The sequence below is a fragment of the Carcharhinus amblyrhynchos genome, chromosome 1, assembly GCF_965287045.1.
Source record: "Carcharhinus amblyrhynchos chromosome 1, sCarAmb.v2.hapA, whole genome shotgun sequence".
Taxonomy (NCBI): Eukaryota; Metazoa; Chordata; class Chondrichthyes; order Carcharhiniformes; family Carcharhinidae; genus Carcharhinus; species Carcharhinus amblyrhynchos.
The window spans coordinates 78,316,317-78,460,495 of record NC_137324.1 but is presented as its reverse complement, the minus strand read 5'-3'; the positions used below and the strand labels follow the sequence as shown (position 1 = coordinate 78,460,495).

The 144,179-nt window shown below is 42.3% G+C and overlaps 2 protein-coding genes across 2 annotated transcripts; both read left to right on the top strand.

Annotated features, from left to right (window-relative positions):
* The first annotated feature begins 85,198 nt into the window (after window positions 1–85,198).
* srd5a3 (steroid 5 alpha-reductase 3) lies at window positions 85,199–97,359 on the top strand. The gene is made up of 5 exons (XM_080187434.1): window positions 85,199–85,423; window positions 89,640–89,791; window positions 90,840–91,031; window positions 94,432–94,563; window positions 96,486–97,359. The coding sequence occupies exons 1-5, from the start codon at window positions 85,218–85,220 to the stop codon at window positions 96,743–96,745; spliced, it is 942 nt and encodes a 313-aa protein (XP_080043560.1). The 5' UTR covers window positions 85,199–85,217; the 3' UTR covers window positions 96,746–97,359.
* Window positions 97,360–101,445: 4,086 nt separating this feature from the next.
* tmem165 (transmembrane protein 165) lies at window positions 101,446–143,480 on the top strand. Its single transcript, XM_080187446.1, has 6 exons — window positions 101,446–101,657; window positions 113,874–114,099; window positions 124,545–124,720; window positions 129,521–129,703; window positions 130,634–130,739; window positions 140,117–143,480. The coding sequence occupies exons 1-6, from the start codon at window positions 101,523–101,525 to the stop codon at window positions 140,191–140,193; spliced, it is 903 nt and encodes a 300-aa protein (XP_080043572.1). The 5' UTR covers window positions 101,446–101,522; the 3' UTR covers window positions 140,194–143,480.
* Window positions 143,481–144,179: the final 699 nt, after the last annotated feature.

Genomic DNA, 144,179 nt, shown 5'->3' with positions numbered 1-144,179 from the left:
GTTAGGCCCTTCATAGCAAGGGGGATTGAATATAAAAGTAGGGAGGTCTTGCTGCAGCTGTATAGGGCATTGGTGAGGCCGCAGCTGGAGTACTGTGTGCAGTTTAGGGCACCGCACCTGCGCAAAGATATTTTGGCCTTGGAGGGAGTGCAGAGGAGGTTTACTAGGCTGATACCGGAGTTGAGGGGGTTGAGCTATGAGGAGAGGCTGAATAAACTAGGCTTGTACTCGTTAGAGTTTAGAAGAATGAGGGGAGATCTCATTGAGACATATAAGATGATGAATGGGATGGACAGGATAGAGGTGGAGAGACTCTTCCCGCTCAAAAAAGACAGTAGGACTAGGGGGCACAGCCTCAAGATAAAAGGGGGGTGGTTTAGAACGGAGTTGAGGAGGAACTTCTTCACTCAAAGGGTGGTGAATCTCTGGAATTCTCTGCCCGTTGAAGTGGTGGAGGCTGCCTCGCTAAATATTTTTAAGAAGCGGGTTGATGGGTTTTTGATAAGAGAGGGGATTAAGGGTTATGGGGAGAGGGCGGGAATGTGGAACTGAGCAGCGACAGATCAGCCATGATCTTATTGAATGGCGGGGCAGGCTCAAAGGGCTGGATGGCCCACTCCTGCTCCTATTTCTTATGTTCTTATGTTCTTATGTTCTAATGCTTTGGTGGGAGGGTGGGGGTTCAACTTCCATCCTCGCAGTTGGTGAAGTTTAAATTAAATTTCAGGGGGATATGTGGATCAGGCAAGAATCAGAGTTGAAGCCCAAGGTTAGCCGTGATCATATTAAATGGTGAAGGAGGCTTGACAGATTGCATGGTCAGCTTCTAGCTATTATTCAACTGATTCTCGGGATGAAGGGATTATTTTATGAGGGCAGTTCAGGCCTGTGTCCATTGAGAATCAGAAGAATGAGAGGTGATCTTACTGAAAAGTATAAGCCCCTGAGAGTCTCGACTGGGAGAAAGTTTCCATTTGGGGAGAGACTGGAACTAGGGGACAGAATTTCAACAATAAGGGATTTTCCATTTAAAATGGAGATGAGAAGAATTCTTTCTCTCAGAGAGTTATGGAGTTTTGGAATTCACATCCCCAGGCAGCAGTGGAGACAGGGACGATAAATATTTTTAAGGCGGAAGTGGTTTAATTCTTGAGAAGAGAGTTAAAGGATAAATTGGATAGACAGGAAAGTAGAATTGCTAGCGCAATTTGACCAGCCACAAACTTATCAAATGGCAAAGCAGGCTCAAAGGGCTGAATGGCCTATTCCTGCTTTTTGTTTGTACATCTGTGTGCATGCATGTTCTTTATAATATCTAAACCATTTGTATGTGTCAAGTCATATGAATGTTTGTGCACACATGTGTGCATGTGCATGTGTATATGTATATGTGTCAATATATGTGTGTATGCATATGTGCATGTGATTCTCTGCATCTTTTGTTTTCTATCACAGCGTTTAGTGACACTGTGTGAAATATAGTGTTTCAATGAGGTGCCATCTCAGTGTGAGGTTTCTGGCTGCCGTGCCAGCAGCAGGCTGTGGGGATAGAAGTGACTCTCAGCTCACAGCAGGCAATATTGAGGGTGGATATGCTGCGGACTGTGACACACTGAGCAAAACGTTTGATTCCCAGAAGAGGCGGAAATGAGAGGCAGGCAAGAGCACAAAATTGGATACAAAGCTGCCAGCTCACCTTCACCCAATTTTTGCAGAGATTTCTGGATCTGGATGCCAGTAAACCATCTGAATGCAGCAGCTGAGCACCTGAGTTTGGAAATGAGACAATTAACAGTCACTGAAAGGACTGGAAGAATTTTTTGATTACAGGCACATGGACTATGAACTGCCATGATCCTGTTGCTGAGTATGTGGTAGTAGCCTAGAACAGAGCCATTAACCCAAAACTGTATCCATTTAAAGTCAGTGAGTTAAAGGGGAATGGTTCAGCTAGATGCTCAGGCAGTGAAACACATCAGCCGGTGAGTGTGTAAGGGGAGCATAAAAGAATGCTGAGCATAGAGGAGGCTGTCCCACCGACAGCATGTGCTGGCTCGGGTTCCTCATTTTATCCCAGTGCCATTGTCCTGAAGCCTGTAGTAAAATCTTGCCCATTACACGTGTTGGCAAAGCTATATTCTGAACTCAACTTAGAATTAGAGGCTAATGGAGATGAGGGCTTTCCTTGCAGTTGGAAGATTGGGGAATGTGAAGAAAATGAAACTTTTCATACTCTGAATGAATTACAAAGGAAAATTAAAGATAATGCATGTAGAATAGCCTTTCTGTGGGGCAGAAGGTCTGTGGGGACTGATTCCAAGACTTATACTGGAATCTTAGCTTCTAGCTGCTTAACCTCTAGCTATTAGAGCAAGTGTCCATGATTTCCCTTCCCAAAGACGTTATTGATAGCTCCCTTCATCTCATTTGTGGAGGATTATATAAAAATTTAGTTTTAAATCTCTCCATCTTTTGGAACAAATAGCACATCTTTAGTTGGAACCTTTCCAGTGAGGCCTATTTCCACTGTCCTGCAAGCCCATAACTTTTGTCTGACTGGGCATGCCATCTCCCAGTCATATACTGCGTCTCTTATGGTTTAGAGAAGCAGAAACTTCTAAGATAACCCACCCTGTTCCATCTCCCACTGACCTTGGAAGCTACAGGCCCAGCTGAGAAAGCCAGGTGAAATCCTCTTGCTGAAATCAGGAGATGGCATGTCTGGGTCGCAGGGCTTTTCAAGATAATCTGTTAGACTCTCACTGGAGTTAGTCTGCTAGCCCAATGGAATGACGAAGGAAATTTGGCTCCGGTATGTTTAATGACTCCAATCATGAGCATGATTGTGTAGTATTAGACATTTACAAATTGTTTACAAAAGTGACATGATAAGCAGAAAAGCCACAAGAACAATCAATTCTCAAAGGGATAAGATGTCATGTGGAGAGATTCTGACATGTAAAGGACCTTTATCTCAGACGACAGAGTCACCAGCTCGGTTTTCAACTAACCCAAGTTGTTTACACAGTCATAAGGTCTTGCCATGACTCTGACTTCTTCATTCCTTTGATCCAGGCTAATTACACCACCAAAGTAGACTGGCAGCAGCAATTAGACACTGAAGCTCATTTTCCACAGTTAGCACCTTGGTGCATTCTGTAATGGAAGCAAGTAGTTCAATGTGACCTTAACACTTTTATGGAAAACATCAACTTTCAGTCATATTTCAACATTTTAATCTTTGCATGGGCTGTCCATTTCTCCAATGAGCATGATTGAGAAAAATGAATTGCAAATAATTTGCATATAATGATAGGAGGGAAATTATTGGTGAAATTATCACTTTAAATTTCATGGTTTTATATTTTCAATTTTGGACGTACAGGTTTGTAAATTCAAAACAGATGAGCCATCAGATTAATTGTTTTATTATTCAAAATATAGGGATAATGCGGAGCTGACTACCACAGGGGAGAGCTGACATATGTACTGTGTAAGGGGAAGCTAGACAAACACAAGGGCCAACAGACATCTCTCCCTGTTCGAGAGAGATACAAGTGATTATATAGCACCACCCCACAAGAATCATGAGGCAAGGCATGAAGTACTGCAGCTGGTCCAGAGTTTGAACCTGTACTGTGCATTCTGCACCACAATCTAGCTATCTGGCTAACTGAGCTAACTGATCCCCACAGTTAATTAGTTGGGCATCCAAACATCTCAGGAGATGATTGATTTTGCCCACATTATTTCCATATTAAATAATGTCTGTTGTAGCTATAGGTAAAAAGTCTGACAACACCAGGTTTCAGTCCAACCGATTTATTTGATAGTAAATTCACTAGCTTTTGGGTTAGCCCCTTCGTCAGGTGAATGGAGAGTTCTGGCCTCAGACAGAGCATATAAAGCACAGACAGTTTACAGATTACTGATTAGAATGCGAATCTTTACACCTAACCTGCTGTTCAAGTCTTAAAGGTTAGGTGTAAAGATTCGCATTCTAATCAGTAATCTGTAAACTGTTTGTGCTTTATATAGTCTGTCTGAGGCCAGAACTCTCCATTCACCTGACGAAGGGGCTAACCTGAAAGCTAGTGAATTTACTATCAAATAAATCGGTTGGACTGAAACCTGGTGTTGTCAGACTTTTTACTGTGTTTACCCCAGTCCAACGCCGGCATATCCACATCGTAGCTATAGGTGCCAATTTATGAGTGGCAATCTCTATCACACCAGCACAGCTGAATGGTGTTGGCCTGAGGTCCACTGATACTTTCTCCTTCCAACAGGCTCTCCTTTCTCCCACCCTTTTGCCCATTGCTTTTTACACACCCTTCTTGTCTACAGGCATATTGGTAAACGGTGAGAATTTGCCATGCATCAGCTCTGATCCCAGTCAACTTGTGCAGGGATTCCCAGCATATTTGTCCTCTTGAGTCAGCAGTGACTCCATTCACTGAGATGTATGGATGACGCTGCATCCTCTAAGACATGCTTTGTGGTGAGCTTGCTATTAGCACAACAGGTCATCCACGTCTGTAATACAAAGATGCCTACAAGCAAAACTTCAAGATGAGTATCCTATGTAGCCCTATGTAATTAATGAAGTATGCTTTCTAACAATTCACAGGATGGTGATAAATGTAGGATCTTTGTATTTAACTCCAGTTGAACCCTTGGAATAATGCATCGCATCTATGACCAAATTAATGACTATTGAGATTGCACAGCAATATATAATAACGGCACAACATACTAATACATATATTAGTATATATACATATATATATACACAAAATACATAATCTAAAATGGAAATGACCCAAAAGCTTAATAAAGCATTGAATAACCAGCTATATTTCATCAAGCTAGTAATAACTTCAGTCAGAGGGATGTCTCAAAGTTCATTTCTACTATTAGCTCACATGGGATTTTCATCACTCTATAATACAGCAAAGTCACTGGGACAGAGTGCATGCTCTTTGCAATAAATAATATTCCTTTCATTACCATAGATCACAGCACAAAAGTCAACCATTGAAGCTTCAAACAATCCTTCCAAACATGGGGGTTGACTTATATAGTGAATGAACCGACAGTGTAGGTGTAGGTGGTCACCATTTTGAAATATGAGAAAACCATAATACCAGTAATTCAGATTAAATCAAGATGTTCCTTCCTATTGGATTAATTAATTCCAAAGGCATATCTTTAACCACAACCAAAGCATTTCAAAAACTGTCAAATTCGTTGGCTGGGATTTGCTGGCCCTGCGGTGGCAGGCACAGTAAGAAATCTCACTACACCATCGTGGCAGGATCTGCCATGGGATATTGACTTGCAGTAAAAAGTCTCACAACACCAGGTTTAAGTCCAACCAGTTTATTTGATAGTAATCCCACAAGGAAACGGTGTTCCTTCGTCAGGTGCGTGGAAGGTTCTGATCAGAGAAAGGCATATAAAGACAGACGCATGCCTACATATGCACACATATGCCTTTCTCTGATCAGAATCTTCCACACACCTGACGAAGGAACACCGTTTCCTTGTGGGATTACTATCAAATAAACTGGTTGGACTTAAACCTGGTGTTGTGAGACTTTTTACTGTGTTTACCCCAGTCCAACGCCAGCATCTCTACACTTTGACATGCGGCAGGGCCAGATGATCCTGGCAGTGGAAGGGGCTGGAAAATCCCACCCACTGATGGGAATTCTCTGGCTGTTCATATCCCACAGTCGCTGCTAGCCAGGGTAGAGAATTCAGCGCTCAGCCTAATCCCCGTTGGCTGCAGCAGGACCAGAGAATCCCGCTGGCATGAACAGCCGGAGGATCTTGCCCATTGTCTTCAGAATTGGCACAAGGAGTTTATCAAATTCATTCTGAGTCACTATGGCAACAGAATCATTGTAAGGATCTGACTCTGTCAGATTTGGCACTTCCAATAACAGAATTATCCCTGCACAAGAAATCATCTTCCTCTTCACCCACTGAATTGGCTATTCTGCGTTTTCTGAACAATCTGATGACAGTTTGTGCATTAGTATTCACGCTTTATGACAAAGTCATGCAAAATATAAAGTAGAGTGGTAAGCATATCCACTCTTTGTGAATGTTTGTGAATCTCCATCGACCATCCACTTATTCTATTTGACACTCACATGGTTTCTGAATAGCTTTTAAGGCACACATCCAAAAGTTAAAGGTTAGACTCTGGATAAAAGCAAATTACTGCAGATGCCGGAAACTGAAAACAAAAAGAGAAAACGTTGGAAAATCTCAGCAGGTCTGACAGCATATGTAAGGAGAGAAAACAGCTGATGTTTTGAGTCCAGACAACCCTTTGTCAAAGCTTGAGCTTTGATGATCCTTTGTCAAAAATGATCCTTTGTCAAAGCCTTGACAAAGAGTCACCTGGACTCAAAAAGTCAGCTCTCTTCTCTTCTTATAGATGCTGCCAGACATGCTGAGATTTTCCAGCGTTTTCTCTTTTTGTTTAAAGGTTAAGCTCCATGGCATAACTTCAATGTGGGTATTATTTCTTCAAAAATATCTCTTGATTTCATTACTCATGTGGCATCTGATCATGTCCCACATGAATAAGCTGCATTCTTTACGTAGGTCATTGGGACACCCATTCCATACATTATCAATCCACAGCTTCACCCCAACTCATCCATCCAACTGCTGTCACAAACTTCTAGGGAACTTAATGTTTAGCATGGTTTTATGTTTGTAAGTTACCATAGGTTTTAATTTCATTCTGTCAGCCATGCGGACTAGTACCATCATGAATCTTGTCTTCACATGTCTTTTGGTTTTCACTAGAACTGTTTGTGAACCTTTCCACTCCATAGTTTGGCTGCAGGACATATCAAAATTCATACGTATTGCATCCACATTGTCAATGTGACATAATGGGTACTCATGTTTTTGCCGCTGTCTGATGATGAATCTTTGGAAACTGGAAATTTTAGCATCAAAGCCATTGAGTAATCTGTGAGCAAAGTTGATCTTCTGTCAAACACTGTTTTGGTTGTGTAAAGCGCCTTTACCAACTAGCTGTTGCTCTGAAATCTTTACTGGACTCAGGGTTAGATTGTTCCACTCATTGCATTTTTGGTGATGATGTGACCATTCTCATGGTTTTTGGGAACCCAATCTAATTCATGATTCTCAAGGTCAGGCCAATGGCTCATCTCTGATGGTACACTTGGTCTTGACTAACAAATTCCTTCTTCATCCATTCTTGCATCAGCTTTTCATTAAATTTTGAATTCTCTCACTATAGCGGAGTTATTTGACAAGTTAGCAAATGTGACAACTTTAAACTTGAAACTTCATTTGCTTGGAAATTTCAACTTGGTGATGTTCATGTCAATGGGATCCTACACTCCTGCCAACAGTGCGGCCCTGGTATGGGTTTCCCAGCCTCGAGGGGTACATTCAATGAAAACCCGACCGACAATGGCAGGACCATAAGATCCTGCTGTCAGTGAGCGGTGCACTGCTGCCTGCCACCGTAAAACACATTGCATAGGGGGAGGAAACCCTCACCCGATATATTTGCTGAAGGACCCATTTCCATTTGTCATTCGCCTCACGCAGTCTGCTTTTTGTGGACATATCTTAAACTCCCATTCATCTTCTTGGCAACACTTGCCAGTCTCATTGCTCCCATGTGCTCCCATGTTCTAAGGTGAAACACTGAGGCCAATTCCTAATGCAAGATAACATTTCTTAGCATAAAATGTGGGTTGACTCATTGACTCAAACAGGATTTTGGCTTTGAAAAATTGAGGTTGTCTTATTGGCCGTGTCTATTTATATCTAGGTTGATCTATCTACAGTAATTTAAATGAAGAGAAAATGGAATGGGCTCCTTCACAGTAGTGAGTCCTCCCCAGCTGTTCTCACTGCACCCACATGATCTCATAGCCCTTCAAAGAATAGAAAGACAGATGTTCCAAATCTGTATCTTTACTCTTAGAAAGAAAATGTATGAGAGCAGAGTTTCTCAAATTAGAAAGGGTGCTGAGTTCAGCAGGGTGCCACATAGACAGCTGACCAAGTAGAACCACCAATGCAGCCCTGAACGGTAGCATGCGCACATTATGAAACAATCTCACCACAATGCAGGATTTTGCATCCCCATCAGTTCCTGGAAGTTGACATTGGACCTACCAGAGGTGCTGCTGGTGCATACTAAATGATTACCGTTGGATCGGAAATAGCCCCGGTGGCCCAATGCCTACTTCCAGAAGTCACCAGGGTTTCTAAAATCTCTCTAGCATTTGCCTTCTCTAGTATGTGAGGTTGCAACAGTCAAAGTGAAAGACAATTCCATGGCAGTGTTTTCAATTTAAGATTCTTGTACTGATGTATTTATCCCTTCATAGCGTTACTCCTCCCTATTTCTATACTTCCCTCCACGCTGAAACTTATAATGTTTTAGCCATTTTAACTTTCTGACCCAGAAAGTCACTGCAGAGCACAAATATGCAGGTAAGCAGAACAATGACAGGAAAATTGCAAGAGTGTAAAAGAGTCACTGTTCAATGTTTTTCCATTGGTGGAGCCAATGCTTGTGCACTTTAGCGGTCAATTTGATAGACTAAATTATGTCCTTTCTGGTCAAACTGGCTTTGTGTAAAATGTTTAGGCACAAAGCCAGTTTGAGTTTGTCCACACATATGTAAATATATCCATTATTCTACATGTGGTCGGTCTCACATGCACTGAGCTTTGAAATAGTCTATTTCAATGATCCCTATTCCAACCAACATCCTTTGATTTATCATCAAGTATCAGGCTGTGGATGCTTTTACTCCAAAATAACATTGGAGTAAACAAATCTATTTTTCTTACAGGGCACATTTTAACTCAGAGCAGCTGTAACTTTGGAACAAAGGTGAACGGAGAGCTTCAGGTTCCTGTTTGAAAAGTGTTCAAGAGGAAGATGAGTGTAAGCAAACATCTGAAGTAGAAGAAACACATAACCATGAGGGTGGCATTCCAACCCCTGCTGAGGAAGTGTTGATGCTTGGTGACAGTACTAAAGCAGACCCTGTTTTTTGTTTATTCACTGTTAAGTACTCGTCCAAGATTCAAGAGGTCGAAGAAAGGAGAAGCAATGATTACGATTTTTATTTTTCATCCAATATAGCAACATTTTTGTTAAAGCTATGACTTGCTAGTTATTGACTGCTAAATTATTTCACGTAAAATGTCATTTCAGTTAACCTGGGAAAGTATTTAGAAACTGTGTTTTCAGACAAAATGTCAACATTTAAATTAAGTCCTCACTTAATACCTAGCTATTTCTCAGAGAGGTAAATAAGAGAATAACTTGAACTTACTTTTCAGAAATGTGTTTCCTTTATGGATATTTCTGGGGAAGTTCATCTTATGAAACCATTTTATTATAAAATAAATTGGAATAAATTCTATTTCCTGAACTATAAAAAAAAGGGTGGCACTGCTGCCTCACAGAACCAGGGACCTCACAGAGCCTTGGGTGATTGTGTGGAGTTTCTACATTTTCCCTATGTCTGTGTGGGTTTCCTCCAGGTGCTCTGATTTCCTCCCACAGTCTAAAGATGCATGAGTTAGGTAGATTGGCCATGCTAAATTGACCCCTAATGTCCCAAGATGTTTAGGTTAGGAGGATTAGTGAGGTAAATATGTGGCGTCATTGGGATAGAATGAGAGTAGACTTTGGTAGGATGCTCTACTGGAGAGTCAGTGCAGACTTGATGGGTCAAATGGCCTCCTTCTGCACTGTAGGGATTGATAGCCCATGAGACATGCACAGCAATGACTATACAACTACAAATAAATCAGTTCATGTAAAAAGGAAGAGAACAGCCTCTTATGTTTACTTTGTACCTTTGTGAATCTATAGATTCCTTCATTGCAGAAAAAGGCAATTAACCAAATAATGAATAATTATATTAATAAATAATAAGAATTAATACTCTCTGAAATAATGGTGGAAACTTTAATTATATACCTTTTCCTTCAGACTTGTGGTGCCAGGAGCCCGTTTCTGTCTAGGAGGCTGTGATTTGCATCATTGAGATTGTATGGTTTTTGGTATCAGCAGGAACAGATACATTTTTTTAAGTTTACCGACTGGATTTACTTGACATATTTGGGAGGAAAAGGTATGCCATTAATTTAAAAATATCAACCAAAGGAAAGAGCAAAAGCGCATATCTGATACTTGTCTAAGTTCAAACTCAGGCTCCCCATACATCAGTTCAAGGAAGGGAAACTATCCAGAGAAGGATGTCTTCCTGTGTCACAGAAATCAAGCTTCTGACTGTGTGACCAAGAACATTTTTGACAGTTCATAGGGTGACCATCCTACTTTTGTGACTGAGGACAATAATATCAATCTGAGATAAGAAATTTAGTCAAATGAGGGAAGAGGTTACATACACAAAATCAATTTGATAGTTTAGCCAGAGTGCTCAGAAACTAAATTAAACTTTATCTAAGGATAAATATAATTTATGTGCCTGTACATGAGTTGGAATATTATTTTCACAGGGAAATTTTGAAACAAGGTCAGAATGAAATTTGAAGTACTATTGGTTCCAAAATGAAAAATAATTCTGCTTGCCAGATTTGATATCCCTCCCTTTGATTATAAAGAAGCATTTAAGTTGAAAATATTGATTTTTCTCATCAATGCTTGATCACTGAAAACATTTTGGAACAAGAGGTTTTTTTTTCCCATCAAAGGGAATTAATATCAGAAAGAACATCTTGCTTAACTTCGCATGCCGCTTTGTTAGACCCGCACTGTACCTTATTCTGCTCTCTCACTTAATACATGCACAGGAAATCTTTCACAAGGAAGAAAGTTTTTATAAACAGAACATAATAAATGAATGAATAATGAATTGTATTCTGCAGCAAGTCCCATGCACTACTCCCGTCTTTGCAGATTATTTTCTTATTATTTTTGAAATTGCAGTGTCACCTAGATTCAAAGAGTTTCTGCCAGTTAAAGTGCTACAACTAAGTAATGGCACTGTGAAGAATAGTTATCCATTCAAAATTAATACACATAAATAAAGACAACAAACTACCTAATGGAAACTTGATGGCAAATACCACAACATCTGGAGGGTGACCCTAACAGATTATTTCCTGTCACTCTACTCTATCTCCAAAAACGTATGGCCTTGTGAGAAGTGAACAGATCATATGCCTTTGTTATGTGATCCAAGATAGGAGGACATTAAAGACAAAATGAAAGAAACTATGAAGTACCAGAACAGGATATCTATTCATCAGCTATAGTTGTCTTTCATTTCATTAGTCAATTAGTTTCAGGGAAATACCTTTTTTTGAAAAGTCAGATTTTTTTTCAAGCACATATTTATGTTTTAATTCCACCTGTACTTGCAAAGACAGTTTTACTTTCCAAAATGCAGGAGACATTTTTTCGATGAAAGAATTGACTAGTGTATCTGTGTGTGTAGTGAGCATTATGACTCTGCTGCTATTATAGCTAAAATTTATTATTATTTACCCACTGTGATTGTGATGTCTGTTGCAACTGCATGAGTTGTTGCTACTTTTCTCTTGTAGTTGTTGTGCCTGTCATCCCAGTACTGTGTGTTTTGACTAGTCTCTGTTGTTGCTGTAATATTTACTGTGGACCATTGTGATCATAGTGTCTGTTGTAATGTACTGTAATGTCTGTTGTGATTGTTGAGTCTCCTACAACTTCCATCTCAGTTGCTACTGCAGTGACCATGTGTTTATATTGTTTTTTATGTCTGTACTGTCTGTTGTGACTATTTTTGGTTGTGACTGTAGTTTATGCTGTAACTGTAATCTTTTGAAGTGATCTAGTAAATGCATTTGTTGAATATCTAACTATTTTCTTCTTTTTCTCTATTTTTTTCTCTATTATATCCTCATTAGATGTAATTTGTTGTAATTTTTCTTTATAAGACATAAGTGAACACAAGAGATAATAGACAGGAAACATATTGACGCTAACAATTCTGTCCTTACTCTTCCATTCCTTTAAAGATTTAGTCGGTTTTCAATCTTTCAGTACATCTGCAAACAGTGCTGACATTATCCATTCCTTCATTTTCCTCCCAGATGTGATCAGAGCGGAATAGCTAACAGAGAAAAGTGTGAGAGAACAAGGGAGAACAACAAAATTTTCAGGTGAGAGAGACAGATGAGATATATCTTGAGAAAAAAGGAAGAGTGATAAGTAAACAAAAAAAACACAAAAAGAGGCAAATATCAAAAACTCATAGGAAGTTAACAGTTCATTCACTGCCATTCCACAATTGAACCAATTATGTTCACAACCTCTTTTTCATAGAATCCCTGCAATGCAAAAGGAGGCAATTTGGCCATTGAGTGTGCACCAATTGCAATTCCATCCAGACTCTATTCCCGTAACCCCTCAAATTTACCCTGCTTATCCCCCTGACACTAGAATTAATGTAGCATGGCCAATCAACCCACACATCTTTGGACTGTGGAAGGAAACCGGAGCATCCGGAGGAAATCTATGCAGACTTGGGGGGAAAGTACAAACTCCGCACAGACAGGCTGGAATTGAACCCGGCTCCCTAGCGCTGTGAGGCAGCAGTGCTAATTACTGTGCCACCGTGCCATCTTTTTCAACCCTTTCATTCTTCTCTTCAGCCTTTCAGTTCTCCTTTCCTCTTTACCACTCATCAAGTCATTATAGCTTTCAATTTTACTTTTACTTATTATTTATGCTAATCAAGCACCACTCCTTGGACTTCTCTCCTGCCATCATTCCAGCCATTAAAATCCCCTTGAACAAACCCATTGCTAATCTGTATCTCCCTTGGAATACTCAGGCAGGCCAATAATCTACCGCTTTTTTCTGGATTTGCAACTGCGTGTCCTTTGCAGTTAACCTCTCCAACCCACTTCCTGACTCACTTACCACACCACCCTCCCCACAACTTTCCATTAACTTTCAGACTCTGCTGGTGGGTCAACAATTATAATATTTGCCTGAATTTCATTCGTGGACAAGTCAATAGTTGAGGTGTTCAAACCTAGAGGAGTTTAGGGAGAATGTGTGACAAAAACAAATATGCGATTTAGCGATGGGGTCCACACCACTACTGTAGACATTTTAGTGAGGCAGGTGAAAGAAGGTACAAGCCAAGTGCCATCCATAGATGTTCAGACTGACAACCTGGTTTTCACTGAAACTTAACTCACAAGTAGTGAGATCTTGTTGCTTACCAATGTCTTTCCTCTGGGTTGTACTTTCTATTACCTGCTTCGCCCAAAATTCCACAGGAGCAGTATCACCCTAATCATCAAGTTACACCCTGGTTTCCTCGGCACAATTCATCATCAAGGTGGAGAACACCTTCTGATCTGCCATTGTTGTTTCTCACCTCCCCTTTCCTCGAAACCAAGCACCTGCTTATTTTTCCCTCCAATCCTAGCCTTGTTTAAACACTTTTCCTCCCACCACTCCCAAACTCTCTAAGCTCACCTGCTCAAAAAGAAGCATGCATAGAAACATAGAAACTAGAAGCAGGATTAGGCCATTCGACCTTCGAGCAAGCTCCACCATTCATTTTTATCATGGCTAATCATCAAATTCAATATCTGGTCCTGTCATTCCCCCATATTCTTTGATCCCTTTAGCCCCAAGAGCTATATTGGAAATCACAGTATTTACCTTCTGTCCCTCAGCCTCATTTCCCATTGAACTTTGGATAAACCAATCTCTCCAACAGCTGATATTTTTAAAGGTTCTCTCCAACACAGATACTAGCCTGGAATTTGCCAACTGAAGTTAATGGACCTTTGACTGGTCCATTAAATTTTCTCACTTGTGACAATTTCTGCAACTGATGGGACTGGAAGATCCCAGCCAACTCCTTCTTTCCTTTCAAAATTATCATTTCTGGTTAAGTCTCATCCTTGCACTCTCATTTATTGCTAACTAAATTCTCATCTCCAATATCCCCAACTCTAACATTCCTTTACACTTCAAATTCCTTGATCATGCTTTTTAGTTCCATGTCTACTTATTCCATAATTCCCTCAAATAGGTTGCTGTGTCTCCCACAGCACTGAAATATCCAAAATCAAAGACATGGTTGATACTCCCTTTGACTCTAAGCATGGTGCATCGTCTCTGCTTACCTACTCTGAAACCTCTGACACCATTAATCATGATGTTCTCTATTGGCCCTCACCTAATTCTACTCCTAACTATCTGATCTGAGCAGTTCTAACAATGACTTACTTTATTATACCTGCATTGTTGCATCATCAAAAGTACAAGAATCGATCCATATTTTCCGCCTCTGTCTACATTCTAACCTTTCTGTGTATATACTGATGACATCCAGCTGTCTTTGCCTTCACTTCTCTCAATCATTCACTACCTCAATATTGTCAAATTGTTTGTCCAATAGTCAATATTGGCTGAGACAAAATTTGCTCCAAATGAAAATAAGGAAGACCTACCAGCACAATTAAAACACATTAGACTAAAGGCATTATGGCATTCTGGGTGTGAAATTAGTTAACAAAGAGTAGTGATGAGCATTGGCCTTTCAGACTAGTGGAAAGTATGATGAGGTGTTCCTTAGGACCACAGTTCTATTTGATACATGTTAATGAAGTGTACTTGTATGCATGGGGCGGTATGCAGGTGACATGAAAATTTGAAATAATACACAATGAATTGAATAGCAAGATAATTCAAGATGATGTTGATTGCCACTAGTTGGATAACCATCAAAGAGCCAGCACAGTCATGGTGAGCTGAATGGCCTCTCTCTGTGATGTATTATTTAATGGCCCTATAACATCAATACTTCTGGCTTCCTGTTAGATTTTATATTATCACCACTTTCTACTTTCTTCCCCTGAACATTTTTTCAGACTGAGTCACACTATTTGTTATCATAGCACCCACATTGATCCAGTATTCAACGTTGAACCCCATGTTTATGTTTGAACACATATTTCAATTAAAAAGAATGACAACTCTCAATTCCATTGTGTCGCCCATCTCTACTCTACCGCGGCCAATCTGCTGCTGAAACGTTCAATCATGCTTTTGTCACCTCAGTTGCCACTGGTTTCCCACATTCTATACCCTTTATAAATTCCACTCGGCCAAATTTCTGCCAAACTTATCCTATCCAATGTTAGTTCCCATTTGCCCTTCATCTCCCTATTCACTGAGCCACATTTGCTCCTAGTCCTCCAAACTCACCAATTAAACATTCTTACTCTTGGATTTAAATCTATCCATGGTTTCAACCTTCCACTTTCTGTAACTCCCTCCGACTTCAGACTCCTTCCTTGTACTCTGATTCTGGTTTTTAGTGCATTCCTCTTTCACCCTATTATTGATAACAGCCCCTTCAGCAGCCCAGGATCCACTCTCCAGAATTATTTCCCTAAATCTCTCTTCCTCTTTGAGTCCTTCTCCTCCCTTTAAGATCCTAGTAAAATGTACCTTTTTGTCAAAGCTTCTGGTCACTCTTCTTCATATCTCCTTGAAGCAGTGCTCCTTCTTCACACGCCTCTATGAAGTGCCTTGCCACATTTTCTACATAAAGATACTTTGTAAGGACAAACATTGATGTTGTTGTGGAAATCGCCCATACTCTCTTTCAATCTTGCAATTTTCTGCCATTTTCATTAGGGACAAGTAGAAATAGCAAGATATTGAGATATTTTGAGTAAAATAATCTTCATAAATTAAGCATAGTCAAACTGGATTCTCAAAAAAGTCCATGAAAGGTTAAATTGGTTAAATCTTACAAAATGACCAAAGTATTCAGTCATTCCTATGGGAAATGATAAAAGTGTCCTGAGGTAAGGTTCCTCTAATGAAAGTGATACAAGATCTGGCAAGTTCACACAGTCTAGTAAACTGCTTCATGGAATTATATCATGGTTCAAAAGGACATCTAAAGAAAACAATGGGATCAGTATGACTAGGCAGTGCAAAGCCTTTGTTTGTGTGAGTGTTAGTTTTAGGATACTTGATCCATTGCTTTTGGATATGTTTGCTTGCTGCTCGGGGTCTCACTATCCCGGCCTATTGAGTCTTCTATCAATATTTTGCTAGTCACATATGTCTCAGAGTGCTGAAATCGACGTCGAATAGGAAAGATTTGCACTTAGATTAAGTTTCATCTTTTTCCACATTAGGCATCACTCTGAGTTTAAGCTGTATGCAGATTTAAATGGCAGCAGATGAAAGAGTTTTTGATAAGTAAGATTAAACAAAATCTCTGACATCAGCCAATTAATCATGATTGGTGTTCAAGCAGTATGTTTTAACAAGGTTCTGACTAAAACTAAGCCAATCTGTAGCCAATGATTTTCATTGAGTTTACATTGTTTTTCAGCATTGAATCTATCTAAATTTGTTCTGTTAAACAAGTGCCCAAGTGATGGGACCACCACCAATGTATAATGTGGCTAACAGTAATCTGACTTCATCCAGCTGTGCCTCACCATAAATAAGACTCTTTAAATCACCAGACTTGAAAGATAGAGGCCATGTACAAAACAGTAGTCTGCCACGCTGATCTGATGTCTTGAGGAGATAATTTGGATGCTTGAGAGATTGTCAAACACCGACAAGCGCTATGACTGAGAGATCTTAGGGTTTATCAGGGTGGATTCATTCTTCATTGAACAGTAAGATGTCAAGACTCCCTGTTATCAGGTGCTAGAAGGCTCTTTCCTGCCTTAGTCATCATAGTGACAATCAACCCGGCTGGTGTGTCTCCTCTTCAATTGTGAGACTAACACTAGATAAACCAAGTAAAATAAAAATGTATAGCTTGATGACGAATGTTGGGCAGAATTAGTCTTGTTTATTGCTCCCCTTGCCAATATCATCCCTACGTCACTTTGCCCATGTTAGCAAAGTCAATTTCTATACAGATCAGATCCAATTCTCTTTTCAAAAATTAATAGTCATGTCATTTGTGAAGTCAGCAAATGTAAATGACAGGCAGATTCTGCAATGTAAACGGAACTATTATGTATCCAAGCTTGATACTGTATCTAGGCATTAACAGACACATCTTGAAACACACAACAGGCCACTCAGCATCTATGGTTACAGGCACGTCAATACTTTGAGTGTAGTCAATTATACCGGCATTCAAAATATTGACTTGTGATGTGCTTTTTCCACAGATGTTAGCTAAGCTGCTTTGTGTTTTACAGATTTTTTTATTTTTGTTTTAATTTTCAGTACTAGATTATTTTGCTTTTTACTAGGCTGCCCTTAACTTTTATAAAAATGGAAGAACTTAGTATGATGTGAAATGCTTATCATTGTTTCTGATTAGCCCATATCCATATCTAAAGCTTAAATTCCTGGTGCCCCTTTCAAGTTTCTGATGACAAACAAAAGCAACATGAATTCAGAGTAAGCCTAAGATCTTTCAACCATTGCTAGTATCTAAATTATCTTCTTAAAACATATGGGGAGACTGATGAACATCAGTTTAGCACATGGTTTACATCCTTCTGCTCTGCTTAGCAAAGAGTTGTATTTGGAGAAAAGCACTGCTGAATGAATTATGGCTTCAGTAGAAAATAATCTAAAGTTAGATTATTGATGACCCTCAATAACATTTTATGACCAGAAAGCATGTTGCTTTCACACTTTTGCTTCCAGAGAGGATTCAAATTTACCTCACTTTGTGCAATAAAAGTCTGCAATGTGTTACTTCTGAAATGTGTGTCTTAACACTTTAAGTCACTTAGGCTACAAGTGCACAAAGTGCTTAGGCTCAGAGGCTGGAATGTATCTGAAAGGTCAAATGAATCTTTGCATATTGAGGACTGTTTTCTGCTCAGGAGGTATATGCAACAAGTAACCTGTAAAATGTCCTTCCCTAAGTTTCCTCATGGCGGGCTGATACAAAAGGTAAAGTCAGATAGGATCCGAGGCGAGCTGGTAAGATGGATACAAAGCTGGCTTGGGCATAGAAAGCTGACAGTAGCAGTGGAAAGGTACTTTCCTAACCAGAGGTGTGTGACAAGCCATGGTCCACAAGGATCAGTACCTCTGTTGCTTGTAATATATTTAAAGGATTTGAAGGAAAATGTAGATAGTCTGATTAGTAAATTTGCAGATGATACAAAAACTGGCCGAGCAGTGGACAGTGAGGAAGATTGTCAGAGGATATAGCAGGCTATGAATCAGCTGGAGATATGGGCCGAAGATGGCAGATGGAATTTGACCCAGATAAATGTGAGGTCATGCGATTTGGAAGGTCTACTGCAGAGGCAAGTATACAATAAATGGTAGAGCCGTTAGAAATATTAGCACACAGAGGGATGTAGATATAAAGATGCACTGTTCCCTGAAGGCAGCAATTCAGGTGGACAAGGTGATCGAGAAGGCATATGGCATGCTGGCCTTCATCAGTCGGGGCGTTGAGTATAGGAATTAGAAAATCATGTTGCAGCTGTATAAGACTTTGGTTAGGACGCATTTGAAGTATTGTGTACAAATCTACTTACCATGCCCCCAGATGGATGTTGATACATTGGAAAGGGTGCAGAAGAGACTTACCAGGATATTGCGTGGTTTGGTGGATGTGGACTATGAAGAAATGTTGAACAAATTTGGATGATTTTGGCATTGGAGTGTTGGAGGATGAGGGGGGGCCTGATAGAGGCTTACTAGATTATGACAGGCTTGGATAGAGTGGGTAGTCAGAGTCTTTTTCTCAGGGTTGAAGGATCAATTACTCAGAGGCATAGGATGAGAGTGAGGAGAGGTAATGTTTAAAAAAGATGTAAGGGGCAAGTTTTTCACACAGAGGGTGGTGAATGCCTGGAACGCGCTGCTGGAGGAGGTGGTGGAAGCAGATTCTATAACAACGTTCAAGAGGCATCTGGATAGATACATGAATAGGCAGAGAATGAGGGGATATGGACCACCTAGAGGCAAGAAAATATTAAGAGAGGCATCTGTGTCGGTATAGACTTGTTGGGCCAAAGGGCCTGTTCCTGTGCTGTACTGTTCTTTGTTCTTTACCTGTTGGAATTGACATTCATTTCACTACTTTCCCCATGGAACAGCCAATGTTAAGAAATCACCACATGTGCAATAATAAGTACACAAACCCATATCCCACAGCATATCAGAACATCAATAGCACTTTCCCATCTTCTGAATTTATTTTCTTAATATTGTTTCTTTATGTCTTTCTGTTCTTTGTGTTTTAATTTTTCATTTGTACGTTTCCCATTTCACCCTTTTTATGCATGTTTCCATGTTGATATTTGCTTTTCTTTCTTCCTCCTATCCTTCTGATAGTCTTTTCTAAGTTATCTAAGATAGTATAAGTTAGGGGTTCTATTCGTAGACACGCAGGGTAGAATAGGTGTAGGGTGATGCGGCGGCGTGGGCTTGTTGGGCCGAAGGACCTGTTTCCCGTGCTGGGTTGTTCTTTGTTCTTTGTTTTCATAGAATCATTGGGCTCTATTTTACCATTTTAATTCTAAGTGCTGGGCAAACTTAAAACTAGGACTGTTTCAAATCTGACTTTTAGACCCATTCTCAGGCGTCCCCATACGTAGTCTGCCTGAAAAATATCAGCAGTTCCGAATTACACTACAGCTCCGATCGGCACCTCCAACAGCGCATGTACAGAAATAAAAAGAAGGAATGCGGTTCTCCTGCCACATTGCTGCCGGGCTGGATAATGCCTCCCCCACAGACATTGCCCCACACCCACAACATTATTGGCCCCCTTATCCCCCACCCCCTCTGCCATCTACACCAATACCAAGCCCTTACCCCCTTCCCCCCAGCCCCCTGACTGACCTCAGGCAGAGTGGCAGTGGACCCCCCTCCCCTTTCCACTCCCCCCGCTTCTCCGATCTCAAGCATAGAGTCGTTGGACACTTAGCACTTACCTCCTCACTAACTGGAGCACCCAAATCGGACTTTTGTGGAACATGTCTGTTTCGTGCCAATGCTGGATGGGTGAACACAGTGGTAAAGGGGGAAATGCTGGTAAGGTTGGGCATGCAGTCCATTAAGTCAATTTAAATATATGCAAATGCATTTAAATAGTAGTCATGCCCATTTCAAGTGCGATCCTGATCGCGGCCATTTTTGGGCCTTGATAAAGGGTGAACCAGCACAGGGGTGGGCACGGATCATGCTACCCGCCTCCCGCCCGACTTTACCAATTTTTAGTACCCAAAAATGGGCGCAACTTGATGGTAAAATTGGGTCCATAGAGCGTTAAACACCTAAAGAGGCCCTTTTCCCATCATTTTGGCACTAGCCACCAAGCACCTATCTAGGCTAACCCCATTTTCCAGCACTTGGTCTGTAATCTTGTATGCGTTGGCATTTCAAGTGTTCATCTAAATGCTTCTTAAATGTTGTGAGGGATCCTGCTCTGACACTGTTTCAGACAGTGAGTTCCAGATTGCCACCACCCCCTGTTGGAAAATGCTTTTCCTCAAATTCACTCAAAATCTGATGCCCTCACCTTACAACCCCAGTCTAACCAGCGTCTCTTCACAGCTGAAATGCTCCAGCCAGGCAACATCTTGGTGAATCTCTTCTGTACCCTCTCTAGAGCATATCTGTTCTTACTCTCAGCTGTCTGATTGTTCATTCCTTATCTCTGATGTTGATTATTCTCTCTTAACAACTTGCAGTAACACACTTCCTTCCACAAAATCACATTTTCCCAGAGTGACTTACACAAGAACATGGAAGAAACCAGTTGTGATGTGATAAGAAATTAGGGGAGGTCTAGTTTCTGAGGAAGATTTTCCAGGTGAGAAGCATTGAAAGGTAGAGGGATATGGGAATGGAATTCCAAGCTACATAATATAGAAGATTTTGCCACTAATAGTGAAAGAGGACAGTAGGGGGCATACAGGACAGCTGAGCTGCAAGAGCAGAGTGCGTGTACTTGGGTATGTAGTGGAGAAAATTACTGAGCAAGGTGTTAAGGAATTCAAAAATGAAGATGTTAGGTAACCAATAGAGCTCAGCAATAGTTTTTAGGAGAGTAGGAGTTTAGAATGAGATAAGATACAAACTGCATGGTTCTAGATAAATTGGCAGTTGTGTAGGGTGGAACATTTGCCTCTCATTGTCTTCCATTTCCTCTCATCACCTCCTTTCTTTAGAACCATAGAATCCCTACAGAGCAGAAGGAGGCCATTTGGCCCAATGAGTCTGCATCGACTCTTCAAAAGAACATCTTACTCAGGCCCACCTGCTCCCACCTCTGTCCTATCCTCATAACCCTGTGCATTTACCATGGCTGATCCACTTAACTTAGCTCAGTTGGCTGGACAGCTTGTTTATGATGCAGAGCAACACCAACAGCATGAGTTCAATTTCCATACCCAAGGAGAATGTACAAACTCCACACAGTCACCCAAGGCCTGAATCAAACCCATGTCCTTGACACTGTGAGGCAGCAGTGCTAACCACTGTGCTGCTCGCAGCCCATGCTACTGTGCCTTTGTTTTCTACTTATCTTTTTCATAATTTTCCCTATGTCTTATGACTTTTCTCTCTTCGTGTCCCTTTTCTGCCATTCACTATCCTAGTCTTGCTATGGCAATTCTGGAGCATCAGAACTGTCTTTTCCATTCTCAAGGTACTGAATGCAGGCTAGCTAACATTGCTGTACTGGGCTGTTATGTTTTAGGGTTCTAGTCAGAATTTGTTAGGATAAAAATGGATGGAGCAATTATTTAAATAGTTAGCAATGCTCAAAGTAGAAAAAGTACCCAGTCGCGTTGAGAAACACCCTCGGTTGATGAGAAAATAGCAGAAATAGCAGAGCTTGTGGCTTCAATCTTTTAACCTCCATTGGATATGAGAACAGTACCAGAAGATTAGAGGGTTGCAAACGTTTCATCCCTGTCCAAAAAAATGGGAAAGAGACAGACAGAGCAACTCACTTCAGCAGAAAATTGGTCGTTGGGAAACAACTCGAGAGCATAATTAATAAATTGGCACATAGAAGGACATTATATAGAATATGCAGCACAGAAATAAGAGATTTGATCCAGCTAGCCTACACTGGTATATAATCTTCACATGGATCTTCTCCTATGGGTTAATAAAACCACTTTACCATTTGCTTCTGACAAACTTGCTTGCATTTAAAAATATCAAAGATGGATGATGAGATTGATCAAGCCGTCAGCATGTGCTTGGACAGATCAAGGGGAAGCATTCAGTATGTATCAGCAAGGGTTTCCAGAATGACAATGATCTGCTCTGGTTTGCGCTATACTAAACTGCAGTGGAGGCTGCGGAGCAACCGGAGGACTGGAGGGAGCTAGAGGTTAAGGGGGATGAGGCTGATCTAGTGAGACCACCTGTATCTTCACAATCAGCTGCCACAGATGTCCAGAACAGGCTGATTCAGGTACCCTGCTAATCTGGAACATCAATTCTGAATCCACTGTGCTGTCACCCAGCCCAGTATAGAGCAATTTCTTTTCTCTATATATCCATATGATGTAGGCCTCACTGCTATGCTAGCTGTTATTGCTGATCTCTAATTACAATTGAGAAGGTGATGATGAGCTGCCTTCTTGCATTGTTGCAGTCTGTGTGATGTAGGTACACCACAATGCTGTTAGCAAGGAAATTCCAGGATTCCAGTGAAAGTGAAGAAACAATAATATATTTTTAAGTTAGGATGGTGAGTGACTTGGAGGGGAAATTCCGAATGGTGGTGTTCCCAGCTATCAGCTGCCTTTGTCCTTCTAGGTGGTAGAGGTAATGGGTTTAGAAGGTGCTTTCTAAGGTGTATGGTGCATTCCTGCAGGGCATCATGCAGGTGATAAACATGCTATTAAAGTGCTTTGGTAGTGGAGGGAGTGATTGATGATGGATGTGGTGCCAATCAACTGGATCGTTTTGTCCTGGATGGTGTCAAGCTTCTTGAGTGCTGTTGGAGCTGTACTTATCCAGGCAAGTGGGGAGTATCCCATCACATTCCTGACTTGTGCCTTGTAGATGGTAGACAAGGTTTGAGAAGTCATGAGATGCATTACTCACCACAGGATTCTTAGCCTCTGACCTGCTCTTGTATCCCAGTATTTATATAGCTGGTTCAGTTCAGTTTCTGATCAATGGTCACCTTTAGGTTGTTTTCAGAAACATTGAAAATACAAGTAGAAAAAAGGTCATTCAGCCCTTCAGGCCTGCTCTGCCATTCATTATAATCATAGCTGATCATCCAACCCAATAGTCTGATCCTGCCTTCCCCCTCATATCCTTTGATCCCCTTTGCCCAAGTGCTATATCTAACTGTTACTTGAAAACACACAATGATTCAGCCCCAACTACTTTCTGTGGTAATGAATTTACAGGCTGACCATTCTGTGTGAAGATATTTCTCCTCATCTCTGTCCTAAACCATCTACACCGTACTCAGACTGTGACCCCTGGTTCTGAACACTCCCACCATCCTTCTTGCATCTCCCTTGTCTAGTCCAGTTAGAATTTTATAAGTTTCTTTGAGATCCTCCTTCATTTTTCTGAACTCCAGTGAACACAATCCTAACTGACTCAATCTCCTTTCATGTGTCAGCGGATGATTCAGCGATTGTAATGCCATTGAATGTCAAGGGATGATGGCTATATCCGCTTTTGTTTGAGATGGTCATTGTCTGGCACTGGTGTGGCGCATACACTACTTGCCACTTGTCAGCCCAATTCTGGATATTATCCTGGTCTTGCTGCATTTGGACATGAACTGCTTCAGCATTTGAGGAGTTGTAAATGGTGCTGAAACCCAGTCAACAATTCATTACCATCACTGACAGCCATTGTTCATCTTTTACTCTTGCCATGGCTTTTTCACAGACTGAAGGTCACTTTTCAGGTGGAGGTACATGAGAAGGACAGGACAATAGAGCTGTGAAATATGTTTCATAAACATTAAACAGAAATGGAAATGTAACAATGTGACACATTAAATACACAAGTGGATAACTTTGCATAATTACAATTTTTTTTACTTTCTCTATTACCTCTGTTTGGATCAAGCTTCATGATTTCAGAAGTAGGCTGCATGTTTGCCTGCCCTGATTACTCAGATGCTTCTTGCAGACATGCTCTACATTTAGGAGCTGTCAGGTGAGAGCCCCACAAAGTTTGTCTGTGCAAGGGCAGACTCACCTATCAGAACAGCAGGCAATCTGTGGGGCTCTATCTAAGGAGGATAGGGCAAGATCAATGAATGAAAGACTTTGGCAAGAGCCCCCATTTCCATGAACTGTTTCCCTATTTTATATCTTATGGTCCACCCACATTTGACAAGCTGGAGAGCACTTCGCTGCACTTCAATGACACCAGTCATGCCACTACTAGACCAGGGGACACAATTTAAGAAAAAGACATCCACCATTTACGACAGAGATGAGAACCTTTTTTCACTCAATTTGTCATTAATGTATGAAATTCTCTTCCCCAGAGAGCATTGGAGGTCAAGTCATTGAATTTATTCACGGCTAAATTAGAAAGCTTTTTGATAGACAAGACAGTCAAGGGTTATGGGGGAACAGATGAAAATGGAGCTGAGACCACGACAAGATCTGCCATGATCTTATTGAATGATGGAGCGAGCTCGGCAGTCTGAATAACCTATTCCTACTTAAGTCCTATGTTCCTGTGCATTTGAGATGGACATCTCCATTCTCCAATGGTTTGCAGTGCCTCTGGAAATGTTGACAGAACCTCCCACATTTTCTGAGGCTGCTCCAGAATATTGCTTTTCAGTATCTGCTCAGTATTTGTGTCCTCTGCCCTTCGACAGGAAATCACTGCTGTCAGCATCTCTAGCATTTGTTCTTGCTCACCTGCTCGCTTGTAATGTATGTTTCATCATGCGGTAACACAAATTTCTGCTTTGACAGCCCTACCAATGTGTGCCTGTCTGAACTAATGGATACTCTGCATGAGTCATGTGATGGTGCTTCCACAGTGAGTGATTTCCTCTACAAAGCCTTAGTTCACCTCCAGCATCACCTCATGAGGGATACTTATTGAACCTTGGGAAATGAAAGCTATGAATCAGACAATGTTAGAAAGTTCTGAGTCATAGTTATGCAGATTTCAGTGATTGGTGACATCAGACCAACATCAGTGAGCTGGTGTGTGCCATATAGCCTTGTATATTCATTTTGGTTACCAGGTAGCTTGGAGGCCCCCATCTCTCCTTTGCCTGCTGAAACTTGGCTTACCTCCAGTATCTTCTCCTCCATGCTGTCAAAATGGCTATGACTAGGCAGCCAATTTAGGTTCTGTGCTTCTCTTTGGTGATTTGTACATGCTTTTACTTCAGGAAAGAAAGAAAACATGAATGTGCTTCAGCTGCAGACAGTTTTGAGAGAATGGAAGTACAAAATGTGTAAGGTAGCATTCTGAGGGATTGATATAGCAAAAGGATAAGACTGTGTCAATGATGTCTGGTCAAATGGGCCCAAGAAAGTGGGAAGGTTGCACCTGCAAGTTTTGTTGGTCTGAGGAGCAATGTGCAAAAAAAGGCATGAGGGAGGCAAAGTGAGGAGGTTTGTCCTTCAATGTGCTATGCACACACCTTCCCTGGCCTGATCGGGTCACTGAAGCTCTTCCAGCATTTTATCCAGGAACAAAGATATCACAGTTCTCCATGGTCATATCCTGACAAGCATCCTTGCTCTTTGAGACTGGCTTCTTCCTCCTTTACTCGGGAAACTGAATGCCAATGTGAGACCTTATAGCCCACAGCATAAGGTCCAGGGTGCCTTGGAGAAGGTGCTGCCTTTCCATTGAAACTTCATCTGTGAAGTTGCTGGTTTGCTTATTGTACTTCTGCAACTCCACAGTTCTGACTCTACCTGCATCCCTTTAATAGTGAAGCTGGAACTAACTGATGTCCTTGTCACCAAGCCCACCAATCTAATTGTTTGGAAACCCAGAACTCAGGTAAAAATGCAGCGGCTGGATTAACAGGCAACTGACAAAAACACTGCTGAAATCTCCAGGTGCCCCATGCATGGAATCAAAATTCAGCCCTTCTCTACAAAAGCAAGGTGATTATGGTAACACCGCTGTTCAGTTCTACAGCCTACACTTTCAGAATATTGTCCAGGCCTTGCAGAGAGTATTGGCTCACCAGAATTATATGTGGAGAGACATCAGAAGCTGGTATTAATTTCTGAAAGCTGATTCAAAATTATGGATATCTTTGATCGAGAGTAGATAAACGGGAACCGTTTCCACGAGCAGAAAGGCTGATAACCAAAGAAGACAGAGTTAAGCTCATTGGCAAAACAGGCAGAGCTGACAGGGGGATAAAGGGTTTTAAACAGTAAGTTATTATTACCTGGAGGAAGCGAATCCAATAGTTAATTTTCAAAAGGGAATACGTACTGGAAACATTTACGAAGCTATGTGGAAAGATCAGGGGATGAATTAGATAGCTTTTCAAAGAGCCAAGACGGACATGATGGACCTAACAGCCTCTTTCTGTTCAGTATGCTTATTTGGTCCTAATAGTAACTCCATGCCAAGTTCAGCTTGGGGCATTGCAATACTCGGTGAGAAACCTGGAAGAGGTTTCAACTCTTCAATTTGTGCTTTACCAATGAGGCCACCTCATTAGAATGTTTCCTTCCGGTTTGGCACCTAATGTATGACAGAGGGTGTTCTGCGGCTCCGTGTAACCTAACCTCAACCTGAGGATGGAGAAGACCAATCCAAGGATGGAGTTTGGAAGAATCAGGAGTTGCAGCAATGTGAGGGAGTTGCAATGAAATAGATTCAAGACAGTGCTGGGCTGCATCAAACCTAAATGGACGCAGTGAAGACTCAGATAGGGAAGGGAGGAAGAAACTTGATGTATAAAGAAGAGGTCTTGATTAGATGTTAGCAGCAGGAATGTCATACTATGCTCCTGGATTCACTGCAGGATGTATTTCAATGACCTAACAAGACATCTACATTCTGTTGTGTTCATCAAAACCTCTTCCACATACTCTGCCTTGTCAAGCCTACTTCCTCACACCCAATACTTTACATGAGCAGAGCAAAGCATGTCACAATCACTCTGGACAGCCTCACTGGGCAGTACTGAAGGATGCCTCTAGATCTGTCCAGGCAGCTGAAAGAAAGAAAGGTGTGCAATTACATAGCACTTTTCACAATCTCAGAGAATCCCAGTGATTTCCAGTCAATGAAGTATTTCTGAAGTGTACTCACTCTTTTAATGTATAAAACATGACAGCTAACTTGCATACAGCAGGCTCAAAAGTTATGGGATAATGGCCAGATAATCAGAGTTTTTAGTTGTTTGAAGGATAAATATTAGACAGAGCACCAGACAGAATACCCCTGCTGTTCTTTGAAATCATGTTAAGGGATCTTCTTCTTAGAACACAAATAAATCTCAATTGAAAGATGTTACCCCTGCATTACTATAAATAAATGACAGTTTAGATTTTGGGCTCAAGTATTTGGAGTAGGATTCATACCATTGACACTTTGACTCAGAGGTGAGAGTGCTGCCTATTGAGCCATGACTAGAACACATCTGAAGGAGTGTCAATTACTTGCTCAGTGACACATCTACTGGTCCTGTAGCTGCTATTGTATTGTTTTTTAACTTCATCAGTGAGTTTATTTGCCTGGATCATTGATCGTGATTGAAAGTGGTATCCTTTGTCTCCGAGGAGCCACTCAGCTTGCAGTTCCAAAAAAAAAATCAGGGAGATTGGACTGCGGCAGCATGAGAAACCTGACACACGCCAGCATAAAGACTTTCCTGTGGTCGTTTACCACCTGATGATTTGAAATCCTGTTGGTCTATGAATACTTCTGGTTGAGCTGGGAGTGGGAAACCCCTGTGATTGTATGAATTAAGTCTGACATAGAGTTGATGATAATCTTACCTGTGGAATTAATATTAATTACAATGGATTATGGCAGCACAAAGAAAATACTACTTGCATATTAAAGCATATGTGGTTCACAAAGGATTAGTTAAATCTGCTCCTTTTTAACAGCTGTATCTGTATTTCAATCATGATTTGGTGAGATATTAGTCCTGTGCCTAACTAATTGTGGGTCGTGTTAGTTTGAGCTAATTACACTAAAATTAACATTGGCCTAAAATTAATCATTTAAAGCAAGTGTTAAATGGAAAGCAACATTACAAGACAAGGGGTTACATTTGATCCTATTCTTTCAATTTAACAAGGCCTAATTAGAAAACAGGGTTGAATATAAGTAGTGGAAGTGCAGTTTTATATTTCAATACTTTTCAGCTAAGATTAACTGACAAAGCTACATCTCACTGTTTTAATCCATCGTTACAGATACACTTATCTAGTTGCAAACTGGGATATCGGAACCACATTTTGATAGATATAATTATTATCACAGTGGCTCAAATAACAAACATTGAATATTGTAACATATACTCAGGTAAAGTAACTGTAAATCTGTGAACATAATGAAATTCAAACATATTAATTCTGTTAAAAATGTGTTTCTTGCTTTCCCAAATGTGACACTATAAGATTTGAGGCTATGGCTGTTTGTAATTCACAAGAGTTTATGAAGCTTAAATAGTAATTCAGAGAATTGTGCAAATTGCAAGGCTAAATTAGAACTCGTGCATAATAGGTCCCTTTGGATTAATTTGGAGAATAAAAATCTGAAAATGGAACAGATTATTCAGCAATGTTTACGTTCACAGTCAGTGGTTGTGTTTGCTTATCTTTATATTAAGCAATAAGGTGCTTTCATTTTTTCTGTTATATAATGTAATCTAGCTATCAATATGTTTGGAGCTTAAACCAAATGGGCTGAGCAATATCAGTCCAATATGATCTCAGGCAGTTGAGAGGGAATGAAAAAGTTTTAGTTCAGAGTTGCTCTGCTTCATGCTACAACATAATTGATGGGTAAAATTTTGCACTCTGTGCACAGTCTTGGCCAGGGCAAGAATCCCAGCATGTAGCTCTCCAGCGCACAGCTGGGTTTTCTCCCCAGATTCTCTGTGCACAGACTGCCAGAGAATCTGGTAGGTGTGTGGTTTCCACCGTCATGCTGGCATGGTGAAGCCAGCAATGCCAGCTCCACAGAGATCAGGGCACCATTTTTAAAAGGTGCCCCAATCTTCATTCAAGTAAACTCCCTCTGACCCCCCCCACCCCCACCCGCCCCCACTGGGAACACTTGCACTGGGGACCCCACCTTGCACAAGCACTCCCTACCCTCTATAGCCACAGCAAACATGCCCCCACCCCTCACCCCCTCAAACACAATCAGCACATTAGTACTGGGGCAACTCTCACCTCACACATAAGGGAAGCTCCCCAGATGGCACACTCTTGGCACAGCCCCCAGCACAACCCTCAGGTTGGGACTACCAGGGTGCAGTCCACGGTTCCAGGGACAGTGCCGGGGAATGTCCTTCTCCTCCCTGGGGGACTATACTTACCTTTGCACCCCTAGTGGGTTGCCCTTGACAACTTCCCATTTTGCAATGGCTGTTGTAAACCTCGCCAATGTGACGCCATGTTGGTGAGGGCAGGATTCCTTACCTGGGGGAACATACTCCAGGGAAACCCTTCAAAAATATTTACATTTATTTAAATGCATTTAAAGGAGGTTCACAGCAGGAACTTCATTTATTTGTTTATTAGTCACAAGTAGGCTTACATTAACACTGCAATTAAGTTACTGTGAAATTCCTCTAGTCACCACATTCTGGTACCTGTTTGGATCAATGCATCTAACCAGCCTGTCTTTCAGACTGTGGGAGGAAACTGGAACACCTGGAGGAAACCCACGCTGACTCGGGCAAACTTCGCACAGATAGTGACCTGAGCCAGGATTTAAACCCAGGTGCCTGGCACAGTGAGGCAGCAATGCTAATCACTGCGCCACCGTGCCGCCATTATGTCACCAGTTAGGGGTGGGGAAACTCGGAAAACAAGATCTCTTGTGAGATTATGCACCCACATCACCATCTGCGCTCGTGCAAAGGCAGTCAGAAAGTCATCCCTGACAAGTCTGGATTGAGTAAAAGCCGAACATTGAACAACAAAGCCGAATGGTATAAGGGAGATAAAAATAGAAGCACAGCAAATTATATATACAATTGGGCTGTGCAATTATGACACATTTTGATCAATTAATAATCAATATGTGAATGAAGCAACTGTTATTTTATAACTAAAACATCTAGTAACAGTATTAACATGTACATGAGAAAGGACTTACTTTATGCTCTGCTAGCAAACTGCAAGTGCCCCCTAAAGGTCAATCCTGTGGCTGCACACTCAGGGAGCGTGCTGATGAAGATAGACAGTAACCAGGAGTGGTCCTTCTAGATATGGCCTTGTAATAATTACTCTGTTAAAGAGATTTTTGTTTTCAAAATAAAATTAGCAATAACTTTTTGAGTAACACAACTCCCCTCATTCACAAAGTAATATTTAATCATCAAAATATTTTAGCAATCTGACATGTAAAGATATTGGTGATTAGGTATCACTTTGTAAATTACAGGAGTAGGAAACAAAACATTAGAAACAATGGCTACCATGTTTTTTTCTGGTACATGATTAGAGGGTCAAATTAATCCTGGAGCAGAATATAATATCTAACATATGCACTTTGTTTAATGCAAATCTGCTCAGAAGAATAACTTTAGCATGTAATTTTTCTGTTTGAAAGTTCACACCTATGGAAAGAGAACTATCTATGCTCTGTCAGTACAATGCTATTCATACCCAAATTAAGCTATTTGTTTCAATTTTAAAATTGCACAGATTAGATCTCTTTGTTCAACTCTTTTCTCATTAGCGAGGGAGTCATTTATCAAAAACAGTTCCTTTAAAATGCAAAAATATATATTTAACCTAATTGCATTGGGTTTGATTTATAGAATTTCAGACCGAGTACTGACTACTGTAGAATGTAAAACTTGTTGCCACGTGGATTGGTTGAAACAGGTAGCACCGATTGCATTATTTGCAATTAAGAGATGGTTTGATGCAAACAAGAAGGAGAAGACAATAGGTGAATATGAGAAGAGACAATTAGAGTGGAAGGGAGCATATGAAGCATAACCTCCAGCATGGGCTCGTTGACCAAATGGCATGCTGTGTACTATACATGCTGAATGTACGCTGAATTTATGCATGTGAATTTTTACATGTAAAATTTATTTACATCACAAAGGACTGACACTTTTCTGATCTTCTTGGCATTCCCAAGAACCAATTTAAAAACCACAGTATCCACTTTGTTCACTGTCTCCCTCTCATCACATTTTCACCATATCTTTTGACTTATTGCGAGCAACGCAATCACCGTGATCCACTTGTACTTATAATGACAGAAATAATAATAATGTAAGCGTTTTTTTAAATTTAGTTTACAGTCACCACCTTCTTCTCTGACTGGTCACCTCATTATAAATTGGTGCCTTCTTCTATCTCGCTTAGGTATTTCACCTAGACTTTTTTGCACATGCAACAGTGATGAAACAGAAAAATGATGGAAGGTGTTATCAATAGTACCATCAAGCGGAACATACACCACGCTGACACTGAACTCAAAAGGTGAGAGTGACTACCTTTGATAGCATTGGAATCAGTGTGGCATCATAACCAAGGTGTTCCAGTATAGCTACAACACTGGCATCTACTGACAATGTGGAATATTGCCCAGGTACATGCTGCCCACAAACAGCAGAACAAAACTACTCAACCAACACCCTCCCCATCAATCTACTCTCAATCATCAACTGTAATGAAATACATAATCAACAGTGCTATTAAGTGCCACTTACACAGCAATAACCTGTTCATCGATGCTGAACTTCAAAGTAGAGGTGAGAGTGACTGCCCTTGACACAAATGCAACATTTGAACAAGTGTGACATCAAGGCACCCCAATAATATTAAAGTTAATGGTTATCAAGGAATAAACCGCCCATCAATTGGATTCACACATAACACAAAGGAAGATGGTTGCAGTTGTTGGAGGTCAATCATCTCAGTCCCGAGACATCACTGCAGGAATTCCTCAGGATGGCATCCTAGGCCCAGCCGTTTCTAATTGTTCTGTTAATGACCTTAACTCCATCATAAGGTTAGAAGTGGCATAATTTATGTCTCCTCAGGCATTGGAACAGTCCATGTCCAAGAGCTGGATGATATTCAAACTTGGGCTGATAAGTAACAAGTAACATTCAGGGTCACACAGTGCCAGGATATGACCACTCATCTCCCCTTGACATTCAATAGCATCACCATTGCAGAATCCCCCTCAATCGATATTCTTGGGGGTTGGAGGGGGATTACCATTGACCAGAAACTGAAGTGGTCTGGCCATTTAAATACTATGGCAGGTCAGAGGCTAACTTCCTTTGGTGAGAACTCATTTCCTGACTCCACAAAACTAGTCCACAATTTAGCAGGCTCAAGTCGGGAGTGTGATAGAATACTCTCCACTTGTCTGGATGAGCGCAAGTCCAAAAGCTCTGAGGAATCTCATCACATCCAGCTAAAAATAGCCCACTTGATTGGCACCCCATCCATCACCTTAAAGCTTCAACAGCAATGCACAGGGGCAGCAGTTTGTACAATCTACAAGATGCGCGTCAACCACTCATCAAGGCTTCTCTGGCAGTAACTTCAAGATCCTTTATTATCTTGAAAGGCAAGGACAGCAGTTGCATGGGGTCACCATGATTTGCTAGTTCTCTGCCAGCCAAATACCTTCCTGACAGCAATATAGATGTATCTAAAGCACAGGAACCGCAGTAGTTAATGAAAACTGTTTACCAACATCTTCTCAAGGGCAATTAGGAATGGGCAACAAATGCTGGCTAAGCCAGAGATGTCCACATCCTGTAAAAGAATAATTTTTAAAAAAACATTCACCAATATCCAGGAGATATGCCATAAACAACGATTTGCATTAACATAGCACCTTTAATATGAAAAAAAATGCTAAATGGACATTAATACTGTTTTAATGTGATTTGTGCTAAAATTACAGTGGAAAATGGAGATGCATCCATGTAAAATCTATCCCATATTCTTCTATTTCCTCACCAATTAGCTAAAGATTATTCTTTGTACATAGAAGAAGAGTAACCTATAAAACTGAATGGCGTAGGGAAGGCAAAGACCAAGACAAAACTCTAGAGAGACATTGTTATGCAGAACATGAGAATCATCAACAAGATGTCAACATCTTGTAATGACACATGCTTATGTTCCTTGCCCAAATTAAATCGTATCAGTGTGCGTTGGCTTGGCAATTAATCAACAGAAGAAAAAGGTTGTTTGTACAGAAAATAATAGTTTTGTTGAGTGAAGAGTTCCTTTGTTTGATTCTAAAGATGTTGGCCGTCCAAGAAATAATTAACTTAATTGTACCATGAACTGTGCAGAAGAAGTATTTATGGATTGATGCCTTCTCAGCCTAGGTTTTCCAGAGATAACTGGTTATGGTTTAAATTAATGCTCAATTTTATTTGAAAGCAGATAACTTTTGTTGCATTACTACTCCAGAGAAGATTCTGCTGACGGTATTTTATCGGTGGTCTTGCATTGATCAGCTTATTTATTTTTTTGGCAGGTCAAGTTCAAGCTGGACCCATCAGTTCCTAATGCTCCTCTCAGGCCAGCGGCTTGTGTTTATCTTGTGGCTGCACGCTCTCACTCTGCACTAGTCGTGTGCCAGATGCACTGGCAGCTGCAGGAAGTTGTTTATCTAACCCCTCTGACCCATACGAGGTGTTAGAAGATGACAAAATGCCGTGTCAGTTCCTCCTTAGGTTTTTTGATAAGTCTGGAAAATTCTGCACTCAGGCACCCAGTAAATGAACTGCAGATGCCAGTGGATAAAGTTACCACAGCCAGTGACATTTCTTGAAGTAATCTTTTCTTATTGCTTTCCCTACCACAATACCATATTTTATGAATGCTGAAGATCATTTTTATTCTGAAATATCTATCAATAATAACTATACACGACACGTATGAAGTACAGAATTATACCCAATTATACCCAATGTTACTTCATAAAGGGGTCCTTGATTTACAACTTAAAAGTTTTTTGGAGGTTAGTCATTAAGGAAGTATAATATAATTTCTTGGATTCCCAACAGAATCAGAGGGATCAGATAGGGGTGCATAATCGAGACAGACTAAGTTGTGTTTATAGACTGTGTGCATAAATGCCCACATCATGGTCTTCGATGAGCTAGAGGTAAGTGGCAATATTGGATTCTTTACGATGGCAATAACGGTGGTCAGGCTCAAAAAATGAAGGACTAGACATTTAATATCCCTCGCCACAGGGTTTTCAGAATAAATAGGGAAGGGAGAAAAAGAGGGAAGGATATTATTACTCATCAAAGGCCACTATAAAGGGATATTACATGTAAAGCAGAATTTACTTGGTTAGAATGAAAGAGCAATACAGGAGCTATGATGGGGCTGGGTGTATATTGGAGGACAGTGAATAGTGGAAAGGAGAGTGAGGAACACATTTTCAGGTAAGTTAAGAAAAATGCAAGAATTTCAGTATTGTGATAATGGCTTACTCAGGTATCCTACTTGTGGGCTTGGAAAATAACAGTGGTAAAGGCAAAAGTCATCCTATCTTTCTGAAATATATAAGATCCTGTGAGGAATGTGAGAGAGACTAGAATGAGGGAATATAGTTTAAAAGTAAAGAGTCTTCCATTTAGGATGGAGATGAGGAGAACATTTTTCTCTCAGAGGGTCATGAGCCCCAGGCAATCTCTTCCTTCGAGAGCAGAGGAGACAAGGTCATTGAAGATTTTTAAAGCAGAGTTAAATAGATTTTTTGACTAACAAGAATCAAAGGTTATCGTGGATAGATGGAATGTGGAGGTGAAGCCACAATCAGACCAACCACAATGAATGGCAAAGGATGCCTGAGGGGCTGAATGGCTACTGCTGATCCTAAATCATATGTTCGTATGTTTGTATGTCAGAGGAGAAGGTATATCTGTAAATTGTAGAAGAGAACTTTCATAATCAGTATGTTTCTGGTTGAATGAGAAATTCAAAATAGTGGATTCAGTTCCAGATTCGAAAGTGGGACAAGTGCAGCAGATTCATGATTCAGTGGGAGAACATTGGGAAACAGTGATCACAATAAGGTTAAGCTGTAGCAGATAGGGAGGAGGATATGGAAACATGAAGTGTGGGAATATTCAACCGAAGGAGAGCTATTTTCAGTGTGATGTGAAAGGATCTGATTAGGATAGACTAATCAAAAATTGACAGATAAGGCAGGAAATGAACAACGTGAGACTTTCAAAGAGGAAATAGTTTGGGTACATGTATACACATTCCCAAGAGGGGAATACAAATGGCATCCAAAGCTACAACTCTCTGGATGACCAATGATAGCCTTGAGAATTTTACAGTCCCCCATAGGGGTGCAGTTTCTGGTAGGTGAGGCCTATTTAATAGTGGGGTGTTGGTGATGAGGCCTAGGGTGGTTTGCCTGTGATCACCTCAATTGAGACCCTTAAATGGCAAAATATAGAACATTACAGCATAGTACAGGCACTTTGGCCCTCGATGTTGCGCCAACCTGTGAAACCAATTTAAAGCTCATCTAATGTACACTAATCCAATATCATTCATATGTTTACCCAATGACCATTTAAATGCCCTTAATGTTGGCAAATCCACTACTGTTGCAGGCAGGGAATTCCACACTCTTACTACTCTCTGAATAAACAACCTACCTCTGACATCTGTCCTATATCTATCACACTTCAATTTAAAGCTATGTCCTCTCGTGCTAGCCATCTCCATCCAAAGAAAAAGGTTTTCACTGTCCACCCTATTTAATCCTCTAATCACATTATATGCCTGTATTAAGTCACCTCTTAACCTTCTTCCCTCCAATGAAAACAGCCTTCAGCCTTTCCTCATGAGACCTTCCCACCATACCAGGCAACATCCTGGTAAATCTCCTCTGCACCCTTTCCAATGCTTCCACATCTTTCCTATAATGCGGCGACCAGAATTGTACGCAATACTCTAAGTGCAGCCGCACCAGAGTTTTGTACAGCTGCAATATGGCATTAATGGCCACTAATTGCTGCTTCTTACTCAGCCTCAATTTTGAGGCAGAGAGAGGAGGTCAGTCAATATGTCACCCTGCTCAGGCCTCAGGAAAGGGTTAAGGATGGCTCCCTATCTCAGAATCTAGACATTTCTGTTGATGCCATAATTGGTGCTTAATTGTAAGATACTCACAGTTTTGGGGGAAATTCTGTATGTTAACCACTGATATTTCATTTGTTTGCTGCAAGAATTTAATCTTACGTCCATGCATCAGACTGGCTGATGGATGTCGAACTAAGTAAAATGGCAGTTGTTATTAAATGGTTTAAGGACATTTTAAATATTTGTATTTCCACAGCATGGCGCAGGTTAGAGATTTCCCAGAAAAATGCAGGCAACAGGACTTGAAGAATAAGCATCAAATTTAAGTTATCCTTCTTGATTACAGAAGGCACCCTCTTCAAAACTGACTAGTCCAGCAAACATAGGAACAGATTACTGCTGAACGAAATGCAGATATGGTCCCAGGTCCAGAAGAAAATCCGAAGAAAGGTACTAAAGGAAGACTGAAGTATGATTTCCAATATTAAGTACATGCCCAAGTTAGCCACACCATAAAGTTGTGGGCTATTGACACAGTGAATACTTCTAAGTAAATCTAGCTGCATGATGCTTGTTCATTTAATATCTGACAGGTTTGGCTGGCAGATGTGGGGCTGTATATCATAACCTGTGGCAATTAAACATACAAAATCTTAGCATTACCCTCATCTGCTTTCAGAGCAAGAATAGCATATAATAAAAAAACTGAAACATAACGGAGGATGTTGAAAAACTCAGCAGGCCTGGCAGCATCTGTAAGGAGAGAAAGCAGAGTCAATGTTTTAAGTGCTTTGATTCTTCATCAGATCTAAAGAAAAGGACAATGTGTTAGACATTAAAGTGTAACTATGACAGATTGCAACAAAAGGTAGCAACTTTAAGAACAGAAGACAGATGGCCTGTTGTGGGAAGGGGAGGAGGGGTTTGCATTGAGGCAACACGTGTATGGGGTAGTAAAAAAGGAGGTTCATAATGGAGGAGAAAAGTCAAAACCTGCCGAACTTTACTTTCTGTCCTGAGGTCTGCATATGGCCCTCTCCTTCCCACACCAGGCTATTTGTCTTTTGTTCTTAAAGTTGCTACCTTTTGTTGCAATCTCCAACAGCGGTGCTTTAATATTTAACACATTCTCTCGCCTTTTAATTCTGACAAATAACCGAGGGGGTTCAAAATTGTTTTCTCTCCTTACAGGGGTTGCCAGACCTGGTGCATTTTCCGGCATCTTCTTTTGTTGTTTTAGATTCCAACATCTGCAGTGTTTTGCTTATTTTACAGTAAAACTGGAGAATGGCTGTGGCATTACAAACCATTGACTCTTCACTGTGTTTACAAGACCAAAACAATCGTTTGATCCAGTAGATCTACACTAGTATTCATGCTCTACATCCCTCTCCCTCACCCTTCCTCATCTTACCGTATTAACATATCTTGCTATTCCTTTATCACTGAACTGGTTTTTTAGATTTCTGCTATGTTCTTTGCCTCAACTACTATTTGAGATTATGATTTTCATTTTCTTATCACTCTTAATAAGGGAGATTCTCTTGAATTCCTTATTGGATTTATTAATGACTATATTTATGAGATCTGGTTCTGGTCTTACCAACAAGTGGAAACAGTTTTTCTATGTCTAATCTATCAAGCCAGTTTATAATTTTAAAGACCTCCACCAGGTCACCCCACAGTCTCCCTTTATGTAAAAAAAGAGTCCAAGCATCGTTAATGTTTTCCAATTGATTCCAGAACTTTCTGGTTAGTACCTCTGTTGTGTCTTTTTTATAATATGGTGGCAGTGTTTTAAATATATCCTGATTAAGATTCTATATAAGCTTAAGCAGAACTTTATTGATTTTTAATTCTATCCTTCAAGAAATTAATCCTACACTTTGTTTGCTTTAGTATAGACTTGTTGATCTGCATTACTAGTGATTTGTGCATCTGTGTCCCCAGATCTCAATGTTCCTCTAATTCATTTATACAACAATTTTCCCAGGAGAATATGACTTTATTCTTCCTATCAAAATGTATCTCACACTTTTCTATGTTGAAAATCATTTGCCAATTATGCATCCATTCTGCAAGTTTATTAATGCCTTCCTGTTTAAGGAAGCTGTCCTGGATATTATTGGCCATCAAATCACTAAAAGAAGAATAGGAGGTGAAGCCAGAAGACAAGAGCCATCCTGATCATCTTAATGTCTGGCTCAGATACTGGTCCACAAATTTAGGCTCCAGCTCAAAAACATCACCCACAATGATTGTATGTAAGAATAGTTTGGAGAATAGCTGAGGCTGCTTCTTTGACATCTTGGGCTCTGTATTGGAAGCTTACAAAATGTCTGCCAACAAAGCCAATGTCCTTGAGCGACACACACCTTGAAGGATGTAATTAGACCTGTTAGAATTTTATAAATCTTATGAGATTCCCACCTCATTCATCTGAACTCAAGCAAAAACAATTCTAACCTAGTCAATCTTTCCTCATACGCCTGTCCTGCCATTCCTGGAATCAGCCTGGTAAACCTTTGCTGCACTCCCTTGAGAGCAAGAACATCCTTCCTCAGAAAAGGAGACCAAAACTACACACAATACTCTAGGTGTGGTCTCAACAAGGCCCTGTATAGTTGCACCAGGCCCTGCTCCTGTATTCCAAACCTCTTGCAATAAAGTCCAACATGCCATTTGCCTTCTTTACTGCCTCCTGCACCTGCATTCTTACCTTCAGTGACTGGTGCACAAGGACACCCAGGTTCCACTGCACACTCCCCTCTCACAATTTACAACCAATTCAGGTAGTGATTTGACTTCTTGTTTTTGCTTCCAAGGTGAATAACCTCACACTTAACCAAATTAGACTGCATCTGCCATTGATTAGCCCACTCACCCAACCTGTCCAGATCATGCTGAATGATCTCTGCATCCTCGTCACAGTTCACCCTCCCACTCAACTTGTTTTCATCTGCAAAATTTGAGATGTTACATTTTGTTTCCTCATCCAAATCATTAATATATATTGTGAATAGCTGGGATCCCAGTATCGATCCCTATGGCACCCTACTAGATACTGCCTGCCAATTTGAAAAGCACCTATTAATTCCTAAACTTTGTTTCCTCCCTGCCAACCAGTTTTCTATCCATCTCAGTACACTTCCTCCAATTCCATGCACTTTAACCTTGCACAACAATCTCTTGTGCAGAACTTTGTTGAACATTTTCTGAAAGTCCAAATATACACATCGACTGGTTCCCCCTTGTCAACTCTACTAGTTACATCTTCAAAGAATTCCAACAGATTTGTCAAGCATGATTCCCCCTTCATAAATCCATGCTGATTCTGTCTGATCCTGCCGCTGCTTTCTAACTGCTCTGCTGTAAGGTCCTTGAAAATGGATTTCAGAATTTTCCCCACTACCAATGTTAAACCTACTGATCTATAATTCCTGTTTTCTCTCTACCTCCCTTTGTGAATATTGGAGTGATACTCGTTACCCTCCAGGGACTGTTCCAGAGTCTATAGAATCCTGGAAGATGACCACCAATGCATCCATTATTTCTCGAGCCTCTCCCTTAAGTACTCTGGGATGTAGATTATCAGTCCCTGTGGATTTATCCACCTTCAGTCCCATCAACTTTCCCAGCACCATTTCTCTACTAATATTGATCTCCCTCAGTTCTTCCCTCTCACTAAATTTTGCACTCTCCAACATTTCTGGCATCTGATTTGTGTCCTCTTTTGTGAAGACAGAACCAAAGTATGTATTCAGTTGCTCAGCCATTTCTTTGTCCCATTTTATACATTCTCCCATTTCAGTCTGTAGGGGACCTACATTTTTCTTCACCAACTTCTTTCTCTTCATATATCTATAAAAACTCTTAAAGTCAGTCTTTATGTTCCCTGCAAGCTTACTTCTGTACTGTACTTTCCCTTTCTTATTCAATCCCTAGGTCCTTCTTTGCTGAATTTGGGTTGCAAGGCAACCGTGCATGGACAGACCTTAGAGGGAGCATTGCCTGGCAGAAACACTTCAGTAATTATTTGCTCCTTGCCGATAGTTAAAACTGCATTGGATTTCAATTCTGTCATCAGGAGACTATGTATTAAAGAAAGATTCTCAATAGACCAGGTTATCAGCAGGAATATAGACTGGTGACGGTAACTATCCATCCACTGCTATTTGCTGGGTAGTAAGGTTAAGAGCAGTCCCCATCCACCATGCAAAACATCTTGATGGCGTACCGAGGAGTTTACTCTCCAACTCTCTGTGCAGTAATGAATGATTAGTTGTTTGCCCTGATGTCCTTTTGCAGCTAGAGATACGAAGGAGATACGAAGAAGTCAGGAAGCTACTTGGACAAATAAACTGGAAGGAGGCGTTCTTAGGGAAAAGTACCGAAGGAAGGTGGCGGATATTCAAGGAATGTTTGTCTGGAGCTCTGCATGACAACGTTCCGATGAGACAAGGGGGTTTTGGTAGGTCGCAGGAACCGTGGTGCACAAAGGCTGTGTTGAACCTAGTCAGGAGGAAAAGGAAGGTGTACATAAGGTTCAGGGAACTAGGAGAGGTTAAGGATCTTGAGGAGTATAAGGACTGTAGAAAGGAGCTTAAAAGGGAAATTAGGAGAGCCAGAAGGGGTCATGAGAAGACCTTGGTGGGTAATTAAGGAGAATCCCAAGGCCTTCTATAAATATGTGAAAGGTAAAAGGATGAGAAGAGAAGGGATAGGACCTATAAAAGGTGAAGGGGGAAAGGTCTGTGTGGAACCAGAAGAAATGGCAGAGGTGCTTAATGAGTACTTTGCCTCAGTATTCACAGTGGAAGCTGATCTGGGAGATTTTGCTACGGATTTGCAGCAGATGGAAAAGATTGAGTATGTGAATATTAAGGAGGAGGATGTGTTAGAACTTTTGAATGCTATCAAGATTGATAAGTCGCCGGGACCAGATGGGATATACCCCAGGATACTGTGGGAGGCGAGGGAAGTGATTGCAGAGCCCCTGGCGATGATCTTTGCGTTGTCAATGGAGACGGGAGAAGTTCCGGAAGATTGGAGGATTGCGGATGTAGTTCCTATTTTCAAGAAAGGGAACAGAGACAGCCCGGGAAATTACCGACCGGTGAGTCTGACCTCAGTGGTTGGTAAGCTGATGGAGAGGCTTCTGAGGGACAAGATTTACGAACATTTGGAGAGGTTTGACATGATCAGGAATAGTCAGCATGGATTTGTCAAGGGCAGGTCGTGCCTTACGAGCCTAGTTGAGTTCTTTGATAATGTGACTGAACACATTGACGAAGGAAGTGCCGTGGACGTGGTGTACATGGACTTCAGCAAGGCGTTTGATAAGGTCCCCCATGCAAGACTTCTTGAGAAGGTGAGAGGGCATGGGATCCAAGGGGCTTTGGCCTTGTGGATCAAGAACTGGCTTGCCTGCAGAAGGCAGAGAGTGGTTGTGGATGGGTCTTTTTCTGAATGGAGGTCAGTCACCAGTGGAGTGCCCCAGGGATCTGTTCTAGGACCCTTGCTGTTTGTCATTTTCATAAATGACCTGGATGAGGAAGTGGAAGGATGGGTAAGTAAGTTCGCTGACGACACGAAGGTCGGTGGTGTTGTGGATGGTCTGGAAGGATGTCAAAAGTTGCAGCAGGACATAAATAGGGTGCAGGACTGGGCGGAGAAGTGGCAGATGGACTTCAACGCGGATAAATGTGTAGTCGTCCATTTTGGCAGAACCAACGGGATGAACGAGTACACTATCAAGGGCAGGAGTCTTAGTAGTGTTGAAGAGCAGAAGGATCTTGGGGTCCGGGTCCACGGGACTCTTAAATCGGCCTCGCAGGTGGAGGAGGTGATCAAGAAGGCGTATGGTGTACTGGCCTTCATTAATCGAGAGATTGAGTTTAGGAGTCGGGAGGTAATGCTGCAACTTTATAAGACCCTTGTCAGGCCTCATTTGGAGTACTGTGCGCAGTTCTGGTCGCCTCACTATAGGAAAGACGTAGAAGCTATTGAAAGGGTACAGAGGAGATTTACAAGGATGTTGCCTGGACTGGGAGGCATGCCTTATGAAGTTAGGTTGAGGGAGCTGGGTCTCTTTTCCCTGGAGAGACGAAGGTTGAGAGGCGACCTGATAGAGGTTTATAATATGTTGAGAGGAATAGATAGGGTGGATTCTCAGAGGCTATTTCCCCGGGTTGAAATGGTCGCTACGAGAGGACACAGATTTAAGGTGCGGGGAGGAAAGTACAGAAGTGATGTTAGGGGTAAGTTTTTCACTCAGAGGGTGGTGAGTGAATGGAATCGGCTGCCGTCAGTGGTGGTGGAGGCGAACTCGCTGGGGTCTTTTAAAAGACTTCTGGATGAGTATATGGGGTTTAATGGGATTGGGGGTTATAGATAGGTCTATAGATTGGTAGGTGTTGATGTGTTCGATGCAACTCGTGGGCCGAAGGGCCTGTTTGTGCTGTAGTGTTCTATGTTCTATGTTCTAGATCACCAGCACTAATCTGCAAGAGATTCTCATTAGGTTTGAAATAGCTCCCAGCAACAGTGGCATGACTGAAATGAGCAAATGTATCCCTGTATGAAGAGACTTAATAGGATGGACCCCAAGACTTGCTTCCACTGGCTGAGGAATCTAGATCCTGGTGGCATTGTCTCAGGATAAAGGGCCATTAATGTCGGACTAAGGTTAGGAGAAACTGCTTCATTCGGACATGTATCTTTAGGACTTGGTTTCCCAGAGGGCAGTGAATGTTGCGGGGAATGGTGTTGCACATGGAGAAAGCGTCGTTTATATCTGCAAGTGCTCTAACCAGACCAGTTTCTCTGAGACATGGCTAAAGTTGGAATCTCCCTTGTCTTCCAGCCTGAGGGACAGATTGAGCAGAGGTCACAAAGAAAAGGACAAAATGCTCACAGAGAGAGGGGGAGGAGGGGAGGAGTGATCTCATTCATTCCTGGTCTACAGTGTGCATTTCTCTGACCTCCAGCTAGACAATGAGCAATTGCATTGTCTGCTCTTTACAAAGGAGGCTTTCCCAGAACTCTGCCTCCTCTTGCAACCAGACCTGCAGCCTCAAAGCAGGACAAGTTCAGTGCTGCCATTGGCTGAGGCCCTGAATGTTACTGTGTTGTGATCGTTCCAGGCTGGAACATATGTAACATATCCCAACTCACTCTCCAGTTAGAATTAGAGAGGTGACAGATGCTCTTTATGCCAGAGCTCAGGCACATTGATTGTGCTCTCTGTTAACTGAGACAACCAGGCATGTGACTTTGTCAGAATAAGGGACTGGCACTTTAGACTCCAGCACCAGCTGTTAACCAGGCATCAGTACTCGGTTATCTGAAAGGAGAAAGGCAGAAGGGTAGGGGTGGAAGTGAAGGAAAGTGGCGGGGAAGCAAAAGATGAATGTGGACACTACCTGCAGCTGGAAGAGTGTTGGATCAGAGGGAAGATGGATGTAGGAAGTCAGATTAGATGGACATTTACCATCACGCCCTAAGGTTTCAGTCCTGCTGCTGGCCATGGCCTCATTTGTGACCACACCAATGATTACCAACATCAACTCCTCTGTCAGAGGTTAAGGCATCCAACCTGTCTGTTAAGTGCTGCTGCCTCTGATTATGCATCATGTTGTCCTTTAAGGGAGACAGATTAGTCAGTGAGTGTAGCATAATACATTTGAGTGATGTGTTGCCTGTGTTACATTGAATTGGGGGCACAGGCTAATCACACACTGTAAGCCCCATGATCGTTTTTAGGGACAATTTTTTTTTTGCTTTTGGCCTCCACCTTATGCCTCCTTCTTTTGGTCCAATAGAAATGTAGAAATGTTGGGCGGCACAGTGTCACAGTGGTTAGCACTGCTACCTCACAGGGCCAGGAACTTGGGTTCGATTCCAGCCTCAGACCACTGTCTGTGTGGATTTGTATGTTCTCCGCGTGTTAGCGTGGGTTTCCTCCAGATGCTCCAGTTTCCTCCCATAGTCCAGTGGGTTAGGTTGATTGGCCATGTTAAATTGACCCTAGTGTCAGGGGAATTAGCAGGGTTAATACATGGAGTTGCAGGAATAGGGCCTAGGTGGTCGGTACAAGCTCAATGGGCTGAATGGCCTGCTTCTGTACTGTCAGGATTCTATAATTCGAGGAATCACTTTGTGGTGAACATCTACCATTCCACAACACGTAATATTTTTCCATTGAAGCTAGTTCAATTTTCTGGGAAGAAATAATCTCAAGATGGTGATGGGTAACAGGAATACCACTGTAAATCTCAAAGGGATCCTTTGCCAGCTGCATGTGGTATGGATCTATCAACCTTGTGAACTGGAAAGAAAATAATATTTTTTAAAAATAATAACAATGTCATTAGCAAAGTTTCCAAAGCATTCCCAATTTCCTGCTTTGGAATGTAATCTGTCAGGATCAGGTTCAGCTCTGTTTTGACAACCTGTTAAAACATCTTGAGAATCCTTCGAGCATTTTTAAGACAGCAAGGAGAATCCTAAAACAATAACATAACAAAACCAATCGTAAAATGAGAAATCGCTAACCTGCATCCTTCATGGTATAGCTGTAATTCTATAGGCGGAAAGCTCTATGCTAAATATATATTTAAAGTAATTTTTTGTCAACTATTGTTGGACAAACACATTTGTGGCACAGCTGAATGCATTAAGAAAATTCATTAAGATTCTAGTTTGCTGAGGGAATCAAGTAAGTGGCCCAGTGGCACTGTGGTTAACACTTCTCCCTCACAGCGCCAGAGACCCGGGCTCAATTCCAGCCTTGGGTCGCTGTCTCTGTAAAGTTTTCTTCTGTGTCTGTGTGCATTTCCTCCGGGTGCTTCGGCTTCCTCCCGCAGCCCAAGGATGTGTAGGTTAAGTTGATTGGCCATGCTAAATTGACCCTTGGTGTCAGGGGGGTTAGCAAGATAAGTATATGGAGTTATGGGGATAGGTGCGATTGTTGTCAGTGTGGGCTTGATGGACCTTCCGCACTGCAAGGATTCTATGACTCTTCTATTCTATAAAGAACAACAGGAAATACTCTTAAAATTAGAACCCGACTATTTAGGAGGGAAATCAGGAAGTAATTTCATTTACACAAAAGTTAATAGAAATCTATAACTCTCTCCTTCACAAGGCTATGAAAACTAGAAAGTTTCAAACATTCAAGACTGCGATCAATAGGTTTTGGTGGATAATGGCATCGAGGCATTGGTAGCCAAGGGTGATGAGAGGCAAATGTATTTGAGGTTCATGATCTCAAGCCAAAGATGACTCACAGAGTGTAAAGACAGCCGCTGGCTGAACTGCAGCAGACAATGGAACCCTTCCCTGTTTCCAGATAAAGTGTTTCTAAAGCATCCAGAAACTGATTACTATCTTTGGTAGAGACAAACGGACAAAATAGCCATCTAATCTCACCAAGTGCTGGAACTTGAACAACAGAAAAGACTAGCAAGCACACACACTGCCCCTGCAAAATAATTATTTTAGCAGGTATATCATGAATTTGTCTCTCTCTCTGACTGTATAAGTCAGCCCCAGTCAGAAAAGGATCGCAGCTGAAAAGATAACTGGGAAACTTCACTGCCAAACTACAGAACACAGAATTCACAAAACCCACTATTTGCCTGCTAAAGTCTACTGGAATCTTGAATCACAACTGCTGAAAAGCTTCATCATCTACTCCTTAAGGTCAAGAAATGTTCTGTATTCCTTTTTGTATTCTTTTTATACTGCAGGATTTGCTAGTGGGTGCAGGAAAGGTATGTGGTCCCCATTTAATAAAGTTGGCTCATTAATGAACTAATCGACATCCCACTTCCAGTAGCCAGGAATCCAACATCATCTCTCCCACCCATTACTTAATCAGTTAACATTACCAGTGCCAGGAGACAGACACAAAGCCTCTTCCAAGATTAAGTGGGTCTGGCCGCCATGTTTCTTGCCATGATGGGCTGCATTAAATCCAGTCCCTTGCCCATCTAGAGCACCAACAATGGCTCTGCTAAGATTTAGAGAACATGGTGATGCCCAATTTCTGCCTTTTTTAGTTACCCTCAGGTGAGTGGAGGTATAATCTTTGGCGAAGAGGCAGATCATCAAGGAACTAAGGCAGGAAAATAAGGGATCCAACACATTTCTTTCTCCCATTGTCAGAATGGCACCTAATTAGAGTAACAAATCTGCAAATCTGTGCCTCTCCTCTTCTCTTTTTAGATGGCAATCATGAGTCCTCATTCTTGCTGCAGAAATTATGTTTTTCACTTATCCTGAGCGTAAAGTTATCTTGGAAATAAGTGAAGGAATTTAGGATAAGTAACTTATGTGGGTGTCACTGGCTAGGCCAGCATTTATTGCCCATCCCCACACTCAAGGCTAGGCCATTCCTTGCAATGTTAACCACATTGCTGTGGCTCTGGAATCACATGTCGGCAAGACCAGGTAAGGATGGTGGATCTTCTTCCCTAAACAGCATTAGTGAAATAAATGGACTTTTACAACAATTGGCAATAGCTTTTACAATAATCACTGGGCCGTGGAGTCCCAATTTTTATTGAATTCAAATTTCAATGAGGGAATATTCAGGTGAGTTTCTCACTCTGGTTTGTATCTGGATCATGGTGTAGTTCACAGAATCACAGAATTCAACATTGTAGAAGAGGCCCGGCAGCCCATTGAGTCTGCACTGATGCATGAAAGGCCCTGACCTGCCCACTTAATCACACTTGCCAGCAATTGGCCCATAGCCTTGAATGTTATGGCATGTCAAGTATTCATCAGGTACTTTTTAAAAGATATGAGGCATCCCACCTCCACCACCCTCCCAGGCAGTGCATTCAGACTGTCACCATCCTCTGAGTAAAAAACTTTTACCTCAAATCCCCCTTAAACCTCCCATCCCTCACTTTCAACTTTTGACCCCTCATAACTGACCCTTCAACAGTGTTCCCTATCCACCTAGGGGGAACAGCTGTTCCTTATCCACCGGCTCATGCCCCTCATTTTCTTGAACACCTCAATCAGGTCGCCCCTCAGTCTTCTCTGCTCCAAAGAAAACAACCCAAGCCTATCCAACCTCTCTTCATACTTCACGTGTTCCATCCCAGGCAGCATCCTGGTGAATCTCCTCCAATGTGTTCACGCCCTTCCTATAATGTGATGACTAGAACTGCACACAGTACTCCAGCTGTGGTCTCACCAAAGTTCTAGACAACTCCATCAGGACCTCTCTGCTTTTGTAATCCATACCCTGATAGGTAAAGGTGAGTGTGTCATATGCCTTTTTCACCACCCTATTTATCTGATTTTCCACCAACTTAGATCTGTGGACAAACACGCCATGTGCCTTCTTCGGAACTTTCCAGTGTCAGACCTTTCATAGTACATTTCCTTGTCAAATTACTCCTTCCAAAGTGCATTACCTCACACTTTCCAGGGTTAAATTCCATCTGCCACTTATCCGCCCATTTGATCATCTCATCTATATCTTCCTGTAACCCAAGACACTCAACCTCACTGTTAATCACCGGCCAATCTTTGTGTCATTGGCAAACTTACTGATCTTACCCCCCACAGAGTCATCTATGTCACTTTTATAAATTACGAACAACTGGGGGCTTGGCACGGATCCCTGTGGTACCCTACTGGTCACTAGCCCCTAGTCACTAAAGCAGCCGTCTATCACCACCCTCTGTCTCCAACCACTAAGCCAATTATGTTTATAGCTATTCCAGTGGATTTCTGACAGAAATGTAGTAATGATCTACATGACAATTAAGATCATTCCAAGGGTCCCCCAGCTGCGACCTTCTATCATTCAAACTCCAACTCCTACTGCCTATCAGGTAGTGAATATGGCCAGCTTCAGGCACGACTCCAGGAGCATTTATTCAAATGAGGCCCAACTGTTAAAAGCTGGATGGGGCCTCCCTTTCCCTGGACACTTGTAACAATTAACAATGAGCTCTTGGCCTTCGTTGGACTTTAAATTCCAATTTTTTTATTGAATTCAAATTTCACCATCTGCTGTGGTGGGATTTGAACTTGGGTCCCCCGACCTTGCCTGCATTCTGGATTACTAGTCTAATGACAATACTACTACATCACTGCCTCCACTCAGAGGTGCAGCCCCAGATGCCAGTGCTGATGCGGTCTCAGATAAAAGGCAATCAAAACAGCCAGCCACTCTATAAGAGTTTATAGAAGCCCCAGGGACCGTCTGCCTGATTCTCCTCCTCCTTTTGGGTGTGTGGATGCCCCTCCTTAACTCCTTATGGTGAAAGGAGCACCTGGAGGGAGATTGAGGTGCCCTGTTCCCTCTCTCGTATGTTCACTGCAAAAACTCACTAATGGCTGTGGTGATAGAGTGTAGATCTGTGCACGTCTCTGGTAAAAACTGGTCGTTGTGCTGGTTCAGGTTCTCTATAGTATCTGTCACCCTCCCTATGGAGATCTCAGTGCAAGCACATGTTGGTACCACTTCATTGGAGAGCAGGAGAATGGATTCTTGCGCCTAATGTGCCACTCTGTCTCCAGCACCTCTACCTGATATTCCTTTGCCTCTCACTGCATCTCCAGTACCTTGTTTAGGACTGCTCCCAGAGGCTTATCATCTGACTCAGACTGAGCTGAAGCCACTTCCCCAGCAATCCTCTGAGTGCCAGTATCCTTAGTAGTTCCTGCCTCCCCCTGCTGTGAACATGTCACTGAAGTGATTATAAGAGTATAGGATCTTGTCTGAACTAGATCTAATACCAACCAAGGTCCATGCCCCTGGGCTGATGAAGAGTACAGGTGACTGTGTTGACAGCTATACAGATGCACTTTCTTCATCATCCTTATCCTCCTCGGTTCTCTGCAGCTGGAACTGGTGCTGGACCCTGTTTCAGGGTCAGCCTCACCTTTTTCTTGCTGACAACTGCACTCAAAGGAGGAGAAAATGAATGACTGTAGGGCTGCCTCCAACATGACCCTCAGGTTTCTGGGTCTACACAGTGAGTATGGTTCCTTACTGGACGGAGGCCAGATGCCAACCTCACCATCTGAAAATTACTGGTCCTGAATCTCCTGACAACTCAGCAGCACGTCCATCGAATGGTTTGAGGTGCCAGACGGCAGCTGTGCCCTCTCTTGTTTCTCTCTCTCTCATGTACTTGTTGTGCACAAACCTATCCTACACAAGAAGAGAAGATAGTTTGAAAGCAATTGAGATGCTGGTGGTGTTCTCATGATGCCAGTCTTCACCAATGACCCACTGGCTACTGTGATTCCCTATAAAATTTCAATGGTTACCATATAACAGCTTTTTTTTGCTTACTCATAATACTTCAAGTGACATTTTAAAATGCAAATATTCATTCCAATAGGGGACGCGACCGATAGCAACACAAGCTCCTTAAAATAGTAAGTATTGGCAATCCTCTGACCCTGGTTTTTGAATTAGGATTCCCATTGAATACTGCAAGTCATTGTATGTCTAGGAAATGCTCCATTCTATGAGCACAGTACTCCTGCTTTCAGAACAGCAACAGAGCTTGACTTTTTCAGTCAAGTAGAACAGGTTAGATATAAACATGAGATACAGAAACCTCTCGAGTGCTTTCATACCACAACAGATTTCAGCAGCCCTTTAATGTAACAATTGCTGTACTGATAATGTGAAAGAGCATGAGGCATGTAGCCACAACAGCCAATAATTAGGAGACTACAAAGTGCGTTTCTGGATTCATGTTTCATTGCACTGCACTCCAACCCCATTTCTGTCATCTGTTAGTAAGTACTCGGGCTATTTTAAACCATGCAGAATCATACATTCGGTCACCCCAATAGCAGTCAATCTTCCCCATGGGGAACAGTAATATAAATGGATGTTATAACAATGTCTGTTATGATATCATTGCTTTGTGAAGTGAAGGCAGTGTCAGTTTACACTATTAGACATTGTGACATTTCACCTTGTGGGTTATATGAAGCGAAGCCCTTAGCCATGGAGACAAGAGTCCGTGCAAATCTAAGCACGAGCCATACACTGTTGTTGAAATATTTACTCCTTGTCATAGGTGAAAAAAACTTTGATGAAGCATTGCACATTAATCATTAATCATGAAGTAAAACAAATTAGCTGGGATTTTTTCCATGTGTGGATGATTCCTTTCTGCTGTTTCAAAGACACTCCATCCCAAATGTTTTTGACACTTTAAATGATGTGAAGCTGAGAAAAAATCAGTTCATTGAAATTCAGAAACATCGTAACCCAAAGCACCAATAGTATTCTGGATATTCCGAATTGCTTTAGACATTTACTGTGAGTACAAAGCGATCAAAACCAAAGCAAAAAATCATAATTTTCATGAATATGTTCACACTTCTCACATTCATAGCTTTCCTGAGTCATATTGCACAAACGAGAACATTCAGTCCATCATTGTCCCAAAAGAAATATTCAAGTAATCCAACTCTCCTGCTCTTTCCCCTTAGGCTGAAACATTTTGGATATTTTGGATGCTCAGCCAATGACGATGTTGAAGACTTCTGCACATTTGATTTGATTTGATTTATTATTGTCACATAGAACATAGAAACATAGAAAAACTACAGCACAAATAGGCCCTTTGGCCCACAAGTTGCACCAATCATATCACTGCCTACTAGGCTTACCTATAATCCTCAATCCTATTAAGTCCCATGTACTCATCCAGAAGTCTCTTAAAAGACCCTATCGAATTTGCCTCCACCACCACCGACGGCAGCCGATTCTACTCAACCACCACCCTCTGAGTGAAAAACTTACTTCACAAAGCAATGATATCATAACAGACATTGTTATAACATCCATTTATATTACTGTTCCCCATGGGGAAGATTGACTGCTATTGGGGTGACCGAATGTATGATTCTGCATGGTTTAAAATGGCCCGAGTACTTACTTACAGATGACAGAAATGGGGTTGGAGTGCAGTGCAATGAAACATGAATCTTGCACACCATACAGACAAAGCATACCATACATAGAGAAGGAATGGGGAGAGTGCAAAATGTGGTGTTACAGTCATAGCTTGGGTGTACAGAAAGATTACCTTAATGTAAGTCTGGATATATAAGTCTGATGACAGCAGGGAAGAAGCAGTTTCTTGAGTCAATTGGCATATGATCCCAAGACTTTTGTATCATTTTCCTGATGGAAGAAGGTGGAAAAGCATATGTCTGGGATGTGTGGGGCCCTTGATTACGCTGGCTGCTTTTCAGAGGCAGCAGGAAGTACAGACAGAGTCAATGGATGGGAGCTGGCTTGTGTGATGACCTGGGCTACATTCACAACACTTCATATTTTTCTTGAGATCTTGGCGAGTGCAAGAACCATACCAAGCTGTGATACATCTGGAAAGGATGTTTTCCCTGGTATATCTGTAAAAAATGGTGAGTCGTAAGACACATGCTGAATTTCTCAAGCCGCCTGCGAAAATAGAGGCACTGTTAACTATAGCATCAACATGGAAGGACCAGGATAGGTTGTTGGTGATCTGGGCACCTAAAAACCTGAAACTCTTGACCATTTCTACTTCGTCCTCATTGATGTAAACAGGGACATATCCTCCACTATGCTTCCTGTAGTCAATGACTATTTCCTTCATTTTGTTGACATTGAGGAAGAGATTATTGTTGTTATACCAGTTCACCAGATTCTCTATCTGTTTCCTGTAGTCCATCTCATCATTGTTTGAGCCCCATCCCACTATATGGTGTCATCAGCAAACTTGAGTATCGAGTTGCAGCAGACCAGGGAAACTAAGGGATGAGATGGAAGATTTTGGTTCAGTAGAAGATCAACCATGACGTTATTAAGTAGTGCAGCAGGTTTGAGGGACCTAAGCCTTTTTTTTAATGTACTTTTGTTCAGTTAAAACACCTGAACTGATGCTGCTGTATCACTACATATACTCCATTATCCTTCTCAACGTCCCTGAGTGTACCAATATTGTGGCAGAGGCACAGATGCCTCATACTGTTATTCGACATGGCTGCAAAGAATATCCTCGTTCTTATAGCAGGTAATCATGCAATCACTGTGCCTCAAATAATGTAGGCTCACTTTTGATTGCCAGAAGATTAAAACTTTTAAGTTGTTGCTGTTGTTGCCTGCCACTGAATACATGATTCTGCAGTGGCAATCATCAATAAGTTGCATGTTAAGAGAGATAAACTCCTCACAGTTCATAAGGGCATAGAAATAGTAAGCAGGTTCACTTAAGGTTGACAATATACCATATGTGGTCCCCGATCCTGAGGGAATCTTGCTATGCCATAGGATTGAATTTTGGGATGGGAAACAGGAGCCAGGACTGTTTCTATGTCCCAAATACTCCCCCGGGGAGACAGTAACTCTTCCAGATTTTGACCAAGGTGCACACTGACTTAGACAAAGGGTGCACTATCCAATTCTGGGTGGCTCTGGGGCCCTTGAATTTTGAGGGCCAATCAGAGGCCTGGCAGCTTCAGAGAAGCAGACAACTGGAATGAAGGGTAAGTAACTGAGAGGCCTCTTTAACATGATGGTATACCTGCAAATCTTTTAACAATTTAGCTAAACAATAGAACAAACAGCCATGCCACCATGGTGGAGCAAAGGGGGTGGAGGGAAATCCTCCCATTGGGCAGTTTTTGGTTACACCCTCACCCAAACAGACAGAGAGTCTTGTAAGTCTGCCTACAGACCCTGACTTGTTGCTGGAGGTTTGTCTCCAGGCGGTTGAATTGCACTCCATCCATTGTGTCAAGAAGCTGGAGGCTGAGTGGAAATTCCCAGCTAACCTCCATTATCTCCCTTTAACAAAGTTCTTAATGAGCCTAACTGGCTGCCCACTATTTGGGGGAGGTCTTCAAGCCACCTTCCCTAAATTGACCAGTGCCAGAAACAATGTCAGAACAGTGACAAAAACTGGAATACCAGCCAGTGCTTGTATTCCCAGGCCTCATCTACCTAGATTTCCGACCTTGGGGAAGTCTTGCCCATTGCATTTCCTGGCACTAACATGGTGCTGCTGAGAATCTGAGGAATCAGGATATTTGTTGACTTGTTCTAGCAATCATTGTACTGGTTGGAAACACTGCAGACAGTACACTGGCTGGCATGGGTGCCATCTTCTTTGGTGATGTAAATAATGGTTCCTGATGTGTAGAAATTAAGTCAATAAGTCAATGACTTTTATTGACATTAGCAGCGCTGTACCAATCATAGGGGATGTACAGAAATTTGCCCAAAGCATGCACTTCAACTCTGTCACAACAGGAGTACTTTAGACTTTAGAAAACAATATCGCAAACTCAGCTGATGTTATCTACAGGGGCATCCCAACCTGGGACACTGGTTCACGGTGATCTGTGATTTTGTCAACAAGAATGGTGTAAGGGGCCACATGCAAAACCCAATGAGAACAGTAAGCAACTGAGTAAGTAGTCTCGCAACACCAGATTAAAATCCAACAGGTTTATTTGGTTATCATGAACTTTTGGAGCACTGCTTCTTCATCAGGTGAGACCACTAAACACACTGGAACAGTTGATCCAAAGTACATTTGCAAGGTCTGGACACTTTCAGGAGTTCCCACTGACCAATATCCAAACCAATAGATCTATAAGAAAGGCTAGCTTATAATTATCACCCTATTGCATAGTTATTCTGGGAACCGTCTCTTCTTGGTTCAGCTGAGATATGGATTTTAATTGCCTTCACTACGATGTTTGGACTCTTGCTACTGCGCTGTTAGCTAGACCTGGCTTATAGGCTGCTAGATAAAATTTGTCCCCTGCTACCATGAACAGGATACCAATGATACCACTGTTTCCCTTTGAAGATGTTCTCTGTAGATTTTACTGTCTGACCCCTCAATTTCTGTTAGTTCTAAAAGATTAGCATATATATGTCTTCCCTGGCTAGTGCAATCATCTGCATCAGCTAATCTCATTATTGGGATTCACATCCTGGGAAATATCTTTTGAAATGCTGGTATCTTTGAAGCTGCTGGCACATTCAGTGATGTCCATTCAACCACCAGTTGTATCTTTCCTGAAAATGGAAAGCTGAAATTATTGCCAACCTCTCTCTAAAACCCAACGTTCTGCAAGACTGTCCTCAGACAAATTAAGAGATGATTGTTTCAGTCAATATTTATGTTAGACGAAGGTCAAAGTTCTTTTATTTTTATTCTACAACGGCAAAAAATGATTCTCCAGTCTTATTTCTTCCACTGGCAGCAAAACCACAGAAAGACAAAAAATGGTTCATGATTCAGTAGCTCAGAAACAAAATTAAATATCGTACTATAGCAAATTCACTAATTAATTTAATTGCTATTATTTTAGCTGTTACAGGATTAGTATTCTAATCAAGCCTATTGCTGGCAAGATTAAAAAATACTCCCATAAAAACAGAAAATTCTGGAAAATCTCAGCAGGACTGACAGCATCTGTGGAGAGAGAACAAAACCAATATTTTGAGTCAGGATGACCCTTTGTCTGAACCGAAGACAAGGAAATGGGACAGGATTTATGCTGTGAGGGTAAGGGTACGGGTTGGGGTGGGACGGGCAGCAGGGGCGTGGGGTGGGTGGCGGGGATGATCACTGTAATTGATAGGGAAGGCATAGACAAAATGTAAAAATGTTAGCATTGCCAACAAAGTATTATATTACTAAATATATACATCTTAACAGTCACATTAATTGAAAAAATAATGATCAATATAATTTCTCATGGAACAGTCTGACAGCTCCACCACTAACATTTTTAGATTTCAAGATGCAGGTTGCAGGAAATATTTTCTCGTATCATTTTGCCAACAGTTGTGTATAAGGAGTCTTTTATAAAACACAGCAACTTTCTAAGCGCACAAGAAGGCAGCACATCATCATCTTTTTGAGGACAATGAAGGATAGACAATAAATGCTCACCTAGTCAGTGACACCCACAACCTGGAATGAATAAATTAAAAATGCACATAGGTGCAAATTTGAAGTAACAAAGTAACAAGAAGTTGCTGGCCATTGTGCCTGGGAGATCAAGGACGCGATTCTCCCAAAAAATGTTCTAAGTGCTGAATTCATGGGGAAATTGTGTAAATCACAGAGTTCACACTACAATCCCCCATACTCTGTGGAATGCAGAGGCCATAGTGGTAAATATCATTAGTGAAATTTTCCTGATGAGGTGGGAGATCTAGCAGGCCCAGAGAATTCAGTCCCAGGCTTGATAATTACATTAAAAAAAATTAAAACATATTTAAATGACTTACCTTGTGTTCCCGCCAGTTTCTCGCACGGGTTCAACAATGCCAGAAATCCTGGATAATTTTCTAGCGTGGCAGGCCAGTAATTCTCCTGGCATGCCGCTCTAAAAAATTATTGCAGTGGGATGGGAGAATCCCCCCCGCCCCCATTCTTGGACAGCCCAACAGGCTTGGAAACCCTGCCACACCCACTGGCACTGGAATCTGAAAAACCTGATCACTTTTTCTGCTCCTGGCCTAGCTAGGAAAGGAAATAAACTGAAATGTCCTTTTCAGGTCCTGATCCTCTTCTCATTCTCTCTCCTGCTAGCTAATTAGAGCCCAATCTGCATAGTCAAAGAAGGATTGCACTGGCTTTAGGTAGATTTACTCAGTAGATCGGGTTCAAATGGAAGAGGACAAGATTATTGTGAGGGGGTTGGTGGGTGAATTGCTCGTCTGTTTTTTTTCTGCCCACCCACCCAATTTCTGCTGGTTGTTGAGTGTGAATTCACAGCTGGTTATCACAAACTTATGAACTTTGATCCAAATTAAATGCATTATACTTTTACTGAGGGTAAATAGGTTAAAAGAGACGTGAAATGGCTCCACTCTGTGTAAATATCCACTTCTGTCAAGCTGTTTGGAGCACCTTTATCAGCACCTTACAGATTATTAAAAACTAGACTCCCTGATAGTCAACATTGACAAGCAAGCACTTTCAGTCCTCAATTTTGTTATCTGCAGCTCTAACTTCTGGAGTGCATTAGTAAGGGTAAATATCTGGTTTTGGGTGATTAGTTTAGGCTAATAGCTGCTTTATCAACTCTCCTTTTTCTCAGGTCACACGAGGGTGACCTGTGTCTTGACAGGTGAACATGTGTGATTGAAAGCGTCTGTTTGCCCCAGGCATCAACTATGGTTCTTAGGAGACATATTTCCTTTGTATTAAAGGAAGTCTGTTTCAAGTGTATGTTTGATATTTTCTGTTCAACATAAGCAAGGTTTTCTATCTTGGTGATCCTATTAGAATAATTATAAGGAAATTGCATGAGCCACGTAATCAATTGTGTTGCACAACTTCGCTGTGGGATATGCTTTGCAGAAAATCTTTCCTCCTATTTATCGGCCTTTAGACTTGACTCCTCCAGTACCACTAGTTTCAGCATGCCCAAACACCATCATAATGAGAGTGCCAGTTCCTGAAATATGGACAGAAGTATGCCGAATAAGCAGATTCTGATGTTAGTTAGTATCTAATACCAAAACTGCCAATTTGGAGCTCGCTACTTCAGTTAATTTCCTTTCTTAAATGCACACAGCTGAATATAGAGTCAGCAGCTTGAAAGATTTTCCCCGCACACCCACCAGTGCCATTTACAGGGATCATCAACAACTTTCAGGCTATCTGCTGATCACTTTCTACTGGCTCTGTTTATCTTTGTGGGAAGACTGGGTATTTTAGAGAGCTGGTGAATGACGCTGCATGTGGGGAAAGCCTTGGGTATTAATCCAAGGGTTCCAGGCATGCTACTTTCCTCCCAGTCGTGAATGCCATAGTGACAGATCCCAGCGCACTGGAGCCTGAGAGGGAGATGGTGCAGGGGCAAATAAACTATTTGCAGAAGGCAGTGGGGGTGGGGAGGGGGAGAGGGGTTGCGCCTGAGACATTGGCAATGAAGGGCTCTCAACAGGATACCTTTCCTGCCTAAAGATCTTTGGAAAGCACTTTTCTTATCTCCACCTAAACACAGAGAAGTGTGTTTGTCACCTGCAATTCATGAAAGGTGTACTCTCAGACCTCTGCTACCCTTTGGAATCAGACATGTAGCCCCAGGACCATGAGAGGACAGCACTGCTAGTGGCTGTGAAAGTGACCAGGATCCTGAATTTCTGCACATTGGGATCCTTCAGGGTGAGAGAGGCAACACACGTAAAACATCCCAGTTCAACATCCATCGCTGCATGAAAGAGGTGTTAGGGTTTGCTGACACAAATGGCCGACTCCTGCTCCTAAGTCCTAAGTTCCTCTCTGAACAGAAAGAAGCAGACAGACCACACATGTGACTTTGCCAGAATAATGGGCTTCCCATGGTGCAGGATGTCATTGACCGCACACACCTGGCTTTGTGGGTGTCACATCTCAATGTTGAGATGTATCGCAACTATAAAGGTCACTTCTCATTGAATGTGCAGTTTACGGGCAGCACAGCAACTCAATGGTTCGCACTGCTGCCTCACAGCTCCAGGCACCTGGGTTCAATTCCCGGCTTGGGTGACTGTCTATGTGGAGTTTGTACGTTCTCCCCATGTCTGCATGGGTTTCCTCTGAGTGCTCCAGTTTCCTCCCACTGTCCAAAAATGTGCTTTTAGGTGCATTAGCCATGCTAAATTGCCCCTTAGTGTCCCGGGGTGCGTAGATTAGAGGAATTGGTGGGTTGATGTGTGGGGTTACCAGGATAGGGCCTAGATGGGATTGTTGTTGGTGCACTTGATAGGCCAAATGGCCTCCTTCCTGCACTGTAGAGTTTCTATGATTTCTGCGTGTGACCATACCCAGCACATCATGCTGCTGAATGCCCAGTATGCTATCAGCAGGTTATGTTCTGTATCAGTCTGCTGTTCCAGCAATCTTCCAGCTACCATGTTAAACCAAGACAAGAGTTAACCACTCTCCAACTAGCTGATGATACCATTCCACATCAAGTACACAGAGCCATCACAAATACGATGAGGTTTGAGTTGCCGTGACAGATATCACTAATAATTGGGGTTTTAAAGCAAAAGTTCTGCTGCTTCAACACTCTGGAGGGACCCTCCGGTGCTCACCAGATAAATTACACAGATTTGTGGTGTCAGCTACATCCTCTGTAACCTGGCAGTATGAATTTGAGAATCATAGAATCCCTACAGTTCAGAAGCAGATTATTCGACCCATTGACTCTGCACTGACTCTCCGAAAGAGCATCCCACTCAGACCCCATCCCCATTAAGGGTAAGAGTATCCTTAATAACATAAGGGTAAGGGTAAGATCCTGGCATGGATAGAGAATTGGCTGACTGGCAGGAGGCAGAGAGTTGGATAAAGGAGTCTTTTTCAGGATGGCAGCCGGTGATTAGTGGTGTGCCTCAGGAGTCTTTCTGACCACAACTGGGACGACAACTTTTCACAATATACATTAACGATTTGGAAGAAGGAACTGAAGGCACTGTCGCTAAGTTTGCAGATGATACAATGATATGTAGAGGGACAGGTAGTATCGAGGAAGCTGGGGGGGTGCAAAAGGACTTGGACAGGTTTGGAGAGTGGTCAAAGAAGTGGCAAATAGAATACAATGTGGAAAAGTATGAGGTATGCACTTTGGAAGGAGGAATGAAGGCATAGACTATTTTCTAAATAGGAAAATGTTTAGGAAATTAGAAACACAAAGGGACTTGGGAGTCATTGTTCGAGGTTCTCTTAAGATTAATGTGCAGGTTCAGTTGGCAGTTAGGAAGGCAAATGCAATGTTCGCATTCATGTCGAGAAGGCTAAAATACAAGAGCAGGGATGTACTTCTGAGGCTGTATAAGGCTCTGGTCAGACCCCATTTGAAGTGTTGTGAACATTTTTGGACCCCATATCTAAGGAAGGATGTGCTAGCCTTGGAAAGGGGGTTCACAAGAATAATCCCTGGATTGAAGAGCTTGTCATATGAGAAACAGTTGAGGACTCTGGGTCTGTACCCGTTGGAGTTTAGAAGGATGAGCGGGGATCTTATTGATACTTATAGGATACTGCAAGGCCTGGATAGAGTGGATGTGGAGAGGATGTTTCCACTAGTAGGAAAAACTAGAACCAGAGGGCACAACCTCAAGCTAAAGGGACGATCCTTTAAAACAAAGATCAGGAGGAATTTCTTCAGCCAGAGAGTGATGAATGTGTGGAACTTTTTGCCACAGAAGGTTATGGAGGCCAGATCATTGAGTGTCTTTAAGATAGAGATAGATAGGTTCTTGATTAATATGGGATCAGGGATTATGGGGAAAAGGCAGGAGAATGGAGTTGAGAAAAATATCAGCCCTGATTGAATGGCAGAGCAGATTTAATAGGCCAAATGGCCTAATTCTGCTCCTATGTCTTGTGGTCTTATGGTCCCATTATCTCATATTTACCCTACTAATCCTCCTAACCTACACATCTTGAGACAGTAAGGGGCAATTTAGCATGGCCAATCCATCTAACCTGCGTATCTTTGGACTGTGGGAGGAAACCGGAGCACTAGGGAAAATCCACACAGATACAGGGAGAATGTGCCGACTTCACATAGACAGTGACCCAAGGTCTTGTGAGGCAGTAGTGCTAATGTCTGCGCCACCATCCCATCCCAGGGATCAAACCTTGTCGGTGTCCCAGCAGCATTGGAGAAGGTGAGCCACGCAAAATGCCATATACTTTAGCGGGATTTAAAGATCCAGCCAATGGTGAGTTACCTGTGCTATCACTAAGGAGCAAGGAGTTATCCTAATGTCTCTGGCCAGGATATATTCCTCAGCCAACATCACAAATTTAGATTCGCTGCTTGATATTATATTGCTCTTTGTGGAATTTGCTTTGTATCAACTGACTGCTGTGTTTCCTACATCATTGTGGTGGCTATACTTCAAGACCAGAATTTCAGGCTTCAGGCAGGAAGAGTAGCACAAAATGCAGGAACAGGAATTCCCTTTGGGTTGCTGCCTGCCCTGACCACACAGCAACGTTACACTGGGGTGGACAGGGCCGTCAGCAGGAAGCCCACCTTTGCCCAAAGTGAGGCCTTTAAGTGCCCAGTTACTGACCAATAAGGGCCATTTGCAATGCAGCCTCAATTTTTAGATTGTTCAGTGGATTTACCTGGCATGGGGAAGTCTGAAAAAGACAGGCCTGGATCTTGGGCAGGGAGGCTTAGTGAAGATCAGGGTCACCTCCATCAGAAGCCCCCTTCTGACTGTATGTCCCTCCCATAAGGTCCAGTGGCCACAGGACCTGCCTCCCCACTCTGGCCTTTCCTCTGACATCCTAATTGTCTCTTTTACACACACCCCCAGGCCCTCCTTACCCTCCCCACCATGGGACCATTCAAAGTTACTTTGTCCTTACTTTAAGCTCAGACATGATGGGGCACTTCCTCTTCAGCCCACAGCTTCCTTTGGGATGCAGTGCCACTGCATCCCTGTAGGAACTGGAGAGCTGTCAGCCATTCCAGTGGGACCTCCTCCTGAGTGAGGGGCGGAAGTCCCGCCTGCAGCCACTTAACACTCAATCAAGTGTGAAATGGTTGTGGGCCACTTGGAGTCAATGTGAATGTGGAGTCAAACCCGGAGTAGGGGGAGGAAGTGCCTGGGGGTTTTGATGGCCCAACATTGTTTATTGGCCAAAAGAAATACATGGCAATGAAACTTGACTCCAAGAATTTCCAAATCTGCATGTGCAAACATGGTGGGATATAAGCTGCAGAGCTGACCTATACAAGCATCTTAGAGAGTAAAGTCGTATTTCATGCAAGTTTCAGAAATTATAATCTGAGCACAGCAATTGCTTGATCATTAGAAACAACAACCGCTAAAGCTGACAGAGAGGGTGATTGACTCATTGAATGAAAACATTGAACAGTCAATGGCAGATTGAATTTAAAAAAACCAACAATACAGTTGTAACAGATTTGCCCTTATTTAACGAAATTGTTTCAGACTATTGTCTCAGACCACCGGGCTATCTGTGGCCTCTGCCAAGGTGTCCAGTGATCACTGTCAGGCTATCCAGTGGCCACTGCCAGGGTGTCCATTGGGCACTGCCAGAGTGCCAATTGGGCACCACCTGATGGACACTGCCCAGCTATGCCACAGACCACCCAGGGGCTTCAATGGCCCCCAAGTGCCCTCATCATGACCATTGTGCCAGGTCTCCGCTTGTGGAGACCAGTGGTTATGTTCACCGTTCCTGCACCATGCCCAAGGCCAGAAAATTCCATACGCTGGGATTCGAACAAGCTTTGCATATTTAAATGCTACTTTAAAATGCTAATTACCCTCACACCCTTTCTGATTGTAAGCTGGTTCACGCCATTCGGAAGAAGTTGGGAGAATTGCATACAGTTGGTGCTAGGTAGAAGGCTGATTTTTAGCCCACATGCTATTCTCTTGGATCAACGCGATCTGCTACAGGCACGGCAAGGTCAGAGAATTGGGACTCCACCAGTACTGTATGGATTTTTCTCCTGCAAGCAACATTGAACTCTTGAAAATTTGAGTCAAGTAAATTAATGATTAATGTCTTTATCACATTAGTTAAAGCCAAGCCAACCAACTTTAAGAACAATGGCGTCACAGCTCTGCGTGACCGTAGCAAACTGAGATTCAAACTCCTGCCCCTGAGTGGAAGGAAGTCCTAGCTTCAGGAGCTGCTAGCCAATCTCATTATGGTCTCGACAGCACCACACTTGAATACGTAAGAAATAGGAGCAGGAGTAGGCCATCTAGCCCTTCGAGCCTGCCCCGCCATTCAATAAGATCATGGCTGATCTGTCACTGGTCCGTTCCACATTCCCGCGCTCTCCCCATAACCCTTAATCCCCTCTCTTATCAAAAACCCATCAACCCACGTCTTAAAAATATTTAGTGAGGCAGCCTTCACCACCTCAACAGGCAGAGAATTCCAGAGATTCACCACCCTTTGAGTGAAGAAGTTCCTCCTCAACTCCGTTCTAAACCAACCCCCCTTTATCTTGAGGCTGTGCCCCCTAGTCCTACTATCCTTTCTGAGCGGGAAGCGTCTCTCCACCTCTATCCTATCCATCCCATTCATCATCTTATACGTCTCAATGAGATCTCCCCTCATTCTTCTAAACTCTAACGAGTACAAGCCTAGTTTATTCAGCCTCTCCTCATAGCTCAACCCCCTCAACTCCGGCATCAGCCTAGTAAACCTCCTCTGCACTCCCTCCAAGGCCAAAATATCCTTGCGTAAGTGTGGCGACCAAAACTACACACAGTACTCCAGCTGCGGCCTCACCTGTGCCCAATACAGCTGCAGCAAGACCTCCCTACTTTTATATTCAATCCCCCTCACTATGAAGGCCAGCATCCCATTAGCCTTCCTGACCACCTGCTGCACCTGCAGGCTGGGTTCTTGCGACTCATGCACAAGGACCCCGAGGTCCCTCTGCACCGTCGCCTGCTGCAGTTTTTCGCCCCGTAAGTAATAGTCCTTCCTACCATTAATCCTACCAAAGTGGACCACCTCACACTTGTCAACATTAAATTCCATTTGCCAGTTCCTGGCCCATTCGCCCAGCCTATCTAGATCCTTCTGCAGACTCTCCACACCCTTCGCGCAATTTGCCGTTCCACCAATCTTGGTGTCATCAGCAAATTTCGAAACCATACACTCGGTTCCCTCCTCCAGATCATCTATATAAATGGTAAATAGCTGAGGCCCCAGCACCGACCCCTGGGGCACCCCACTAGTCACCAACCGCCAATCCGAATAGCACCCATTAACCCCCACTCTCTGCCTCCTATTTGACAGCCAATCCTCTATCCACGCTAACACCCTACCCCCAACTCCATGCCCCCTGACCTTCTGCAATAACCTCTTGTGAGGTACCTTGTCAAACGCCTTCTGAAAATCAAGAAAGACCACATCCACCAGCTCTCCTCCATCCACCGCCCTAGACACATCCTCATAGAACTCCAATAAATTTGTCAGACACGACTTCCCCTTAACGAAACCGTGCTGCGTCTGCTCTATCAAGCAATTCCCCTCAAGATGCCTCGCTATTTCCTCCTTGATGACGGATTCTAACATTTTACCTACAACAGACGTTAAACTAACCGGCCTATAATTCCCTGCCTTTTGCCTGCCACCCTTCTTAAACAATGGCGTAACATTAGCCATTTTCCAATCTTCTGGCACTTCCCCGGAATCCAGCGACGTTTGGAAAATAACCACCAAGGCATCCACTATCACCTCCGCCATTTCTTTCAGAACCCTTGGATGCATTCCATCCAGTCCTGGGGACTTGTCCACAATCAGTCCCTCCAGTCTGTCGAGCACCGCCTCTCTAGTAACAATAATGTCATTGAGACCCTCCTGTCCTACCATCTTTCCATCGCTAACACCCGGCAAATTATTCACGTCCTCCTCCGTGAAGACAGAAACAAAAAAGTTATTCAAGGCCTCAGCCATTTCCCCATCCCCTACCACTAAGTCCCCCCTCTCATCCTCTAAGGGTCCAAAGTTCACCCTAGCCAGCCTCTTCCATTTATATATTTATAAAAACTCTTGCTATCCTTTTTTATATTAAGCGCTAGCCCAGCTTCATAGTTTCTCCTACCCTCCTTTATCAACTTCTTTGTCAATCTTTGTTGACTTTTAAACCTCTCCCAATCACTTCTCGCCCACTACTCTTAGCTACTCTAAACGCCTCCACTTTTAATTTAACACTTTCATTCACCTCCTTCGTTATCCACGGCTTATTACCTCTCCTCCTACGGTCCTTTTTAACCATCGGAATAAATTTCTGCTGAGCACCAAGAAAGATCTCCTTAAAGATCCTCCACTGCTCCTCAGCAGACCTACCTTCCAACGCGCTCCCCCAGTCAACATTCGCCAATTCTTCTCTCATCCTACCGTACTCCCCTCTGTTCAAACAAAGGACGCGTGTCCGGGAACCCACTTTCTCCTCCTCCATCTGCACCAGAAACTCCACCATACAATGATCACTCTCCCCAAGAGGATCCTTCACCGCAAGGTCCCTAATTCTACCCGCCTCATTACATAACACCAGATCCAAGATAGCTCGCTCCCTCGTCGGCTCCAACACACACTGTTCAAGGAAACTATCCCAGCAGCATTCCAAGAACTCCTCCTCGAGCCCACCGCGTCCAACATGGGTCGACCAATCAATATGTAGATTGAAATCCCCCATAATTATTGCCGTTCCATTCCTGCACGCCGCACTTATTTGCGCGTTAACAGCCCGCCCCACCTCCAGATCATTATTTGGGGGCCTAAAGACGACACCCACCAGCGTCTTCCTCCCTTTGCTGTTCCTAATCTCCACCCACAACGATTCCACTTTCTGCTCTTTGGTTCCTATATCATCCCTTGCTACCACCCTGATGCTATCCTTAATCAGCAGAGCTACACCCCCCCCCTTTTTCCTCCCGCCTATCCTTCCTAAACACTTGATACCCCTGGACATTCAGCTCCCAGTCCCTGTCACCTTGCAGCCACGTCTCTGTGATGGCCACCAGGTCATATCCATTTGTGCTGATCTGCGCCTCCAGCTCACCCACTTTTTTCTGAATGCTTCGTGCATTTAGATAAAGTGCCTTCATCCCAGCCTTCACCTGGACCCTATTTGCCAGAATGCTACCAACCATACTCACGCCCCCTACTCCCTTTATTATTGGGACATCCTCGGCCTCTTCCCTTACCTGTACCCTCTCCTTAACTTTAGACCCCGTAATGTCACCTACCCTCGCACCCTCCCCCCCCCAATTAGTTTAAAGCCCTACCTACAGTCCTATTTACACGATTCGCCAGGACTCTGGTCCCAGCACGGTTCAGACCAACCCTATCCCACCCGAACAAGTCCCACCTATCCCAATACTGATGCCAATGCCCCATAAATTCAAATCCATTCCTCCCACACCAATCCCTGAGCCACCCATTCACTTCCTTAATCTTATCAATATTACGCCTGTCTGCACTCGGTTCAGGCAGTAGTCCAGAGATAACCACCTTGTCGGTTCTACTTTTTAATTCTATTCCCAGCTTTTCATACTCCCTCCCCAGATCCTCAGTTTGCATTTTGCCTACGTCATTGGCACCCACATGTACCACAATGACCGGATTCTCACCCTCCCACTCCAGGTTCCTCTGCAGCCCAGATGTGACATCCTGGACCCGAGCACCAGGCAGACAACACACCCTTCTGTGCACTTTGTCATTGTGACAAAGGACAGTGTCAATACCCTTAACCCCACTGTCCCCAATTACGACTACGTACCTTATCACCTTCTCTTTGCCTATATCCTGCGTCTGCATCACTGTACTGTGTGCAGTTTGTTCACCAACCTCACCTCCCTCGTTCTCGTCCACACTGGAAGCAAGAACCTCAAACCTGTTATGCAGATTGAGAGGCTGAGGCATCTGCTCCCCACCCTCTTTCCTCCGGTCCCCACCCTCCTTCCTCCGCTCCCCACCCTCCTTCCTCCGGTCCCCACTCTAGTAGATGCTGCTGAGACAAACAGTCCCACAAAGGATGCAGCATAGATACCAGACAGAGGTGGGCCTGGGACTTTTGGGTGAATAAGGATCAGGCACTATGAGAAAGTGTGGGTTAACAGATTGGGTTTTGGAAGTCTGGGAAGAAGGCACAAATGGAAGGTACTACCTTAGGGGGTGCCCCCACTTCATATAAGGAACCCCACAAAGGAGGCACCTTCCTATTCCTTCTGGCTTTTTCACTTCAGATGATGATAAAGTGGGGTTTATCATCTGCATCCCACTGTCCATTTTATTAAAGCAGTGGAAGTGGAATGAGGTCCTTAATTGCCCCTTAATTTGACAGTTGAGGACATCAATAGACCTCTGGAAGGCTGATCGAGTGTGCACTTTAGCCACTCAGAATGGGAAGGAGAATGGAGGATGGAGGTGGACAGCAAGGTGGTGGGCTAGCCATCTGTAATAATCTACATGACTGTCTACCAAAAATCCATCCCTTTGAATAAAATCAAGTAAAGAGACTTTCCTCACCATAAGCTAGGTGACACATTCAGTTGTTTGTGCTTCGCTGAACTGTGAACTGAAATTTGCAATCAGATCGCTCTGTTTAGTTAAGTAAGAAAATATTTTTTTGGCCACTGTACATTGGTGTCATGGTGACATTGGTCTCCATTCAGAAAAGTTAGGAACACAGTAAACAGGAGCAGGAATAGGTCATTTTGCTTTTTGAACCCACTCCGCTATTCAATACGTTAATGGCTGATCCTCTATCCCAAGCTACATTCCCCAGCTCTCTCCACACCCCTTGATACCCTTAGTGCCTAAATATCAATTTATTTTCTTCTGAAGTATTGTCAGTCTTACATTGTAGAGAATTCCACAGATTCAGCACACTCTGAGTGAATAAACTTCTCATCACCTCAGTCCAAAATTGTCTACCCCATATCCTGAGACTGTGACCCTTTGTTTTAGACCCCCTGTTCTAGATCCCTTAGCCAGAAGAAACAAAATCCCTGAATCCAAAATGTCCAGCCTGTCAGAGTTTTAACTAGATCCTGTCTCATTCTTCCAAACTCCAGTGAGTACAGGCCTAGTCGGCACAATCTCTCCTCATACGACAATCTTACCAGCCCAGGAATAAGTCTGGTGAACATTCACTGCACTCCTCTTATGGCAAGTATATTTTTTCTTTGGTAAGAAGACCAAAACTACGCACAATATTCCAGGTGTGGTCTCACCCATGCCCTATAGAGCTGCAATAAGATATCCTTCCTCCTGTACTCAAATCTTCTTACGATGAAGGCCAACATACCATTGTCTTCATGACTACTTGCTGCACCTGCATGCTTGCTTTTATTGGTGTACAAGGATACCCAAGTCCCTTTGTATGCAGTGTATCAGCAATTAAACAATACTCCGCTATTCTGATTTTCTGACTGAAGTAGATAATTTCACGTTTATCTACATTATATTGCAGTTTGCCTTGTATTTGCCCAATTGCTCAACTTGTCTAAATCACTCTTAATCACTCTTAAATTCCTCCTAAACCCTCTTTACTTCTTCCTCACCGCATTCCATCTAGTTTTATGTCATCAGTAAACTTGGAAATATTACATATTGTTCGCTCATCCAAATTATTGATATATATTGTGAATAGCTGGGTTCAAAGCCTTGGCCCCAGGTATAAAAGTAAAAGTAAAGCTTATTTGTTATTATTTATTTAGGCTGCGAAAAAGCTACTGTGAAAATCCCCTACTCCAGTGTCTGTTGGGTAAACTAAAGAAGAATTTAGCAAGGCCAATCCACCTAACCTGCACATTTTTGGACTGGGGGAGGAAACCGGAGTACCTGAAGGAAACCCAGACACATGGGGAATGTACAAACTTCACACAGACAGTGACCCAAGCCAGGAATCAAACATGGGTCCCTGGCACTGTGAGGCAGCAGTGCTAACCGCTGTGCCACCGTGCTGTCATCCTCCACTCCAAAAAAGATTCATTTATTCCTACTCTCTATTTCCTATCTGCTAACCAAATCTCAATCCATGCTAGCATATCAACACCAATCCAATGCACACTAACCTCTTGTGTGGGACTTTATCAAAAACTTTCTGAAAATCCAAATACACCACAGCAGCAGTTCTTCCTTGTCAATTCTACTAGTTATATCCTCAAAAAAAACTCCTGTCGGTTTGTCAAACATGATTTCTCTTTCATAAATCTGTTTACTTTATCTAATCCTATCGACATTTTCTAAGCGGTCTATCATTACATCCATTATAAGACTCTAGCATTTTCTCTGTTACCATTGTTCGGCTAACTAATCCCTCTCTCTTTTTTAAATAGCTGGGCTACATTTGCTTCTCTCCAATCTATTGCGACTGTTCCAGAATCTACAGAATTTTTGAAGATGATGACCACTATTCCTATGGCCTCTGTCTTTATTACCCTAGGATGTAGATTATCAGGTCCTAGGGATTTATTAGCTTTCAGTCCTATTAATTTCTTCAACACTATCTTTTCATTGATACTAATTTCCTTCAATTTCTCCTTCTCACTGGACCCTTGGTTTTCTAGAAATTTTGGGAAGTTATTTGTGTCTTTCTGTGTGAAGACAGAACTAAAAGTATTTGCTTAAATGCCCTGCCATTTCCTTGTTCTCCATTATCAATTCTCCTGTTTTGGACTATTAATGACCTCCATTTGTCTTCATTAATTTTTTTTTACATAGTTATAGAAGCTTTTACAGTTTGCTTTTATGTTCTTTCCAAGTTTACTCTCACACTTTGTTTTTCCTCCCTTCATCAATTTTTGGTCTTTGCTAAGTTCTAAGCTGCTCTTAATCTTTGGGTTTACACAATAACATAAGAACCAGGAGCAGGAGCAGACAATTCAGCCCCTTGAGCTGATCCGCTATTCAGTACAATCATGGCTGACCTCATATTGGCCTCATCTCTACTTTCTCGCCCACTCCCCATAACTCTTCATTCTGCTACTAACTAAAAAACTATTTTCCTTAAATTTGTTTAGTGTTACAGTGCCGCTCTGGGATAGAGAATTCCACAGATTCACAACCCTTTGAGTGAAATAAATCCTCCTCATTTGTTTTAAATTCTGCCACCATTTTGCGTAAAACTATGGGCTCTAGTCTAGAATGTCCAACAAGGGGAAATATTCACTCTAAATAAAACAAAATATATTTTAGTGCCTGTTCAGCTATTATTTGCATGCCGGCACATGCGCATGTGCACTGAAAGAACTCCAATTTTGAGGCTCCGAAAGCTGCCAGTGTTGAACAGCTGCACTACAGTTGTGCTGTTTGCACTGTTGTTAGGTGAGTTTTTGCCCTTATTTGTTTGCACTTTTATTTTTTAGTCTAGCTACAGTGCATAGAGGTGTAGCAGACATTCTTTGGGTGAGTTTTTTGGTACATGGTTTAAAAAGTTGGTTAACGTTTCTTTAAGACCCAGAAAATGAAAGAATGACTTTGTCATGACAACTAATTTCAGTAAAAATGTTCATTCATAAATAACAAAGTGGATGTTAGTGTCTGGAATGAAATTCAGCATTTGGATTTTGCAATATATCTTAAGGAGCTTTTAACCCTATTTTTAAGACTCTCCCTGATGCAATATTGATCCTTGTGTAACTTGCCTCGTTCAAATGCTTTAGGAAAGCAGATCACTTAAGATGACATGTTCAAGTCTCCTGTGAGCTGATGTGAACTTGGTATTACAGAATGTAGTGCAGTTTGAAAATCTGAAGTTGCGTTCTACCACCACTGGAACATCATGCTTTTCACTTGATTCTTAACTGAAGTTCTTTTTGAGACTTTGATGTAGGCATAGAAAAGTCAGGCTGTTTTCAAGAGACACTCCGGAGAGCATCTTATCCGAGTTTTATTGTCGCTCGTTGACAATGTGCCATGCACTTCTGAAAGGAATCAGAGCGTCATCCACCAGATGGTATCACAGCCTTTAGGCGATTGGCAGAAACAGGACGATATGGCCACAACCACCATAATTGGAGACAGACAGATTGAGTCACACCACTGGAAACGTTTGTTGTGAATGTTAGCTATTGCTCGTTTGTTCGGAGCCGTTTACTCATAATCATCGTTTGAGTTACAAAGCGGTTTTTATTAAGTAACACAAACTACAGTACAACAAGCAGCACAAAAGTTCCGACAACGCAACCGTAACATGAAACACGCTCGCACAACCCAGGAGCTGCACCGATCGCTGTCTAACCACACCCAACCCCTTGAGGCATGGCAGACTAAATGTCCCTTTCAACAGTTTTTAGAGGTTCCCGCGAACCTTCTCCTTCACGCCATCATGTGGCTTGTGATCATCACGAACAAGACGGGGCACCGATGTCCATTCGCTGCCTCACATCAGGTACGGGTATATACGACTTCCCTCGAAGCCGATTGTCTGGGCTGGAGGTCTCGGTAAGGCTTCTGCTACCTTGATAGGCGTGATCGCATCCTTCGGGTCGAATGCATATCACTAACTATCCCCGGGACAGGCAGGAACTTGTCCAGTCAAAGTTTCTTTAAGTTACCGGGTTTACAGGTACAGAAGCGTGTTGGCAGTTCTCGGTCAGTCGAATTCCTTGCATAACAATCTTCTGCCAGGATAAGGTTCTGTGTACCCTGCATGGCCATCTGCTAGGTTTCGATTCACTGTGGTCTAGAATGCCAAGATAACCACAGTTATGCAGACTCAGCCACGTACTACTCCCGCAATACCACCTGTATCAAGTTGGCAGTTGGGTGGCAGCAGTCATAGGGCAGCATGAATCGCTCCCGCTATTTGTTTCTCAACCAGTCAATGAATATCATTCCTTGTGCTCTCAGAAACGATACCAGGTGGTTCCTGTGGAAGGGTTTGACTTGCTGTGCTATAGAAACCAGAAAATTCACACAGCTACTTGAGATTGGCAATTCTGGATGGAGCCTTTTGCACATGAATGGAATAAAAGGCCAATCTCAACCCACCTGTTTGCAATTGCAGTCTGACTGGGCACAGACGTGCAATTACATCCGCATTCACTCCTCGGCCAATCGCTTTAGCCATCGCTGCTCACCCGGAGTAGCAGCGATGTTTCCCAGTGGGACCATCAGGGAAGCGCGACTCACTGTGTTATAGAAGCGAGAAAATTCACACAGCTACTGTAACCATGGCTCTCCTTCCCGATAAGAGAGTCATAGTTACTCCCGCCAAAAATGTGGGGGAGAATGTTCCAACTACATCAAAAATCAGGAAAAAAGTTAAAAGGCAGGAGAACTCAGCAGATGTTATTAATGGAAGTGTTACAATTCAAAAAGAAGGTACAAAAACTAGCATAAGGGAACTTTATCTGAATATTCATAGCATTCAAAACAAGGAAAATGAGTTGACAGCACAAATCATTGCAAACAAGTATGATTTGGTAGCATTACAGAAATATGGTTGCAGGATGGTCACAACTGGGAATTGAATATCCAGGGGTATCAAACTGTTCTAACAGACCGACAGGAAGATAAGGGAGGTGGTATAGCTCAGATATTTAAGGATGACGTCAAGGTAGTGAGAGATGATATAAGTTCTATGGAAAAAAAAAGGTTGAATCCATTTGGGTGGAAATTAGAAATAGTAAGGAGAAAAAGTCACTTCTGGGCACAGTTTATAGGCCACAAAATAATGACATCATGGTGGGGTGAGAAATAAACAAAGAAATAACTGATGCACGTAAAAATGGTACAGCAATTATCGTGGGGGATTTTAATCTACATATCAATTGACCAAACCAAGTCGGTCAAGGCAGCCTTGAGAAGGAGTTCATAGAATGTATCCGTGTTAGCTTCCTTGAACAGTATGTAATGGAACCGACAAGGGAGCAAGCTATCCTAGATCTGGTCCTGTGTAATGAGATGGGAATAATTAATGATCTTGCAGTTAGGGATCCTCTTGGAAGAAGCGATCACAATATAGTTGAATTTAAAATACAGATGGAGCATGAGAAGGTAAAATCCAATATCCTATGGAATTCAATATCCAAGCCCTATCCACTGCCATGGTTAGACGATTTGCCAGAACACTGGTCTCAGATGGGCAGTAGCTGCTGCAGGTCTGAGTGGATATGGAAAAGTCATTGGTAATTTCCTCATATTTCATATCTGACCCCCTTGAACCGCACTGAGTTCTAGTTCTCCAGGAAGTCATACTACCAATTCCTCATCTTGGCATTACACACTCTTTAAGTGTCAGTTGTGGCTCAATGGTAGCCCTCTCCTCTCAGAGGTAGAAGGTTATGGGCCTGAGTCCTACTCTAATGCATTATGCATTAAAATCTAGACTGACTTTCCTGTACAGTACTAATGGAGTGCTACACTGTCAAAGTTGTTGTCTTTTGAATGAGATCTGAATGAATGAGGCCCCAGCTGCTTTCTCACTATGAACAAAAAGGAGCATTTATGACTGTATTTTAGAGAAGAGCAGAGGTTATTACCAATATTGAGGCAAAGACCAAATTAAGGAGGGATTTGAATATAAGGATGAGAATTTAAAATGGGTTTGTTGAATTTTCAAATATGGTGGCAATGTTGGTTTGCAAATTAAAACTGAGTGGATAATTGCAGAAATATTATTTTAAAAGTGTACTAGGTACAAATTAAAGTGGCAAATTCACTTTGTTCTACTATTGTATATAAGATTAGAAGTATCAAATGTAAGTATAATTATAAAATTAAAATTAAAATGCAAACCAAAAGATTTCAAGTTTTTAAAAATCTAATCATACCCTGATTCATTGCAGCCAGAGAGTGAACACTGTCTTACAGACAGAGGGAGCTCTGATCCCACATTATCTACAGGAATTAAAAGACAAATGTCTTCGTTGCAAATCAGTAATGGACACCACACTGTCCATAAAATAAAAGCTCTGTGGCCCTGCATCAGTCTTTTTGTATTTTTTATACGCACAGTATTTTCATTTCAGGTGATGTGCTTATGGTACGAAGCTAGAAATTAAAGTTCAAAGTATGTTAGTCTCCTGGAAGTTCATAGCATCAGCAGTTATTGAGCGTAGAATTTTCCATTCCAGGGTTGAGTCCTATGGCAGGTCAGTAACCGGGAGTGTTATCCACTGTGGAGGCCAGTGAAAATTTGTGCCAAATCATACAATGGCGGGCTCATTAATTAAGAAGTCGGTGGGATGTACGTGTGTGTGTGTGTGTGTGTGTGTGTGTGTGTGTGTGTGTGTGTGTGTGTGTGTGTGTGTGTGTGTGTGTGTGTGTGTGTGTGTGTGTGTGTGTGTGTGTGTGTGTGTTCCCCAACATATCATGCAAAGTGGCAGGCTGGATGGGGTGTACCCCACTATCATTTCCAGATACCATACTTCTATCATGTCATCATCATTGAAGGAGGTTACCTCTTGATGCCAGGGGGCTCTGGCCCCAAATTCAGTGACACTTCACTCAAAATGCTGCTCGATCTGAGGATGGAAGAAGAAGGGCGAGCTGTCTGATTATCCCTGCGTAGGAGCAAGTCTCCGGAATGACCAGTCCCCTGGATCTCCACCAAAGGGCAGCCCTGAAATTGATCATGGTAGAATGTCCAGCAGTTTCTCCAGCCCACAGAGGACCGAGGACATTGGGGAGGAGGAAGAAAGTGAGCCTGCAAAGATATCACCCTCGTCACCTGCACCACCACCCTCCGCCACCCACCCACTCCCCCCTCGCCCCCACCCCCAGCACAGACACAAACACCTCGGTGATTATCAGATCTAATTCAAGCAGGGTCTTAGATTTAGATTATTCACCACATTGACACGTGTCTGCAGCAAACAGGGATAAGGAAGCAAGCCTGAGAAAATTTTGCATGTCAGCTACGACTCTCACCAACTTCTACAGATACATTCTTTCTGGCTGTATCACAGCTTGGTATGACTGTCCCAGACCGCAAGAAACTACAAACGGTCGTGAATGAAGCCCAGTCCATCACTCAAACAAGCCTCCCATCCATCAACACTGTCAACACTCCCTGCTGCCTCAGAAAAGCAGCCAGCATAATCAAGGACTCTACGTACCATGGACATACTGTCTTCCACCTGCTTCCATTGGGAGACGTACCAACCGACTCAGCAACAGCTTCTTGCCTGTTGCCATCAGACTTTTGGATAGACCTTCCTCGCATTAAGTTGATCTTTCTCGACACCCTTGCTATGACTATAACACTACATTCTGTACTCTGTCCTTTCCTTCCCTATGTCTGCTTTGTCCGTATAGCGCGCAAGAAACAATACTTTTCACTATATACTAATACATGCGGCAATAGTAAATCAAATCAAAATCAAAAATTCTCGGAGTCAGTGGAGACCCAACACATTTGCAGAATTTCAGTCCCACAATTACTCAAAACTGTTTGTCCATCTGGGAAACATAAGAACATAAGAAATAGGAGCAGGAGTAGGCCATCTAGCCCTTCGAGCCTGCCCCGCCATTCAATAAGATCATGGCTGATCTGTAGTGGCTCAGTTCCACAATCCCGCCCTCTCCCCATAACCCTTAATCCCCTCGCTTATCAAGAACCCATCAACCCGCTTCTTAAAAATATTTAGCGAGGCAGCCTCCACCACCTCAATGGGCAGAGAATTCCAGAGATTCACCTCCCTTTGAGTGAAGAAGTTCCTCCTCAACTCCATTCTAAACCGCCCCCCCTTTATCTTGAGGCTGTGCCCCCTAGTCCTACTGTCCTTTCTGAGCGGGAAGAGCCTCTCCACCTCTATCCTATCCATCCCATTCATCATCTTTTACGTCTCAATGAGATCTCCCCTCATTCTTCTAAACTCTAACGAGTACAAGCCTAGTTTATTCGGCCTCTTCTCATAGCTCAACCCCCTCAACTCCGGTATCAGCCTAGTAAACCAGGTGCTAGACTTGGAAGTTGGTGTGCATTTTGGTGATAGTGACCACAATTCGGTTACGTTCACCTTAGTGATGGAAAGGGATAGGCATGAACCTCGGGTCAGTAGTTTTAGCTGGGGGAAGGGTAATTATGAGGCCATTAGGAGAGAATTAGGAAGCATTGGTTGGACTAGGAGATTACAGGGACTAGGAACGTCTGAAATGTGGAGTTTTTTCAAGGAGCAGCTACTGCGGGTCTGTGATAGGTATGTCCCTGTCAGGCAAGGAGGAATTGGTAGGGCTAGGGAACCGTGGTGCACAAAAAAAGTTGATTTGTTGGTTAGGAAGAAGAAGGAGGCTTATGTTCGGATGAGGCTTGAGGGCTCGGGTAGTGCAGTAGAAAGCTTTAGATTGGCTAGGAGGGAGTTGAAGAGGGAGTTAAGAAGGGCTAGAAGAGGGCATGAGATGACTTTGGCTGATAGGATTAAGGAGAATCCTAAGGCGTTCTATAGGTATGTCAAGAACAGAAGGTTGGTTAGGGCAAGATTAGGGCCAGTTACAGACAGTAGGGGGAAGTTGTGTGTGGAACCGGAAGAGATTGGGGAGGCATTGAACCATTATTTCTCTTCGGTGTTCACGCAGGACGATATGAATGTAGCTGAGGAGGTCACTGGGGTGAAGGGGTGTAAAATAGAAAGTATTGCAGTTGATACAGAGGATGTGTTGGATATTCTAGAAAGGTTGAAAATAGATAAGTCCCCTGGTCCAGACGGGATTTACCCTAGGATTCTATGGGAGGCAAGAGAGGTGATTGCAGAGCCACTGGCTCTGATCTTCAGGTCGTCGTTGGTCTCTGGTATAGTACCGGAAGATTGGAGGACAGCGAATGTTGTCCCATTGTTTAAGAAGGGGAACAGAGACTTCGTGGGAATTATAGACCAGTGAGTCTTACTTCCGTAGTGGGCAAGGTTTTAGAAAGAATTATTAGGGATAGGATTTATAGTTATTTGGAGAGGAATGAATTGATTAGAGATAGTCAGCATGGTTTTGTAGCGGGAAGGTCGTGCCTTACTAACCTTATTGAGTTCTTTGAGAAGGTGACCAAAGAGGTGGATGGGGGTAAGGCAGTAGACGTGGTATATATGGATTTTAGTAAGGCGTTTGATAAGGTTCACCATGGTAGGCTTCTGCAGAAAATGCAGATGTATGGGATTGGTGGTAATTTAGGTACTTGGATCAGGAATTGGTTAGCAGATAGGAGACAGAGGGTGGTGGTTGATGGTAATTATTCATCATGGAGTTCGGTTGCAAGTGGTGTGCCTCAGGGATCTGTTTTGGGGCCACTGCTGTTTGTAATCTTTATTAATGATCTGGATGAGGGTATAGTTGGGTGGATTAGTAAGTTTGCTGATGACACCAAAGTCGGAGGTGTGGTAGATTGTGAGGAAGGGTGTCGAAGTTTGCAGGGTGACTTGGACAGGTTGCAGAGCTGGGCCGCGAGGTGGCGGATGGAGTTTAATGCGGAGAAGTGTGAGGTAATCCATTTCGGTAGGAATAACAGATGTGTTGAGTATAGGGCTAACGGGAGGACTTTGAATAGAGTGGAGGAGCAGAGGGATCTAGGTGTATGTGTACATAGATCCCTGAAAGTTGGGAATCAAGTAGATAAGGTTGTTAAGAAGGCGTACGGTGTCTTGGCGTTTATTGGTAGGGGGATTGAATTTAGGAGTCGCAGCGTCATGTTGCAACTGTACACAACTCTGGTGCAGCCGCACTTGGAGTACTGTGTGCAGTTCTGGTCCCCACATTACAGGAAGGATGTGGAGGCTTTGGAGAGGGTGCAGAGGAGGTTTACCAGGATGTTGCCTGGTATGCAGGGGAGGTCCTATGAGGAGAGACTGAGGGATTTGGGGTTGTTTTCACTGGAAAGAAGGCGGCTAAGAGGGGATCTAATAGAAACATATAAGATGATTAGAGGTTTAGATAGGGTGGATGGTGATAGCCTGTTTCCTCGGATGGAGAAAGCTAGCACGAGGGGGCATGGCTTTAAATTAAGGGGGGGTAGTTATAGGACGCATGTCAGGGGCAGGTTCTTTACCCAGAGGGTGGTGAGGGACTGGAATGCCCTGCCTGCTGCAGTTGTAAATGCGCCTAGTTTGGGGGCGTTTAAGAGATTGGTGGATAGGTTTATGGACGAAAAGGGATTGGTTTAGATTAGTGGGTCAATGTTTTTTAAAAATAAGACTGGTCGGCGCAACATTGTGGGCCGAAGGGCCTGTTCCGCGCTGTAATGTTCTATGTTCTATGTTCTATGTTAAACCTCCTCTGCACTCCCTCCAAGGCCAAAATATCCTTGCGTAAGTATGGCGACCAAAACTGCACACAGTACTCCAGCTGCGGCCTCACCAATGCCCTATACAGCCGCAGCAAGACCTCCCTACTTTTATATTCTACCCCCCTCGCTATGAAGGCCAGCATCCCATTCGCCTTCCTGACCACCTGCTGCACCTGCAGGCTGGGTTTTTGCGACTCATGCACAAGGACCCCGAGGTCCCTCTGCACCGTTGCCTGCTGCAGTTTTCCGCCCCGTAAGTAATAGTCCTTCCTACCATTATTCCTGCCAAAGTGGACCACCTCGCACTTGCCAACATTAAATTCCATTTGCCATTTCCTGGCCCATTTGCCCAGCCTATCTAGATCCTTCTGCAGACTCTCCACACAAGGAAGATTGATGTGGGAGATTGCTGATCAACATATCCAAGTTTAGAACTGACAGGGGATAGTACAATATTAATATCAGCACCAGGAGCCTGACTGGAGTTTCAAGTTCTGTTTGCTTTGCATATTGTGAGAGAGCTGCTGGCATAGATCACATAATTATATAGTAACACTGCACAGTATTGAAATAACATCCTAGAAATAATTTTGAATCGGAGTGAAATGGAAGGAGGAAATTAAAACAATTACAATCACCAGAGAAAGGGCACTTAGAAAATTATTGGAATTAAAGGCTGACAAGTCCTCGTGTTCGGCTGGACTTCATAATAGGGCCTTGAAAGAAATGGCAGCTGACATAATAATTTTAATTTTCTAAAATTCTCTAGACTCTGGAAAGGTCCTATCAGATTGGGAAAAGGGAGAGTGTGACTCCTATTTAAGAAAGGTGGGGGGACAGAAAGCAAGAAACTACAGGCCAGTGAGCTTAACATCTATCATAGGGAAATTCACAGAAAAGTCATAGAATCCCTATAGTGCAGAAGGAGGCCATTCAGCCCATTGAGTCTGCACTGCACTCTAGTTTAAACCTTCCTGACAGCACTAGTAAACATCTTCCTCAGGTTCGGAGGAATCTGGGTGTCCAGGTAATGAAACACAAGAAGTTGGTATACAGGTCCAGCAAGTAATTAAGAAGGCAAATGCAATGTTGACATTCATTGCAAGAGGAATAAAATATAGAAGTAAGAATGTTTTGTTGCAGTTGTACAGGGCATTGAAGAGACCACATCTTGAGTACTGCATACTATTTTAGTATTCACGTTTAAGAATGGATATAAAGGCATTCAAAGAAAATTCACTTGACTGACACCTGGGATGTGAGGTTATCTTCTGGGGTAAGATTGGATAAGCTGGACTCATATCCATTGGGAAAATGAGAGGTGATCATGAAAGCCAAAATACTCACTCCCCATCACCCCCAACCTTCAGTATCTTATGTCTATTTAGATTGTATATAATTGGTTTATAATTTTATCTTTGTGTTTCTCTGAAATGTGTTTCTTGTGTATGATTTTATGATCTTTGGGGAGGAGACAGAAAAATTACAAAAGAGACAGATTGCTCATGGTTTAACTAGATTTTGAAATTAGTGTATCTCTGTGGACAATGGTTCATGTTTCTTTTGTTTCAACTGTGGCATTGATCAATGGAAGGCTGCACCCTTCAACTAGGATCACAAAACCAATCATATGTAATGATTGCAGTACCTTGAGGAACATCATTCCTATTTGATTCAAATAGATCATCACATAATGTTAGTGGCTATGTTGCGATTAAACTATTGTAACTGAATTGATATGGATATAATCTCAACTTTACAAAGCCCGTAGAACTTGTGAAAACAGCTCTTTTCACCGAACGTACAAATCTTGTCAGCGCATTTTCATACCAGATGTTATAACAAAGGAAGAAATCATCTCAAAAGTGGATGATTGCACGTAGTCTCAGGCATTACAGTTGGATAGGAATGATTCACTCAGTCAATCAAAACTGTGGAGACAGGGCAATGCAGAGTGACTGGCTAGCAAAGTTCACACCCATGGAAGGGTAACTCAGAAATCTGGTCATTTATTGTAAGCACAATAAGAAGTCTCACAACACCAAGTTAAAGTCCAACAGGTTTAATTGGTAGTAAACACCACTAGCTTTTGGGGTTTGCCCCTTCGTCAGGTGAGTAGGAGTTCTGATCACAAACAGGGCATATAAAGGCACACACAGTTTACAGAATACTGATTAGAATGCGAGTCTTTACAGCTAATCAAGAATTAAAGGTGCCGACAATGTGAGTGGAGATAACATTAAGCATAGGTTAAAGAGATGTGTATTATCTCCAGAGAGGACAGTAAGTGAGATGTTGCAAGTTCAGGCAAGTCATGGGGGTTACAGATAGTGTGACATGAACCCAAGATCCCGGTTGAGGAAGTCCTCATGTGTGCGGAACTTGGCTATCAGTTTCTGCTCTGTGCTGTTGTATGTCGTGAAGGCCGCCTTGGAGAACGTTATTGTCATGTCATATGTCGTGAAGGCCACCTTGGCCTTCACGACATATGACAGCACTTACTGTCCTGTCTGGAGACAATACACATCTCTTTAACCTATGCTTAATGCTATCTCTACTCACATTGACTGCCCCTTTAAGACTTGATTAGCTGATTAGCTCTAAAGACTCGCATTCTAATCAGTATTCTGTAAACTGTGTGTGCCTTTATATGCCCTGTTTGAGATCAGAACTCCCACTCACCTGACGAAGGGGCAAACCCCGAAAGCTAGTGGTGTTTACTACCAAATAAACTTGTTGGCCTTTAACCTGGTGTTGTGAGACATCTTACTGTGTTTTACCCAGTTCAACACCGGCATTTCCACATCATTTATTGTAAGTGCAGCTTTTCCACAAACTATTCTTTGCAATAAATGCTTAGTGGAAACAAATTGAATCTGATCAGATTGTGTTTCATTTGTACTAGTCCAGAGTAAGGCTCTGAACTTAAAGATAAGAATTTTACATCCAATAATCTTATTGAAACATGTAAAATCCTGAGGAAACTTTAGAGGGTGGATGCTGAAATGATGATTCCCGTTGTGAGAGAAACTAGAACTAAAGACCACTGCTTAAAAACAAGGGGCCTCCTATACAAGACAAAAATTGGGAGAAACGGTTTCTCAGAGGATCGTGAATCTTTGGAACTCTTTTCCCCAAACAGCGGTGGGATCAAGGCAGGGCATCGGAATAGATACATTGTTGACTAACAAGGGAGTCAAAAGATATCGGGGGGCAGGATGGGGGGGGGGGGGGGGGTGGGTTGGGGGTGGGGGGAGGGTGGTAGACAGGAATTGGCATTTGGGCCATGAGCAGATCAAGGCTGAGATTTTTTATCCATTAAGCACCTTAAGTGATTTGAGTGATTTATTGGGACAGTTCAGAAGGTATTTAGATGACTCGAGGAAAATTGTCACAAACCTTAGCCTTCTCTTGCAGTAAAATCTGCATTCACATTCCTCAGTTGGTAAACGGTTGGTAAAGCAATGTCTGTTGCAATCAAGGTCACTGTCACCCTGAACTTTGTTTCTTTGTACTCTTTCCAAGCTACTACAGCAAATTTAGTCACTCTGCATGTCTAAGCATTGTGTCAAGGTGGCTGATGTCATATTTGTGAAAGCAATTTCATCATATTCATGGAGCAAAGTAGGAGTGTGGGATTCACCCAGACTGCAAGTTTTCCCAGGTCTAGGGGCATGTCGTTAGTTGAGTCGCTGCAGATAAATACCCTTCCTGCATGAATTAAAATGGCCTCTATTTCATTAATGTACAATGGGTATGTGCGAATAGTAGTGAAATATATGCCTTCTTATTTGGTGACCACCTTGCATTCATCATCCAACCCCGGCCTCCTCACTCTTTGTCTTCTCCACAGCGATTGAGAGGTTGGCTACTTTCAGTAAAAAAGCAATTCCCTGCACACTTGACTAATAAGATCATAAGACCATAAGATAGAGGAGCAGGATTAGGCCATTTGGCCCACTGAGTCTACTCCGCCATTCAGTCATGGTTGATGTCATTCTCATTCCCATTCTCCTACCTTCTGCCCGTAATTCTTGATTCCCTTAATGATCACGAACTTATCATCTCTGTCTTAAAGATACTCAATGACTTGGCCTCTCCAGCCCTCTATAGCTATGAGTTCCACAGATTCACTACCCTCTGGCTGAAGAAATTCCTCCTCACCTCATTTTAAAGGAGCGTCCCTTCACTCTGATGTTGTACCCTTGAGTTCTAATTTCTTCCACTAGTGGAAACACCAGCTCCACGTCCATCTAGACCTCTCAATATTCTGAAAATTCAATTAGATCCTCCCTCAGCCTTCTAAACTCCATTGACTGTAGATCCAGTCCTCTCAACTGCTCCTCATATGACAAACCCTTCATTCCTAGCATCATTCTTGTGAGCCTCCTCTGCACCCTCTTCAAGGCCAGCATATCTTTCCTTAGGCCTGGGGCCCAAAACTGCTCACAATATTCCAAATAGGATGGGACTATAGCCTCAGCAATACACTGCTGCTCTTGCATTCTAGCCCTCTAGAAATGAATGCTAACATTGAATTTGCCCTCCTAACTGCCAACTGAACCTGCATGTTAACCTTAAGAGAGTCCTGAATCAAGGCTTCTAAGTCCCTTTGTGATTCAGATATCTGAAGCCTCTACCCATTTAGAAAATAGTCTCACCTCTATTTTTCCTACCAAAGTGCATAATTTCAGACTTTCCCACATTGTATTCCACCTGCCACTTCTTTGCCCTCTCTCCTATCCTGTCCAAGTCATTCCACAGCCTTCCCACTTCCTCAACGATACCTGTCCCTCTACATATCTTTGTATCATCTGCAAATTAGCAACCACGCCCTCAGTTCCATCTCCCAGATCATGAATCTATATAGTGAAAAGTTGTGGACCCAACATTAACCCCTGTGGAACACCACTAATCACCAGTTGCCATTCTGAAAAGGACCCCCTATCCCCACTTTCTGCCTTCTGTCTGTCAGCCAATCATCTAGTATCTTGTCTCTAACATTATTGGCTGTTAGCTTATTTAGCAACCTCCTGTAAGGCACCTTGTCAAAGGTTTTCGGGAATCATGTTCACGGGCTCTCCTTTGTCTAACTTCTTCATTATCTCCTCAAATAATTCTAACAGATTTGTCAGACATGACTTCCCTTTGAAAATGCCGTGCTGACTCAGCCCTATTTTGCCACGCATTTCCAAATACTTCACAATTTCATCCTTAATAGTGGAGTCCAAGATCTGACCCATGACTGAGGTCAGGCTAACTGGCCTATAATTTCCCATCTTCTGCCTCCCTCCTTTCTGAGTTCTCTTGGATCTTCCCTGACTCCAGTGATTCCTGAAAGATCACCACCAGTGCCTCCACAATCTCCTCAGCTATCTCCTTCAGAACCCTGGGGTGTAGTCCATCCAGTGCAGGTGATTTATCCACCATCAGACCTTTCAGCTTTCCTAGCATTTTCTCCTCAGAGATGGCCACTGCATTTACCTCTGCCCTCAACTCTCTTGAAGTTCTGACATGTTACTTGTGTCCTCCAAGTGAAGACTGTATAAAGTACCCATTCATTTCCTCTGCCATTTCCTTTTCCCCCATTACTATTTCTCTAACCTCATTTTCCACCAGTCCAATGTCCATTTTGCCTCTCTCTTACCTTTTATATATCTAAGAAATTCTTACAATCTTCTATATTACTAGCTAGCTTACCCTTACATTTCATCTTTTCCACACTTATTGTTTTTTAATTGTCCTCTGCTTGCTTTTAAAGGCTTCCCAATGCTTTGGCTTCCCACTATTCTTTGCCTCACAGTTTGGGGTCTTTCCTTTGTTTTTATGCTATCCCTGACTTCCCTTTCTGCGATGGTTGTCTCGCCTTCCTCTTAACATGCTTCCTCTTCCTTGGAATTAATTTATTTTGTGCCTTCTGAATTATTCCAAAAACTCCTGCCACTGTTGTTCCACAGCCTTTCCTGCTAGGCTTCCTTTCCAATCAAACCAGCCAGCTCCTCCCTCATAGCCTTGTAGTTTTCTTTACTCAGTTGTAGCACCGTTATATCCGATTCCAACGTCTCCCTCTCAAACCGCAAGGTGGATTCTGCCATATTATGGTCACTGCCCCTTAGGGGTTCCTTCATCTTAAGCTCCCTGGTCAAGTCTGCCTCATTACACATCATCAGATCCAGGAGTGCCTGTTCCTGGTGAGCTCTAGTACAAGCTGCTCCAAAAAATTATCCTGTAGACATTTCACAGAATGACTATGGTAATGGTGAACAGTGCAGGGTGTTTAGGGTGATTATGGTGATGGTGAATAGTGCATGATATTTAGGGTGATTATACTGATGGTGATAGTGCAGGATGTTTAGGGTGATTATGGTGATCGTGACACTGCAGGATGTTTAGGGTGATTATGGTGATGGTGAACTGTGCTGGATGTTTCAGGTGATTATGGTGATCGTAATAGTGCAGGGTATTTAGAATGATTATGGTGATGGTGAATAGTGCAGGGTGTTTAGGGTAATTATGGTGATGATGACAGTGACTGTGTGGGATGTTTAGGGTGATTATGGTGATGGTGAAGAGTGGGATGTTTAGGATGGCTATGGTGATAGTGTGGATATGCCGGCGTTGGACTGGGGTAAACACAGTAAAAAGTCTGACAGCACCAGGTTTCAGTCCAACCGATTTATTTGATAGTAAATTCACTAGCTTTCGGGTTAGCCCCTTCGTCAGGTGAATGGAGAGTTCTGGCCTCAGACAAAGCATATAAAGCACAGACAGTTTACAGATTACTGATTAGAATGTGAATCTTTACACCTAACCTGCTGTTCAAGTCTTAAAGTGGCTAACAATGTGTGTGGAAGGAGCACTGATCACAGGTTACAGGGATGTGTATTGTCTCCAGACAGTACAGTGAGTGAGGTTTTGCAAACCCAGGCAACTTGTGGGGGTTACAGATAGTGCGACATGAACCCAAGATCCCTGTTGAGACCGTCCTCATGTGTGCGGAACTTGGCTATCAGTCTCTGCCCAGCGACTCTGCGCTGTCGTGTGTCGTGAAGGCCGCCTTGGAGAATACTTACCCGAAGGTCAGAGGCTGAATGCCTGTGACCACTGAAGTGTTTGCCCACAGGAAGGGAACAGTCTTGCCTGGCGATTGTCAAGCGATGTTCATTCATCCATTGTCGTAACATCTGCATGGTCTCCCCAATGTACCATGCTTTGGGACATCCTTTCCTGCCTACCTGATATGTTGCAGGAAAGGATCAGGGAGGCAGGAAAGGATGTCCCGAAGCATGGTACATTGGGGAGACCATGCAGACGCCACAACAACGGATGAATGAACATCACTCGACAATCACCAGGCAAGACTGTTCCCTTCCTGTGGGCGAACACTTCAGTGGTCACGGGCATTCAGCCTCTGACCTTCGGGTAAGCATTCTCCAAGGCGGCCTTCACGACACACGACAGCGCGGAGTCGCTGAGCAGAGACTGATAGCCAAGTTCCGCACACATGAGGACGGTCTCAACAGGGATCTTGGGTTCGTGTCGCACTATCTGTAACCCCCATGACTTGCCTGGGTTTGCAAAACCTCACTCACTGTACTGTCTGGAGACAATACAAATCTGTTTAACCTGTGATCAGTGCTCCTTCCACACACATTGTTAGCCACTTTAAGACTTGAACAGCAGGTTAGGTGTGAAGATTTGCATCCTCATCAGTAATCTGTAAACTGTCTGTGCTTTATATGCTTTGTCTGAGGCCAGAACTCTCCATTCACCTGATGAAGGGGCTAACCCGAAAGCTAGTGAATTTACTATCAAATAAATCGGTTGGACTGAAACCTGGCGTTGTCAGACTTTTTACTATGGTGATGGTGACAGTGTGGGATGTTTAGGGTGATTATGGTGATGGTGAAGTGCAGGATGTTTAGGGTGATTATGGTGATGGTGAAAGTGTGGGATGTTTAGGGTGATTATGGTAATGGTGAAGTGCAGGATGTTTAGGGTGATTATGGTGATGGTGAAGTGTAGGATGTTTAGGGTGATTATGGTGATGGTGTTGGTGAATAGTATGGGGTGCTTCGGGTAATTATGGTGATGATGACGGTAACAGTGCGGGATGTTTAGGGTAATTATGGTGATGGTAAGGGGATGAGCTGGGTCCAGATTTGCGCATGCTCGGTGTCTCCGCCGCCGATGTGATGTTTAACTGTTCTGATGTCGGTTTACTTGGTGCCGTTTGGCTCGTTTTCGCCGCGATGTTTCTTATCTTTGTGATTTTTCACAATGTATCGACTGGTTCAGGCATCTTCGCTCTTTTATTTCAGGATTTTATGCGTTACGGTAAAAGCAAACAGTATTTCTTCGAGCGGCCGCCGTGGCTGCGGGGCCTGGATCTGCCCAAAAGGTAAAAGGCAGCCGGAGGACCGAGTGTTAAAAGCTCAAACTCTTCATTAGCGCCCAGTCAACACAAAAACATTGGCTGAGGTGTGATCAGAAGCTCAGCCTGTGTCTCTGGCCCAGGAAGACACTCAGGCAATGCTGTGCTTGTGCTCGCCTCCAGGCCGATATTTGAATGCGGTACTGAGGGAGTGAGTGCTGCGCTGTCGGAGGTACATTTGACTTCACAGGTTAATGAGAGACTGCATCTGACCTGCTGGCACTCCCAACAACACTAAGGGGGCTGGACACCAGGCGGGACAAAGCAGCCCACTTAGAACATGGAACAATATAGCACTGGATCAGGCCCTTCCGCCCAGCAAGATGTTTTGCTAAACATCACACCAAATTAAACTAATCCCTTTTGCTTGCCGTTGGTCCATACCCTTTATCCCTTAGGCTTACCTAAATGCCCCTATTGTATCTGCCTACACCATCACCCTTGGCAGTGTGTTCCAGACATCCACAGCCTGCTGTGTAAAAAAAAAACTTGCCCCCACATCTCCTTTGAACTTTCCCCTCTCACCTAAAGTGCATGATTGGCATCCCTTGCACAAACACAAACTCCTGCCACCACTTACACTGTAGAGCTCACCAAGGTTCCTTAGGCAGCACCTTCCAGACCCACGACCACTACCATCTCAAAGGACAAGGGTAGCAGATATCTTTGAACACTGCCGCCTGGAGGTTCCCCTCCAAGGCACTTACTACCCTGACTTGAAAATATGTTGCTGTTCTTCCACTGTCGCTGGGTCAAAGTCCTGGAACTCCCTTCCCAGCAGCGCCCTGGGTGCACCTCTACCTCAGGGATTGCAGCAGCTCAAGAAGTCTACTCATTGCCACCTTCTCAAGGGCAACTAGGGATGGGCAATAAATGCTGGCCTAGCCAGCTACACCCACATTCCATAAGTCAATTTTAAAAATGCTTTAAAGAAAGGCAGCTTAATTAACAAAGTATATGTGGGACTTTACTGTGCACTAATTGGCTGCCATGGTTTTTACATGACAACAATGACACGCCAAAAATTATTTCATTGGCTGTAAAGTGCTTTATGTTGACATGAAGCTGTGAATGGGGATATATAAATTCAAGTGTTTTTACATGACCTTGATTCACGTAATAGCAACTCTCATTTTTGGTATCATATTCAAGGAGGGTACTATGGTTGTTCATAGCATCTTAGGTTCTTGGTAGCACAGCTGCTGGTAATCCATGTGGTTTGACAGTAGCAAGGACAGGATTGGTTGTGTCTTGTCTAACTGAATACTTCACTAATATTTACTACTCAGACTGGCAAATCATGGATTAGGTAAAATACCAGAAGGTTGTTCGCTGGTGAGGTTATTGCAGAAGGTCAGGGGACATGGAGTTGGGGGTAGGGTGTTAGCGTGGATAGAGGATTGGTTGGCAAATAGGAGGCAGAGAGTGGGGGTCAATGGGTGCTATTCGGATTGGCGGTTGGTGACTAGTGGGGTGCCCCAGGGGTCGGTGCTGGGGCCTCAGCTATTTACCATTTATATAGATGATCTGGAGGAGGGAACCGAGTGCAGGGTGTCGAAATTTGCTGATGACACCAAGATTGGGGGAAAGGCAAATTGTGCGGAGGGTGTGGAGAGTCTGCAGAAGGATCTAGATAGGCTGGGCGAATGGGCCAGGAAATGGCAAATGGAATTTAATATTGGCAAGTGTGAGGTGGTCCACTTTGGTAGGAAGAATGGTAGGAAGGACTATTATTTACGTGGCGAAAAACTGCAGCAGGCGACGGTGCAGAGGGACCTCGGGGTCCTTGTGCATGAGTCGCAAAAACCCAGCTTGCAGGTGCAGCAGGTGGTCAGGAAGGCGAATGGGATGCTGGCCTTCATAGCGAGGGGGATTGAATATAAAAGTAGGGAGGTCTTGCTGCAGCTGTATAGGGCATTGGTGAGGCCGCAGCTGGAGTACTGTGTGCAGTTTTGGGCGCCGCACCTGCGCAAGGATATTTTGGCCCTGGAGGGAGTGCAGAGGAGGTTTACTAGGCTGATACCGGAGTTGAGGGGGTTGAGCTATGAGGAGAGGCTGAATAAACTAGGCTTGTACTCGCTAGAGTTTAGAAGAATGAGGGGAGATCTCATTGAGACGTATAAGATGATGAATGGGATGGATAGGATAGAGGTGGAGAGACTCTTCCCGCTCAAAAAAGACAGTAGGACTAGGGGGCACAGCCTCAAGATAAAGGGGAGGCGGTTTAGAACGGAGTTGAGGAGGAACTTCTTCACTCAAAGGGTGGTGAATCTCTGGAATTCTCTGCCTGTTGAAGTGGTGGAGGCTGCCTCGCTAAATATTTTTAAGAAGCGGGTTGATGGGTTTTTGATAAGAGAGGGGATTAAGGGTTATGGGGAGAGGGCGGGAAAGTGGAACTGAGCCACGACAGATCAGCCATGATCTTATTGAATGGCGGGGCAGGCTCGAAGGGCTAGATGGCCTACTCCTGCTCCTATTTCTTATGTTCTTATGTTCTTATAAATGTCTGGGCTAAGTAAGGAGAAAGCAAATGGGTTTTAATTGGTTTTAAAACATCTACTCAGGACACTTTCTAATGATAAGTGATAGAGATGCAGACTAACTAAAAATATAATTAGAATTTCATAAACAGGAAGAATATAGAAAACTCAGATAATTACAAGTCTGGGAGTCTGATCAGATGATTATGGTTACACCACTGACCATTTTGGCATTTTATTGAGATTTTATCATCTGTTTGCTGGTACTATTTTAATCTGAATTATGCTTGCTTTACTGGATAATTACAGGTTTTTTTTTACTTTGAAAAAGTAAACTGTAGACACAGAAATTGGTTTTCAACTTTGTTACCTGTACTCAAGAGGGTATTATCTGCCTTCTGTAAGCCTATTTGATTTTTATTCTATTAAAATCAGTGTTGTAGAGGACATAACATGAATATAAACATGTTATAAACATAACATATTTATAACATGAATAGTTTCACAATTATTAGTCTGGTTTTGAGAAAAGAACCAGTTACACTAACATATTGATGACTAGTTAATTGAACAGGTTAGCCTGCTGTTCTTTTCATCTCTGGGTTTCAATCCACCTCAGACTGAGATGACATTTTCCTCTGATAGTTGTAAACATTCTAGGATGGACCCCGTTTATTTCCCAGTATAAAAAAGAAGTAAAATTGCCTGTAATTCAGAATTGAATAATACACAAATGTCAACAGCACAACTTGTTTAGGAAGCAGGAACATCTAGTATTCATACAGATGTGATTTAGAAAAGGTGAAGTAGAAGTGCTTTTATATTCCATTCACTTTATTATGCTTCTGATGGCAGAACAATAAACTCAAGATGGCAGTACTCACTTGAGAGGTTTCAAGGTCCATGTGAAATGGTGGATTCCACAAGAGCCATTGTTTCTGGCTGCCATTGGATCTAGTGCCTATCCAGATCAACAATTTACGGGCTTCCTTGGGCCTTAGGGGAACAATAGAGACCAGAAAACTAAAGTTATGAATGTGAACAGATTTATTTTATCTAGTATGGAGGAATCTCACCTTCCAGTGTAAATGATTAAGTTTCCACGCAACTCGTACCTTCAGGCTGTATTTACAGGGATGTATCCTGAAGAATTATGCAATATAAATAGGCTGCCTTTCCACTTCAGATATTGTGTTGTACTCAATGTGAGAATAATGTTCAAAAATTGAAAATTGCATCATAATACATTTTATATTTCAAAATGAATCGCTTCCCTTTGAGCCTTAATGACACAGAAAATATTCCTGTTGTCAGAGCAGAAAATATATTAAAATTAGGTAGTTTCAGTCTATTTTCTGGGTGTTAACCTCATATGAGGAATCACAACATGGCACAACTTGACACCAAATTGGCAGTCTTACTGAGGAAGAGCTGTAAGAATGACTGTGGAAGTTGGAAAACAAAAACTAACGAATGAATGTGGGTTTCGGTCCAGGTTAACTTGAAGGATTGGAGCAAACTATACAATTCTGCATTGAATCTATGCTGTAGGATGACCTTTGGGGGTTCATTCCTGAGATCGAGCCAAAAGCAGAAAATATTCCATCCTTGCTCCTAACATATGTTATGTGAGCAAAGAAACTTGTCATAATGTTTTGTTTTTGGATCTAGTCATAATTCACTTTGTTCTACATTTTCTACAGATGGTTTTCACATTTCTATGTAGTTTCTGTAATATGGAACACTTTTCTACTTGGAATTACTTGTCAGAGACTCTTTTTTGGCCACCCGTTCCCAATCTGGCTTCAAAGACTGCTCAGCTTGCTGTGTGGAAATGTATTGCACTTAAAATCTGGCAAGTATTAAACCACCTTTTGTTATTGGACAAATAAAACAGTATCAGGCAGAGTTTGAAAGCAAAGTGCATTGACAATGCTGGTTAGTAAGGAATAAGTTAAAGCATTTTCTAATAAGATTCCCAATCTTGCATGTGGGAAACCAGAAGGATGGGGAAATCTGCTGAGTCAATGCAGATTAGAATTAATAATTGGAATTGGTTAGAAATTAGTGTAATTTATCCAGTATGCATTAAGAATGTTTATCTTTATGCTGCAACATAATTTCACTAGAGTTACATTTTCAGCAAACATTTTCACTTATTTATATTGGAATGAATAAATCAAGCATGACACCACTCTTGGACAATGATAACATTAAGTCTTGTAATCAATTTCCAATGCAAAATTATGTACAATAACAAGGAAATAACTTGTATTTATCGTGCCTTTCACAACCTCAATACTCTTCCAAAGTATTTCACAAGCAGTGAAGTATTTTTAAATGTTGTTACTGTTGTAATATAGAGAAATGTTGTTACCAAATAGTAAACAGTAAGGTTGCAGAACAGTAATGAGAAAATTGTTGTGATGATCTGTGTGAGTGATTTTGATTGTGATCTGGTGTAAATTTATCCAGCGAGAGCTCCCCTCTCCTGATCTTTGACTGGTATCATGGAATCATTTATGTCCACCTAAAAATGATGGATATGGCCTTTTCCACATGGCACCGCTGACAATACAAAAATTTCTCAGCACTAAACTAAGATTTCTGCTCAAGCCTCAAGTGGGGTCTTTAACTTTCTGAAACAAGAGAGCTACTTTTGACCCTGGACAAATGTAAACAAGATTAAGGACATTAAAAACGTATATTTTAAATGTGCATTTTTTAAAGTTGCCTCATAGAATCTTACATTGTAGAAGGAGGCCAGTCAGCCCATCAAGTCTGTACCAACCACAATCCCACCTATCCCCATAACCCCATGCATTTACCTTAGTCTCCTGACACTAAGGGGCAATTTGACATGGCCAATCCACCTAACCTGTACATCTATGTTTCTTTCTCAGGCGATGAACTGTCCATTTTGTTGGTCCAAACGATGTTGTGCGTGCAGGCTATTCGACGCCTTATAGAGTGCCTCTTTACCTCTGTATTTTCAAATGGAGTTATTCACCCTGTACAGTATTGCTGGGGTTTAGTTTATTATGTGCTTGTTGGTTTAACAGTACACTGTGAAGGACCCATTCTTACAACCAAAGGTAAGTTTTTATATACGTAACTGAAGTATGTGCGTGGATTGCAGCTTTTTTGCATTGAATTCTGTATGCCATATGCTCACCCGTTCTATTAGCTTATGTCATCCTGAAGCCTATGACTATTTTCTGCTTTTTTTTTACTGTGCTTCTACATTTTGTCAACAGCAAAACGCCCAGTTGTGCCCAGTACCTGAATTTCAAATTATTAAGTACTGCTAATCTCTCTCGTGCCACTTTATGTATTTTTATGTCATCCAGTACCCTGGCAATCCCCTTATTGACCTTAGTTTTGATAAAATCCTCTTCCTTGGCAAACACTACAAAATACTCAGTGCCTCCACTTTCACCATAGATCTGAATTCGTGTCTCAATTAACTTCTTCATTTATAATAAACTTAAGGAATTTTTGTGAATAGCGGTGATACAAAAACCTAACTGGTAACTTGTTAGGCACAGCTGCATGTTGACGATTGTTTCCTATAGTGCCACTAAATAACCCAATTTATAGCTTCTCTTGGATTTTCCACTTAATTACATATCCTGAGCTAACCTGGAAGAAGTCTACACCTAGGAACTACTTGCTGTTACAGCAACATCATTCCATTAGTTTTTATCCCCTTCAGTTGTTTGAGGTAATGGAGAGGGATAATAAATTGTTGTTGATATTGCATATATGGACTTCCAAAAGGCATTTGATAATGTACTACTTCATACACTAGTGAGCAAAGTAGAAACCCATGAGGTTAAATAGGCAGTGGCAGCATTGATACAAAGTAGTTATAAGACAAAAAGCAGAGAGTAGTGGTGAACAGTTGTTTTTTGATTTGATTTATTATTGTCACATGTATTAGTATATAGCGGAAAGTATTATTCCTTGCACGCCATATAGGCAAAGCATACCGTACATTGGGAAGGAAAGGAGAGAGTACAGAATGTAGTATAGAACAAAATTACACCACAGGAACAAGCCCTTTGGCCCTCCAAGCCTGCACTGACTGTGATGCCCAACAGAACGAAAATCCCCGATCCTTCCAGTGACCATATCTCTCTATTCTCATCCTTATCATGTCAAAAATATGTTATGTGTCATGCGTTACAGTCATGGCTAGGTTGTAGAGAAAGATCAACTTAATACAAGGTAGGTTTATTCAAACGTCTGATAGCAGCAGAGAAAAAGCTGTTTTTGAGATGGTTGGTATGTGATCTCAGACTTTTGTAACCTTTTCCCAACAGAAGAATGTGGAAGAGAGTAAATCCAGGGTGCAAGGGGTTCTTGATTATGCTGGCTGTTTTTCTGAGGCAGTGGGAAGTGTTGACAGTGTCAGTGCATGGGAGGCTGATTTGAGTGATGGACTGGGCTTCATTCACAACCCTTTGTAGTTTCTTGCAATCATACCAAGCTGTAATACAACCAGAAAGAATGCTTTCTATGGTGCATCTGTTGAGGTTGGTGAGGGTTGTAGCGAATGTGCCAAATTTCCTTAGCTTTCTGAGAAAATAGAGGCACTGATAGACTTTCTTAACTATAGTGTCTGCATGAGGGACCAGGACAGGTTATTGTTGGTCTGGACACCTAAAAACTTGAAGCTTTCGACCATTTCTACTTCATCCCCATTGACGTGGACGGGCATGCCCTCCACTATGCTTCCTGAAGTCAATGACTATCGCCTTCATTTTGTTGCTATTGGGGGAGAGATTATTGTCATTGCATCAGTTCACTTCCTGTACTGTGTCTCGTCATTGTTTGAGATCCGAACCACTATGGTGGCGTCATCAGCAAATTTGAAATTGAGTTCGAGGGGAATTTGGCTATACAGTGTATACAGAGCATAGTAAGGGGCCAAGGACACAGCCTTTTGGAGTGCCGTTGTTGAGGGTGATCGTGGAGGAGGTGTTGTTGCCTATCCTTACTAACTGCTGTTTGTGGGTTAGGGAGTCTCTGATCCAGTTGTAGAGGGAGGAGCTGAGTCCCAAGCCATGAAGTTTGGAGATGAGTCTCATAGGAATAATGGTGTTAAAGACTGAGCTGTAATCTGAATAGGAATCTGACATAGATGTCCTTGGTATCTTGGTACTCCAGGATTGAGGGTAGTGTCAGGGAGATGACATCTGCTGTGGATCTGTTGTGGCGATAGGCGAACTGTTGTGGATCTAAGCTACCTGGGACAGAAATTGATTTGTGCCATGACTAACCTTTTGTTTTTCAGATGGGAGAGAAGTATACAGAGGTGTTCTCCAGGATTTTATTCGGATCACTGTCCTTTTTGATGTATGAACCAGATTTGACACATATATGGCACGTAATTTCAAAGTTTGCAGATAACATGAAACTAAGAAATGCATTAAATTGTGAGGTGGATAGTAACACACCAGGAGGACTTGGATGCACTATCGAAGAAAGCATGCAATTTAGTGCAGAGAAGTGTAGAGTAATGTATTTAGATAGGAAGAATGTGGAGTGGTAATGTAAACAAAACAATTTAAAAGGTGTGTAGTGAGATGTACCTGGTCAGCGCATTAATAAATATTTGAAGGTGGGAAGCCAAGTTGAGATGGTTGTTAAAAGCTTATAGGATCTTAGGTGTGGACCACAAAAACCAATGTGTTATGCAAAATTTTAGAAGGTTAGTTGCCAATCAAGTAATATGTTTGATTCCAGGTACTACATTTTAGGAAGGATGTCAAGGTCTTCAAGAGAATGAAGGAGAGATTTAGACTAGAGAAATAGAGGGAATGTTAGGGGCAGATGTAATAAAGATGTTCAAAATTATGAACTGTTTGAAGTGGCAGAAGGTTGGTAAGAGGTCACAGATTTAAGATAATTGGCAAAAGAACCAGAGATAAGATCAGAATTCTTAATTTGATTCTGAATGCACTGCCTACTAGGATGGTGGAACTAAATTCAGTAAGCTTTCAAAAGGGAGTTGGACAAATACTTTACAGGGAATGTTTTGCAGGAGAGTGGGACTGAAAGGGCAATTAGGGATGGCCAATAAATGCCGGCCTAGTCTGCGATGCCCATAATCTTGTAAATGAATAGAAAAAAATCACAGTCATTGTGGTATTATTCTGTTTATCTTTGTACCTTTGTGCTTAGTTAAAGATGCAAATCAGGATGTGAAGTGCATTGTTCTTTAAGGATGAAGTTATGCTGCTATTTTAATTTTGGTTGGACATCAAGTGCACCGTGACTTGATCTGATTCTTGGGCAGACCAAGGTCTAAGATGTGTGTGAACCCTTTCAGGAAATCATTTTCTGTGGCATTTGAGTTTGCACTAGTTATATCGACACTTTGTGTCCAATTATACCATGAATCTGAATTTCGTTGCTGCAGTATAGGTGCAGCCTAAAGTACAATGTTTACATGTGATTTGTTATTTAATCATTCTTTATCCTTGTTAGTGTATACTGTTCGAGACCTGTTTGCACAAGGGAAATGGTACCATGCAGCTGGAATAATGCTATTTTTCTGGGCAACAGTTCATCACCATAAGAGTCATGTGATATTGGCCAGTCTAAGGAAGAACAAATTGGGTAAGATCATTATGCAATAGTTTTGTAAACGAGAAATGAAACTGACCTTCCTGATTATCCATAACATTGCAAGCAAAGATGTTTTACACTCTGTAAATTTAGTAATGATTGCCCTACAAAATGCCTGTTATTTAATAATTATAAAATTGTCTTCAAATTTCAGTTCAATACTATAACGTGCAGAATACCATTTAAGTTGACAAGCATTTTGTAAAATGTAACGTGCTATGTAATGCAGTAATTCTTGTACTCATGATCAATTTGATCTGACAAAACAAAAGGTGAAGAGACAGCTCAATTTTAGTTATCGGCCAGAAGCTACTTTTTCTTCCAAATTTCATCCCTTCAATTGAACCGACTCATGGTATAATGATTTGCATGATACTCAGCACCATTCACAACTCCTTAGATACTGAAACAGTTTCTGCCCAAATGCATCAAGACCTGGAGAATATCCAGGGTTGGGCTGACACGCTACATGTACCAGGCAAAGACCATCTCCAACAAGAAAGATTCTAACAATTGTGTCTTGACATTCAGTGGCATTACCAACACTTAATTCCCTCACTATCAACATCCTGGACATTATCATTGACCAGAAACTGAACTGGACTATATGAATACTGTAGCTACACGAGCATATCGAAAGCTAGGAATCTTATGGCAAGTAACGCTCGCCCCAACTTTCCAAAGTCTGTCGACCATCTACAAAGTACAAATCAGGAATATATATTCTCCACTGCCTGGATGAGTGCAACTCCAACAACATTCAAGAATCTCAGCACTATCTAAGACAATGTGGCATGCTTGATTGGCACCATAGCCACAAGCATTCACTCATTTCACCTCCAATACACAGTGACAGCAATGTATACCATCTACAAGATGCACTAACATGCCTTAGTCAGCACCTTCCAAACCCATAACTGTACTATCTAGAAGGACAAGGGTGACAGATGCATGATAACACCACCACTTGGAAGTTCCCTTCCAGGCCACACAATCCTAATTTGGAAATATATCACTGTGAAAGTATATCACCGTTCCTTCATTCTAGCTGGGTCACAATCCTGGAACTCCATCCCTAACAACACTGTGGACGTACCAGCACCACATGGACTGCAGCAGTTCAAGAAGGCAGCTCACTGCTATCTTCTTGAGGGCAATTAGGGATGGGAAATAAATGCTGGCCGAGCCAGCAACATCTACATACCATAAATGAATAATAAAAAGATCTGTTATTTTTGATTGTCCCTCTTATCAATGTAAAAATATCCAACCTTACTTGGTCCTAATGGTATGGACACAATAAGAAATTCGATGATCTGGAAACCACAAATGAAAAGCCACATTTTACTACGTGGTATGGAGGGTTGAAGTACGAGCAGACTTGCTGTCCAGTTATGGAAACTATGTAGTCACAGGAGGAAATTTGGAGAAAGTAACTTCTGTACGGGAATGAGAGAATTAAATTAGGTCATTGAGATTTGCATTTATTTGATGCTTACAAGATGCATTTTCATTAGTTTTAACTGTACAGATGTAGATAGTCAGTAGAAATACACAAATTTACTTTTGTAGAATGTAGACATCGAGGTTTCTGAATAAAATAACCTCTGCTTTTCCCAAATACTGTAGCATATATTCTGTATTCAGACAATCAAAAATTCAACTGTTAAATTTTTCACTCAGAGTCTCTGTCAGATGATATTTGGTAGAGATTTTCCTTTCCAAAAAGCAACTTGTCTCAGTGTATGTTCCTTTTAATTCCCCTTTTGATGACAGTAAAGTTGTGAAGGAATTATCTTGGTTTTTGGAATATTTTTAAAATTGAAACTTATATGCTAAATCATGAGCTGTAAGTGGGATTTGCTTGATGTACTTCACCCACATAATGAACTGTTTCTGTTGTTAATCTACAGGTGAAGTGATTAACTTCAAGCATAGCATTCCCTATGGTGACTGGTTTGAAATAGTTTCCTGCCCACATTACTTGGCTGAACTGCTGATCTACCTTGCTATAAGTGTGACCTTTGAAGGACGACACCTTACTTGGTGGTTTGTTGTGTTGTATGTGTTATTCAGTCATGCAATGATGGCCATGCTATGTCATGAATTCTATGTGAAAAAGTTTGACACATACCCAAAAAAACGGAAAGCATTCATACCTTTTATATTTTAATACTATTTTCATTATACCTTGTATCATAATGCATCTCCTGTTACTGCGTTGTATTTGATGCTATAAAATTCACAAAAGCCAACTTGTATGTTATTTCTTACAATTAATCCTTTACTTTGGCATTGATGAATTTGATTTTTTTAATGCCTGAATTTGTGTAATTGTGGACCTTAAGGTAAACACCTTATAAATACATATGAAGAGCTGAAGTGTAGTACTAAGGCAAGTCTTTAAAAGAAGTAGTTTTAAATGAGTCTTTAATTGCATCATTTTTTTCAGTTGCACCTTACTGTTGGAAGCTTCTCTTCCCTTCTTAACAATGATGCTGTTACCAAACAGGTATATGGAATGAGAACAATCAGTCTAGCAAATGCCTTCTTCTCAGGTACTTTATATGTATTGTCTTCCAGATCATCATTTTGCTGAAATTCTATACCCTGTGTACTTTTGTAATACTTATCATGTTTACAATTATCAATGCATTCTGTCTGTATATTGTCCAAATGTTCCAAATAGCTTTTGTATTTGTATTTTGTACCATGATGGTGACTTAACGATGAAATGTTTGTGAAAATTAATAACTGCGTTGCTAGAAAATAAATAGATTAAAATTCTCACAATGCAAATTTCTTGCAGGTGTCACACTTCTGGTGTTGTTTTCTGTACTTTTTGCCTTGCAATCAAATGTGATTACACTTGTCCTTCATTGAGAACTCCCAGCTCTTTACAAGGTACAGGGAATCATGGCGATGTGCTCTATTACACTGCTGTTCTGAGCTCCATAATGCCTGGTAATTCCCAGCCACTGCATTTTGTTTCCTTTCTCTGAGTTGTGCTCTTTTCCTATCACTGCTGCTGTCCTACCTTGTTCATGCCTATTTTTCCTGCCCCTAAAATGATCCTGCAGTGGTTTTTCTTTCCACTACCCCCTCCTTCACCTAAACTGATCAGTAGTTTCCCTCCTATTCCTGCAAAGGAAAGATGTGAAAAGCAATGTTCTGGTGTAATCAGAATAATACTTAATGCTACATACCTCTGGAGGTATGTAGCATTAAGAGTATATTTGTGAAAGTATACCATGTTTCTGATGCAGACAAATTTAATATTAAATCTTTTGGAAAGACAGAATCCAAGTCACTGAGTATTATCTTGGGACTCATAAGAATGATTAGAGAGATAAACAACAGTAGCTATGAGGATAGATTGGAGAGGTTGGGACTGTTTTCCTTGAAGAAAAGAAGGCTGAAAAGAGACTTGATTGAGGTATTCAATGTCCTGAGGGGTATGGACAGAGTAAATAGTGAAAAACCTCCCATTCGATAGCATCAGGAACTAGGGAGCACAGATTCAACTTAATTGGCACAAGGAGTAAAAACGATGTGAGATGGTGGTTGGAATCTGGACCGTACTTCCAAAGGGTGGTGAATATCATTTGAAAAGAATGCAAGGTTACAGAGATAAGGCAGGACAGTAAAACAAAGTAGAATGTTCTTTCAGAGAATGTGTGCAGACTGATGGGCCAAATGGCCACTTGCACTATAAAGATTTTATGAATGTCATCTATAAAGACATATATTTAACTTATCTCAAATGTGCATTGAAAACAAATGGTTACTCATCAGACTTGAATGGTGTTGGGGAACAAAATGAATGTAGACCATGGGTGACTTTGTTCTGTTTATAGAAAGTTTTGTACAATATATTATGCTATAGCTCAAAATCAGATAATGGTCAGTGATGCCAATTTGGTACTAAGTGTCATTTGCAGCAATTAAGTAAAACTAACAAAAACAAGTGTGCTGACTCTTGTTTTCTTGATCCTATTCATGCCAAACTGATCACCACCTAACTTCACTTCTTGGCTCCTGTACTAGTTTAGAATATAAACAGATCCCTCTCCTCCAATAATGCGTCTTTTTAAAATTTTGGCATCAACTACCTTTTCAGAACACTTGATCCCTCTGCTCCATCTCCAACCTTCCTTTGCTCTCCAAAGGTTATGAACATGTCAGCTGCCAAATCTATATAATCTTTCGTGCAACTCATGTCGAACCTCTCCAATAGAGCACCAAACTGTCCCTATTCAACATCAAAATAATTTTGTCTGACTCAAGCCAGGATTTTCTGGCGCCATCTTGGTGTGACCTCCCATGAGAAATGTGGTGGGCCAGCCAAAATTCTGATGATTTTTGGTGAGACTGGAAGATCCTGGTCTCAAGTACTTCTAATTTTCTCTGCAGCCTTTAACTTACTCCATCCTCCTCCAATGTTCTTCTAATGTTCAGCTCACTGGGGCTACTTGTTGGAGCTGCACTCATCCAGGAAAGTGAAGGACATTCCATTACACTCCCAACTGGTAGATGGAACCATTTGTTTAAAAAATAAATAAAAGGTGGCATGGTTGTTCACAAGGACAGAGGATTTAGGAGATGGAGAGTGAAAATGACATGGAAAAACAATAGATTTGCAGGCTGAAATATTTAAAATGCCAATATGAATCTGAGTCAACAACACATTAAAAGTAATTTGCGAAGGAAGATCAAAGATTATTTATTTGTTCATGGGACATGGATGTCACTGGTAAACCTAACATTTATTGCCCAACCCAAATTACTCTTGGCTAGGTGTTGGTGAAGTTGTCTTGAACTGCTGCATTCCATGTGGTATAAGGGTATACTCACTGTTGTTAGGGAGTGGATGCTAAGAGGATATTTCTGCTTGGAAAGGAGTCTTGAACTAGGAGATAAAGTTTAAAAATTAGTCTCTCATTTACGACTGAGACGAGGAAAATCTTTTTTTCTTTGAGGATCATCAGTCTGGAATTCCCTTTGCAAGAAGCAAAGATGCTGGGTTAGATTGACAAGGGATACAAGAATCATGGGGGCAGACATGCTCTTATGGAATGGTAGAACAAGTTCAATGGGCTGAATGGCCTACTCCTAATTCTTATTTTCTTGAATGAGTTCCAGTATTTAAACTAGGAACAGCAATATATTGCTGTCAGGTGTCACTTACATGTATTCCCATGCATCTGCTGTCCATGTTTTTCTAAGTCATAAAGGTTGCAGGTTTGGCAGCTGCTACCAAAGCAGCCTTGGTGAATTGCTGCAGGGTGTTATGTAGACATTGCACCTTGAGCTGATAGTTGTGGGAGTGAATGTTTTTAAGAGGAGCTGATTAAGTAGGCTGGTTCATGCTGAATGGTATTGAGCTTCTTGTGAGTTGTTGGAGCTGCACTCATCCAGTCAAGTGAAATGTATCCCCTCACAACTTGTAGATGGTGGATAAGCTTTGGAGATTTACAAGGTGAGTTACTTTCTGGTGATTTCCCAATCTCTGACCTGCTCTTGTATTCACAGTATTTTTGTGGCTGATCTAGTTTAGTTTTGGCTCAATGGTGACTTATAGGGTATTGATAACAGAATTCAACAATGGTTAGGCTATGAAATGTCAAGGCGAGATGGTTATATCCTGCCTTGTTGGAAGTGGCCAGTGCCTGGCATAGGCATTATTTGCCACTTATCAGACCAAGCCTGAACATTATCTAGGTCTTGCTGTATGTAGGCACAGATTACTTAATGTTCTGCGCATATAAACTAGAAGCGAAGTAGGCCATTCGAGCCTACTCTGCTATTCATTTTGATCATGGCTGATTATTGAATTTAATATCTTGATATTCCCCCCTTCTTTCCATATCCTGTGATCACTTTAGCCCCAAGAGCTATATAGACACCATACTGCACATGCATGGTCTGTTCTCCCCTGCTGCCGAACAGGTCGGAAGGTTGGCTGTCAAATGGATAAGCTTTGGAGATTTACATGGTGAGTTACTTGCTGGTGATTTCCTGATCTCTGATCTGCTCTTGTAGCCACAGTATTTTTGTGGTTGGTCCAGTTTAGTTTTGGCTCAACGGTAACATAGGGTATTGATAAGGGAATTTAACAATAGTTAAGTTATCCTGCCTTGTTGGAAGTACAGTGTCAATATGTGCAATCTTCTTGGAGATCCTCTGCACTTAGATCCGACAGTTTGCAGAAACAGCTGGATCCAAGTGGAGAGGATCTCCAAGAAAATTGCACATAGAGACACAGACAACTTGGAAGTAGTCAGTGCCTGGAATTTGTACGGCATAATGGTGGAAAATGTGTGGACATAGTATAGATGACCCTTTTGGGTCGGAACATTGGTTTTAACGCCTCTCCATAGATGCTGTCAGAACTGCTAAGATTTTCCAGCACTGTTTTTGTGTCAGATTCCAGCACATGCAGTATGTTGCCTTGATCTGAGGCTCTAATGCCAGCTTGCCTGCCGACCAGCGCATGGGCAGACCTGTGGTTCCTGCCTGGTTGGGACGTCACAAGGAGCATGCAACCAAACCTGATGTGGAATGATCCAATCAGCTGTAAGGCGGAACTGACAGTCATCAATCAGGATGTGGCAGAGGGGAGGGGACTGTCGTTTGTGTGAGAGTTCGCCAGTTCCGCCGTGGCTGCCCCAGATCTGTGAGCACCTCGCCCAGGGGATCGTGCCCCCTACCTCCTCTGTGAGCGCCCTGCCGAGGGGATCGTGTCGCCCCGCCCCCGCTCAGTGAGCGTTCCGCCGAAGGGTCGTGCCCCCCCCCCCACCCCCGCTCCCACTCAGTGAGCGCTCCGCCGAGGGGGTCGTGCCACCAACCCGCTCTGTGGGCGCCCCGCCGAGGCGATCGTGCCCCCCCCCCCGCCCCCGCTCACTGAGCGCTCCGCTGAGGGGATCGTGGCCCGGGCCTCCCGCTCCGCCATGTCCGCACGGTGCCGGGCGGCGGTGGCGGCCGCTGTCACCGCGGTTTTCTGGCTGAGTCTCTGCTACATGACGGCGACGGCAGCCGGAGCGCAAGAAGAGGAGAAGGCGGCCAAAGCGGAGAGCGGGCAGCAGGTGAGGCCGGGGAGGATGCAGGGCCTCGGGGACAGGGAGAGAGATCCAGCCGCCGCGCTCCTCCATTGAGAGGCCGGTGATGGACCGAGGGCAGGGCCTGGCTTCCCCGGGCCCTCAGTAACTGGGAATGGGGGGGTCGGTGCCGCCCGGCTTCTCCACAGCCAGAGGCTTTCAACCCAACAATCCGGGTGAATAAAAGCCCAAATATCACCGAGTTAAACCGCTCCGTGTCCGTCCAGAAAGAGACTGAAAAAAATATTTTACCACGAAGCGTGTAGGGCGAAATGGAGTTCACTAAGTTCATGTTTTAAAAGGCTGTGGGGATGCTGTTCAATCAAGAAGCTGGGTGATAATTAACTTGGCAAATATCCAAGCTAAATGTAGAGCGAAAATGTACCCACTGGCAAAAGAGCCGGCAATCAGAGGGATTGGGGGGAGAGAGAGTTTGAGTTGCTCATACACAGAACTAGCACGAATATGACCTTCAGTCTTGTGAATGTTCATTATTATAGTCAAACATTTCAGAAGAAAAGTCAAACTAGCCTGGTTATCGGTGTTTATACCATTTAAATAATCTTCTATGTAATGTTCGTTGATCCAAATTCACTTTTCGTCCATTTGTCTGACAATCCTTGCCCAGGCAAACTTTCTCCCATCTGCACTTTGTGTGACCACAATTCAGAATTAATTCTTTATGAAGCACTTGGATGTGAAACAGTGCACCCAATATTGCTCACCTTTACAAAAGATAACTGATATTCTTACAAATAAGACATGGTCCCCGTGCCTGCGTGGGTTTCTTCCAGGTGCTCCGGTTTCCTCAGTCCAAAGATGTGTGGGTTAGGTTGATCATGTTAAATCATCCCTTAGTGTCCGGGGATGTGTAGGTTAGCGGGATTACCAGGATAAATGTGTGGGGCTGTGGGGATAGGGCTGGGGTGCGATTGTTGTCATTTGTAGACTCAATAGGCCAAGTGGCTGCCTCCTGCGCTGTGGGAATTCTATGATGGTGACTTGAAATTGGAATGAATCGCAAAAGGCTGGTATGCAGGTACAGTCTTTGGAAAATTAATAGAAGTTTATTGCGAAGATAATTGAATATACAACTAGGAAGGCGTGTTTCAGTTGGACAAGGCATTGGTGAGACCACTATGGGATACAGTGTACAGTATTGGTCTTTTTATTTATGAAAGATTGCAAATGCATTAGTTCAGAAGGCTTAAGTGCGAGGAATGGGCAGGTTATCATATAAGCAAAGATTAGATAGGCTAGGCTTGTATCTGCTACGGTTTAGAATAGTAAGAGCTGACTTGATTGAAACATATAAGATCCTGAGGGGTGGGTCTTGACATGGTGGATGTGAAAAGGATGTTTCCTTTTGTGGGAGAACCTGATCATTGTTTAAAGGTAAAGGACCAGCAAGTTAAGATAAATGAGAAGATTTTTCCTGAGGGTAGTGAGTCTTTGGCACTCCATTCCTCAAAAGAATTGGAAGCAAAATTTTTGAATGTTTTGAAGGCAGAGGTAGATAGATTCATAATAAACAAGGGGATAAATGAAAGGTTACTGGCATAGGTGGGAGGTTACTGTCAGATCGGCCATGATCCTATTAGATGGTGAGCAGGCTAGAAGAGCTCAGTGGCCTACTAGTTCGTGTGTTCGTAGTTTGTACTACCTTTTTAGATATGAAACAAAGCCATTGTACTAGTATGAACTTCTTAGAAAAAGATTGGTGTATAAACTGCAATGAACAAATACATTGCTGGTGTTATCTCCCTGTTGTATTTGGTTGTAAGTGAAAGATAATTAGTTTCCTGGATAGAAACAAACCAAGGCCGAATAGCTGTGACAATATGCAGGTGGCCGGATAATGGACAGTTTTATCTATTTAGATTTTTTTAAAAAGCGAACTTGCCAACAGAGCTGTAGATATGCATCTCAGCTAGAGTGACCTTGAGTTTCCTAATAGTGTTACTAACAAGGATATGGAAACATCTTTTTTACTGTTTGGTGAATAAGAAATTTGGAAGTGCTCTCAAAATATGGTAAGGTACTAATCAGTAGACAATTAACTTGTGTAATTATTACAAGTTTGAGTCACCTGGAGACAAAGTCAATAAAATATGTTTAATATTGTACAGGCAGGCAGTCCCTTGGTTTTGCGGTAGTATGGCTTGTTGTGCAACACTCTGGAAGAGACTTGTTATAGGGCATTGTTAAGTTTGCGATAATGTTGCAAGATCATCTGTAAAAAGGAATCTCTTCTCTCTCCCCATAGTAAAACAGAGTTTTAACAAGATTACGGATTTTTAAATGCAACAAATAGAATTCCTACAGCGCAAAAGGACATCATTTGGCCCATTAAGTCTGCACCAACTCTCTGAAAGAGCATCTTATCCAGGCCCATTCCCTGTCCTATCCCCACAACTCCTTGCATTTACCGTGGCTAATCCACCTAACCTACAACTTTGGGGCACTAAAGAGGAATTTACTGTGGCCAATCCACCTATTCTGTACGTCTTTGGACTGTGGCAGAAATCAGAGCATCAGGAGGAAATCCATGCAGACCACAAGGGGAACGTGCAAACTGCACACAGACCCCCAAAGCCAGAATCAAACCTGGGTCCGTGGTGCTATAAGGCAGCAGTGCTAACCACTGTGGTGTCCTGCAAGCAGCATGAATAGTTTAAGAACATAAGAACATAAGAAATAGGAGCAGGAGTAGGCCATCTAGCCCTTCGAGCCTGCCCCGCCATTCAATAAGATCATGGCTGATCTGTTGTGGCTCAGTTCCACTTTCCCGCCCTCTCCCCATAACCCTTAATCCCCTCTCTTATCAAGAACCCATCAACCCGCTTCTTAAAAATATTTAGCGAGGCAGCCTCCACCACTTCAACGGGCAGAGAATTCCAGAGATTCACCACCCTTTGAGTGAAGAAGTTCCTCCTCAACTCCGTTCTAAACCGCCTCCCCTTTATCTTGAGGCTGTGCCCCCTAGTCCTACTGTCTTTTTTGAGCGGGAAGAGTCTCTCCACCTCTATCCTATCCATCCCATTCATCATCTTATACGTCTCAATGAGATCTCCCCTCATTCTTCTAAACTCTAACGAGTACAAGCCTAGTTTATTCAGCCTCTCCTCATAGCTCAATCCCCTCAACTCCGGTATCAGCCTAGTAAACCTCCTCTGCACTCCCTCCAGGGCCAAAATATCCTTGCGCAGGTGCGGCGCCCAAAACTGCACACAGTACTCCAGCTGCGGCCTCACCAATGCCCTATACAGCTGCAGCAAGACCTCCCTACTTTTATATTCAATCCCCCTCGCTATGAAGGCCAGCATCCCATTCGCCTTCCTGACCACCTGCTGCACCTGCAAGCTGGGTTTTTGTGACTCATGCACAAGGACCCCGAGGTCCCTCTGCACCGTCGCCTGCTGCAGTTTTTCGCCACGTAAGTAATAGTCCTTCCTACCATTCTTCCTACCAAAGTGGACCACCTCACACTTGCCAACATTAAATTCCATTTGCCATTTCCTGGCCCATTCGCCCAGCCTATCTAGATCCTGTTTAACTGTTTTAGTAAAATTGCCTGAGGGTGAAAAGATGGCTTGGTTCCTGAGAAACTACAAAACAAAATATTGTGGATATTGGAAATCTGAAAAATGAATCTAGAAATTCTTAAAACAGTTAGCAATTCTACAGAGAGAAACAGTGTGGTACAGGTCTATTTCATCAACATTGTCATTTAATCAACTCTCCTTCATCTTTACTGAGTTAATATTCTGGAATTGCTTGTTTGAAAGTATTGTAGGTACATCATTACCACTGCAACTGCAATGGTTTGAGGGTTCACAGGTTAACTACATATGGACGGACAAAATAAGCAGTCTTATCAGTGTGATAAAGGACTTGTTGTTCAAAGACAAACTGATGGAATGATGTGCTGTTAACGTTGATAGAATTTACCCAGTTAACGTTGATAAATTTACCCAGTTAACATTCTAATTGTTAGTGACTTCTAAAAGGTAAATGGTAAGAGGAACTGTTGAAGTTTGGTGTGAAGTAATTGGATTTCTTGTTGATGATGGATATTGCTTGCCAGTTATTGGTCTATCTATCTATAGACTGCTCCACTATTTTATGTTCTCAAAAAGTTACAAACTGCACCCTAATTATCTAAAATCTGTTCTTGCAATGTTGATTGCATTGGAAAGGCTGCCATTTTTTGTCTCATCACTAGTTGAATGGGGTGAAAAACAATTTTTGAATCGCTACACTCCTGTGATAAAAATACACCTCTAATGTTTACAAGTAGATAATTCAAGGATATTGACAAATCAGGGCTGACTTTATGGGAGATGCTAATGTTTTTGTGATATTTCTATTCTTAAATGGAAATCAAGGTTTTCAAGGAGGGAGCAAGCTTATTGAGGTGCTCGAGTCTATTCAGTAAATGGTAAAGTTCACAGTGGTTGAGAAAGGAGCAGGGGGTATGCAGTGAGTCAGTTTGGGGTTTACTGATTAAACAGACTGCTCCATCCTTAGTGGTGGTCAGTTCCTTGAATGCTGTGATTGTATCAGTCCAAGTAGTTGTGGATATTATTTTCTGACTTCAGCTTTGTGAAGAGGTGCAAATCAGGAATTGAGCCACACAAAAAACATTAAAGCAGGAATAGGCCATTCAGCTCCATGAGTCTTCATTCAATTGTGGCTATTGTGATAGTAACCATATCTCCACATTCTTCCCTTTGTAACTGTAGCCTTGATTAAATTCCGTGAGCTAGCCTCCATTGCTTATTGGAGAATTCCAAACACTATCGCTGGTTAAAATCCTGGAGCTTCCTTAATAGAACTGAGAATGTTTCCACAACGTGTGGATTGCAGCAGTTCAAGAAGATAACTCACTATCACCTCCCCGAGGGCAATTAGTAGTGGACATAATTGCTGGCCTAGCTAGCAACGCTTCTATGGGGGGTCGGGCGGTAGGAAGATAAAAAAACTAACCACTCAGAAGAAATTCCTCGTCACCATTTTAAATGGAGAGTTCTATTTTTAAATTGTGTGCCATGGTTCTGGATTCCCCCATAACGGAAAACATCTACTGTCTCAAGTCTCCTTAGTCTTCTATTTCAATAAGTTAATTCCTCATTCTAAACCCAAAGGAGAATAGGTCCAACCTGCTCAATCTTTCCAAATAAGACAGCTCCCTCACTCCAGAAATCAATCTAGTGAACCATTCCTGAATTGCTTCTAATACAGTTATCATGACCAAAACTGTACACAATACTGTGTTGGCTCAACTGTGTCCTGTACAGTTGTAGCAAGACTTCCCTACTTTTAGGTTCCATGACCTTGGCAATACAGGCCAACATTCTGTTTTGCCTTCCCCATTACTTGCACACTGACCTTTTGTGATTAATGTACAAGATGGCCTAGATCTCTCTGTACTGCAGAATTCTGCAGTTTCTCTTTATTTAGTTAGTATTCTTTTTACTATTTTTCATGCCAAAGTGGACAACCTCACACATTCCAACATCTTATTCTATCTACCAAATTTTTGGCCACTCACTTAACCTATCCATATCTGTTTGTATCCTCGTAACTTGTCTTCTTATCTGTTTTCATATTGTCAGGATTATTTGGTTACCATTACAGTCAGTCCCTTCATCCAAGTCATTAATGTAGATTGTAAATGGCTAAGACACCAGCCCTGATCCCTGTCCCCTCCACTAGTTATAGTTTGCCATCTTGAAAATAACCCATTTACCCTGACTCTTGTCCTGTTAGCTAGTCCTTTATCTATGCTGATACATCATAGAATCCTTAGTGCAGAAAAAGGCCATTTGACCCATCATGTCTGCACTGACTGTCTGATGCAGCATCTTACCCAGGCACTTTATATAGCACCTTATCAAATAACTTTTGGAAATCCAACACGTGTTACAGACTAACCAGTCTGTTCCCTGTCATGCTGTTGTAGGTCAGTTCTGTTGATAGCTGATACAGTTAAGTTTCTGGTCATTGGTGATTTCCAGAAGGTTAATTCTAGGGGCTATAAGATTAGGGTGAAATGGTTGGACTTTTTTTGTTGATGGCCATTGCCTACTAAGTGATACAATTGATTTACTGGCATGTGTATATCAATTGTGCTTCAGTGCAAGTGGATGACGTTAACGGTTTTTCATTTCAGCACCTAATAAAGAGGCACTGAAACTGGTGTGCTTTGAGTCAGGTGGTGTATGTTTGTAATGTTTCACTCCATAAATAAACGCAAGACTTTCATCCACTCGCTTTCTGAGTAAAACATGGTAGCGGAGATTGGTTGCTCAGCGATAAAGGTTGGAATCTAAACAAAATAATGACAATTCCACTAGCCATTGAGAAATAGCAGAAATAAAGTTTTTATTTTTTCGAGCAGTGTGTCCTTTGGTTAGTCTGAGATGTTGTTAAGTTCAACTAATTTATCTTATACAATGGAAATGTGTGCCGCTATCCATGACTAGGTATTACACTGATGCAATGAACATTTTCTCTCTCTTGCATCATCATTATAAGGGGTGCTATTTACCATTCCCACACATTAACCTTTACAGACCCTAATATTACAGGATGCTGGTTAGATACAGCATTCGTTGCCCATCCTTACTTAGTCTTGGGGAGGTGGTCATGAGCAATTTTGAACCATTGCAATCCATATCATGTAGCTACAGGTATAGTGTTGTAAGGGAGGAAGCTCTAAGATTTGACCCAGCGACAGAAAAGAACAGCGATATGGTTAGGATGGTTTATTGCTTAGAAGGGAATATGCAGGTTGCAATGTTTCTAGGCATCTGTTGCTTTTGTCCTTCCAGGTGGTAGAGGTTGAAGTTCAGAAGGTGCTGTCAAAGGAGTCTTTGTGAGTTGCAGCAGTGCGTCCTGTGCTAGAAGTATCAGTGTTGGATGAACTGTATGTTTGAGGTGGTAAATGGGGGGGTACCATCAAGCAGGCTGCTTTCTCCCACATGGTGTTGAGTTTCTTGGGTGTTGTTGGAACTGCACTTACTCAAGCAAGTGGAAAATATTCCATCGCAGTCCTGACTTGTGCTTTGTAGATGGTGGACAGGTGAGTTACTTGGTGCAGAATTCCCAGCCCTTGACCTTCTCTTGTAGCCACAGTATTTATAAAGCTGGTCCAGATCAGCTTCTAGTCAATGGTAACTCTCAGGATGTTGATAGTAGGAGCTTTAGCGATGGTAATGCCACTGAATGTCCTGGGGCAATGGTTAGAATCTCTCTTGTTGGAAATGCTCACTGTCTGACATTTTTGTGGGGCAAATGTTACTTGCCACTTATCAGATCAAGCCTGAATGTTGTACAAGTCTTGCTGCATGTGGACAGAGTCTGCTTCAGTAATATGGGGGTCTCAGACGGTGTTGAGCATTATGCAATCATCAGTGAACATACCCACTTCTGACCTTGTGATGGAGGGAAGCTGGAGATAGTTGGGCACGACCTAGACACTACCCTGAGGAACTCTTGCAGTGATGTCCTAGGACTGAGATTCATAGAAGTTTATAGAAACCCTACTGTGCAGAAAGAGGCCATTCACCCCATCGAGTCTGCACTGACCACAATCCCACCCAGGCCCTACTCCCATATCCCTACACATTTACCTGCTAATCCCTCGAACCTACGCATCTCAGGACACTAACAGGCAATTTTTAGCATGGCCAATCAATCTAACTACACATCTTTGGACTGTGGGAGGAAACCAAAGTACCCGGAGAAAACCCACGCAGATACGAGGAGAATATGCAAACTCCACACAGACAGTGGCCTGAGCCGGAAATCGAACCCAGGTCCCTGGAGCTGTGAAGCAGCAGTGCTAACCACTGTGCTGCTGTGCAAATGAATGACTTGCAACAACCTCAACCATCTTCCTTTGTCTGGATATGGCTCCAACCAGCGGAGAGATTCCCCCCATGATTCCCATTGATTCTAGATTGGCTAGGACCCCTTGCTGCCATACTCTGTCAAATGCTGCCATAATGTCAAGGGCAGTCACTATCGTCTCACCTTGTGTTCAGCTCTTTGTTTGAACTAAGGCTATAATGAGATCAGGCAGTGACAGCAGAAGCAAAAAAGGAATAACAATAAGAGGAAACAAATCCCAGGAATGCAAGGGAACAGTTTAATAGGATACTTCAGCTGTGGTGCAAAGTATCATGTGACAATCTGCCCAAAGTAGAGAGGCAAAATTATACAGTTGAGGGAATATTAATGAACTGTATTGGTTCCAGAGCTTTAGCCCTGCGATGAATGTGGTCATTATGTGCTCATTCTACTCTGCTGTGATGTGATAGATTGTACTTGCTATGGAACAGAGTAGGTATCTCTAGATTCACTAAGTTAGGAGGATAAATGGAAGGTTAAGGAAAATAAAAGTAATAGCTTTAGATTTTGTCGTTGCAGCACATTGTGGTCATTAAAGAATCATAATTCCACCTAAAATAGCTAGAATAATCCCCTTCATCAGTGCTGATGGTAGTCTGTAGTGAGAATCAGGATGTTGAGTAAGCCTGTGAAGGAGACACAAATGAAACTTGACATGAAGCATGATAAGGCAGTCAGGGCATCTGCAATTTACCCAATCAGGACATTATTGTATTTATATATCAACATCCTGGAGGTTGCCATTGACCTGAAACTGAACTGGACCAATCATATAAATGTGCCTAGAAGAACAGGTCACTGGCTAGGAATTTTGCAGTGAGATCTCATTGAATGGTGGAGCAGACATGATGAGCCAAATGGCCTACTTCTGCTCCTACGTCTTATGGACTAACTCCCCTCTTGACTCCCCAGAAGCTGTCCATCATCTACAAGGCACAAGTCAGGATTGTGATGGAACGCAGTCCACGTGCCCGGATAAGTGCAGCTGTAACAACACTCAAAAAAAACCTCATGCAAAGTAGCACGCTTGATTGGCACCCCATCCACCAGCTTAAACATTCATTCCTTCCACCACTAACACACTGGCAGCATTGTGCCTTGTACAAGATGCACTGCTGCAATATTGAATGCTTTCTTCAACAACACCTTTCAAGCTCCTTACCTCTGCCATCTAGAAGGACAAGGACAGCAACACATGGGACGCCATCGCCTGCAAGTTCCCATTCAAGCTGTACACCATCCGACTTGGAAATATGTAATTGTTCCTTCACTGTAGCTGGGTCAAAATCCTGGAATTGGTGCTGCTATTAGGACCACTCATTTGGCATACATTAATTTGGTTTTTGGAGCTAGCGAGGAGATTTGGTGCTGCCTGGTCCACTCTGAACATTAGCTTTGTAACTTTAAGAACAGAGTAAACATTTTTTAAAAAGGATCCCAGAGTACAAAACAAGATATTATTGCTAAATCTGAATATTCTGTTGGAGTATTACGGTCAATTCTGCAGACCATTTAGGAATGGATTTTCAGGAAAATGCAAAATAAATGTGCACGAACAGTTTCAGATGTGGAGAAGCTGGAGTTCTCCTTTACTGCAGAGGAGGTTAAGAGGAGATTTTGATAATGGTGCTTTGATAAAATAAGGAAAAGCTATCCAGTGATAAATTACCAGACGGTGATTTAAGATCTTTTTTACAAAAGCAGCAGCAATATGAGAGAACATTTTGAGTGCACTTTTTATAACCTGGAAAGCACTGTCTGAAAAGGTGGTGAAAGCAGATTAAATGACTTCTATAAATAATTGGATAAATACTTAAGCCTGTCAATATTTTCCCTTTTATATCTAAAAAGTAGGGACTGGGACAAATTGGAATGCAATCAGAGCCAGCACAGCAGGCTGAATTGCTTCTTTCTGAGCTGTATAGAATCTTTCCCATGAGGCATGATACCCTGTTGTCATAAGGCTATAATACTGGTGGATCGAGTTTGAAACTAGGATATGCACCCTGCAATGTGTTGGATAGAAAAGGAGAACCAGTAGATGTAATACACTTTATTTCAAAGGGAATGAAGTATAAAAATAAGGAAGTCTTGCTAAAACTATACAAGGTACTTGTTAAATCATACCTGGAATACTGGGAACAATTTTTGTTCTCTTATCTAAGCAAAGATGTACTAGCACTGGAGGCATCCAGAAGATGTTCACTAAATTAATCCTGGCAATGGAGAGATTTTCTTATGAGGAGAGGTTGAGTAGGTTGGGCTGAAGAATGAGAGGTGATTTTATGAAGACATAAAGATTTTCGAGGGGCTTGACCAGGTAGTTACTGAGGTTGTTTGCCCATTATGGAAAAGTCCAGGACCAGAGGGCATAATCTTAGAGTAAGAGGTCATCCATTTAAAACAAATTCAGAAGAATTTCTTCTGGAATAGTGAATCCGCGGAATTCTTTATTGCAGAGGTCTGGAGAGACTGGACCATTAAGTATGTTCAAGGTTGAGATGAACAGATATTTAATCAGTAAGCCAATCAAGGGTAATGGGGATAAAATTGGAAAGTGAAGATGAGGATTATTAGATTAGTCATGACCATTGAATGTTGGAGCAAACTCAATGGTCTGAATGGCCTACTACTTCTCCTCTGTCTTATGTTCTAAGAGAAACAGCAAAATACAAAGATGTTAAGCATGCACTTGCTCGTATAATTAGGCCATAATCCCACCATTACAATTGAATACAACAAACCTACTGAGAAGAGCAAACCATTATGTAATATTTTTATAATATAAATGATTTGGAGGAAATTGTAACTGGTTTGATTAATAAGTTTGCGAACGACACAAAGGTTGGTGGATTTACAGATAGAGATGAGGACCATCAGAGGATACAGCAGGATATAGATCAATTAGAGATTTGGACATAGAGATGGCAGATGGAATTTAATCCGGGCAAATGTGGGGTAATGCATTTTGGAAGGTCTAATACAGAGAGGAAATATACAGTTAATGGCAGAATTCTTCAGAGTATTGATAGGCAGAGGGATCTGGGTGTGGTGTACAGGTACACAGATCACAAAGTGGTAGCGCAGGTGGAGAAGATAGTCAAGAAGGCATATGGCATGCTTGCCTTCATCGGCCTGGGCATTGAGTTTAAAAATTGGCAAGTCATGTTGAAGCTTTATAGAACCTTAATTAGGCCACACTTGTAATGTAGTGTTCAATTCTGGTCACCACACTACCAGAAAGATGTGGAGCTTTTGGAGAGGGTACAGAAATGATTTACCAGGATGTTGCCTGGCATGGAGGGCTATGAGGAGAGGTTGGAAAAAAGTTGGTTGTTCTCACTGGAACGACAGAGGTTGAGGGATGACCTGATGGAAGTCTACAAGATTATGAGGGGCTTGAACAGAGTGGATAGCCAGGAGCTTTTTCCCAGGGTGGAAGAGTCAATTACTAGAGGCATAGGTTTAAGCTGCGAGGGGCAAGGTTTAAAGGAGATGTACGAGGCAAGTTTTTTTTTGCAGAGGGTGATGGGTGTTTGGAATTTGCTGCTGGGGGAGGTAATGGAAGCAGATACGATAGTGACTTTTAAGGGTATCTTCACAAATACATGAACAGAATGGGAATGAGGGATATGGTCCCCGAAAGGGGTAGAGGGTTTTAGTTCAGTCAGGCAGCATGGTTGGTGCAGGCTTGGAGTGTTGAAGGGCCTGTTCCTGTGCCATAATTTTCTTTGTTCTTTAGCTAAACAGCTAATCATTTAAAATTTCACCACAGTTATCACTTCAATTGCTTTAATGTATAACATGATGTATATAAGGAAATCTGCAGCGAGGGTCACATCCTGCCTCTTGAATAGTGGAAAAATCATTGCCAAAAATTCTTTTTAAGTGACTAAACCTACTATATCACAGAACAAAGGCTGCGCATGTAACTGAATAAGTTACACAGCCCTTTGTGTTGGAAAATCATGAAATCGACAATGCTTTGGAAACATCTGTCAATTGGTCAGAAGGCTAATATCAAAGTCTGGATGACATTTGATAGATCCAGAAACGCCATCAAAAGAAATCATGCTTGCTCAAAAAATAGAGGCCTTATTAAAGCAGCAAATTATTTGGCTTAATATGGCTAAAATCATGAAAAATCCCCTTGTCAATGTAACATTTCAAAAACAAATTTGAGGGAATGCACGTCACAATGGACACAATGAACAATTAAAGTTTTCAAAAGTTTGAATTTATTTCATGTAACATTAATGCTCATTACTTGTTGTTTTCTTTATGCAGAAAATATCGTCTCCACATCCAGTGGCTAATGTTGTGAGTGATGAAGCTGTAACAAAGACAAACCTGGGTTTCATACATGCCTTTGTTGCTTCTATATCAGTTATTATTGTCTCTGAACTGGGTGACAAGACTTTCTTCATAGCAGCTATTATGGCCATGCGTTACAATCGCCTCACCGTGCTCGTGGGAGCTATGCTGGCTTTGGGATTGATGACCTGCCTGTCTGGTTAGTAATTTAAAACTTATAAAGAAAATGCATACTGCTTGTATTTCTTTGCCAGAAATGTACAAATTATGGATTAAGCTAACAAGTGTGATAATGCTAACTGTTATGTAGTTTAGCTTGATTGCAAATTTAAGCTGTACGTCCAAGCTAGAAACAAGGTTATTGTATAGTTATCTTGTGGCTGTGTGAGGGGTGGAGAGATGAGCGAGCAAAGTGTCTAACTTGCTGCAATTATCTGTTCTGCCAGCCACACTCTAGTTTTTGACATTTCCCCCCCACCCCACTCCCACTTTCTGCTCCCATCCTTTTGTTTTTTTACATGCTTCTGCAGCATTTGTCTTTATCTCTGTCTGGCCTAAACTTTGCTTTGTCTCCAATGCTTTAGTCCCACACTCTGTTCCTCACTTTCTCTTTATCTCCTTCCTGTGTATATCAAGCATAACCTGAATGTTCTTTCAGTCTGTAATTTCTTCATCTTTTTGTCTCATCCTTAAATATATGTCTTGCTACCCAGTTTCTTCCTTGGGAACATGTTGCAGATATGATGTCCCTCTCCCTCTCTGATTTCAAAGCTATGACTTCACTTAGTGTTGGACTGAAACGCTAAAAGAATCTGCCAACTTCAGAAATATTTTGTGAATCGAACCTCAGATTCTCTGACCTGACCTGGTCTGGGCCAGGGTGGGGGGAAATCTGTTCTGTGGCTCCTCTTATCACTCTCTCATCTTTTACTCTCTGTCTTTTTTACTGGGTGCAACACTCTAACTGACCCACAAAATAATTTGTATAGGTTTAGCATTACCATTTATTTAAACATTTTTCAGTTTTCTTTTTATTAAATTTTATCCCCTTGTCCTTCTACTTTTAAACATTTGCGTATCTTGATGCTGGATTTTTCTATTTTCCCAGCTTTAGTCATTTTGTGTATGTGTATGTGTATATCTCCCTTTCCCCTCAAGTTATTGTCTAAGAAACATTTTAATTTTTCATGTTATACTGTTTATAATCCACCATAAGTCACTTGAATTTGTCTTGATCAACCAACTAGTTAAAACCAGTTCCAGGGCCATGTAAGTTGTGCCGATAAAAACAGAGGCCTCAGAGCGTTGCTTTGCCTATGCAGTGAGTGCTGTTTGACTAAGAGGAGTGCTTTTGGAGTTGGGTGAACACAGGGAGTCAGGTGAAACAGGCAGCAGAGGCTACAAGGGAGAGTGCTGATTGGTAAGTTTTTTTTTCCTTTTTGCTCTTGGCATTGCAGTTATTATTGTACACTACAATAGTGTTTCTGCAGTTTATAGTTTGAAAAGGCTATATTCAGTAGTAACAAGGAACAGGAAAGAAGGCCCTAGAAAATTGGATATAATCTGAAACAAAACATCTTTCAAAAGTTTAAATTAAAGGGGTAGGATATGACAGGAGAGCTCCAAGCCGTGGGTTGCTCTTCTTGCTCCATGTGGCAGGCTGGGGACAGTTCCAGTCCCCTGGGTCAGCGTGTGTGCAGGAAGTGTCTCCAGCTACAGCTCCTGGAAGCTTGAGTTTCAGAGCTTGAGCTGTGGCTGGAGACACTGTGGAGCATCAGTGAATCAGAGTATTGTGGATAGCATGTATAAAGAGGTGGTCCCACCGCAGGCTCAAACTCCGGAGGCAGGAAGGAAAATGGTGACCAGCAGACAGAGCAAGAAATGGGCAGGTAGTGCAGGAATCTCTTGTGATCATTCCCCTGCAGAACAGATATACGGCTTTGGATACCGTTGAGGGGAATGACCTGTCTAGGGAAAGCAGCAGCTGCCAAACTTACTACACTACCGTTGTTTTTGCTGCAGAGGGAAGGGGTAAAAAGTGTGCCAATGCAATAATTATAGGGGATTCAATTGTAAGGGGAATAGACAGGTGTTTCTGTTGCCGCAAAGGAGACTCCAGGGTGGTATGTTGCCTCCCTGGGATGTCTGAGCGGCTGCAGGACATGCTGAAGGGGGCAAACAGCCTATGGTCATAGTACACGTTGGTACAAATGATATAGGTAAAAAAAGGGCTGCAGTCTTAAAAAGCAGAATATCTGGAGCTAGGAAGAAAGTTAAGAAACCAGACCTCAAAGGTAGTGATCTCGGGATTACTACTGGTGCCGTGTGCTAGTCAGAGTAGAAATGACAGGATATATCGGATAAATACGTGGCTGAAGAGATGGTGTCGGGGGAGGGTTTCAGATTTGTGGGACATTGGGACTAGTTCTGGGGGAGGCGTGACCTGTACAAATTGGATGGGTTCACCTGGGCAGGACTGGACTGATGTCCATGAGGGAGTGTTTGCTAGAGTAGTTGGGGAGGGTTTAAACTAATATGCCAGGGGGTGGGAACCTGTGTAAGGAGTTTGAGAAGGAGGGAGCAAGGACAAAATGTGGAGAGAATGTTCCAGCTACATCAAAAATCAGGAAAAAAAGTTAAAAGGAAAGAGAACTCAGGAGATGTTGTTAATGGAAGTTAGAATTCAAAAAGGTGGTACAAAAACTAGCATAAGGGCTCATAGCTTTTGGACAACCCTACAGCAGACAGATCAGAAAGAAGAACAGCCTTAGTTGCCAGAGCGCTTGTAAGATACAACACTGATGTTGCAGCCCTGAGTGAAACTTGTCTTGCCAACATAGGTCAGTTGGCTGAAACTAGAGATGGATATGCTTTTTTCTGGAGCAGTCGTGGCAGCAATGAGCATCATGATGCTGGAGTTGGATTCGCCGTCAGCAGTCACCTTGTTCAGAAACTTATCTGAATGCTCATAGCATTCAAAACAGGGTAAATGAGTTGACAGCACAAATCATTGCGAACGTGTATGATTTGGTGGCCACTACAAAAATATGGTTGCAGGATAGTCACAACTAGGAGTTAAATATCCAGGGGTATCAGACTGTTCGGAGGGACCGACAGGAAGGTGAGGGTGGTGGTGTACCTCTGATATTTAAGGATGACATCAAGGTCGTAGTGAGAGGTGACATAGGTTCCATGAAAAAAAAGGTTGAATCCATTGGGTGGAAATTAGAAATAGTAAGGAGAAAAAGTCACTGATGGGCATGGTGTATAGGCCACCAAATAGTGACATCATGGTGGGGCGAGAAATAAACAAAGTAATAACTGATGCATGTAAAAATGGTATAGCAATTATCATGAGGGATTTTAATCTAAATATAATTGTTCAAAGCAGCTTGAGGAGGAGTTCATAGAATGTATCCGTGATACCTTCCTTGAACTGTATATAATGGAACCTACGAGGGAGCAAGCTATCCTAGATTTGGCCCTGTATAATGATTAATGATCTTGCAGTTAGGGATCCTCTCAGAAGAAGTGATCACAGTATGGTTGAATTTAAAATACAGATGGAGCGTGAGAAGGTAAAATCCAGTCATTGCGTCTAGTTCTTCGTAGAACTTGTCTTTCATCTCGTCTGGGTTGTTCATTGTGGGGGCGTAGGTGCTGATCAGGGTGGCTTGACTTCTCTTCTGTAGCGGAAGCTGTATTGTCATAAGCCGGTCGTTTACACCCTTGGGTAGACTGTCAAGTTTCTGAACAAGGTGACTGCTGACAGCGAGTCCAACTCCAGCATCATGACGCTCATTGCTGCCACGACTGCTCCAGAAAAAAGCATATCCATCTCTAGTTTCAGCCAACTGACCTATGTTGGCAAGACAAGTTTCACTCAGGGCTGCAACATCAGTGTTGTATCTTACAAGCGCCCTGGCAACTAAGGCTGTTCTTCTCTCTGGTCTGTCTGCTGTAGGGTTGTCCAAAAGCATGTGCATGTTCCAAATGCCAATGGTGAGCGGTGTCACCTTCTGTTTTATTTTGTTTATTCAATTACAAGATGGGAGTCTTGCCAGCTGTGGTAAACTGGCCAGGGTGTAGTGAAGCAGGCAATGTTTAGGGCACCTTTTCTAGCCCCTTCCTCATTCTATGGAAGTGAGCAGTGCGTTCCTGAAGAGGACTGCTCAGTCGCCCAAGTAGACGCCGAGTTTCACTGCTGCCTCGGTCAGCGGAAAACGACCATTAGATCTGAGCCGCCTGTGTGCAGGTCCGTGACTACAACTCCCAGTGTATCGCACCTGCTGCTTCGTCGCTCACCCATCGCCATAGGTCTTCAGGGGTTGAACAGGACGATGATGGTGATCGTGTTGAGACCAGTGCTTGACTTGAATTAAAGTGAGGGAGAGTTGCACAGCGTCAGCCTCACTGTCTTCCCAATTCCCATCTGGATCCAGAGGCAAGACAAGAGTCAAGACGGCTCCAGCCAGTAGGAATAATATCAAAATGGACTATTAGTTAAATGGTAAAAAATAGCAGTATGCTGCTGTGCAGAGGGACTTGAATGTCCTCGTGCAAGAATTGCAAAAAGTTGGTTTGCAGGTGCAGCAGATAATTAAAAGGCAAATGGAATTTTGTCCTTCATTGCTAGAGGGATGGAGTTTAAAAACAGTGAGGTTACGTTGCAGCTGGACAAGTGTGACCTCGGCTGGACAGGTGTGACCTCACCTGCACCTTAGAGTACTGTGTACAGTTTTGGTCTCCTTACTTGAGAAAGGAGATACTGGCACTGGAGGCGATGCAGAGGAGATTCACTATGCTGATTCTGGAGTGAGAGGGTTGGCTTATGAGGAGAGATGGAGTAGACTGGGGCTATACTCACTGAAATTCAGAAGAATGAGGGGAGATCTTATAGAAACATATAAGATTATGAAGGGAATAGATAAGGTAGAAGCAGGGAAGTTGTTTCCACTGGCAGGTGAAACTAGAACTAGAGGACATAGCCTCAAAATAAGGGGAAGCAGGTTTAGGACTGAGTTGAGGAGGAACTTCTTCACACACAGGGTTGTGAATCTGTGGAATTCCCTGCCCAGTGCTACCTCGTTGAATGTTTTTAAGGCAAGGATAAATAAATTTTTGAACAGTAAAGGAATTAAGGGTTATAGTCAGCGATCGTGTTAGTGGAGCTGAGTCCACGAAAAGATCAGTCATGATCTTATTGAATGGTGGAGCAGGCTCGAGGGGCCACATGGCCTACTCCTGCTCCTAGTTCTTACGTTCTGCTCCTATTTTGATGGTACTCTCTATTTATGATCCAAATTTAAATATGAAAATCTTGTCTGTGCACTTTGTCAACACTTTCCATTGTATATTTCAGTGTATGCTGTCACTGCTGGAAAGATGTAATTATTACATGACCAGTTTGCAACAATAATTTTTATTGTAAATATGGACAGTTATTCATGGAGGTAGTCAAAATCAGGACAGAATATATAATTGTAAAATCAGGACCAAGTTACATCTTGCTTTGGTGTAAGTATTTCCTCCCTCGAGCTCTGTCTCTAACCTTGTATCAACGATGCTTGGTTTTGGACTGTCTGTATGCTGGTTCTAGCACTGGTTCCTGAGGATCACCCCTGTTACATCACATCAGTCCAAAAACATATTAGTCACTGTCTTATTTTCTGTCGTTTGGCCATCAACAGTGCTTACATATAGTACTTTTGAATTCTTTCTGAAAATCTCTATATGCAACTATTACTTATCAATTTATTGAGTTCTTCAATTCAGTAGATCTGATTTGCTGGATAAACTTGTTAAACAAATTAGTAAATGAGTGTTAATGTGAGTAATAATGCATTTTGGAAGGCCTAATTATAGATAGGAACTTTACAGTAAGTAACAGAATCCTTAAGAGTATTGATAGGCAGCTGGTTATACAAGTACACAGGTCACTAAAAGTGACAACGTAGGTGGAAAAGGTAGTCAAGAAAGCATATGTCACGCTTGCCTTCATTGGTCGGGGCATTGAGTTTAAAAATTGGCAAGTCATGTTGCAGCTTTATAGAACCTTACTTAGGCCACACTTGGAATATGGTGTTCAATTGTGGTCGCTACGCTACCAGAAAGATGTGAAGGTTTTGGAGAGGGTACAGAAACGGAGGACATTAGATATGAGGAGAAGTTGGTGAAACTTTGTTTGTTCTGACTAGAACGGCAGACATTGAGGGGTGACCTGATAGAAGTCTACAAGATTAAGAGAGGTGTGGACAGAGTGGATAGTCAGAAGTTTTTTCCCAGGTGGAAGAGTCATTTACTAGGGGGCATAGGTTTAAGTTGCAAGAGACAAGCTTTAAAGGAGATGTATGAGGCTAGCTTTTTTACACAGAGGATGGTGGGTGCTTGGAACTCGCTGCTGGCGGAAGGAGTGGAAGCAGATACAATAGTGACTTCTAAGGAGCGTCTGGACAAATCCATGAATAGGATGGGAATAAAGGGGGATGGTCCGCAGAAGGGTAGGGGGTTTTAGTTCAGCTGGGCAACATGGTCGGTGCAGGCTTGGAGGCCAAAGGGCCTGTTCCTGTGCTGTAATGTTCTTTGTTCTTTGTAATTTTATCTCGGGCTCCTAGAAGCTAGTCCATATAGGATGGCTTGTTTATAGTTTACCAGGATGTTGCCTGGTATGGAAGGACTGGGGTATGAGGAAAGATTGAAGAAATTGGGGCTCTTTTCCCTTGAAAGATGCCGACTGAGGGGGGATCTAATAGAGGTATATAAGATTATGAAGGGTATGGATAGAGTAAACAGAGGTAAGCTATTTCCTATAACAGAGTCACGTAGGACAAGGGGCCATGGACTTAAGGTGAGGGGGGAGCAGTACAACACAGATATTAGAGGGAGGTTTTTCACACAGAGGGTAGTGGGGGTATGGAATGCTCTGCCAAGTAAGGTGGTGGAAGCAAACACGCTAGAGTCCTTTAAGAGTAACTTAGACAGGCACATGACTGAGTTGGAGATGGGTGGATATAGGAGAACCTTTAATTAAGGGTTATTAGCATTGGGGTGTCCCTAGAAATGTAAATGGGTATAGTATGATAATGTTTATCTCTTTTCATTCACAGGCTAAGTCGGTCCACCTCGTGTCCAATGAGGGGCATACACGCGATGGGTCGTACTGGGGCTGCTCTTGGTTGTTCGAGATTGGCCTAGTGCTTCATGTCGTTAGTGTGTGCCTAAACTGGACAAGGCACTGGGCAAGACGACAGCTCAGTGACTATCGCTGATTGCTGTGCAGACACATAGATTTGGGCCGGTGTCTGTGGGAGTTTGCGCATTCTCCCCGTGCTTGCGTGGGTTTTCTCCGGGTGCTCCGGTTTCCTCCTACACCCCAAAGGTGTGCTGTTAGGCTGATTGGCAGGAATAAATTGTCCCTAAATCAGTTTTCCCTCAATCTGGATGGCCACAAAACATTAGATAGGGGTCATGGGTAGAGAGGTGGTGTTGAGATGGCAGCGTGGGCTCATTGGGCCGAAGGGCCTGTTTCCCAGGCTGATTTTGTTCTTTGTTCTTTAGTTATCTGTATGTTTCCATTCTGTTTTCCTGAACAAATTTCATTGGAAACCATGAAGCCCCTGGCAAGTTCACCCAAGGATATTTTTTAAAATTGCCCCTGAGAGCTTCTGCTTTTTTCCTACGTCTTTTTGCAGATTTCCAGAATGCCTGTCATGAGGGCCTGATACTTTTCCGTTTTAAGTTCCACCTTTTATTGCTAATCTGTAACAAAATCATACCGAAAATACTCAGCAGTGCTGCAAGTATCTGTGAAGAAAGAAACAATTAACATGTCACATTTGTGACTGTTCATCAGAACTGGGAATAAGTTAGAAATTGGAGAGCATGTGAAAAGGAACAATCTCTCCGAATGCTGGGAGGGGAAAACATATTTGGTCATGGCATTGTGCTGGAGATGGTAGAAATGGCAGCGGGTCATCTACTGAATGGAAAGGCTGGTGAGGTGGAAGGTCAAGACTAGGGAAGCACTATCATGGTTCTCGGAGTGAGGGGAAGGAGTGAGAGCAGAAATGTGTGAAATAAAACTGATGTGGTCAAGGGCCTTGTCCTCCGCAGTCAAAATCCTCAGTTAAGGAACAGGTAAGACGTATCAGAAGCACTAATATGTAAGGTTACATTTTCCAAACAGATGGAATGATAATACTGGGGTGAATGAACTATTAGTCCTTACAGAAAGTCAGATGTGAAGGAAGTATAGTCAAAGAGGCACAGAGTGTCACTAGGCTTATCGTGAATACTGGATGATGGAAAAGAAGTCAAAGAAGGAAGGAACCAGATATGGATCATGTGAAGGCAAAAATAAGGTGGAAATTGAAAGCAAAGTTGATGAAATTTTCCAGTTTGGGATGAAAGCTGGAGATGGCACTGATGCATAAGGACTTGGGGAGGGGACCTGAACATGACAGGAACAAGGAATGTTCCATATATTTTATAAAAAGTCTGACAGCTACGCAAAGCAACATCCTTTTATTTAAGGATGTGAGTGAATTTGAAGGAACAGTTGTAAATATGAGAACAAGTTCAGACATGCGGAATGGGGCTTGAAAAATGGGGATTGCTTCCGTCCAAGAAAGAAGCTTCGAGATCTTGGACAATCTTGATGAGAGATCAAGGGGCGCCTGTGGTGAAAACCTGTCTTTTAAAAGTTCCATACTCTTGTGTGCTCTGATTCCTTCCATCATATCTATCCTCTGAAAATGGAGAGAAAATGTTCTTGCTATCTATTTCTTCATTGTCCATGTAATTTCCCCCTTTTTTGGTCCTAATTAGCTTTATCCTTTTTGTTAACAATTTTACTTTAACAGATAACTTGCCATTTTTCTCCTGCTTTGTCATTCTAATTTTTTTAAACTCCCACTTTATTTTATATATTTTTGGCAATGTTTGTATCTACCTTAAATTTGCTGCATAGCGCTTCAAGTCTTACTTTCTCAACTCATCAAAGCAAGTGCAACTTTTTCTATGCTCCTTTAGTATGAATATTCTGATTCATGCCCCAATAATTTCCCGATTGAAAGTTATCCGTCATTTCCCTGCTTTTGTATCTTCAGTTTTCTCTATACTAGCTTATTTCCTTTTCCAATCTAGGGCCTTATCTTTTGAGAGTTCTTTCCAATTGTTACATTGCAGCAAATTATTTTGCTGTTTGAGTTCTTTACCACTGCATTCCAGAGTAAACATCCTGATCTAGGAAACAGTCCTAGAATGGTTGAAGCCCTTCTTCTGTTGCTGCATTCGTTATTTTATCCCAGTCTATCTTGAGTTAATTAAATCACTCCAAGCCCTGTTATTTATGCATATTTCTTCAATTTGTCTGTCTGCTGCACCTTCTATCTTCTTTCATCTTATCAACTGCTTCAATTACTTTCAACTGTTTCACAATTCCCTCTATCTACTTTGAAGAATTACAAGGAATGTTTTTTGATAACCGTCTGCTCAGGCAAAGTCCACCTAACTTTGTTCTCATGTGTTAGCCGCGGTTCAGTTGGTAGGACGCTTGCCTCTTAAGTCTCAAGATTCCGCATTCAAGTCCCTCTTTGGGGTTTTAAGCACAAAAATCAAGGCTGACACCTGTACTGCACTGTGGGAAGTGCTGTCTTTCAGATATCACAGCACTTACAATCAAAGCCACATCTGCCTACTTGAGTGAAAGATCCCATGGCACTATTTACTAAGAAGAATGACTGAGTTGTCTTTGGCCAATATTATTCCTCAATCCGTATCTCTCAAATAAAATCTCACTGCAGGGTTTGTGCGATTTTGCTAAGTACAAACTAACTGCTGTGTTCCCTACAGTACAATAGTTTCTACACTTCAAAGGTACTTCATTGACTAAAGCTCCGAGAGACTTCGGTGCTTATGAAAATGCAAGCTTTTTTACATGGATGCGAGTCTTTTTCTTTCTTCCTGTATCACTTCTGTTGCTTGAAAGTGAATTGTGGCATACTTAATGGCAACTAACTGTTAGACTCTGCACCTCCTAACCTGATATGAAAGCTGCTCAAAAATAAGATCAACAGATTCTAGGCAAAATAAATCATGAGACCTTTGGAGAGGGTGAGAATATTAACATGAGAAATTCAGCCATGATGCAATGAAGGGGCTGTATAACATACTCCTACTTTTATGTTAATTGCAGGATTTCTGCTAAACTTTTAGTTGTTATATCCGAATTGACACATTTGTGCATTTGGGGAACAGGACATGCATCAGATCCTGTTCAGCAGAAAACATTTTTTGCATAGTTTCCACCCTGTACACGTTTTAAACTACTTTTGTTAGCTAATTGTCAAAAATCACCATCAATCGCTCAAATTATTGAGCCACTGCCAGTCTCAATTTAAAAAAAAATCTGATTCTAAAGATCCAAAATTCAGATGATTTTGAAGGATACAGATTACAGGTATATTTTTTAAATAACCCTGAAGAGCTGTTTATTTTAAAAGTTTACATGATCAGTTCTGTTTGTGGATGTGACTGAAGTGAACTTCATGTTCTTAAGTTGGGGGAGGAACAGAAGAAAAGGACAATGAAAGCATCACTGGTTTGAAATAGGGTGTCAGTCTTATATTTCATTCTTTGTTGCAGTTCTTTTTGGCTATGCTACTACAATAATCCCCCGGAAATATACGTATTATGTATCAACGGCACTATTTGCAATATTTGGCTTCCGGATGCTTTGGGAAGGCTTGAAGATGAGTCCTGATGAAGGTCAGGAAGAACTGGAAGAAGTGCAAGCAGAAATCAAAAAGAAAGATGAAGCTGTATGTATGACAAGGTGTTCTCTCTCTCTGTCTCTCTCTCATACGGATTCTCAAGTATAATACACAAATTGTACTCATGTCTCAATCTGATTTGGGTCTCAACCGGTATCTTAGCTACAATTTGAATAGGTTTGAGATTACTGGAAATGTTAAGTAAAATTTAACAAGTTGGAAATACTCAGGTCGGGCAGTATTTGTGCAGAGGAAAATACTTTGTTTTGAAAAAGATCATTGACCTGAGTTATTACCTTTGCTTCATTCTCCACAAATCTGCCTGAAAAATTTATCCCCTCATTTTGTTGTCGCGCACTTGTTTAAGTGAACAAACCCTTGAATTTTTTTGGTGAGTCTGACCATGTAACTTAGATTGGCCACATTGTGTATGGAAAGTTTGGGGTTGCTGCTTGTCACAGCTTACAAAATCCTGCTGAGTATTTCCAGCTTTCTGCTTTTGTTTGGGAGATTTTCTTTGGGTGAGAGTGGGAGGTACAGCAGAAAGAGGTGTGTTTTTCTTTTTGCATGGTTGCATAATGAGCTTTAAGGGATCTTTATGGTTGAGGAACAGAGAACTATTGTTCTAGAACTGTTTATTCTAAATCCTTTAAATCGATTTGAAATAGCCCCAATTATGGTTTCACCCAAAGGCACTGTCAGTTTTAGTGTGTGAAAAGAATACAAGAATAAGTCTTGCCATGTTTATGTGACAACACCTGGAGTAGCGTGCACAGATTTGGTCTACATATCAAAAGAAGGACGTACTTGCCTTGGAAGTGGCACATGAAGGTTCATTAGGTTGGTTCATTGGACAGCAGAGATAACCTGGACGATGAGTTCATAGTGTATTTGGGACAGTTTCTTAGCACAGTACATACTAATGCCAACCAGGGAGCAGGCTATTCTAGATATTGTAACATTCAATGAGGTAGGATTAATCAATAACCCAGTAGTAACGAAGCTTCAATTTGACAGTGTTCACAACCTGATTGAACCTCAAGCTCAGTTTGAGAGAGCATGGTGGCACACTGGTTATCACTGCTGCCTCACAGCATCAGTGAGCTGGGTTCAATTCCAACCTCAGGTGACTGTGTGGAGTTTGCATATTCTCCCTGTGTCTGCATGTGTTTCCTCCCACAGTCCAAAGATGTGCAGGTTAGGTGAATTGAAGCGAAAGTCTGCAAGGTAAGTGAGTGAGCTAAGATTTTGGTATTTAATGTGGGAGAATGTGAACTTGTCCACTTTGGCAGGTGAACTAGAAAAGCAGCATTTTTTTTTAAATTGAGAGAGATTGCAGAACTCTTGAGGTGTCCTGCTGCTTGACTCACCAATGTTACTGCATAGATAAAATAAGTAATTAGGCAGGCAAGTGGAATATAGAGATACAGAGGTTTTACTGCAGCTGTAGAGAGTATTGGTGACACCACAACTAGAATACTGTGCAGGATTTGGGCATTGCTGAATAGGCCTAGTATTTGCTGCCTGTCTCAAATTGACCTTGAACTGAATGGCTTGCTGTCCCTTTCAGAGGGCAGTCAAGGGTTAGCCACATTCCTGTGGGGCTGGAGTCGCATGTAGGTCAGACCAAGTATGGATGACATTTTTTTCTTCCCTGAAAGACTTCAGTGAACCAGATGGGCTTTTACAATAATTGACAATGGTTTTATGGTCACCATTATTAATCTTTTGATTCTAGATTTGTATTGAATTCAAATTGCACAATCTGCAAAGTTTGGATTGAAACCTGTGCCCTGAGAGCATTTCTACGAGTTACTGGATTACTAGTTCAGTGACGATACCATTCGACTGCTGCCCTGCCTAATGAGGTTGAGGTAGAAGATCAGATGTAAACATATTGAGTGGCAGAGCAGGCATGAGCGATGGATGATCTATTCTTACTTCTCATGCTGTTTGAGGTGTCAGCACTCAACAATACATTTTCAAAGTTGAAAGCTCAAATTTCTCCAGGCATTTTAAGCATTAATAAATTTGATGGCATTGCTTATGTTCATGGACTTAATTACTAAGTGTTTGGAGCCATAGATTGGCTGTCAAATTATAGAAAGGACTTTCATTCTCATTCTGTTGAAAACTGAAATATTCCTTATGGGAGCACCTTAACAGGTTGTGAGTGTTACAACCTGGGACTAGAAAGAGATTCTCGCTCTTATTACTTGCAGTGGTGCTATCCTATGATGGCAAAGCCAGATGAAGGTGATGTTTTGTTTGAATGAAACACCAATATACAAGAAGTCTACAGTGGGAAGTGATTTTGATTGCAGAGACTACAACTGGAAGTCACTTGAAGTAGTTTGAGAACATCTAAATATGATTGTGATACTCGTGAGTATGAAGAGATCAGATGGAAAATCTGGTGAAGACAGTTGGGATTACGATTTAATTGGAAAAATAAGTAACTTTTATTTAGAAGCCTTTAATGTAATAAAATGTCACAAAGATGCTTCATAAGAGTGTTACAAAGCAAAAATCTGACCTGAAGCTGCATCATATATTTGGGCATATGACCAAAATCCTTAGTCAAAAGCTAGGTTGAGGAGTGCCTTAAAGGAAGGGAGGGTGAGAGGTTTCAGGACTGAATATTAGTGTTCTTAGGTCTTGGTAGTTGAAGGCATGATCAGAATAGGGAGCATTCAGTCATGTAGAAAGAAGCAAGTGAAATGCTGAAATTATTTTTTCCTGAATGATGGTACCAGCAGTGTGGCTTTATAGTCACTAAAGCAGCTTCCATCTTGCAATGTGATAGTTTGTGCCAAGGTGGTGAAATTTTGTGCTAAACATCATCTGGTGTGATTCGAGCACCCCAGTCTGGAATTGCAGTCTCTGCCACTTTTGCTGTTTTTTCTTGGCCCACTTCTCAACCAGCTGAGCTTTGGTTCCTGCTCACCTCTAATAGTGCCCTTTTAAAAGTCAGCCTACATTGCTTTTTCGTGCTTCGAAAGGAAAACAAAAGTTTGGCATGTGAAAGATGCAGCATTACATTCTAAGAATATAAGAGCATAAGAAATAGGAGCAGGAGTAGGCCATCTAGCCCTTCGAGCCTGCCCCGCAATTCAGTAAGATCATGGCTGATCTGAAGTGGACCAGTTCCACTTTCCCGTTCTCTTCCCATAACCCTTAATTCCCTTGTCTATCAAAAACCTATCTACCTCTGATTTAAATATATTTAGCGAGGTAGCCTCCACCACTTCAACGGGCAGAGAATTCCAGAGATTCACCACCCTTTGAGTGAAGAAGTTCCTCCTCAACACCGATCTAAACTGTCCCTTCCCCTTATCTTGAGGCTGTGCCCTCTAGTCCTGCTATCCTTTCTAAGTAGGAAGAACCTCTCTACCTCTACCCTATCCATCCCCTTCATTATCTTATACGTCTCTATAAGATCCTCCCTCATCCTTCTAAACGCCAACGAGTACAGACCTAGTCTGTTTAGTCTCTCTTCATTAGTCCAACCCCCTCATCTCCGGTATCAGCCTAGTGAACCTCCTCTGCACTCCCTCCAAGGCCAATATATCCTTGTGCAAGTGCGGCGACCAAAACTGCACACAGTACTCCAGCTGCAGCCTCACCAGTACCCTGTACAGTTGCAGCAAGACTTCCCTACTTTTATATTCTATCCCCCTCGCTATAAAGGCCAACATTCCATTCGCCTTCTTGATCACCTGCTGCACCTGCAGACTGGGTTTTTGCGACTCATGCACAAGGACCCCCAGGTCCCTCTGCACCGTAGCATGCTGCAGCTTTTCGCCTTTTAAATAATAATCCCTCCTACTATAATTTCTGCCTAAGTGGATAACCTCACACTTGCTAACATTATACTCCATCTGCCAGGTCCTCGCCCACTTGCTTAGCCTGTCCAGATCTCTCTGCAGACTTTCCACACCCTTCATGCAATCTGCTTTTCCACTCATCTTCGTGTCATCAGCAAATTTCGTCACCCTACACTCAGCCCCCTCCTCCAGATCATCTGTATAAATGGTAAATAGCTGAGGCCTCAGCACCGATCCCTGCGGCACTCCACTAGTCACCAACCACCAATCAGAATAGCACCCACTGATACCAACTCTCTGCTTCCTATTAGACAGCCAATCCTCTATACGCTATCCACACTTCTGCACTCTCTCATTGCCGCCTTTATGAGCGGTATGCTTTGTCTGTATAGCGTGCAAGAAACAATACTTTTCACTGTATACTAATACATGTGACAAATCAAATCAAATGTTTTCCTGATCTGTTAATGTAATTTTTCAATTAATGTGGTGGAAGTCAAACCCAACATTTCCAACAAAATTAGTGTTAGGCTGGGGAAATTCCCAGCCTAGGAAACAATTCTGAGCAATTGCTTTTAATGCCCAGTGAATGAATGAATATATACTTCGCTTGTTTTAGTCATGAAGGATTGTTGGAAATAGTGAACCACAGAAATGCAGGGATTCCAAATGGTGACACATTGGGTTGACTTCTGAATGGATTTTTGAAGCAGTGTGTTGCGCTGTTGCTCTCAAATGAGGTGCTACAAATAAACTAAACTAAAATAAGGAAGAATTCATGTTTGATATCAATGGTCTGTTTTCTCCTGTTTTAATTCATTGCATGAGCATGCTAATTAAAACAGCAAATAAAATGTAACTACTTTATGTTGTATTCATCAAAAGTAGCCTAAAATACATTGTCATTTTAGTAGTTTCTAATTTCAAATTTGCTTCATCTGCCTATTTTTATATGCATTTGAAATCTTAAAAATACACTGTTCATGTTTTCGTAATTAAAATGTTTCCTCTCTCTACTTAGCTTCAACGATCAAAGACTGTAAATGGTCCACAGGATATTGAGTCAGGATCATCAACACATCTGTCACAAAAGAGGCGCATGCCTTGTATTTCTCCAATTTTCATTCAGGCATTTACCCTCACGTTTTTGGCAGAATGGGGAGATCGATCACAACTAACAACAATTGTATTAGCTGCTAGGGAGGTGAGTTTTCATTTTTGCTTAATCTGGATACTGGCATATTTTTCTTTTCAGAGGCAGGAAGTGAGTTGGTTGAATTTTTGCCTTTCAAGAAGAGATTTGACAGGATTGTAGATCTATATCACTTTTTGAGCCAGTTGAACACCAAGGATTCAGCCTGCCTTGAAAGAGTAAAGGTTTGTTTATTAGTCACAAGTAAGGCTAACATTAACCCTGCAATGAAATTAGTGAAACTCCCCTAATCGCCATAGTCCGATACCTGTTCGGATCAATGCACCTAACCAGCACATCATTCAGAATGTGTGAGGAAACCAGAGCACCCAGAGGAAACCCATGCAGACATGGGGAGAACGTGCAAACTCCACATAGTGACCCAAGCCAGGAATAGAACCTGGGCACCTGGCACTGTGAAGCAGCAGTGCTAACCGCTGTGCTGCCCTAGAATTAGACTTTATCCCCATAAATCCTCACATTTACCATGACTGATCCACCTAACCTACGTATCTTTAAACTGTGGGAGAAAACCCATGCAGACACAGGGGGAAACATGCAAACTCTGCAGTCACCCAGAGCCGAAATTGAACTCGCATCCCTGGTGTTGTGAGGCAGCAGTGCTAACCACAGTGCCACCATGGTAACTAGCAACTAGGTAAAAAGTCAGATTATTTCACAAAGAGCTTTTTTAGTGTGTGAAAGTTGATCAATGGGTTCAAATAAAACTGTTCAGTATGTTAATTTACAAGCTAATTCAGTGAAATTATATATTTGCATTCTAATAGTTGAGACTTGAGCTATGGCCTGCAGGGTGACTGATCAAATGCAGGAAGGTGGGATTGGATTGGGTGGCTCTTTGTCAATTGGGCCAAATGGCCTCCATCTGTATTGTAAATTTTCTAGGATTCTGTGATCCTATTGTGCACTTTATCCCCACAGGATCCCTTTGGTGTTGCTGTAGGTGGAACATTAGGGCACTGTCTTTGTACTGGATTGGCAGTTATTGGAGGAAGGATGGTTGCCCAAAAAATCTCTGTTAGAACTGGTAAGAATTGAGACTGTTTTTATTTCTGAAATAAAACTACAGATTTAAATTGTCAAGTTATTACCTTAGACTTGATTTTCTCCATTCTGAGGGAAATAGGAACTCGATATAGAGTAGTAATTGGTAATACACGGCAAGCCAACCAGTGTATATCGAAAGAAAATTAACCTTTCAGGTCTGTGACCTTTCACCAGAAGCCATTAAAAGTTAGGAATGTTATGGACTTGTGAACAAGTGCAAAGGGCAAGGTGGGATGAATAGAATAGTGCGGAGGGAGGTCATTTGGCCCATTGAGTCTGCACCGACCACAATCCCACCTATGCCGTATCCCTTAATCCCACTTATTTACTTTGCTAGACCCCTAGACATAAAGGGGCAATTTACCATGGCCAATTAGGGAGAACATCATGGCAATACTGAGGGGATATATCCGAGGGTTCGCCCACTGGGTCTATATGGGTAGAACTGAGAAATAAGAAAGGAGAGATCACTTTAATAGGATTATAATACGGGCCCCCAAATAGTTGGGGGGAAATTGAGGAGAAACTATATAAGGAGATTACAAATAGCTGCAAGCAAAATAAGGTGGTAATGTAGGGAACTTTAACTTTCCCATAGCATTAAGGGCTTGGATGGAGAGATATTTGAGTGTATTAAGGAGAAATTTTTCATTCAGTATGTGGATGGCCCGATTAGAGAGAGGGCAAAACTTAACCTCCTCTTGGGAAGTAAGGAAGGGCGAGTGACAGAAGTGTTAGTGAGGGATCACTTTGGGACCAGTGACCATAATTCCATTAGTTTTAAGATAGCCATGGAGAATTATATGTCTGGCACCAAAGTTAAAATTCTAAGTTAGGGCAAAGCCAGTATTGATAATATTAGACAGGAACTTTCAAAAGTTAATTGGGGGAGTCTGTGGGAAGGCAAAAGGACGGCTGGTAAGTGGGAGACTTTCAAAAGCATGTTAACCAGGGTAAGCACATTCCTTTTAGAGTGAAGAACAAGGCTCGTCAAAAAAGGAGGAGGCATGTGACTTGCATAGACAGCTGAGATCAAGTGAATCCCTTGAAGACTATGGTGGGTGTTGGAGTAGAGTTAGGAGATAAATCAGGAGGGCAAAAAGGGGCCATGAGATTGCCTTACCTGCTAAAGCAAAGGAGAATCCAAAGAGCTTCTACAAATTCATAAAGGGCAAAATAGTAACTAGGGAAAGAGAAGGGCCTGTTAAAGATCAACAAAGTTATCTATGAGTGGAACCACAAGAGTTGGGTGAGATCCTAAAATGAGTTTTTCTCATTGATATTTATTGTTGAGGAAGGCGTGAATGTTAGGGAACTCGGGGAAATAAACAGTGATGTCTTGATGAGTGTACATATTATAGCAAAGGAGGTGTTGGAAGTCCTAAAGTGCATTAAGGTAGATAAATCCCAGGACCTGATGAAATGTATCCCAGGATGTTGTGGGAGGCCAGGGAGGAAATTGCAGGTCCCCAGCAGAAATATTTGAATCATCAACAGCCACAGATCGGGTGCCTGAAGGTTGGAGGGTGGCAAATGTTGTGCCTTTGTTTAAAAAGGACTGCAGGGAAAAGCCTGGGAACTACAGGCCGGTGATCTGTATATCTGTAGTGGGTACATTGTTAGATATTCTGAGAGGACCTACAGGTCTGTTAGATATTCTGGAAGGACCTACAGGCATTTAGAGATGCAAGAACAGATTAGGCACAGTCAGCATGGCTTTGAGAGTGGAAAATCATGTCTCTCAAATTTGATTGAGTTTTTTGAAGGGGTAACCAAGAAGGTAAATGAGGGCAGTGCAGTTGATGTTGTCTACCTGAACTTTAGCAAGGCCTTTGACAAGATACTGCATGATAGGCTGTTGCACAAGGTTAAATCTCATGGGATTCAGGGTGAGGTAGCCAATAGGATATAAATTGGCTTGATAACAGAAGATGGAGGGTGATTGTTGAGGGTTGTTTTTCAAACTGGAGGCTTGTAACCAGCGGTGTGCCTCAGTGATCGGTGTTGGGTCCACCACGTATTAATGATTTGGATAAGAATTTAGTAGACATAGTAAAGTTTGCAGACAGCACCAAGATTAGTGGCATAGTGGACAGTGGAGAAAGTTATCTAGGATTGCAACGGGATATTGATCAATTGAGCCAGGAGGCTGACGAATGGCAGATGGAGTTTAATTTAGATAAATGTGAGATCATGTATTTTGGAAAATCAAATCGGGGCAGTACCTACTCAGTTAATGGGAGGGTGTTGGAGAGAGTTATAGAATAAAGAGATCTAGGAATACAGGTTCATAGCTTCTTGAAAGTGGAGTCGTAGGTGGATAGGGTGGTGCAGAAGGCATTCTGTATGCTTGGTTTCATTGGTCAGAATATTGAATTCAGGAGTTGGAATGTCTTGTTGAAGTTGTGCAAGGCCACTCTTGGGATACTGTGTATAGTAGTGGTCAGCCTACTATAGAAAGGATATTATTAAACTAGAAAGAGTGCAGAAAAGGTTTACTAGGATGCTACTGGGACTTGATGGTTTGAGTTGTAAGGAGAAGCTGGATAGACTGGGACTTTTTCCTTGGAGCGTAGGATGTTTTGGGGGTGATCTTATAGCAGTCTCTAAAATAATGAGGAGATTAGATAAGGTAGATAGTCAATATGTTTTCCCAAAGGTAGGGGCGTCTAAAACTAGAAGGCATTGGTTTAAGATGAAAAGGGAGACAAAAAGAGAGTCCAGAGAGACAGTTTTTCACTGAAGGTGGTGAGTGTTTGGAACGAGCTGCCAGAAGTGGGTACAATTTTGTCTTTTAAAAAGTATTTAGACAGTTATATGGATAGGGTGGGTTTACACAAAGAACACAAAGAACGACACAGCACGGGAAACAGGCCCTTCGGCCCAACGAGCCCACGCCGCCGTCCCATTGTCTCAGTGACCTATTCATGATTTTAGTCTACGCCTAATGTGCGAGGATCGGGGAGGTCCAACATAGGGACAATTTGTTACCCAATCAATCAGCCTAAAAGCGCATCTTTGGGATGTGGGAGGAAACCGGAGCACCCGGAGGAAACCCACGCAACCACGGGGAGAACGCGCAAACTCCCACAGACACAGGCCCAAATCCATGTGTCCGCACAGCAACAGAGATAGTCTCTGAGCTGTCATGTTGCCCTCGAGATGGTCCAGTTTAAGCACACTAACGACATGAAGCAATAGGCAACTCCCGAAGCAACATCCAAGAGCAGCCCACTACAACCTGCCGCATGCATGCCCCTTGCTGGTCAACAAGGTGGACTTAAATGCCTGTGGAGACAAAAAATTCATTATTAAACAGGCAAAGACTGTAACATCCCTGAGGCAAAAACGGAATCCCAAGCCTACAATGTTTAGTAAGGCCTGCTATATCCCCCTATATGTAGACCGCTCATGTGGCTGTCTAAGTGACTCTTAAACAACCCTAGCGTGCCTGCTTCCACCACCTTACTCGGCAGTGCATTCCACACCCCCACTACCCTTTGCGTGAAAAACTGCCCTCTAATATTTGTCTTATACCTAGCCCCCCTCACCCTAAGCCCGTGACCCCTCGTTCTATCCATTTCTAATAGCGGAAAAAGCTTACCACCATTTACTCTATCTATCCCCTTCATAATCTTATAAACCTCTATTAGATCCGACGTCTCTCAAGGGAAAACAGCCCAAGTTCGTTCAATCTTTCCTCGTAAGACAGCCCTTCCATACCAGGCAGCATCCTGGTAAATCTCCTCTGCACTCTCTCCAGGATCTCTACATCCTTCCGGTAGTATGGCGACCAGAACTGGACGCAGTACTCCAAGTGAGGCCTAACCAACGTTCTATACAACTGCAACATCAGACTCCTACTCTTATATTCTATACCCCTTCCTATGAAGGCTAACATACCATACGCTTTCCTCATCACATTCTGCACCTGCACCGACACCTTCAGGGACTTGTGCACTTGCACCCCCAGGTCTCTCTGCGTATCTATACTCCGGATAGTTCTACCTTTTATCGTATAACTCCCCTCCACATTATTCCGGCCAAAGTGCATCACCTCGCATTTCTCCGGATTAAATTCCATTTGCCATCTATCTGCCCAATCTACCAGCCTGTCTATGTCCTGTTGCATTGCCAGGCACTGCTCCTCAGTACCCGCCAATCCAACCATCTTAGTGTCATCAGCAAATTTGCTGATCACACCACCTACCCCCTCTTCCAAGTCATTAATATATACTACAAATAGAAGAGGTCCTAGTACCGAGCCCTGCGGCACACCACTGGTGACAGACCTCCAATTGGAAAAGGAGCCTTCCACTACTACCCGCTGTCTCCTCCTCCCAAGCCAGTTCTCCACCCATCTACATACCTGGCCTTGTATCCCATGAGCCTTCACCTTTTCTATCAGCCTACCATGAGGGACCTTGTCAAACGCCTTACTGAAATCCATATAGACGACATCAACGGCTTGTCCTTCGTCAACCGTTTTTGTCACCTCTTCAAAAAATTCCACTAGATTCGTAAGGCACGACCTCCCTGTAACGAAGCCATGCTGCGTATCCCTGATCAGATTGCAGCGCTGCAGATGTTCAAACATCCTATCCTTGAGGATCCTCTCCATTAGCTTGCCTATAACTGAAGTCAAGCTCACCGGCCTATAATTCCCTGGGTTATCCCTCTGACCCTTTTTAAGAACATAAGAAATAGGAGCAGGAGTAGGCCATCTAGCCCTTCGAGCCTGCCCCGCCATTCAATAAGATCATGGCTGATCTGTTGTGGCTCAGTTCCACTTTCCCGCCCTCTCCCCATAACCCTTAATCCCCTCTCTTATCAAGAACCCATCAACCCGCTTCTTAAAAATATTTAGCGAGGCAGCCTCCACCACTTCAACGGGCAGAGAATTCCAGAAATTCACCACCCTTTGAGTGAAGAAGTTCCTCCTCAACTCCGTTCTAAACCGCCTCCCCTTTATCTTGAGGCTGTGCCCCCTAGTCCTACTGTCTTTTTTGAGCGGGAAGAGTCTCTCCACCTCTATCCTATCCATCCCATTCATCATCTTATACGTCTCAATGAGATCTCCCCTCATTCTTCTAAACTCTAACAAGTACAAGCCTAGTTTATTCAGCCTCTCCTCATAGCTCAATCCCCTCAACTCCGGTATCAGCCTAGTAAATCTCCTCTGCACTCCCTCCAGGGCCAAAATATCCTTGCGCAGGTGCGGCGCCCAAAACTGCACACAGTACTCCAGCTGCGGCCTCACCAATGCCCTATACAGCTGCAGCAAGACCTCCCTACTTTTATATTCAATCCCCCTCGCTATGAAGGCCAGCATCCCATTCGCCTTCCTGACCACCTGCTGCACCTGCAAGCTGGGTTTTTGCGAGTCATGCACAAGGACCCCGAGGTCCCTCTGCACCGTCGCCTGCTGCAGTTTTTCGCCACGTAAGTAATAGTCCTTCCTACCATTCTTCCTACCAAAGTGGACCACCTCACACTTGCCAATATTAAATTCCATTTGCCATTTCCTGGCCCATTCGCCCAGCCTATCTAGATCCTTCTGCAGACTCTCCACACCCTCCGCACAATTTGCCTTTCCCCCAATCTTGGTGTCATCAGCAAATTTCGACACCCTGCACTCGGTTCCCTCCTCCACAACGGTACTACATTTGCAATCCGCCAATCCTCTGGGACCTCACCTGTGTCCAAAGAAGAGACAAAGATTTGCGTCAGAGGCCCAGCAATTTCATCCCTCACCTCCCTTAGCAGCCTGGGATAGATGCCATCAGGCCCCGGAGATTTATCCGTCTTTATACTGTCTAAAAGTCCCAACACCTCTTCCCTCGTGATGACTATTTCCCTCAACGGATCCTCAAACTCCTCAAGCACAGCACCAGACATCAGGCCCCTCTCCTGCGTGAATACCGACGCAAAGCATTCATTCAAGATCTCCCCCATTCCCCCAGGCTCCAAGCATAGTTCCCCTCCTCTGTCCCTGAGAGGACCAATCTTCCCTCTAACCATCCTTTTGTTTCTAACATAGGAGTAAAATGCCTTAGGATTTTCCTTAATCCTACCCGCCAAAGCCATTTCGTGGCCCCTTTTTGCCTTTCTGATGCCCCTTTTAAGTTCTCTCCTACATTCTCTGTATTCCTCTAACGCTATCTCTGTCCTCAAATGCCTAGATCTAATGTACGCCTCCCTCTTCCTCATACAGGGGTATGGGCCAAATGCGGGCAAATGGGACTAGCTTAGTGGTTAAAAACTAAGGCATGGACAAGTTGGACCAAAGGGCCTGTTTCCACGCTGTAAATCTCTATGACTTTAATCAACCTAACCTGCGCATAGAACATAGAACACTACAGCACAAACAGGCCCTTCGGCCCACGAGTTGCGCCGATCACATCAACACCTATCTATAACCCCCAATCCCATAAAACCCCATATACTCATCCAGAAGTCTTTTAAAAGACCCCAGCGAGTTCGCCTCCACCACCACTGACGGCAGCCGATTCCATTCACTCACCACCCTCTGAGTGAAAAACTTACCCCTAACATCACTTCTGTACTTTCCTCCCCGCACCTTAAACCTGTGTCCTCTCGTAGCGACCATTTCAACCCAGGGAAATAGCCTCTGAGAATCCACCCTATCTATTCCTCTCAACATATTATAAACCTCTATCAGGTCGCCTCTCAACCTACGTCTCTCCAGGGAAAAGAGACCCAGTTCCCTCAACCTAACTTCATAAGGCATGCCTCCCAGTCCAGGCAACATCCTTGTAAATCTCCTCTGTACCCTTTCAATAGCTTCTACGTCTTTCCTATAGTGAGGCGACCAGAACTGCGCACAGTACTCCAAATGAGGCCTGACAAGGGTCTTATAAAGTTGCAGCATTACTTCCCGACTCCTAAACTCAATCCCTCGATTTATGAAGGCCAGTACACCATACGCCTTCTTGACCACCTCTTCCACCTGTGAGGCCGATTTAAGAGTCCTGTGGACCTGGACCCCAAGATCCTTCTGCTCCTCAACACTACCAAGACTCCTGCCCTTGATAGTGTACTCGTTCATCCCGTTGGTTCTGCCAAAATGGACGACTACGCATTTATCTGCGTTGAAGTCCATCTGCCACTTCTCCGCCCAGTCCTGCATCCTATTTATGTCCTGCTGCAACTTTTGCCATCCTTCCAGACCATCCACAACACCACCGACCTTCGTGTCATCAGTGAACTTACTTACCCATCCTTCCACTTCCTCATCCAGGTCATTTATGAAAATGACAAACAGCAAGGGTCCTAGAACAGATCCCTGGGGCACTCCACTGGTGACTGACCTCCATTCAGAAAAAGACCCATCCACAACCACTCTCTGCCTTCTGCAGGCAAGCCAGTTCTTGATCCACAAGGCCAAAGGCTCTTGGATCCCATGCCCTCTCACCTTCTCAAGAAGTCTTGCATGGGGGACCTTATCAAACGCCTTGCTGAAGTCCATGTACACCACGTCCACGGCACTTCCTTCGTCAATGTGTTCAGTCACATTATCGAAGAACTCAACTAGGCTTGTAAGGCACGACCTGCCCTTGACAAATCCATGCTGACTATTCCTGATCATGTCAAACCTCTCCAAATGGTCGTAAATCTTGTCCCTCAGAAGCCTTTCCATCAGCTTACCAACCACTGAGGTCAGACTCACCGGTCGGTAATTTCCCGGGCTATCTCTGTTCCCTTTCTTGAAAATAGGGACTACATCCGCAACCCTCCAATCTTCCGGAACCTCTCCCGTCTCCATTGACGACGCAAAGATCATCGCCAGGGGCTCTGCAATCACTTCCCTCGCCTCCCACAGTATCCTGGGGTATATCCCATCTGGTCCCGGCGACTTATCAATCTTGATAGAATTCAAAAGTTCTAACACATCCTCCACCTTAATATCCACAAACTCAATCTTTTCCATCTGCTGCAAATCCGTGGCAAAATCTCCCAGATCAGCTTCCACCGTGAATACTGAGGCAAAGTACTCATTAAGCACCTCTGCCATTTCTTCTGGTTCCACACAGACCTTACCCCCTTCACCTTTTATAGGTCCTATCCCTTCTCTTCTCATCCTTTTACCTTTCACATATTTATAAAAGGCCTTGGGATTCTCCTTAATCTTACCCGCCAAGGTCTTCTCATGACCCCTTCTGGCTCTCCTAATTTCCCTTTTAAGCTCCTTTCTACAGTACTTATACTCCTCAAGATCCTTAACCTCTCCGAGTTCCCTGAACCTTTTGTACACCTTCCCTTTCCTCCTGACTAGGTTCAACACAGCCTTTGTGCACCACGGTTCCCGCGACCTACCAAAACCCCCTTGTCTCATCGGAACGTTGTCACGCATAGCTCCAGACAAACATTCCTTGAATATCCGCCACCTTCCTTCGGTACTTTTCCCTAAGAACGCCTCCTTCCAGTTTATTTGTCCAAGTAACTTCCTGACTTCTTCGTATCTCCCCTTACTCCAGACAAACACCTTCCTAGCCTGCCTGATCCTATCTCGTTCCAATGCAATTGTGAAGGAGATAGAATTATGGTCACCATTCCCAAGATGCTCCCCTACCGAGAGATCCATCACCTGCCCTGGCTCATTTGCCAGTACCAGGTCAAGTACAGCCTCTCCCCTCGTAGGCTCATCCACATACTGTGTCAGGAAACCTTCCTGAACACACCTAACAAACTCCTCCCCATCCAAACCCCTTACCCTAGGGATATTCCAGTCGATGTTTGGGAAATTGAAGTCTCCCATCACGACAACTCTGTTATTAATACATTTCTCCAGAATCTGTTTCCCTATCTGCACTTCAACTTCCCTGTCACTATTGGGTGGCCTATAGAATACACCCAGCAAAGTTTTTGACCCTTTGCTGTTCGTAACTTCCACCCACAGAGACTCTGTAGATAGTCCCTCCACGGCATCCTCTTTCTCTGCAGCCATGACACTGTCCCTGATCAACAGTGCCACTCCACCACCTCTTCTGCCATCCTCCCTGTCCTTCCTGAAGCATCTGAAACCTGGCACCTGAAGTACCCATCTTTGGACTGTGGAGAAAATCGGGACACCCCAGAGGAAACCCACACAGATACAGGGAGAACATGGAAACTCCAAGGCCAGAATTAAACCCTAGTGCCTGGCCCTGAGACAGCAGTGTTAACTTCTGTGCCACCGTGAAGAAAAAAGGGAGGGAGTGACAGGGTGAGGGATCAATGTAAGATAGCATCTATGAAACCTGTTTTCATAGTTACAAGTAAATTGATTTGACGTTTAGTTGATTTATAAATTTTATGAAATTAACACTTTGTTTAATTATTCTCTTTTGTTTGTAGTGACCATTATTGGTGGAATAGTTTTCCTGGCATTTGCACTCTCCGCCTTGTTTATCAGCCCAGACAGCGGGTTTTAACAAGAATGATGACCTGCATCGTCCATTTCCAACTCTTTATTCCTATGTTTATAAATGTGCAGTGTAACACAGTGCAGAGGACTTGATGTAGACGTGCCTCTTGTAAAGTTTACATGTATTTTGGATTCTGAGGGCAAGTCTTGAGGTTATCAGCCCAAACACCTTGCTGTATATTACATTTTCTGTGTGGATATTTCAATAAGTAGGTACCACGTCCAAATTCTGCAAGCATAAATGTTGGAGTTTGTCGATAGCTTTCAAAAGAACTCCCACCATTAAATGGGAAGCTAAATTTTAACTAAGTAAATCTTCCTGCGGTACTCTCTAAAGAAAATGATTCTCAGCTATTTTGTTTAGAGCACTCCTGTCTTGCATTCTGTCCATTCTTCTTGTAAAGAAGTATTTGAAAATGTTCCCTGTGAACACCTGTAATTAAAATTAGGCCTCCTTTGCATTAATTGAAGAGATCATTGCAATTAAGTAATCCAAACTTGTTAATATTAGAACATATTTTGGGAATTTTCTATAACTGAAAATGCCTCACCAAAAAAGTAGATAATATTGCGTCAGGTTTAAAAGGGCAACTGAGTCTTTAGCAAGCATTGACCTATAATTATCAGGGTTGTATTTTATAATTCTACGAGCTATGTTATGAGATGGCTGTCAAAGAGCTCAGCATCTAATCTTGCAACTTTTATGTTGATTGTGCAAATTAGTGCTCTTCCGTTGTTAATGTTTGAGCCAAGGTTTTGTAACTGCTTTTGTGCTCTTCACTTTCCCTTTTTTATTAGATCAACGTATGTCAATTACTAACATTTTTAAAAGTGAGGGATTGATCAGGAATACAAGTTGTGATTGTTTCTGCTGGTATTAGAAATACAAATTAATTTATAATTATGAAAAGCTGCAGAAAGAATATATTAAACCTTGGTACTGCAGCTGACTGAAGTTTAAAGTTCACTTTAGAGATTACAGTGAATGCTGTGTTTATCACAAGAAGTTGCTGCAACTTTTGATATTTATTTTAGCTATTTAAATTCATATTTGCAGGATTTTACAATGGAGTCTTGCTTGTTTTTCATGTCTGTAAAGCAGAGTAGATTCCAAGCTGGGATAGGAGAAGCATATATACCTTGATGAATACCCACTTCCTAAAATTGTCCTGACATGAATTATTCAAATTTTGCCATGTAGTAAAAACTCACCGTCTCCTAATCGATCCAAAAGCAGGAACTGCCTTGAAAATGGGAATATACAATTATGAATATAAGTGGCATCATGATTTACCTCATAGTTACTATCTGATTTTAATAACTTGATAACACTGCAGTTAACTATTACTCTATCTTCAAGATGGAAGTACTAAATTATGTGAATGCTAGTGTCAACCATGCAGTTCAGCAGGTATCAAAACACTGCATATTTTTAACATGCAAATGCTGGGCCAACAGAAGTCCAGTTTGTACTTTTCTCGCCATCTTTAAGTTTGATTGTTTTGCTTTGGTGTGTTCCACAAATGTAAATACTGTACATGGTTACATTTCATGCAATATGCTCTATACTGGAAAGACATTTTTGGGATCATTGAAATTGTGACTGAAAAATATGATTACTTATCTATTCAATCTAGCCTTGCAAGATATTTGCTTGCCTGTGGCAATATTTCGCTAGGAACAGTTTTATACAGAGGAATTAATTATTTCTATATTAAAAATAATTCAGTTTTGCATATTGAAATTACCTTAATACGCAGGGATTGGAAATATAGAACAGTTGAATTTCTTGAAAGAACAATGCATCCAATTATTTTTACAACTAAAGGATTATTTGTAAAAATGCTGCTTTTTGCACTGCTGGTCCACAGGAAAATGCAAAGTGGACTGGAAGGAATTTTAATTCGGCAGCTCATGCTGTGGCTCGGAATTGACTCATTGTTAATTGGGAAAAGAGAATCTTAACACCAGCGTATTTAATAAATCGCCGTTTCAATAAGAGCACACATCTGGGATTGGTGCTACAATGTTGTAGCCCCACCCACTTTCAGAATTGGGTTGTGTGCTGGACACATCTTTATCCTTGTGAGTTCATTGTGGACAGCTTTCATCCATGGTACTTTTTTAAAAAAAAATCCACTAAATTTCTGATGAATTATGGAACGTGAATTTCTGTTGTTGTGCAGCTAATTTAATGTATAGCAAATGGTGCTTTTGGCAACAGCATCAGTTCTCGGTATAGACAGGACCACTCATCAAGTTTATTTTTATTCATAGAGTATCTCTTTGTCCTTTCGCAATAAATGAAAATTGTGGCTTTTCTGTTAAGAAATTGGAGAATTCTTCGTTTTGTGGTCTTCCATCCACATGGAGCCTCCAGTGGCCTTCACCTGTTCTGCTACTTAGCTGAATCGTGTATTTTAAAAGTACAGGCTGAGTGCTATCAGACTCTTCCTAAAAATGACTTGAGATGAAGATTTTGTATAAAAATGATGCATCAGTTTAAAATTGACCTGATTATGTATCTTATTGATTTATGTTCCTAGTGGAGGTGCAGCATACCTGTAACTGCAGGTGCATTGCTGTCTTCAGTTTTAACTCTCAAGTCTTAACTCTCAAACTCCCAACATTCATCTAAATTAGCTGACATACAGGAGTCAAAGTAAATATTCATTTGCACTGTTGGAGTAGTATACAGAAATGTCTTTGTGAATATTGGTTTGCAAGACTGTGTAGCACATTTTCTTTATATTAGAATACATTATATGAAACAGATATAGATTAAATTTTTACATATTGCTATAACCAGTGGATGTACTTTTATTTAGTATAAAGAGCAATATCTTCAAATCTGACATTTTATTTCTAAAAATCATTGGAATACTGCTTCAGTTTTGCTCTTCATAATTTAGAGATATTAATGGTAAGCTATTTTCAGTTCATATTTTTCTCAATGATTTCCAGGTACTGTTTTTCCCCCTCAGTCTTTCTTCCAGAATTTGTATTTTGAAGGTTCAGGGTTATTAGATGTAATAATGTATTGGTTTAACTCACATTTTTTGAGCACCATATGATTAAATCTGGCAAAAAAAAGTATGCAAAAATGAGTTTGCATCTTGTTCAATTCATTTTATTTTACAAAGTTTTAAATATTTGATTTTCCCTCAACATTATGGGATTTTTCTTCCTTGTGGTTTTCAGTTCATAATGTTCTCAAACTGCTGTAATCAGATTTTTGATTTTTTTGTCTGTTTTGTTCAAACTGTTTAAATGCAGCTCCAACAGTGACAGTTACTGCCCTTAGCATCTGCCTACTGTTAATTATTATCAGCAATGTTATCAAGCAACACTTACATAGGAGTGGCAATACTCGGTTTGAGTTCTGCTAGAGCCACTCCCTTCCTGACATTTATTACCATTACCATCACTGAATTCCCATCCTGTGGATTACCATTGCCCAGAATTAACCATATAAATGTTGTAACTAGAGGAATAGGTCAAAAGCGGAGAATTCTGTGGCAAGTAATACTTGCTGATTTTCCCCCAAAGCTTGCCCATCATCTACAATGTACAGCAGGAATGAGAAGGAATAATCCCCACTGTCCTGGATGAGTGTGATTCCAACAATTATCAAGAAGCTCCATAGCAGTAATTGCTTGATTGGCACCCCATTCCTCACTGACACACAATGGATGTTCTGACTTGTATCAAGCTCATGTGATGTCTCTTAATGTTCATGTTTGGTCTTTAGTTTTATGCTATACACTTTTTTTAAAAACAGCCATGTCAGCCTAATCTTGGGTAACTTATTTGTATCGATTTCTGGTACAATTTGAGCTAATTACTCATCTATAACTGATGTTGATCTTAGAACATAGAACATTACAGCGCAGAACAGGCCCTTCGGCCCACGATGTTGCGCCGACCAGTTTAAAAAAAACAACAACAATGACCCACTAACCTAAACCAATCCCTTTTCGTCCATAAACCTAT

Bases quoted from the DNA above. Each gene is read 5' to 3' on its own strand.
- srd5a3 (XM_080187434.1), top strand. From the start codon at position 85,218: ATGTTTAACTGTTCTGATGTCGGTTTACTTGGTGCCGTTTGGCTCGTT. The intron at 89,792-90,839 runs GCAAGTATTAAA...TTTCTTTCTCAG, and splicing joins TGTATTGCACTTAAAATCTG to GCGATGAACTGTCCATTTTG. The intron at 94,564-96,485 runs GTAAGATCATTA...GTTAATCTACAG, and splicing joins TCTAAGGAAGAACAAATTGG to GTGAAGTGATTAACTTCAAG.
- tmem165 (XM_080187446.1), top strand. From the start codon at position 101,523: ATGTCCGCACGGTGCCGGGCGGCGGTGGCGGCCGCTGTCACCGCGGTT. The intron at 101,658-113,873 runs GTGAGGCCGGGG...TTCTTTATGCAG, and splicing joins AAGCGGAGAGCGGGCAGCAG to AAAATATCGTCTCCACATCC. The intron at 114,100-124,544 runs GTTAGTAATTTA...TCTTTGTTGCAG, and splicing joins ATTGATGACCTGCCTGTCTG to TTCTTTTTGGCTATGCTACT.